Source organism: Protomyctophum bolini (assembly GCF_963924005.1).
Source record: "Protomyctophum bolini genome assembly, chromosome: 19".
NCBI lineage: Eukaryota > Metazoa > Chordata > Actinopteri > Myctophiformes > Myctophidae > Protomyctophum > Protomyctophum bolini.
The window spans coordinates 14388574-14532752 of record NC_137880.1 but is presented as its reverse complement, the minus strand read 5'-3'; the positions used below and the strand labels follow the sequence as shown (position 1 = coordinate 14532752).

Sequence of the window (144179 nt, the reverse complement as noted above, 5' to 3'; positions counted from 1 at the left end):
TAATCTTAAATTTACAACATTGCACGACTGTGGCACGGATCCTCAACCTAGCAAACCTACCACGTGTGCTTAGCTCACTATAGCTTGAAGATCAGTTATTTTCATACAACAGGAGTATGAATTAGGCAGAAATCTCCATGCAAGCAAGCAATGGGCCGCGGAGCTGAACATAAAAAAGTATGCTTGGCAAGAAGGCAACTTCTTTCTTTGAAAGGAACTAGTTGTACCCTGGAGTAAGTTGAAACACTCATTGTTTGTTGATATTCAAAGGCTCAGTGTATGGTCACAAACTGTTGAGGCTATTTTCCATTACATATTTTTTGACGCATGTCAGAATGGTTGTGTAAGTGTAACACATAACATTACTAGGGGTGTTATATACTGCTCAGTATTGTGTGGGGAGTGGTTCTCAAAGTGGTCCTTGGAGGGGTTACGGGGAGTCCCCATGCAGCAAAAGTATAGATCATGTAGCATCACAATCATTTAAGCACTTTAATTAATAGCAGATCTACAAGCTCACAGTGTACATCTGCTATTTTTGAGAAATTTGTATTGAATAACTTTGAGAACCTCTGAATGTACGGGGCTACGGACAGTGGAAGAGATGGGTGTTCTGCTGCAGAGGAAATGGGCAACAGTTCCACATTTGACTCCTATTACTTCCTATAGATAAACTACCACGGCCATCCATTGATCTGGATGGGTGGGGTAGGGGTGCTGCAACTAATCCATTAGCCGCGCTGCGTGTCTGTCTTTATGCTTGCTGGCATTTTGAAGATATTAATCGCCACAATTGTACAGTCCCTCCCTGGACCTCACTTTGAGAACCTGTACTTACATCATGGATAATAAAAAAACACAAAGTACAGTGAGATTCGGTTCTAATAAAATACATTGTCTGGATGGAGGAGAATATGTACTCCACAACTCCACATAGTCTCCAATGAGTTTGTCCTACTGCATACCTAATATTCAAGGTTGGAGTTGTTGGGAGGGATAGCGGAGAAAATCCAGGCCTCTGCTTTTGATACCCCCCCCCAACTTACTTTTGGGAAAAGTAGACTGACTGTCTGATGTGTGTGATATTTATTTTGATAAAGTTTGATAAAATCACAATTAAAAATGTATGTTGACCCTGGTGTCCCTAAATTGGGAAAATAACTTGAAATACTTATTTTAATTAAAAAATATCGGATGCAGTGTCCTACCCAATGTAATGTCCTACCCAAGGCAGTGTCCTACCCAAGGCAGTGTCCTACCCAAGGCAGTGTCTTACCCAAGGGACTTTTAACCACAATGAACCCTAACATCCTAACCCTTTTCTGGGGCATGCAATGATAGGCAAAAACAGTAGATGCACATGCTCACAATGCGCAGCCCGTGCGACGGGACGCCTATTGTTAGCTTGTACTATTTTCGTCCATGAGAGAAAGGAGGGGGCCAAGCGTAGACCCCTGGGGACGCCGATCTACAAAGCATATATGGATTCAAGTGGTTGGAAGATTACAGAAGAGCTGCAGCGTTGTGCCACTATGGTGACATTTAACTGTGACCCTGGGAAAAGTGTGATCATAGCTCAACACTCCTGGACACCGTGAATGTACTCAACGCCATGCATGCATATGGCAATATAGGGACCACCACAGCAAAACACATTACAGTATTACAAGCGCTGTAGTGTTATGGAAGAATGACATGGAGTGGACAACCAAACAAAATGGGAGCGAGGCGATGAACGGTGGGCGGGCATTTCAAAACCCTCCAGAGCCAGAGTGGTTCCCAATTTATTTTAGCTCAAGACCCAAAAGAGAAATCAGATCCGGCGCCCAAACTTTGCAGATAATGCTATTTTCACTACTTAAATATTTGTTTTCTAATTTAGGGGATTTCAACTCATGAACATCTGTGAATGTTTGTGGAAATCTTTAGAAAATCTTTTTTAAATCATAATAATTCAGATATCTTTTCAGGAAACAAAAAATGAAGGGATATTCACTTGCGACCCATGAAATGTATCCACGGCCCACAAATAGGTCCCAACCCACGGTTTTGGAAACAGTGCTCCAGACTGCAAGATGTACCAACAATAGCCGTATATAATACTGTATATACTGTATACCGTAAATTGCAGAATATCCACTGATCATTTCCAAACTGTCTTTCCCCTTCCAGCAGTCATGCATAACAAGGCTCTTATGGTTATGTATGTAAAATGTATTTGCTAAAATATATTGTTATCATGAAGGGATGAAATAATGCAAAACAAAGACAATGAAGAAGATAGACCAAAAGAAATGTATGTGAATCCATGATTCTGTGTATTTCTTTTTCTTGAAGAATAAACAAAAATGAAACCAACAGATGACTGACACAGACAACCCGAAGCAGTGCTCAAAAAATAGTTCTCCCCCCCCCCCCCCGCCCGCCCCCTCCTTACACCTCTCTGCGCCAAATATGAATACAGCATAACTGTATGTACCGTTAACGTGAACTTATGTAAACTGACCAACAGCTATTACAGTAACATCAAAATGGTACGTCAGCAAAGAGCTGGAAATGTTTTCATATTAATCATTATCAATATATACATATAATATCAAGCTTTCGGTTTGCATTCCACTCGTAAATTATTGCACAGTAAGCCACTGCGGGCTTGTCATGGTCGCCCACATAAACCCGGTATAAAAATAGAACAACATTAACACACCAAATAAGTCTTCATTGGATTGCCCCCCCCCCCCCCCCCCCCCCATACTTTTTTGTCCTTTTTTTGACAGGCACTGCTGTGGCCAGCCCAGCCTGAGTCAGCAAACATCAACTGTGTGCCACAGTGTAAAAAGCATGAAGTGCTCCACGCCTAAAGGTACAATGCCTTGTTATTCCTCAAAACAGTTCATCTATTTTCCTTTTTCCTCGACGGTCACACATGGACAGCTTCGGCCCTGCCCCCCCCCCCCCCCCCCCATCTCTCTCCCTCACCTGATTTATACTTAGTCATACAATGCTGTCGCTGGCCGGAGAAAGCTGAAATGCAAGGTTCAAACGTGCCGCAAATGCGGTGTGTTTTGAGCTTGCAAATCTGCGATTTCCAGCACATGACACCGTTACGATGGAGCATAAATTAGGAATCCCCCCCCCCCCCCTCTCTCTCTCTCTCTCTCTCGACTTGTCTTCTCCTCTGGGACATCAGCCAGGGTCCAAACGACAAGGGATTTTTGGCATTACTCATCACCAGTGAACCCAGTGCTTTGGCACGCCCAGAGAAAAGTCCGACACGAGCGCGAGGAGGATATCCTCAAATAAAAGTCCTCTCTCTCACACTCCCGAATAGAGTATAGCCCACGGTCCCCCTCTGAGAAACGGGGATAAAGGAGTGCGAGTGCTGCCTTTGCCTCTGCGCGCACGTGCACGCGCGTGTGGAGCAACGTGGTTTTTCCTACACAATGGTCTCCACCCCGATGAGCTTTGGCGTGAGGATGCGCGGCGTGATGCCGTTGTTGAGGTCCTCCTCGAACTCCAGCAGCTGGCCCATGAAGTTGAGGTTGGGCGAGATGACGGGCCGCCGGGTCTTGACAAACTTGTAGGCGTCGGTCATGGTCATCCAGGTGTGCTTCATCAGGTAGGCGATGACGATGGTGGCCGAGCGCGAGACCCCCGCCTGGCAGTGGATCAGGAGGCCCATGCCTGCTCGATGGGCTTCCTCTGGAGACGGGAAGAAGACACAGAGTCATGCAGGACAGTGTTCATTTGGTCGCCTAAAGCGGTGACAGATTTTCCGTTTGTCACTGACGAAAACGTAATAAAAACTACGCTATGATGACTACAACTAAATATATTGACAATTTTGTTAACAATTAAAAACTACACTAAAATGTTAGGACTAGTGGAGCAGAGATCCAGTAGAACTTGGAGAATTCATTTCATGCTTGGCTGCTCACGGGTCTCAAGCTCAGAAATGAGCCAATCTACAAGCTCAGATTGTCTATTTTCAGCACACAGCAAAGTGTAAATCGGGCATTACAAAACCATCGTCCCGACCTGACAAAATATGTTTTGTCAACTTAATAAACCGATCTTAAAGGACCACTTCACCACTTTTCAACTTCTCTTCATATAATTGGTCCTAATTAATGTTTATGATAAAATACCAAGTTTTTCTTTTTTTCTACTCAGTCTGTGTCTCATAGGAAGGCTGAGGGCAGTTCAGAAAACCGCCCACCAGTGACATCATCGTGAGATTTAAAAATAATATATATTTAGATTTGTATTATCGTGAGAACGATGGCTTCCATTATCTCATTGCAACTTTTTCAGGAATAGAAAGCCTGCAGTTTCTATTAGCTTGGAAAATTAATGATGTCACTGGTGGACGGGTTACTGAACTGACCACAGGCCTCCTATATGAGACACAGACTGAGTAGAAAGAAATTGTGGCATTAGTGAGGAGCAATTATATGAAGGTAGGTTGAAAAATGGTGAAGTGGTCCTTTAAAGACACATTTAAGTGCTTAAAACAATTGAAAAGAGAGAACATGGATCACCTGAAATGATACAATGTACCACTATTATTCCGTGAACCACTGGTTGGTTGAGAAACAACAATTCCGATCCAGAATGTGAGAAAGCAGCCTACTGATTCTCCACCCCCCGCACCCCGCCCTTGGGGAGTCACACTCAGTACCTAGTTAGTATGAGATAAAAGGAACATCTGCTTTGTGCAAAAGCTCAAAATACATTCACCCGAACTGGAGCATATGAGCCAAATAACAGAAGAGAAAGAAAACAACAACAAATCTGTCACGGCAGCGTGTTCGGCATACAACAACTCCAATGCGAGTGTGTTCCACCGCTGTGGGCCCTATTTGGGGACAGGTGGATTGCAGCCAGAAGGCAAATTGACAAAATTGACCATTTTCTGGAGGTGATTTCTCACCCCGCCTGCGTGTATTTGGTATTTTAGGGAGTCTGTCGCATGCCGGTGTGGGAGAAGAGGTGCATGGGGGAGGGGCAGCGCTCTGCAATTTCAGGACCAACCGGTACTGGCACAAACCTTTTATCTCCATATTCTAGCTTTTGGTGTTTTCCGTAGTACCCTACTTGATCATATACTACAGCGCAAGGTGACGCATTTAGCTTGTTGCTGCTTTTGTATTTGAATCCTGAAAAGTATTGGACATATGAGGTTTCTACCCGACAGAGACGATATACTGTATGATTGACTTGTCTCCTTTTTTTTGGAATGGAAACATAACATGATGTTTATGCATTTTAACCCAGATACTAGTTTCAATGTTTGTATGGAACAAAGCAGTATAGTGTCATGACGCACGGATAGGCCTGGCACAATCATTACATAATCGCAATTATTATAGCATAATCGTGAGAATCGTTTCATATCTGCCGTGTGCAATTCTTTCTTTACAAAGCCTAAAAGGCAAACTGAATCATAAAAAAACACAATTAAGTCACAAATATTTCATATTAATATCGAATGTAAAAAAAAAAACCTAAGCTATGATGACTTAAACTAAGACTAAATATAATACAAATAAACAAATAAAAAGTAGACTAAAATGTTAGGGAGGGACTAGTGGAGAAGAGATCCAGTAGAACTAAAAGACAAGTCATCTTGTTTGCGCTCGGGTGTTGCACTCTGAAAATAGCAGATCTACACGTGTGTGCTTGTAGATCGGCTATTTTCAACATGAAACGAAGTATCAAGGCATCAATGTTGGTGACAAAGCTTGTGCATCATCTAATTTCACCAAGATTTGGTGTAGATCGGGGGATAAAAGTATTGAGCCCGGTCAACAAAGTATATACGGTTGAAGTGCTTATGTAACTATGAAGTGAGCTTAACGCTGAGGAACACTTCTCAGCGGACCAGTGCCAGACTCTTATTAAGTGCATCTGGTATTTCCTCCCAAGATAATTCTACATCATCTGTTCTTGGCGTCAGTTTGAGTCGCTGCAGATGCTTTGGCTCTGCATCTCCTGCACAAAGAACATCCGTTTGGAACTGCATTTCCCATGATTCAAAGGACATCCGTTTGGAACTGCATTTCCCATGATTTTCCGACACTGTGTTAGGGCTGAAACTATTGATCATTTTATTAGCAATTATTAGCAGTCATTCTATCGATGATTATTTTTTTTGGATTTGTCAAATAAATTATACATTCGATTTAACAAAAATACAAAAAATAAATAATTATTAATACAAACTGGCAACCACTATATTTTATGCTTCAGTGCACAACGGTGTCGTGCAAAGATTGTGAAAATAGCAGATCTAGATCCATTTCTGATACAGACATAACCTTTTTTTAATCATCCTATCCTGTCAATGATACATTATATGTAGTGATATAATAATATATAAATAGCAGCCAGTCTTTGACTGCCAATCAACTTCTGTGTTTTGGTACGATTAGGTACCATTGGCTACCTTTTGTCTTTGTCGTACAACGGTCTAAAGAAACTGACAATCTACAAGCTCACAAGCCGCACGATCTTGTAGATTTGTTTTTTTTTGCATTTTTTATCAATCATCGATCCATCTTTTTTCCCCTACCGATGAATTCGAACGCCTCCTCAAAGTACTGCCGCAGGTTCTGCTTGTTGCTGTCGGTGGCCGGCAGCCTCTTGTAGCTGAACAGGCCTGTGTCGTAGTGGTAGAGCGGCAGGTGCGTGGTGACGTTGAGGACGAAGCCGATGTTGGTGCGCTGCAGCAGGCCCAGGTCCTGCGCGTCGCGCTCGTTCCCCAGGAACAGGAAAGGCAGGATGGGCGTCAGCACGGCGTTCTCGATGTCCGGCGTGGAGGGCAGCGAGTGAGGTAGCGGTAGCGCCCCCGTGAGACCGGCCGCCCCGCCGGCGTCCAGGCCCTCGTGGAGGTGCAGCGAGTGGTCACACAGGTTCTCGTGGCTCTGCCTGAAGCTGCTGAGGCCCCCTGTGTGGAACCGGAGAGCGAGAGGAAGAGGGAGCACAGTCAAAATCAGTGTTCATTCTGTCCACCTGTGTGGAACCGGAGAGCGAGAGAAAGAGGGAGCACAGTCAAAATCAGTGTTCATTCTGTCCACCTGTGTGGAACCGGAGAGCGAGAGAAAGAGGGAGCACAGTCAAAATCAGTGTTCATTCTGTCCACCTGTGTGGAACCGGACAGCGAGAGGAAGAGGGAGCACAGTCAAAATCAGTGTTCATTCTGTCCACTAAATGCCTATTCATAGTGATGAGGTGACCACCGAAAACTATGTCACGCGGCAGTGGTCACCGCTCACACAACACATCTCTGTTTTTACTAACCACCATTTCGGTGGTCACCTCATCACCCAAACCTGTACTATGAACAGGTCTTGAAACAATGATGAAAAATAATCGTCAACTTACCTTTTTTTTCACTGTCAAAATTATGAATGAAAATAAAATAAATAAACTAAAACCAAATCAACTGTAGATTTAGTCGACTGAAAGACTAAAAGTAAAACAATAATTTGGTTAAATGCACACACATACACGCACTTAACACTCAAAGGACCACAATGGATATATACACTCTGGGGCAGGGGTCATCACCACGTCCATGCTGGCTTGTGATTTACATTTTTATCAAACTTTATTTTCACCACAGACATACACAAAATAAGTGGTCAATGTCAGCAGAATCACAGATTAAATATGTACTAGTGGAATAATGTGTAAAATGTTAAAATTACAGTACAGTATTTCTGCATTAATTAAACACATTGGATGAATCCTGATATCAAGATTTTTACGTACAAATGTTCATGTACGGTAATTTTTGTCAATCAATCAATCGAGAAAATGATAAAAAAAATCATTGTGAGGCCGCAGGAAGTAACATTTGTTCATTCAGAACGAGATGAACGGGGCCAAACCCTGGATAAAAGCTTTCCCGTGTCGCCCCGTGGGCAGCGCTAGCTGCCACAACCCACTGGGGGCTTTCCATCCATGCTAAAACTCTATGTATACTCATACTCATGCTACTGTAGGCCACCATGTTATGACAGCACTACGACAACAACAACTGAGCTTTTTTTCATTCTGGTTCCATTAAAAATAACAGAGGGTGTTCAAAACGAGTTCTAAGAACACTGGTTCTCAACGCGGGGCCCGGGGACCTCCAAGGGGCCTTATTACTCGATTTTTCTGAGATGTATGAATGAGACATCTTTCATACAATTGTAATGCAAAAATATTTGCCGGCAAGTATTCAGCATTTTGGTATTATTTATTCACCCCGATGGCAGTGGTTAACGTCCTTTATGCTGCTCCTAACCTTGTCCACGAACAAACGTACACATGAATAACGACAACACACGTTGTTTATCCAATCCTTCCAGGTCCCGGTGTCCTACCACAGCGCCTCCAGTGGCGGATCACCATATTACTACGCTGCCCTACGCTCTCCCAGTAACCTGCCTGAGCCCCTCCCTTTCACCGTGGGAGACAACAGGACTTATCAGGTAATGCTGGCCTATTGGAACAGGCTAATAGCCAGGTGCCTTTCTTTATTTTACAAATGTGTGTTTGCACATGCAAGGAATTTGAGCTGGTACTGTAGCGACAGCAAGAAATATATAGAATAGAATAACACGTGCTCAAACTGTATAGGCTGAGGCAGCACGACAAAATTCGAGTTTGGAAATGAGAAATGCCACATGAACTGGAAAGGACAGAAGTTTGTACCGTATAGTCTTAGCCCTTTCAACAGGTCCCTCAGCTGAATGGTATAGCTGGGAGCCAAATGGACACTTTCACAGGAGACACTCTGAGAGATACGTATACTCTTCGTGTTTAGATATTGTATTCCTAGTAAGCTTACTAGGCTACAGAATGTAGTTTTCTAGTGTTTTCCTAATTCCTCGTTACTACTTCGTGGCGTTTTTGGCTCCTTGTTCCCTTATTGTGTAGTTTTGTACAATAAAACACCTTGCATTGTATACTCCCTCCGCTAATCTGTCCTGCCGCTGCGCTTGGGTCCTACACCTCCCTGTCTCAAACCGTGACACAAACTGGTGGTCCTTGAAAGCCCCCGTGCAGCAATGGATTTATAGGTACCATATGTCAATTGAATGGCTTTAGAATAGGTCAGTACGTGGAAGGATTTGCTGTCCTTTCTATTTCAATTCTGTTTTGACTCATAAATATACCGTCGGCCACAGTGGTCGATCACCTAACGACCAGTCACGTCTCCATTCATCATCTTAAGAATCAATGGTGGAAATAGTACAAAAAAATTGTTACTTGAGTAAAAGTATCAATACTGCAATGTATAAATACGTAAGTGAAAGTCCGGAATTCAACATTTACGTTTGGTAACGGTATAAAAGTATTGGTATCAAAATGTACCAAAAGTAGAAAGCACTCATCGTGCAGGATGTCCCTGAGATGTAGTGGAGTTGAAGTAAAAGTACTGACAATTGGAAATACTCCAGTATAGTAAAAAATAAATCAAAAATAAAATCAAAAATGTACAAGTACACTACTTGAGTAAATGTACTTAGTAAAAATAGTAAAAATACTTTCCACCACTGACGACCAGTTGCATCCCCAGTTAAGAATGATAAATGTCTGAGATGGCCTCCAGCACTCCTGTGATGCCCTCAGCACTAGACAAATAGCTTCCATTATGTTCCTCAGCGTCAAACTCTCAAGGTAAATCACTATTTAAGCCTGTCTCACTTTGCTAAGACATCTGCACTTCTTCACATATCATCCTGTAATATTGACATAATGTTGGCTGCGTGGAACACATGATTAGTTAAGAATGATGGTACCGGTATACTTAGGCTATGCTCAGACTGGCAGCACAAATGTTTGGCCCATCTAGATTGGAAACAGATTGATTTGATCAAGTCTGAACAGTTTAAAAAACCCCACAATGAAACAGATTTTTGTGAATCAGATTCATCCGATTCAACCACATTTCAAGGTGATTTGAATACCGTATATGTGTCTCTGTCTGGACACTTGTCTTGGACTTGGGCAGCCAGATTTGTACGTAATCGTGCCGTGGTGTCGTTTGGCAACAGATCTGCCAATCTACCAGCCCATGAAGCGCCGCAGTGCAAAACCTCAGTCGGACCGTCCGTCACGCCACCATATATGGCCGTCAGTCCACCATGCCTCATGACACGTCACGCCACCAATCCACCATACATGACCGTCAGTCCGTCACGCCTCGTGACACACTCCATTCAAACTCTAGACCCCAAAGTTATTAGTGCAGCCGCGCCCGGTAAGGTGACCTTACTAATTAACACACATTTTACGCCCTACCCGCTCCGAAAACGCCAACAAAAGAAAATTGTACACTCTCACAGTACAGAGTACAGAGGAACCCCCTCAATGAACCCTGTGAGTTCCACTTTGAGAACCACTCACTGAGAACTACACACTGGTATCAGATCAATATTCGGAATCGGTATCGTGTGGGTGGATGTTTGAGGTATTTTTACTTTACTGGAGTATTTGCAATTTTCAGTACTTTTACTTCTACTCCACTACATCTCGGAGGCAAATATAATATTGTTTGAAAACTACTAGTTACTTTGTAGATTTAGATTATTATTACAATACTGTACAAACATACAGTAACCACTTCAGCCCTACTGTATATAGGCTACCGGTAATGCGTTGTGATGTGACGCATTGTGAGCTCTATTTTATACATTTGTATCTTGAAATGAGACATTTCAGTTTAGTTTTGGTACTTTAATACTTGAGTCAAGTACTTTTTTTTTTTTAATTCTGGACTTTTACTTGTAACATCTAGATTGCAGTATTGATACTTTTACTTAAGTAAAACATTTGAGTACTTTTTCCACCACTGGTGTTGCACCTGTTGTCTTTCAGTGCTAGCCGGGTGGGTGGGCGGGGGCGCTGGGGTCCGACCACACAGAGTATCAGTTCATGACATGTATTGTTCATATTACAAGTGTTGACATCATGCCCAGTGAGGTCATTGTATGAGTCTCCATGGTAACTGCTGGGCAGGTGGGTGATCTCCTGTCAACTGTGGTCTGCGTGCGTGTGTGCGTGCGTGCGTGAAAAAGGGCCTGTGTACTTGAGTAAAAGAACAAATGTATTGGCATTGGCATCAGAATATATTTACAATAAGTAAAAGTACTGAAATGTTTACAAAAACTTTATCTGTAGACGAGAGCTTGTACTGTAGACTAACTACAAAATAGAGCTTCATTGGTTAATGTATGTAATAATAATCGAAATCTACAAAGTAACGTGTAACTATAATATCTTCAAATAATTGAGGAAAAGAAAAGAAAAAGTTAAATTTTATCCCTGAGATGTATTGGGGTAACTTTTGGCTTTTTATATTTTAATTGCTTGTAAATATAACCGATGTAATACGTTTACAGTGCTCATGTAGCCTAGCCTATAGTCACTTATTTTGCACTTGTTTTCATACAACTAGATGCTTAGTTAACTCACAGAAGCTGGCAACAGCTCATAACAACACAGTGACAGGACAGGCGCTGCTGGGCTGGACGTTGGGTGACACACAGGGGAATTGTAGTCTAGTTCAGGGGTAGGCAACCTTTGGCACCGGTGCCAACATTGGCACTAAGGAGGGTGATCACTGGCACACTGGCATAAGTGTGAGAGAGAGGACTTTTGGTTTAAAATAAACTATTTAAACTTAGTCAAATAAGTCCCTCACATTTGTATTAATCACACAATAGTGTCACTAGCTGCTTTTAAATGTTTTATTTTTCAATAACACAACTAAACGGAAACGATATATTAGTCATCCACCAAGACAAGACATATGCAATGTTTGTTAGCCAAGATACTGACTATGTGTGTGACTGTACTGTACTGTACTGTACTGTACTGTACTGTACTGTACTGTACTGTACTGTACTGTACTGTACTGTACTGTACTGTACTGTACTGTGACTTGATCCACTCTAGTGTAGGCTACGGGCCATGTTAAAGTGGCTAGTAAACAAGTTCAGAGGCAACTACCATTGTAGTTGTTTAGTAAAGGCTGTGCATAACATGGCTGTAAAACTCACCACCATTTTTGGGGGGGGGGGGGGGGGGAATAAATAAAGAAAAATAATGCCTTATTTTGACTCGCCCTGAGCCAGCATCTTTGTGTTTAGAATGCACTCAGTTGACAAATAGTCCCAGCAGTGTGAGAATAACAGACTGACTGTCCAAAAAGCAGCACATTGTGTAGAGATGAGGTCTGTGGACTGTGACCGTCTGTCATTATCTCTGACTAAACTCATACAGAAGAAGACCATACAATGTCTCTCTCTCTCACTTTCACAACCCAATGGCTCAGTTCCCGCTTAGAAATGACCTCTCTCTCTCTCTCTCTCTCTCTCTCTCTCTCTCCTCCCCACCACTCTTAGCTTTTCATACCATGTACCAATTCTTTCCACTGCTAACCATAAACAAACAGACATTTGTTTATTACAGATGCCTTATCTCCATATTTTTCCTTTTCATGATTTATTTTTGTAAATGAATGGCCCCTACTTCGTCATACTACAATGTGATATAGATAGATAGATAGATAGATAGATAGATAGATAGATAGATACTGCATCATTGATACTAATATATACAGTATCATTAGAATCACAACTCACATCATATAGTATTAGATACTGCATCATTGATACTAATATATACAGTATCATTAGAATCACAACTCACATCATATAGTATTAGAGGGATTAAGCAAAACAACAGTGATTCTCAATCGTTTTCGTGTCAAGGTCCCCCAACTTGATATGTATTTGTCCGCGAACCCCCAACTAAATAAATGTGTGCCAGGTGCCCCTAGAAGAGAAGATTTGTGTTCGAAAATTCGGGGTGCATACTTTGGTTAGACATATACCAACAGTCCTACAGTCATTAGTTAGACAAACCCGTTAGACATCAGCCTGCATGCTGCGGATTAGAAATCACCTGTGCTGTGGGTTAAAAATCACCCGTGACTCCCGACATGCGCGGCGGGTTAAAACGAATCTGGTGTGTCTGATTGTTTTATGTCATCAGTATCTGGCAGAAGCCAGGTAACTCCATTTTTATTTATTATTCTTTTTTTTTCATAAATCTATTGAACACCCTTGACGTCGACTGTATGTTGGTTGAAAATATATTGAACCAATGTAAAGTATTTAAAAGCGCTTATGAGAAAATTAGATAACTCCATTGGATCCTCTAACTGTCTGCTAAACCAGCTAACTCCACCAGAGGGGGTGGAGCATATTATGCTATTTTTGAATAGCCATTTAGCCAACGTATAAAATATGGATAAAGGGGTTCAATGATTGTGATGCTGTATTGACACATTTAGCTGGGGACCCCCTGGATCCCCCGAGGACATCTGGCGGTCCCCAGAGGCCGCTTTGAGAACCACTGCACTAAAGTGCACACAAATGATTGCAGGGTCTCAAGAGGATAGTGCAGAATATCTTCATGCTGTTATTATTAGCATAAATTATGAGTCAATCATATTAAATGGTTTAACAGAGGCCCACACTCTGAAGCCCATCAAATCATCATTACCTGCAAAGGCTTGTGGCCAAACATGTCCACAAGTAAATATTAGATGCAAATAATTTGATCTTGATCTATTCAGTCTTCTTGTTCAGTGTGCACTGTGCAGGACAGTTTTATTATTATTATTTTTTACGAGTCCTTATTGGAAAACCAACAAACTGTTTATGAGAACACAAAGAGAAGACAATCATAGGGCAAGGTGAAGACTGAAGACATCATATATTCATACATTATAATTCACTTCTGTTGCCTGCCATGGGCAAACATGCTATTACTGCAGTGCTGCTGCTACTAATACTACAAATAGCCTACTGCAACTGCTAATAATAATAATAATAATAAGGGTAATAATAAGGCTAATAATAAGTGTAATAACTAATAATGTACACACTCTATAGAAGCTGTGATAGAACTCAGACGACAAGCAGCCCTACAATGAGGGCATGGTATGTGTGTGACATACTAGCCAGAGCCATAGAGTAAGACAGAGTTATGACATTGAGGGGGCAGAAAACTGAGTGCTCGAGCGCTGTTCATGCAGCCTGGAGTTTGAAATACATTGTTTTCAACGAGGGCGGCGCAAATAAGAGCTATTTTAGGCATGTGTGCAACATGACAACTGTTTTTAAGTATTGTACAGTGACAACTGGATTATTATATATTATTATGTGTCAGAGTTTAGAGTTTAGAAGGGCTCTTCTAAAATCTGAGTGATTTCTAACGAGCGCTTCCAAACTCCAACACTCCGTGCTGCTCAATGTTTGCCACTCAAAATCCACTAACGTATATATGGGAGAAAGGAGGGGACAGAGTAGTGTACCTTGTCCCCCGGTCCACTAACGTATATACAGTATGGGCTCGCTTAAGTCATTAAACCAGGAAAGCATCTTTGTCATTTTTGAGGGGGGCTAGCACATCCTATGCCCAGCTTTGTGTGCCTGTGTGTATACCACATTTGTGATTATTTGATTGGCAGCGGAATGTGATGGCGTATGATGATTATACAGTGATGTGCATATGTTTTCAATGTAATGGTTCCCGGGACCCAGGGGTGGTCTTTTAGACGGTAGGGTCCTACTTCAAGGTTAGAGTACTACAGTATTGCATCCCAGGACCCCCTGAGGGTGACATGATTGCGTCCTTTCTCAATTTAGTGAGTGTAAGGATACAGAATGCAGGCTAATCGCATCACTGAATGATAAGAGCATCCCTCACTTCACACGAGTGTGATTTTTTAATTTTAGCATTGACTATTCAAACAGATATACAAGCTCACAGCGTGTCACTTCGTGTCGTGCTTGTACAATGTACATCTGCTATTTTTTTATAATTTAGTTTTATCTTGAAAGTGTGAGAACTACTGATTTATAAAGGCATTTGTGGAGTGGAATCGGCCTTAATATAGGTTAAGTGGCCAAACGATATACTTTAATGACATGGTTGACTCAGGGTGGAGAGATATGGACAGACACTTGCTGGGCTGATGAGAATGAGGCAGAACACACTGGATTCCCTCAGCAGCACAACACCGCCTGCATGCCATGACAATTCAATCTGCCTGCTGGAGACTCTGTGCTGTCTGCTCCTTCAAATGGACTGAGGCGCTCACAGTTTTGCTCCTTCAAATGGACTGTGCGTGTGCCTGCACACGCACACACGCACGCGCGCGCACAAGCACACACACACACACACACACACACACACACACACACACACACGATAGGAGCCTCCTCCATCAAACAAGGAGGGGAGAGGAGATGAGGGGAGGGGTGGGGTGGGGAGAGGAGAGATATGGAGGTGCTGTGATCTCACTGCAAGGCGGTGTCTAGAAGGCATATGACAGGCATTCACCACCCAGACCCCAAACGGCATGCTTGAACAACACACACACACACACACACACACACACACACACACACACACACACACACACACACACACACACACCCCAAAGATAGAAGTCATGGCTCCAGCCCAGGGACGTCTAACTCAACAGTACTCCCTATTTACTAACAGCTGATACAAATTCCTAAACACTCAACATTTACTTACTCAGCTAGAGCTGTGTGTGTGTGTGTGTGTGTGTGTGTGTGTGCGTGCGTGTGTGCGTGCGTGCGTGTGTGCATGCATTACAACATGCTACGCTGGTGATTATGCCTCATTAACAGAGGTCAGAAGGTTATCTACCCTGTATTTCCAACTCCTGTAATGTTACAGGATATATTGAGAATCTATCGAAACCATTGGTTAAAACGAATAAGATATTAAACTACATCATACTTGTTTGGCTATTTTCACTTTTGTGCAAGCCATTGTCCAATGTACAAACTCTACAAGTGAGCTTGTAGATCTACAATTTTCACTAAGAGCAAGGGTCAAAGTTCACATGGTTACCTGCACTAGAGTTCTCGCAAGATCCCGTGGAAGGCTACAAATTCCATTTCCACAGAGGTGACATTCTACTTTATTTTATTTTTATTTTCACTATAAGCTCCCTGAGTTGCAGTGGTGTAAGTTAAAGGACCACTTCACCACTATTCAATTCATAGAATTGGTCCTCTGCAGGCTAATTGGTCAGAAACTTTCTATTCCTGAGAAGTTGCATTGCGATAATGGAAACCATCGTTCTCACGATAATAGAAATGTAAATCTATATATTTTTAATATTGTTTAAAAAATAATGTTTTTAACGATGATGTCACTGGTGGAAGGGTTTCTGAACTGCCCACAGCCCTCCTATGAGACACAGACTGAGTAGTTTTTTTTGGGGGGGGTACAAATTGAAAAGTTGTCCTTTAACAGCGATGTCAAACAATAAGCTCACTCTCACCTAAATCCTCTGTGTAAATGTAATTCCGAGTTTAAACCCATACATTTTAACAGCTTCACATTTAATAGGGTGTTCAAGGGTTGACGGAAATCCTTTCAACTTGAGTTCACCAATAACTGACAAATAGATTTCACCAATATTTATTATAGAATGAGAATACGTATGCATATAATATGTTATCTTGGCATTAGGCTCTGCTACCTTTTCTCCCTGCTCGGCACAATTAAACAAGCATCATTCAACATTAAGAGCAGGGAGATAGATATACAATAACACCCCCATGGGGAAGGAACTAATAGCAGAGTCCCCTGGTGGTGCTGGGGAGAGACCGGTGGGAGCAAACAGGCACATAACAACAGTCCAGGAACAAAATGACAGCAGGAAGAACAGAGACTGAGGTGAGCTTAAATAACCCGGCAATTGGTCAGCTGACTGCCACGTCAGCGTGTGACGTATGAATCATGTGTAGTACCATTGTAATACGCTTCCGTATGTGATATGACTGAACTAACTCCGCAAGATACGCATCATGTCTTATTTAACCCATTCAGGACGGGAACCCCTTTTGGTGTTCTAAGCATTACAGTATATGTTATTGAAAAACAGCAGATCTACAAGCTCATAGTGCAGCACCGAGTGCCCCGCTACGAGCTTGTAGATTTGCTATTTTTGAAAAATCGTGAAAATGTGGCGCAAATCTTTGAATATATATTCTTTCAGACTCAAATCTTTGCTTGGGGGGGGGGGGGGGGGGGGGGGTTCCGATAGGGGTCGGCGGCCAATTACATATATTTTTGGGGGTCTGACTCAAATCATGACACTTGACATGAAAATGTTTGAGAACGACTGACATAGAAACCTGGGGTTTTCAGAAAACTGTCAGGGTTTAGACGAAATTTGTAGAATCGTCCTCAGGACAGGTCTAAATGGGCATTTAACCGAAAACAAACAAGCAAACAAACAAAAGCAGACTTTGAGAGAGGAAGTGCAGAATGCGGTGTGGTTGGGGGACTCCTACCTTTGAGGACGATGGGGTCCTTGCCCTCCCTCCTCAGTGACTCCAGCACCACGTGCAGCGGCTGCGAGGACGTCAGCCGGCAGGGCTCGGCGGTGCCCTCGTCGTACACCACGATGTCTTTGGAGAAGACGCCCCTGAAGGGCTCCTTGCCGCGCGGGTCCTCGCGGCAGGAGATGAGGTCCAGCACGGTGATCTTGCCCTGCTGCAGCCGCCGCCGGCTGATCTTGTCCGAGCAGTTGACGTGCACGGCGCCGCGGACGTGGCTCTTGTTGTACTCCGTGAAGGGCCGGCAGTCGATGATGACGGGCACGGGCGTCCCCGTCACGGGGTGCCCCATCGGGCAGCAGGTCACCCGCTTGGCCAGCTCATTGGGGTGGATGACCCGCACGGACGAGAGGAGGGCCTTGGCCGACGGCGGGGGGCCAGAGGAGGTGAGGGCCGGCGGCGTGCCCCCGCCGCCGCTCAGCGCCTCGTGGTTGCTGGAGCAGGGCCCGCCCGCATAGCTGCTGAGGTTGGGGCTGCTGGCGCTCACCTGGGCGTGGCTCTGGGGCGCGGCGTCCTTCTCATAGGTGCTGACCGAGCAGCAGCTGGCACTGCTGCATCCACACGACAGGGAGCGCGTGGAGCCGTTGGATGAGGGCATATACGTTATGAGATTGGTGGTAGTGGACTGGATCTTCACCACGGTGGTCGTGTTGATGACGGTCTTGCTGCCCACGCTGCTGCGATGATGATGGTGGTGGTCCCCTCCGCCGCCGCTACCGCCGCTGGTGGTGAAGGAGTCCAGGAAGCTGGCGGTGGTGTCCAGGCGCAGTTGGAGTTCCTGAGGTCGGATTGGCCTTGGCAGCGCCACCACAATTCTGTCGTCGAGAGGAGACGGAGGCATGGGGAGGCCGCGGGCGGTGACGTCTTACGGAGAACTCGGCGAGTGGCTCTGCGGAGAGGAGGGGAGGAGCACAAGAGAGTCAAAGCCTTGTGGGGTTTCATTCAGTCAACTGTAAAATCTCCTCATGGTGATCCTTCACTTTCCCTCACGGTACCATTTGCACATGCATTTGTGGGTTTACAAATGGATAAATGTAACATAAAATAACACACCACCTGGCAAAGGCTACGAACGGCCAGTTCGGCCGCCCTCGTGTCCGTCCGCGTGATCGGCACGCAAACCGGAAAAGGGGTTAATGTAACCAAATAATAGTCATGTTAACACCTGCATGCAGGGTGGGTGCCAGCTGGGTAATGAAAAAGAAAGAAAATAAAGCCAGCCGTTTCATAAAACTGAATGACTTTTGAATTAAATGGATATAAATCCCTGCAAATGCACGTGTGCACTGAAACGATATGCTTCCATCCATCGCCATGCATGTATACGCCTGCTCTAATGTGGTGTGTGTGTGTGTGTGTGTGTGTGTGTGTGTGTGTGTGTGTGTGTGTGTGTGTGTGTGTGTGTGTGTGTGTGTGTGTGTGTGTGTGTGTGTGTGTGTGTGTGTGTGTGTGTGTGTGTGTGTGTGTCCAAGCCACAGCTTCTGTCTATTCTAGCTGGAGCCTCTCACTGGGCTACAGCTTTCTACACATCAGTGACAGAAAAGATAAAATGCTGCATCAACGCTACACCGCAGTTTGGTCTCTCCCTCAGAATGGGAAGTCAGGGTGCAAAAAAGAAAAAAGGGTACAATCGCTCTCTCAAAAAGCACAATCATTTAAAAGCCATGTCATCCTCGCATTATTGTGTGTAAAAAAATTATAATAAAAAAAAAGTCCCCCGCCGAGCCACGTCTGTCCCTGTGTGCGCGTCTGTGCGTGTGTGTGTGTGTGTGTGTGTGTGTGTGTGTGTGTGTGTGTGTGTGTGTGTGTGTGCGTTGTCCTGTGTTGGTCGTGTAGCCGCGGCGCGGCGGCACACGTTCAGTCCAGGGAGAAATCATTCATGGCAAATTCATTGAAGAAACCGGCATGAGAACGTGCTGAGAATATGATATAGCGTTCGGCTCGGAGCGAATTGATCCGATCATCTTGAATTACACACAAAACGCAATCTCCATTCCGACTGCAAATGAATCAATGAGAGGGAAAAAACAACACAAAAAATGTCATGCCTGGATTTCATTTGGAAGACATTTACGTCCAATAACTTAGCTATACGGCTTAGAATTAATAAACATTTAAACCGAATGCAAAACATTGCGAGAGACAGAGGCTATAAGGCCAAATCTAGATTAAACGCGAAACCAATAAATCGGATCTTTTTGGATTGTGTTTTAATGTAATCACGATAAAATCATCATCTTATATTATACTCATTTATTTATCATAAAGAATATGCGATATGTGTGGCTGTACAGTTCATCCCGACAGCTATAACTTCAGTGAGAGACAGTGCAGATTGATTCAATATTAGTCCAAAACTATCACCCCCCCAAAAAAGTTGCAGGCTACTTACATGTATTTGTATCAGTATGTTTCGCCTTGCGGGAGGTGGGGTGGGTGTAGAAGGGTGATAATAATAATATGAATATTATTATTCTTCTAAGGCTGGCTGACAGGGGCGCCTCCATTCAGCAGCGTCCCGGTGTGGTGGCGGACTTGAACCCCACAGAAACAACACTGAAGGAAGTCAGCCAACCTACAGAAGCTGCTTGGGGGGGTGGAGGGGGGTGCGATTGACGGGGAATCGAACCAATGCGTGGCTGCGTTGGGGATTCGTTGCGTTACAGTTAAGCCCGGCCCCGCAAACAAACGCCCCGCAACGGGGAGGGGTCTATTGTGAACTGTGAAGCAGGCAGCAGCCGCCTCTTTTGGCTGGCCGTGACGGAGATTGCCGAGTGAACACACAGTCCCGTCCCGAGTGTGCACGAGCGGCCATGGTGGTGATGATGTCATTGGAAACCAATCAAAAGTCCCTACATGCCAATTTTGTGCCAAGAACGAACCGCTTTACCGCGCACTGTCAAAACCCAGAGTGTTTAATTATGTAAATGTATTATTGTAACAGAGAGAGTGTGTGTGTGTGTGTGTGTGTGTGTGTGTGTGTGTGTGTGTGTGTGTGTGTGCGCGCGCGTGCGTGTCACAGTGTGTATATGTGCTTAAAACAAAAAGTATTTGTTCAGTAACAGGTCTCCTCCTGTCTAACTCTTTAAATAGTTTTATTTTTTGTTAATTATTAACAAAAAATCACACCCGTGTGAACTGAGTGGTCTCCCCCAACCCCCCCCCCCGCTCTCTCTCTCTCTCTCTCTCTCTCTCTCTCTCTCTCTCTCATTAGCAGGCAACAGTGCAGCACTATCTCTCTCTGTTTCTGGCCACTTTTGCCCCTACTGGTACTCATAGTCACATAGGTTAACACGGACAAGTCACAGGTTAACACGGACATTGCTGTTCCTTGGTGGTTGCACCACTCAAAAATAAGTCTAATTCCAGCCAATTAGAAGAAAATAGACAACCAATTTATCAACTCAAAATGTATAGCTTTCTGTTCATTTCTTTGTGACACCGATCACTTCAAAAATCACTTATCCTTTACCCTGTATGCACATCCCGACCTGAACATTAAGGTTCTGTTTATTAAAGAGCTGGAGAGACAGGGAGACCCCTGTTACTGAACAAACACTACCGCAATGAATAGAATATAGAGCTATTTAACACTTACGGGTATTAAAAAACAAAAACAAAAACAAAAAAACACATCCTACTGCACCTTTAAATCTGAGCGTATACAAATGGAATCATGTGCACTCTCACTCTCAAATGTAGGCTAGGCCTATACTTGTAGCTACCACATGCAACCCCTTATGGGTCCAAATGGTACAATTCACACTCAGGATTTCTCTGGGTATTCTAGGCTACATTCCAAAGCAAAAGGGGTAATCCCTAAAAGCCGGTGCTTCCTGCATCCACCTGCTGATTCACAAACTTCAAAGAGCACCTGCTCTGTTGTTGTCGTCATCACAAAGAGAACAGTGGTTCTAAAAAGCTGGCAATTTCTCGTGTCTCTGTTATAAATGTTTCACTGTTGATAAAATGCTATATTGTTTTTTGTTTGTTTGTTTGTTTTTCTCCAGTGTTGTTGACTGCACATAAAGGCCATATCCATTGTAGTCACTGTACATGGCTACAGCCTACAAGCCTCGTCCACTGTCGATATAGGCTACATTTGCACCCCCATCATTGACGAAATATGTAGGCCTACTGGTTATAGATTGTACATTATATGTATGCTTATATAATATTTATAAATAGATTATCATGCAGACTTTATCTATCTATTGTGCCTGTCTGTGTGCATGCGTGCATGAGAGGGTGTGTGTCTGTCTGTTGCTGATTTAGCATGGCTACTTTGAAAGTTAACAAGTGTTTTGCTAGTTTTGGTTTGTTGCTCAACCTCTTCTCTTCAAGGAAAGAACATGATTTTGTAGCTACTTTTGCACATTACATTCTCTACTACTTGCAATTATAATTATAAATCCTGCAGTATACCTCCTTTAAGGACTTGCCCTTTTTGCACTTTTAGTATGTATACTCTTACATTGTACAGACATATCAAATGACAATATTACCAGAAAGTACAGAAACGCATAAAGAGCTAGCCTGCCCCAAAAGTACCATTTGAACACTCTCAAAGTTAAGGGGGTCCTTGCAAATAAAACACTTGAGAAGCACTAGTACTAGTCTACTATACTCCTAATATGCCAAGTGTCATAATATTATGAAGAAAACCTGGAGACTTGACATTCAGTAATTGTGATCAAAATAAGAACAACATAATGGTGTGTAAAAAAGTAAATCTAAAATCTGGCACAGACAAGACCAAGTCTTGCCACGGACACATGTTGTCTGTGTACGGACATAGTGATGTACCCCTGAGCTCTATACAACAACAGCTTGTGATAATGTCACTCATTGTAGTGCAGTGGTTCCCAAAGTGGGGTCCGGGGACCCCCAGGGGTCCCCGAGGCAGTTCCAGGGGGTCCCCAGCTAAATGATAGTTTGGAACCAAATGGACCCTTATATATAACTCAGCGTGTACAAACCAAAAAAATCCATTTGGTTCCATTTGTACACTCTCAGAGTTAAATTAACATTGATTTTACAATACAAATTGGGAGTCCCAGAGATAGAAATGTCATTAAATGGGGGTCCGTAGACTTCTAATGCATGTCAAACCTGGGTGTCCTGGAAACACTTTCAACCATGTCCATGTACTGTATTTTGTGCATGCCATCATAGGCAAATGGGTACAAATGGGTCATGATAGGAAAAGATCTCTATTGTCACAACCTTTGTGCGTCACCGTCCTACATCAAAGTATAAAATAGGGAATCAATTTATGAAACAACAACAACAGGTTTCATCACGACAATATAATGTCTGGTCTTGAGGCAGGCATGCCAAATCAGTCTGCCTTTTTGCGAAAGTATAAAATTGACATTCAAAAGACGTGGTTGTCTTTGTTCACGTAACGACATAAGTCACCCATGGTTCTATGTGAAACACGTAGGTGACATTATTAGTGAACGTCAGTAGGGTGTCTCTGGCAGGAAGATGGCCGCTGACTGAGTGCCAAGCTGGCTGACTGCGCCGTTCCCATAAAGCCAGGCAGCACACGTGTCACATGTGAAATTGGCTTCAAAACCCTTAATAGTAGCTTCTAAGCCAGTAGTTCTCATTTTCGTGCCAAATTGCAATATATTTGGCCCTGAAGGACCCCTGAGGGTCCCCGGACGCCACTTTGAGAACCACTGTTCAAGCTACTCTCCATTTATCCAGCTCAGTGGCAGTGGTAACTAAATGGTGGTACCTGTCCTCTACTTGACTATTTGTATTTGTTTTGATATAGGACTTTCACGCCACTACATTTCGAATTAACCACTTGTAAAATTAAGTGGATAAAAAAATTATTATTATTATTAACTACCTGGCAAATCTGCTCGTCTATCAAATATACTTTGCAATCTGTACTTTTGTATTTTTCTTTTTAAAGAATGCACTTGAAAATACTTGAGTATTTTTTTAAGTACTGCCTGGGGTGGGGTTGAGTACCTTGGCAACCACTGTCCATAATAATATCATCTAAGCTGCTCTGCATTTAGCCTCGTTGGCACGCTCAAACAATGCAGCACATGTATGATCGCTGCTATTCTTAGCAGCCCAGTACGGAGGAGTATAAATGGACACTCACACAGCTGATCGCAGGGCTGAGGTGTTGATCTTCATTTTTAGGTTATACATTATACAAGACACCTTTTTCTTTACATCATGTCCGTCTATAGAAGTATAAGACAATTATTGAGTTTTCACTCTCGACAGTGGAGCACCAACATGAGAAAATAGCAAAGGATTAATAGCAATAAAATAATAGAGATGTAGCGATTCACACCGAGCTGAAATCAAACCCCAGTCTCACAGTCGGCAAACCGACACAACCCACCGTGCCAATAGCAGAGCTGCTGTGGCCGGGTCTTGTCTGGAACACTATACACATACTGTAGATCTTTATTGAGTGAGAAAAGTACAGTACAGCAAGGGTTCCGTTACATAGTGGACCAGGGCATGAATACCATCACTAAAACACCATCAACTAGAAACATTGGAGCATGTCTCCACCAGGCCAGGTAGTAGAAGTCAATAGCCAATCAGAATGAAATATGGACTTGTCCGTCTTGATGAAATTAATATAGAGATAGTCTGTACCGATTCGTGTGATGTTTGGACAAAATATGTAGACCGGAGTAATAGCAAATAAAGGTGTTTTGCTAAATCTGCCCGCTGTGGTGGTGCTATAATAGGCCAATATGTGAAAAGGGTGGCATTTCTTCTTCATAATATTGAGAATGTGCGTGTAAAGTTTCACAGCAATCGTATGCAGAATTCATCATTTGAGGTATTTTGTTCAAAACTAGCCACTTTAGAGGCCCGTCTTAGCCAATCAGAATGTAATATGATCACACGACTATACATATACTGTACTGTGTACAGAAACTACAGATAGATGGATGGATGGATGGATGGATAGATAGATAAAAGTTTTCGGATGCACACGTCTGCATGTATGGCACTGAAAACTCCACTGATTTATCAATGTGATGATTACCCAAATCATCACATCGATAAAAACCAAAGACCGAGTTTGGTTTAATCTTTGTTTTTTTCTGACGTTAAGCATCGTGCATCAGAACCTCAGACACATATGGCTGATCAATGCACAGCCTTAACTTGCCCACTGAGAGCTTCTCAGTTGCGGGTCGAAGTTGACGATATACTTGTGGGCCTGTGGGGTGTATGTTAACACATCTAGTGTTAGGTGTGTGATATCTGTTTATGGATCTTCATATTTTACCAACAGCAAGATGCATCCACCACACCGTTCCACCCACTGTCCACAGGCTGTTGAGAGCCACAGCCACATTATACAGTATTGCGACAGTTTCCTTAAATCAATTAACTTTTGGCTGAACCACTGCTCCATACAATCCTCTTGCCCGATGCAGAACTTGAAAAAGAGTAGCAAGATAAGCCTATCAACAACAGTCAAGAATAGTTGTGTATACAATGAACCAAAAAATACAATTGCAAAAACGTTTGTTTAGTTCATTGCTGAAAAGTGTTGAAGATGCTGTGGCATTGGAGGACTGTCATGAATAGCTGTCATGTAGCATAAAGCTACATTTAGGTCATCAGTTCAAGATATTCAGGATAACAGCAGCATGGACTGTGTCTCTGTGAACGGGCTCATCCCGTGGAACAGGTTTCATGTTGTCAGGCGCTAGTCATGCTTGAAATGTTAAAAAAAAAATGACAAAACTAAATTCTGCCTGACTTATACAGTAGGTACTATAGGTACTGTGGAGATACATGAGATTTATGACACCAGGTTACTTAATTGTATAAAGTCCATTACTGAGATCAGTGGTAGAGGTCAATGGGACATTTAACACGAAAGTACTATAGCATTAACCACCCCTTACGTCCATCCATTTGTTATATAGAAATGGACCACATCCAAATAAACGGGGAAGCCAAGCATCGGTGGCTAATAGTGCATGGCAATGTTCTTCTTCAACCTGTGCAGTGCATTATGACGTTGTAGTTCCATGTTTATTCAGCACCATGCCTGTGTAAGAATGATCATGTCAATTGGTAATATGGCTCTTTCACTGTTGCAATCTAGAACATTAGCCAAGACATAACCATTGTGTCTGTGTGTCTGTTATGTTTGTGTTGTTTCTGTGTCTGTTTATGTTTGTGTTTTGTAACGAGAGCTATAACTGTAATGTTTTATATAAAAAATGTCTTGTTGTGTTGTTTTTTAAAGGGGGATGAAACTCTAGGCAGATTTTTTGTTTTGTTTCTCAGTTCAGGTATCAATGCAGGCATAAGCAACAAAGCTGCAGTTAATCAAATAAATTATGGGTGTTGTCACGGGGCAACCTGTGCCCTATAGACACTAGAAGACTCCATAATATAAAACTGGTCATGACAAACACACACTGCACAGATGCTTCCATTAATTGACTGTCATCAAGCTCCTTGGAGGGGTGGCCATGTGTAGCATCATATACCCTTATCTGTGTTGCCTAATTCTATTGTAATTGTTTTGTGTGATGTGATGCCTTGGAAAACATTCAGACTCTAAATGTGTAATTGTATAGTTGGTCTAACTCATGGGTCATGGTTTACCTGGTTTGAGTAGATTGGTCCAATTACTAATCATTGTGGGTGGGGTCTCACCTGGTACATAAGGGAGGCTTGTGGAAATGTTTGGGAAGGGAATCAGTTTAGCTTGAGACTAACAAAGGAGACAACTCCAGGGGAGAGCTGGCAGGGCCAGGAAGGCATAGCCTGTTTTCAGTTTCTTAAGTTCTTGTTTTGTTGTTTTTCCTTAGTTGAGTTGTCAAGTGTTTCCTTACTTTCTGTTATTTGAAAGTGTATTGTAAGTCTTTATTCGTGAAGTATTATTTTTGCCTGCACAGTCAAATCCAGCCTGGGTCGGTCACTCTGTGTTTTGAGGTAAATAAAATACCAAAAAAGATCTACATTCTTGGACTGTCGATTCTTGGAGCCTTGGCCGTTCGGGCAACTTTACAGGTGTGTTGGATATTAGGTGTGTCATTGACCATGTGCATTGACAATACTGTTAGTGTTAAATATAGGTGCAAATAAGCCCTTAGGACTATTTGTGTTATCCTTGTAGCATCCTCGTAGCTTTATTGTATTATTGTACCTGTAATATTCTGCACACACCTGAATCTAACACACCCATGTACACACCCATCTATACACACCTGAACTGGAAAACAAAATCAGCCTATATGGTGGTTTGCCTCGGATGTACAGGCATGCAGCAACTTAAACACAAGTCTTCCTGTAACTTTTAAGATCATTGTAACTGAAAAACGAATTGAGACGTAGCCTGCGGAGTTAGTTCAGTCAGACATACTCGAGGGAGTTCATGCCGTGCTCAAAGGCGCATACTATACTCAAGGGGTTAACATGCTGCATTACTATGTGGGAGTGTAAAAACCTCCAAATGTAGACTCCAAAAGGCAGTCTGTGGGACACATGCTCAAAAGACAATTCATAAACAATGAATAATGAGGCAACACAAGATGTCAGAGTTATAGAGTATAAGGATTTTACTCTAATAAGGAGACAAACTTATGTTCATGTATGGAAAACCCAGTCTGACTCCCAGAATGGAGAAAGGCGACAGCTTTTATAGCTCACTCCCACAAAACAACCCCAACATATAGCCTCAAGGCATTCACCAAATGGGACAGTGACATCGTAAACAAACAGCCGAACAGCACCAAACTGTAACTTGTAACTTGGAGTATTATTAGATGTTTATCCCTAAATTTCCACGCAGGAGTATAAGTGTGTGCAAGTCCCACACGTCATTCGCTGTTGTAGATCTGGCAGTCAGCTGACCAATTGGGCGGGCTACTTAAGCTCACTAGACGGCATGCTCTTCCTGCCTTCCTCTGCATATGGTTCCTGGTTATGTGATGTTTGCTCCCACCACCACCCCAGCATCACCAGTGGGCTCTGTTATTTATGCTCCACATGGGCATGGGACATGGCAGTGCTCTCTTTTTTTCTTTGAATTTGTCAACAGTCTGTCCCGAGAGACTATTAATAAGAGACAGAAAGGTAGGCCTACTGGTTTTTACAATTACTTAAGAGTGGAGAAACAGACAGGACTCTCTTGTGCTTTTACAGTTACATAAGTAATGTATAATGTACCAGGAATAACTTTTGACTCATTTTGAAGAGTAAGACAAATTTCACATGAACAAAAAAGTCAACCAGTCAACCATATATTTCAAAATGATGCAAGACAGGGTTGAGTGAGTTCCAACCACTCTTAATGTCAGCCCCTGGAAAGCGTGACGAGGTTTCACATTTCCGTTTTCACACGTTTGATGCACGATAAAGTCAAACTGATGTTAAACCTGGTGAATAATAGTTTTCTCCTCACTCGTGTGTGTGTGTGTGTGTGTGTGTGTGTGTGTGTGTGTGGAAAGTGTGACAGCTCAGTGTGGTATCTACTGGCCCCAGAAGACAGAACTGCGAGCCACTTCCTGTCTTCACCACCGAGGTACAGGAAGGACTTAACCTCAGGTAAACTTGGAAGCCAGCTGTCATGCATTGTATACGTTCATATACGTGCCGACCCCAGAGACTGTATAATGATAGAAATACAAGTAGGCGGCGAATCAAGTCATTCATCTATAGCAGTGTGGTTCTCAACCTTTTCAGGCCGCAACCCCCACCAAAATAATCATATTTGAACTGGGGACCCCACACCCTGACAAGCACTTGTAATTGTAATTGTAGGATTTGAGACATTCAATTATGTTTGACAAGGGATCCACAGATAAATATTGTGAAAATAGCTGATCTACAAGCTCCTCTGGGGGTCCCAACCCACAGGTTGAGAAACACTGATATTCTATTGCACTGAAATTAATTTATATGTGAAGTGGTTAAGATAAGATGTGTAGTGGAGTAAAGTACAATATTTGGATCCGAGATGTACTGGAGTATAAGTAAAGGTTTTGGAAATTGGAAATACTCAGCCTAAAGTAGGCTACATATAAAAAATAAAATAAAAATAGTTTTTAACAAATTAAATTCACCATGAAAAAAACCCAGTTGTTTTCTGCTCTTATCTTGCCTCTTTATAAACAGCAGCAACTTGCTGTGTTTTGCACGCGATGCTGAAGCAGAGAAGACGTGCCGAGCGAGTGTTGCTTTGAGAGAGGCTTGGCACAAATGAGCGTACTGCACAAACACAACAGCTTGAAAAGCAACATGTCCACTGATGACAGCCAGGGTTGCCAAGGATTCAACGGTCTGGCGACCTGTGGCCCTTCATTTGCTGCATATGTATTAGTATCTAGGTTAATACAGTAAAGCACAGCACGGTACAGTAGAGTACACTACTGTAGAGTACACCGCAGTAGTTCTCAATTTCCAAGAACACGAAATTAATCTGAAAAGATTTTGTGCCAATTAAGGAACCCCAGAAGAAAAGATATGTGTTTTTTGTGTATTATTTTTATCCAAATACCAATTATTCAACAGGGATTCAGCTGTGCGATCAAGCAGCCGTGATTATAATAGGGAGCGCTCCCTCTGCGACTGGAGGTGGGGTTTTGGGGGACAAATGCTTTTGAGAATCACTATTATTTTTTACACGCGTAGTTGGACCAACATAAACCACGGTATATATTTCAAGAGCGAGAGATCACAGTAACCTTCTTCTTCCACATGGGAAGGAAAACAGCATCTGAAATCAAAGTTTCTTTTGTCCCCTACCTGCGCACGCATACAGGTTCTTATCAGTGTGACGTTTGCGTCTAGTGGAGTTAAGGTATGCTACTTAAAGCATGATGAAATTGTATACCACTGGTGTGGTATACAAAAATGGCCATAACCTTTTTTTTTGCGATGTTTCCGGCAGAGCAGGCCTCTCATTCTGTGGATTCTTCCGTCCAATTTTGGGCCTGTGGCTCCCCGGCTATCCTCCATCGTCATCCTCTTCATCTCATTCATGAAAAAAACCCATACAAAAGATAGAGGTAGTATGTAAGGTTTCTTCCCAACAGCATGAGTCCGTGAGTTACTACTCATTATGCCTTTTCACCGTCTATTTCATGCAGCACGTTACATAATGGAGAGATCATGGATCACGGTGATTAATTTTTCTATTTCAATGTCCTATAATTGCCTCAAATCCCTAACAACCGAGTTCATTGATCATTGTGATTCTAATTAAATCATTCTTTCTTTTTCGTCTCATTGCTAAAGACCAACAAAGCCTTCCCAAAATAACAATCCATTCATCATGGACGTGAGTGACCTTCACTGTATCGTCACCGTCGGACAGAAACCTCTTATCTCCATCCATCCATCTTCAACCGCTTATCCGGAGTTCGGTTGGATCCTAAATAGTAACTGTTTCGCCTGGACATGTGAGGTTTCCACCCGCCAGAAACGGTATATATTATGAACTGGGATGCAAAGCACAAATACACCGTCAAAACCTGAGTGTTCCTTTAACTCTGAGCGCGCACAAACATCCATGTGTATACTCTCTGAATTCAATGATCACTCAGCATTTTTGCAGTGTGTACTCTGTCCTTTTCACACCCAATAAATGTCTTTGTTTAGGCCCCCGGTTATAGTGGCAGTGCAGCAACCCACACCCTGTTGAAATACTTTATTAAACATATACATTCGTATCACTGGAAAGCTCTTTTGACACAAGACAGCATGTGACACGCCATGTGAATATTCTCTCTTGTATTATTAGTATTATTTTTGTACAAGCCACTAGTTCTCAAATGATTAATAGTTAGGAACCAAATGGACCCTTACAGGTCAAGTTCCCTTCCAATTTGTACAGTAGGATTTTACCACGTAGATGCAGGTCCCAGGGATTAAAACAACTGAGAAATTGGAATCTGGTGCATATAGAGAATAACTGTATAAATCTATGTTTATGTCCTTAACGAAGCCTGTATAAGCCATCTAAACATTGAACTCTTCAAGAACAACAAAATACAACTCAGATGAAGTGCTCCAGAAGCCAGATATGGAAATGCAGCTGGATGAGTTATATACCACCATCTGTTTTCACAAAACTGTGCAATATCCTTTTATTTTTTGTCTTCACTTAAAGGACAAAATGTCTCCTTTAAGACATTGCAATTGTGTTGTCTGTGAGCAGAGCAGCCCAGCAGTTCTCTGTGACAGATTCCCAGGAGAAAGCATGGTTTATATCTAACTGCAGCCTGTTCTATCTCTGTACTCATAACAACCCCATTTTCCCTGACTTGGGCCGGTTCGCTATGGTATTATTCATTCAAGTTGGCATGTCCTTTAGCCCGGAGAGGGGCTGAATCATCCTCACAGTCACTTAGCAACTGACAAATATTGTTTAGTTAACAATCAAAATACACTAGCCGCTCCCTCGTCAATCACTCTCGGATAATACACTTAAATGCACAGAGTCGATGACACAGACGCCCCCCCATCATCATCATGATATAGTAACTGATATGCACAATGACAGACAAGCCTGTGTGCGCTTGCAACTTTTTCTGTAACTCATGCCTCAATGAAATGTGAGATAACGGTCTCAGGAATAGCAAATATTGTCATTCTGCCTGCAAGTGGGAAGGCCTAATTTAATTCTGACCTTCTCCCAAAATGGAAGCATGTCTGCGTACGTACGTGTTGGATAGCTTATTACGTGACTGTGCGAGTATTAGGTGATGTCCCTGTTATTTATACCCCGTTACCCACAATGACTCTGTGTTTAGTAAACTGTTTACATCTCCTCTGAGGTTATTATAACCAGTGTGGTGGAAGAAGTACTCGGATAGAAGTAGCGATAGCACAATAACTCTGTTATATAAGTAAAATGCCAGTGTTCAAAAGTGTACTTGCCAGTACAAAAGTATTGCCATCTAAATGCTTGCACAAGTTGCACTGCAAAAGTACCCCCTCCCCCCCAAGACGAAAACAGGGCTTACGTGGTTAATGCATGTTTTGTAATAATGTGTAATAACTATAAGTAACTAATGCGTCACGTAATTGCAGAAGAGTAAAAAGTATAAGCTACATTTGTGGATGGAATGTCTCAAGTAAAAGTACACTCAAATGTATCAATGCTGCAATATAGAAATACTCTGTTGCATAAAAGTACAAAAGTATTGCCATCAAAATGTACTTAAAGGAACAGAAGTAAAAGTACTCATACAGAATGTCCCATTTCAAGTTTTCAAATGATGAAATGTTTGTTTGAAAATAGCAGATCTACAAGCTCACAACAATAATGCATCGTATAGTTCCGCATTGTGAGATTGGCTATTTTCAAATGACCGAAATGTACGTATATATGCTGAAGTGGTTAATGTATGTTTTGTAATAATAATCAAAATCTACAAAGAAACTAGTAACTAAAGTTTTAAAATAATTGTATTGGAGTAAAAGTATAATATTTGCCAAGTACATGTAGGCCTACTCAAATACTTAAGTACAAGTTTGAGGTATTTGTACTTAAGTATTTGAGTAGGCCTATACATGTACTTATAGTTACTTCCCACAACCGTCCACTGGTCATAACCTGAGCTTCAGCTTACAGGTTTGCAGGCAGCGTTGACCCCCTTCTGGAACAAAGATTGAGAAATGCTCCTCCTCGGTGGAGAGACTGACTGATACAAACAGTGCTTATTGGCCTCAGTATAAATAACAATGACTCTGTCTGCACCCCGTTGCTAGTCCACATCTAAACAGCAACTGTTTCTAGGACAGGGGGGTCACCTACTGTATAGCTTGCTTAATGGCTGGGCGGGAGCCAGAAGCCTTTTAGCACGGTGTGGCTTCTCTCTCTCCCCAGAGGAGGCCAAGGTTTAGTCCTCCGCTATAGCAGCTGTCTGCCTGCATGGGGACCACCACAGCGACGGGATAAGAGCCCCGTCTCTGCCAAAGGCCTCAACCGTAAAGTGGCCATGATGCTCATGCTGTAAATGCAGTAGTTATAGTTCTCAAATATTTCCATGTCGTCCCAGGGCCCCCAGATTGTATGTGGGCCAGGGAGGGACCCCCAGAAGAGAAGCTTTGTGTTTAAAGAAAATATCACACCTGTGTGAAGTGAGGGGCGCTCTTATCATCGTACATCATCTATTCATTGTCAATGGGAATTTAGTCTGTGTAGGACAAAAATAGCCGATTTGCTCGTCTACATAAATTCTCCATTCATTGTCAATGGGAATTTAATGTTTGTGTAAGATGAACTCAGACATATCGGTCGGATCGGCAGTGAGACGCAAGTGTGAGGGCCACATAGCGGCACAAACCTTCTGCCGAAATTACCAGAAGTACAAGCAATGCTGTAAGGTCTTGTTCTCTATGATGCATAGGCCTATTATATGTTATTGATGAGAAACGTGTCTGGTAGGAATTTCTCCGTGCAAAAATAACGTTGACAACAGACTGATGTGCCGGTTGTCATTCACTTCCTTACCTCCAGTATCTTTGCCTCTGTGTATCTGACGCACACGCACACGCACACGCACAACACAGGTGTGAACATGCACTGTAAGTACTAGTGGTATAGCACATAATGAGGCAAATGGGCAATTAAGTTACACGTAGCATGAACACTGTATTTGAGAGGAATGCCTGATGTTATATGCTACATGTTAATAATATTTATTGTTATATTTTGAGGATAAAGACGGCTGTAGTAAATGTTCCTATATTGTTTCTCAACTAAGGCACTAAGCTGTCAACCTTGGTGACAATCTGCAGGTTGCAGCCGGGGTTCACTGTCACTACCATTTACAGTTCACAGTGTCAAGGAGAAATGCTAATCACATTGCCAAGAAAGATTTCCATTCTCATCAACTTCTTCAGCACACGTGTTCTTTAGTTTAGCACGGTGTGGCTGAGACAGAAAGCCTCTTGGCTCCCGGAAAATGACACAATGTCAAGTCCTTCCCCTTTTCAAGAACTAACAAAGTACAAGTTCTACTGTGTAGCGAAACTGATGAGTATACAAGAAATGCTGCAAGCAAAGAGTGAGAGTGAGGTTATAGCAATGCAAATAGCCTGCATCCTGCATCCTTAGATTCACTCATGTCACCCTCCGGGGGTCCTGGGATGCAATACTGTACTCAGTACTGTACTCTAACGTTGTTGAATGTCACTGGGACCCATTACATTGAAAATCTATTTTCATCACTGGGTTAGAGATTGAACAAGGGTTGCTTGAAATGGAAAGAGAAAGGGAGAGGGAGACACACAGTAAGAGTTAAGCCTGTCTCATACTTCATCATACAACAGTACATGCTGCTCGCCGAAAATGGCCACGTTACAGACTCACATGTCCGCTATAAGCGTTGTCCACTTAGTTCACACGCAAGTCGACAGTACGGTGCATGGCTGCGTGCGCTCTTGGGCCCCATTCAGACTGCAGTCACATCCAGTCAAATCTGATTCAAATCTGATTTTTTTATTCCTCAAATGGCATCCATGCAAACAAGTCACATGGAATCCGATTTTTAATCAGGATGTTGCATTCAGACTGAGACAGATCACCTGAAATCAGATTTGAATCATATTTGAAACCACCTCTGAATGTGGCTCATGTCACATTGGAAAACAATCTGATTCCATGTGACTTGTATGTGACCTGTCTGTGTTTAGACTTATTTAAACAAATCAGATTCCAATCTGGATGTGGCACAGATCAGATCAGGTGTTGTGGTGAACGCAAGCGGCATCCAATCTCTGCTGCTCCGCACAAAATATCAATCCAATTCAACTTTGACACCCTCCTGCTGTCGACCTTTCGAAACACAGAATGCGTGTGCTGTACTGTGCAGCCAACCAACCAAACCGACTAAACCCACTCAGGACAACCCTGATTACTGAATTGAAATTCACAGACCAAAACATCCATTTAATTTGGGATTACCAGGATTATAACAAACAAGCACTACTGCACTGGTACCTTATAACAGCCAGGCATAGCGCTAGCTTGCTATAGCCACTTACTTAATTTCTTGTCACGTCACTCTCTGTTTGCGTTGCAGTAATGTTGCCCCCATATCTGCATTCTGTGTGAGAGAAGAGAGTCAATCATACCTGGGGTCCGGGGCCACCTGAGGGAGTACGCCACAGAGGGTAGCCTAGCTAATATAGTTCACAGGGTTCCCAGTAAATATTGGTAGTTGCGGGTTGAGGTTCTTGGGGCTTTTAGCTACTTTCCTAAATGTTGTTTAAATCAGTGGTTCTCAAACCTTTTCATGTCAAGACATTTCTTTCAGGACGTGGTCTGCGCCATTTTGAAATAGGGCTGAACAGTCAGTTGAAACCAATGAGAACCGGTGCAGAAGTCATCAAAAGTCTGGGTTTTTGGTGACAATTCATATAGTTTTGTCATTAGTTCATTAAACTGTTGTTTTAACGACTTTTTATGAACAAAGTTAGCACCCCAAAATACCCCTATATAGTGTTGCTTTAGGCCGAAGAAAAACATAAAATGTAGGTTCCGTAATGCAATTCCAATGGTCTTTAGCCCTAAACAATAATGGCAGATTTGGCCACGCCGAGCCCCAAAATACCTGTATGTGTGTCTCAAAGAATTCTTCACGATGTTCCGCAGATCTACAAGCTCGAAACATGTCACACATCGATTCATGACCCGTTCTGAGCTTGTAGATAGGTTATTTTCAAATAGCTGATGTGTAGGTTCAAAGTGTTCCATGTGGCCTAATAGTCGCTTCTTTTGGGCTTTCATAGACCTAGTTGCTTTTTTGGGGCACGCACACTTTTCCGACACACCAACGGACCGACATGCAGAAACAACGGTCGGACATGCGGTGTAACATCCCGTGCTTGCGGTTAGGGTTAGGTCAGGGTTCGAGGTAGGTTAGGGTTAGGTTAGTCTTAGAGGTAGGTTGTCCAACTTGTCGTTCTAATGACAGATTTCTCTTGCAGAATCTGGCGACCCCGTTCACAGCGAGGCCTATAGCTGTTTGAAGATAGTCCAAACTTTTAAACACAAAATCGTAACTTGCTGTTATCCACCACGGTCTGTCTATCAGTCCAACTTGCTATATTTTTCAAAACGTAGAAGAATATATAGCCAACAGAGATGATCTAGTGATCTAGATTTGATATGTCGTATGAGAGTTGTGTAAGGCTCAAGTGCCTAACGTGTGGAAAAACTAATATGTGTGCATGTGTGCGTAGTTGCGTACATGTTTGTTATATCATCGGGTGGAAAAAACAGCAAAAGCAGCAGATGATCCAGACGCTCTAAACAGATCCGCAAGTAGCAGACAAGTAGCAGACAAGTAGCAGACAAGTAGCAAATCTGCATGCTTGAAATGTGTCGCTTCGCGCCACATTTCGAGCTTCCTAGCTAATTACTATATCATCATGTAAGGCGTTCATTTACGGAAAAAGACAAAAAAAAGCCGGCGCCCATGGGCTCCAATGAAAGAAGGTATAGGCCTAGGGGACCTGTGTGTGTGGAGAGAGAGTGATATGTGTCAGTGTTTTAGTTGCTGATGTCACTGGGCTGTGGCGTCCATGCAGGCTGACGGCCGGTAAAGCGTGTTTCAACCGCCTGAGTCAGAGAGATGACATCAACCGCACGGCCTGTCAGAGTCCCACACCTCCATTGTCCTCTGGTTAATGCTGTTATTCAGCCACGCCACCGGCCCAAACCATTTGTTAATCTGACCTAACAACACTGTTTAACACGACAGAACAAAGTCCACACACAAACAGCAACAAGAGAGAGAGACTGTAATACACGATCACAAAAATATATGTTTTCAATTAGGTCAGACATGGGATACACATTCAATAGATTGAACAGATTCCACACAACTTGAACTAACTGTTTCTGTCATTTCATTTGAAATCATTAATTGCAATAAAAGGCTATATTAGGATATATATATATATATATATATATACGTAGATCTACAACGTGTTGCAATAATGTGATGCGTTGTTGTGAGCTAGTAGATTTTGTTGTAGGAGTACTGTAGGTCTTTTTTCTGATTTTTGTGTTTACAAATTGTCTCTGCCGTGTTGAAATCTCAATCTCAAATTATGACATTTAATTTTCATTAATTTTTATTTTTCGTTTTGTTTTTAGGTTTTATGACCTCAATTACACCCAAACAACCTGAACTTTGAACATTCAGTGGATTTTTGGTGTTCTGTGGTTTTCTCTATGTGTTCTGAACCCTTTTGACTGGCAATGAAAACAGACAAACAGTGACATCTGCTGGCAAATCCCTATGTCATATATAGGATTTGTGGTGGAGTCTTACCTCACACTCACAGGCAAATCAGAGCACTTGTTTGAGCCAGAAAACCCCAGACCACAGAAAATCTACTGAATGTTAAAAGCTCAGAAAACCTTTTTTTTTTTTTACAAAAACCTTTTGTTTTATGTCACAATTATTTTATGTCCAAAACGGTTGTTTTTCAGGATTCAAATAAAGAAATAGCCAAAGTAGCAGATGTACAAGCTTGAAACGCATCGCTTGTGGATCTGCTATACTTTTGATGCTTTATGTGACGCTGTAGTGTGCTCAACTAGAGCAATAATTTCAGTTTTCTGCCCGAGGACAATGAAATTCAACCCTGTTTTCAAGGAATGTTTCAAAGGAACCAGTGTCACACATGTAGCAGACAGACACAGAGTAGAAACCCTTTGAACTAAACTACAATTCGCACAGACTGCCATATTGTCATTTCATGTCGGGGTGGGGGTTAGGGGGGAGTGGAGTTGGGGACAATAAGTGACTACCGGTATGTTAATTTGTTAACGTGAAACAGAGTCATTTTATTCTTCAGCGAAAGGTCATCCTCCTCCCACAGTACAAAAACAAATCCCAAAAGTCTCACAACAATGGAAACACGAGCTAGCATCGTGAGAGAGCCTTGAGAGATTTGGTTAACCTGGTGGTCCCTGGACCTTCAATATAGCCTACTGTCCACAGCTGATCTGATAAAACATAACGAGTCCAGACTCCAGTAAACGTTTCCTTATTATTACTGTCACCTCCACTGGACTAAGTCAGGCCTCAGTGGCCGCTGCAAATGTTTTGAGCGCTACAAAAGATGACGTAACACACAGTTATGTCCTTCAGTCCTTGACATCAGTATAACACATCTTATTTCAAGACCCCAATAGTGGATATCGTCTCCCATGATGGATATCGTCTGTCGGGTGGAAACCTCGTACGTCACACAACTGTTGCTTTTCAGGATTCAAATTCAAAATGAGCCAAAGTGTGACGCTGTAGTATGATCAAGTTCAAGTAGGGCGTTCATTCACAAAAAGTTAGAATATGCCCGACAACAAGGATACAATACATTACTGGTTCCCAAACCTTTTAGGCCATGACCTAATTCAGTCTCCCTGGGACCAGAACAGTGACATTATCTACAAGCTCACAATGCGTAGCTTGTAGATCGCCTATTTTCGCAATTTATGGAATTTCTTTGATTTTTCTTTTATTTCTTCATGAAATTACTATCATTGAATTATTTTTTTTAATCCATGACTAATGTTGCTTTTTTGAGAATGTTTTTTAGAAAATGTTTTGAAATAATAATTGAAAACGAAATGTAGGAAACAAAAAAACAAAGGGACCCATAAAAACACTCCCAATGTTTTAAAAACCCACCAACCAAACAGACTCTTCTCCCTTCTAGCTCCAAAACTGTGGAATGAACTTGCCATTGCAATCAGAACTGCAGACTCACTCCCAATCTTCCTGCGTAGTCTGAAAACCCACCTCTTCAGACTTAGACATCTTAGCCCGCAGCACCTGCTGTAGCACTTGCACTAGCCTCGACGACCTTACAGGTGCATGTAAACTGGCTAAACTTATGTCATGTAGACATAGTACTCTACTATACTCATAGTTTCATTGTACAGATATTCTACTGTTAGACGGATGTTAGGTTCTTAGCTTGATCGTTGATCAAATGTAATGTATTTGATGTACCTTACCATTACCATGTGTTGTTCTTGCTTACTGTAAATCGCTCTGCTAAATGCCTAAATTATAAATTGTAAAAATGTCTCCGCGACCCACAAATGGGTCCCGGCCCAGTGTTTGGGAACCTGGGCAGTACATGATGCTTTCTCACCACTGAGACCTAGCACAGAAAACAGCTGGTCTTGGCACTAACCTAAAGCCTCATCTCCATACAAATGAGCTCACACTCTTTATTCTCCTAATACATTATTGAGAGCTATTTCTGCCGCCACACTAGTCGGAGAACAAAAGGTGTTGCACTCGTTACTTACTTTCACCTTCACAGAGAGAAAGGGAGGTAGGGGATTTGGGGATTTCTTTTCCTTTTTTTTAGACTCGACTCACGGTTCGTGTCTTGTGTGGTGGCATTTTAAAAAGGTACAGACAGACAGACAGACAGACAGACAGACAGACAGACAGACAGACAGACAGACAGACAGACAGACAGACAGACAGACAGACAGACAGACAGACAGACAGACAGACAGACTGACTGACCAATCTGGGAACCTACTGTATTTGGTTAAAAAACATATTTCAGAAGATGTTAATGCATGTGTTCAGTCTTTTGTTAGTTTGTTTCCATTGTTTGCTTTGATTGTGTCCTTAACCACACATAGTGCTTGTTGTATCTGTGCATTGTGTCCTTAACCACACATAGTGCTTGTTGTATCCGTGCATTGTGTCCTTAACCACACATAGTGCTTGTTGTATCCGTGCATTGTGTCCTTAACCACACATAGTGCTTGTTGTATCCGTGCATTGTGTCCTTAACCACACATAGTGCTTGTTGTATCCGTGCATTGTGTCCTTAACCACACATAGTGCTTGTTGTATCCGTGCATTGTGTCCTTAACCACACATAGTGCTTGTTGTATCTGTGCATTGTGTCCTTAACCACACATAGTGCTTGTTGTATCCGTGCATTGTGTCCTTAACCACACATAGTGCTTGTTGTATCCGTGGTGGAGTCCAACTTGCGTGTCAAAAACATCACTCTCATACGTATTGTAGCAGACTTTAAATGCATTGCAGAGAGACAGGCTACTCAGTAAAATCCTCAGTGCTACATTTAGTCATTTAGCTATTTGTAACCCCACTAGGGTACACACATGGAACCACGCGCTGTTCCATTAAATTATAACTCCAGATATTGACAGTGTGCCAAGATGTCACCATGTCACTGTGTGGAGTCCGGATTGTAAGTTGCAAATCCTTGCAAACCAAGTCATGCAAGACCCTGAGTCACAAACTGCAGTGTACTGTGCGTACGTGCGTGTGTGTGTGTGTGTGATAGAGAGGGAGAGAGAGACAGACAAGAAGAAGAGGGGAGGGAGGGAGGGGGGGTTAGTTAAGGCCATGCAGGCAGCTCAGCTCTGCCATGTCAGGCATAACATTAAACTAACTCTCTCTTTGCATTAGTTGTGTCCTTTTATTCTCGCAGCAGCAAGAACATTTTGACAGTAAACCTGCACCTGGGATTCATTAGTGACAAACTTGTACCTGTCCATTCAGGGGGCCTTCAGTCAAAGCCAGGCACTCCCAGTAGCTACAATAGGTTTAATAGGGTTGGGTGGATATTTGACCCTACATGACAGTTTATTTCATCCATTTAATTTTGTTTTATAGCAGGCATGACCTCAAGATCTTGCAAAAACACAAACAAACAAACAAAAACAAAAAAACATTAAGTACAAATGATGTTGAGAAGAAGATCAAATCCTGTAGGGCACTGCGATAAACTATTTACAGAGGTACAGAGGTATCTCAAGCTTAATGTCAGTTCAAGCTGACATTGTTCATTCACTGTCTACCTAACCACTTAAACCCTATATCAGTGGTTCTCAAATCCTTTTGTGTCAAGGACCCTAAAATTGATATGTATTTGGGTGCGGACCCCCATCTTAAATTGTATCAGGTACCCCCAGAAGAGAAGAGTTGTGTAAAAGAAAATGTTAATCTTGCTAATCTCTCTTCGCGATTTTTCTGAAAAGCAGATGTAGAGCTGGTAGATCAGCTATTTTTGAACATATACAGTACATGGATAATGTGGTTAATTGTGATGCCATATTAACACACTTTGAGAACCATTGCCCAATATACTTGGTCCAACACCACTTGGTCTCATCTCCAGGTATCTTGGCCAAAAATAGGCCGATGTGTGCCCTGCATGTGGCTGAAGAAGGGGTCAGTCCTGTGTCATTTTGGGTATGGTACAGCACCAGCCATTTTGACCGGGCGACAGGGCGGCCTGCTGTGTCCACTCTTGTCTGACTGTCTGCCGTGAGCAAGGTCAGCTAGTTCTGATGAGACCGGACGGTCATTCGTCTCCGTTTGTTAAGAAAATACGCTGGTTTCTCTATTACACTTTAAAATTGTATGCCGAAATTAGATCAAGATGTGAAATTAGATGTCTACATAGGAACATCCTCAGCATTAATTTGCAACAGTTGCAACAGTTGCAACTGTTACGGACCACGTATAAAATGTATACACTCAAAGTTACAAATGATTAAATGAATGCTGAGGTAATGTAACCAATTTATACTATAGATGCACAGGTCCATTTGGTTTCATTTATTTTGTACACTACACGGTTAAATTACGCTGATGATGTTACTGCCTGGGTAGAGGCTTTTACCTTTAATGACTAATGTCATTAAAGGGTGTCATAGGTTAGTGCATAGGCAGGACATTTAGAGTACGTGTTCTCTGGCACTTTTAAAATATACTTACAGGTCATGTGGACACTTTGTCAACACAGTAATATTATCTGGGGAACTCCACGACAAATTAAATGTGTGGAAGCTCATTAAAGTTGATAAACGTTTTGTACACCACACTCTGACTCCTGTAGTGCGCTATCCTCTTAGATAAGTGACAGGTCACACTCGGAGCGACAAGAGTGGGTTAGTTTATTTTGTTTCTCCATGTCTTTACAAGAAAGGACTAACATTTCGGCTATCCAGCCCTTCTTCAGTGTGTGTCGAAGGCCTGGATAGCCGAAACGTTTGTCCAAGACAGGGAACAGGACTTGAGAATACTGGGTAAGAAGAACACGTTACATGCATGTGCACACACACACACACACACACACACACACACACACGCATGCACACGCACGCACGCACAGACCGACAGACCATTAATCAAGGAATCACACAGAAAGATAGAGAAAACAAAAGGCGGGAAAACGGGTCAAAAGGGAGGACTGGAGGACAGAGGAGTAGACAGACAGACAAAGAGACTAGCAGACAGACTAACAGACAGACAGCGGGCTAGATGGCAGAAGGGTATAGGATGCCCTGGAGCTGAACAGATTGGCCCGTGGAGAGATACCAGTCTGGGGAAGTCGAGGGCCAGAGAGACCCGGGTGAACAAAAGGGATGACGGCAGAACAGTGGTAGGAGGAGCGGTCTGGGAAACAGAAGGAGTATAGGGGGAGTCAGGGACAGAAGGAGTAGGGGGAGTCAGGGACTAGTCATTGGAGTTAGAGACAGAGACAGAAACAGAAGGAGTATAGGGGGAGTCAGGGACTAGTCATTGGAGTTAGAGACAGAGACAGAAACAGAAGGAGTAGGGGGAGTCAGGGACTAGTCATTGGAGTCAGAGACAGAGACAGAAACAGAAGGAGTAGGGGGAGTCAGGGACTAGTCATTGGAGTCAGAGACAGAGACAGAAACAGAAGGAGTAGGGGGAGTCAGGGACTAGTCATTGGAGTCAGGGACAGAGACAGAAGGAGTAGGGGGAGTCAGGGACTAGTCATTGGAGTCAGGGACAGAGACAGAAACAGAAGGAGTAGGGGGAGTCAGGGACTAGTCATTGGAGTCAGGGACAGAGACAGAAGGAGTAGGGGGAGTCAGGGACTAGTCATTGGAGTCAGGGACAGAGACAGACAGAAGGAGTAGGGGGAGTCCCCGGACCCAACTTTGGGAACCACTACTCGAATAAGTCTGTTCAGAATCAGAAGACGTGATGATTCTGGACCTAACAACAACTCGTCCTTCTGTGTGGAGCATCCTCACCTCCTCTGGTCCATTACATGTACATGACAGCAGATGGAGATACTGTACATTCAGAGGTCTGACTGACGTGTGGAAACTATATTAGTGATTCTGTGACTGCTCAGACACAATCACTACAGGCAACCTAAAGCTTCATTTATATGGCTTCAGTGTCTCACTTAATTATAACTGCTATAAGCAATATTTCTCAAAGTTTTAATGACATTTCTTTTTTCATAAATTTCGTATATTTATAATCACTTAAGAATGGTATGAGTATGTTTCATATTATGAAAAATAATGAAAATAGGCGATTTGTGCAATTTCTTCAATTTTTTTATATTTACATTTATATTTAAAGGTACATTATATAGCCCTTCACAGCCCTATAATGGTTGTGTGTAAATGTGCAACTTATATTACAGTACAACGCATAGATAATTTAAGAGATCTTGTACATTATCAGAATTTAAATGGATACATTATCACTTTAGGATTTTAATTGTCAACTTTCTGACTTTCAAAGTGATACAGAAGCATTTCAATTGCAAATAGCCACAGCCATAACACGAGTGCCCCCTGGTGGGGAAAAGTAGAATTATACAAGTAAATCACTATCTGGACCTCAGACATGATGATAACACATAACACAGTCTAAATCTAAATTACACATGCCAATTATGTATAGATAATATAGGAAAATACAAAAAGGTACAAAAACACATTGACCAATTGTGCGGTCTTTCTCATGAATGAATGAACAGTATTATTATATATATATATATATATATATATATATATATATATATATATAAAAAATAATTGAGGGGCTATATACATAGCCCCCCTCTTTTTCTTTTTATTATGTTTTTTTTTTTTAGTTTTTAGTTTTTTAGTGTGGCGCTAGAGCGAGACCGCCCAAGGCCGGTCTAGCTTCTAGTCTTTACAATTATAGTGGTCAAACATGTTGGAGATAGAGCTGGTCGAGACTCTTGACCTTTCAAGTCTTAGGGATGGTTGGAGATTCAGGGAAACCGAAGCAAGGTCCTTCTTGAGTTTGTCTTGTCTGTGTATGCTGTCATTCTCATTGTCAGTGTTCAGTTTGTTAGCTTCCTGAGCCTTTTTCAGCCATCCAGTTTGAAGGTGATCAGTTCTGCATCACAGTGACATCAGCACCAATGCCCAAATATGGAAATCTAGAAAGTGTGGCATTGTTTTTAAGACAATATGGAACAAGCAGTCTCGACTCGAGTACAGAATTGATCTTGAACGCAGCAAAATTTCATCTATTGTTATCTGCTCATACCACTGCATGTCTTGCCAATCTGCTACCAATGTCCAGTCGGTTCCAGCAATTGAAGGAACCAAGGACAAGCCACTGAAACCATGTTGTGCCTGTCCTGAGACCAAGAAAGTTAGGGATGCTTGCATCATTGAAAAGGGCGAGGAGAACTGCACAGACTTGATAGATGCACATAAAGAATGCATGAGGGAACTTGGATTTAAGATTTAGATTCTCCATTTTGTACATGTGGATGTTATTTGTGAGTTGCTGGCAGACTAGGGGACCTTGGATATTCATCGTAGACTACACCAGAATCGCCTGCTTATTCAAACAAAGCATGTATAATGTTCCACCTGATGGAGGGGAAAGGAACTGGTGGGATTCCTACACAGGATCTCCTCACTGGTCGATAAAAACACCTTGAAGACCCTAACAGGAGCCCTCGTATACAAGGTTTCTTCAACTATGCATGCACCTCTTGGTACCACAGCACCTCAAAGGCCCTTAAAACAAGGCTCCAGACTTCCCAAAACAAACTGGTCAGGCTTCTACTTGGCCTCTCTCCCCGAACCCCTGCCCACTTTGACAGGCTGGAATGGCTTAGGGTTGACGGCAGAGTACAGCATCTTGCAATGGGTGTGGTCCACAAGATTCGATGCACTACCAAGATACCCATGTACCTGTCTAGATACTTCCTTAATGTTAACGAAGTCCACACAACACCAGAGGGAGCTCAACAAACCATATGCAACCCAGATTCAGCACTAACAAGGGACTAAATTAATTTCGCTCCTATGCCATCAAAATGTGTAACGCCCTACCAACAGTCATTAAGACTTGCAAATCCCTTGACTCCTTCAAAACCGCTCTCAAAGGGCACCTACGGACGTCTGCAATTCGAAACCCCCGTAAAATCTGAATCCCTTCACCCTCAAGGACTTTTAATCATCAAACATTCAGTTTATAAAATATACCCTCATTGACTGAGTAGCTGCAGATCAGTGATAGGTTCTTCGAATGATATTCTTAAAGCCTGTCTCTGCCAAAGCTTTAAAAACAACTGAAAAAGCTGAAACAGATGCCTGGTCCAGACCGGTTCAGGTGAGGCCAGATGCTCGATAAAGATACCGGTACATCATTGCAAAGGCTTTGGAATTAATGGCATTTCATGCCATCCCCACATGACTGTTGTTTGTTGTTTATAGAGCTCACGCAAACAACCTGCGATCTGAGTCTGACTGCCAGATTTCATGTGCTGCTGAGACAGTGGTCTGACTGGGCTTTGTCTGTCTGGACAAATACTATTTTAGTGTCTGCTAATCTACGGTACCGTTGGGCCGATCGTTGTTCACATCGACCTGTTACAGCAATCCAGTCATGTTTGCTCATGTTAACTTTTCCCATTGGACTTAAAGCTACTCAAATCAGGCCCACACAATCTAAGAAATAATGGGTAATATTGTCCAGTGTCTCAACTCTGAAATACAAATGTAGCCTTTTGAAGTTTTGAGTTACAAAATTACTTTACTGACAGTGAAGGAAGGTTTATGAATTTAAGAGTCATTATTACGTTTCATTCAGTCATTTATGTAATTTTAAAAGCAAAGTTGAGTCTTTGTTATGACAACTTGTCCGCCTGCCATGCCATGTTTATGACAGTTGTTATGGCCTGGCAGGCCTGCCCTGCCCTGATGTCAGTAAAGTGTTACTATCGTCATAGCCTGTATCAGGAATCAACCATCATTTTGTGATGCAGTAACTAGAAACAACCACCAGGCGTCCTCATTCATCCAGTAGAGCAGAGGATTTCACATGTAAAATAATATTTCCAAGTTCCAACTGATCTCCAAATCTGGTGGTTGTGTGTCTCCCCTCTCCCTCAAGCAAAAGCATACCGGTCTATGTTGAACAAATAACAAAAACTAACCAATAACTAATAATCACGAGTCACGACTAGTCACGACTGTGATCAAGCCGGGGTTTATAGAGTTTTTTCTGTTCTTGTTTTTCAACCATAGACTGTAAAAAATAGTTTTCAACACAATACCGCCGAAGCCGGAAGGGAATTAGACCAATCGCTCTCCTTGTCTCGTACGTAGCAGACGTAGTCGCCGCATTGGCCACTGGGGTCCGTACGTCCGACGTCACTATGCTTGGAACCAATTGCTGAGCCCGACGCAAGTTTCGCGGGGGGATTCGATCCGTCGGTGTTCGCGGGAAAGAAAGAGAGGACTAGGGCTCGCGGCGCGCATACGTGTAGACACTAGACTATAGATTCAAGAGAAACCCAGGCTGATCTAGGACTAGGAGGAGAAATATACATTCGCCGTAAATAAAACATTCTCACTGTACTGCAGATCATCTGCTGTCTCAGAGCAGAGATGTTGTTTAGGTCCATCGTTGACAGAGGAATCGGTAGACGGAAGCTCAACGGTGAGAAAAGCATCACTTTTTTGTATCACTCAACTCTATTTATTTTTTATTCGGGCTGCCGAAAACATAGCTGATCTGCAAGCTCACTAGGGTGTTGATGCGACTCCTTGTGAGCTCGTAGATCCGCTATTTTTGTTTGTGCAAATCTGCAAAGATGTGGAACTAAACTGGCAATCATTTTGGAAAGATTGGGCATTTTCGAATAATATAATGAATGACTCAGAATGATCATTAGATCCCCGGTCAATAACGTCTATGTGCTATGTGGCCCTAGCCGCTAGCCCCATATGTGCCCTCTCTCTGCGCTCGGGAGTCGGGAACATACTGGCATTACTGGGGCTAATGTGGCCCGAGTGAATGTGGACGTCCATAGCCGCATGCTAACGTTATCGTGCACTGCTTTGCTGTTAATCGGTTTCGGGTTTTGATACTGTTTTGTTCACCCATGCCTAAGCCTAACCAAACGCATCATGACATGTCTTAGTGCTTATTTAATGCATACTTTAACCCGCGTCCATTACGTGGACTAGCTCTGGTCCATAGCATTAGGAGTTCTCCAGCTGGCGAGTTCTCCGCTATGGACCAGATCCTGCTGCTGTAACGTTAGCCCTACCTAGAATGGCTAACATTCGGATACATTGCATGCAGGCCTAGTCTGTTTTATGCATCAAGATAACTGTAGCTACATTCAACTTGAATGTACAGTTATTATGGTATGGAACATGCTATTCTAGGGCTGGTGTAACGTTATCTCTTGATTTGTTAGCGAGACGGTGGGGGAAGAAGTATTTTAACTTTTGTTGAAATATTTGTTGAAAATGACTACCACAATGCCTACAAGTTCTGCTTGTTGGAGTTGGTTTAAAGGTGGATCTGAGTTTAATACTTTGTGTTGCTGGGTACTATAGATTCTATCATCAATAACAGTTTATCACTTATTGTATGTTTTATGAATCTTCAAACTAAATTTAAGTAAAAGTACCACAAACTGTACTTTAAAGTACAGTACTTGTACTTGATTAAATATAGCAGACTTAGTTAGATCTCATTCTCGACTAAGGGGTCTATCCTTCTAATAAAGATTACCGTTCCCCCAGTGAGGAATCCATATGAATTGTTGGACTTAGTTGGTTGGTTGTTGTAATCTTTTACTCTTGTGTTCCAGCAGATCAGTGTCCCAGGTACCCTCTCACCTCTCTGCTAGAAGGCTTCCAGTGTGCCCGACACGATGAGTACATCTCCCATGGAAAGTACGGTGTTGCTGTACCCCCGTTTGGACTAGAGTTCTCCTCGGGTAAATTAACCACTATGTGCCTCATTTCATCTTCAGAGACCACCGTCATTTTTAACTCTGGGATTGTACAAATGGACCTTACACTCAATAGAAATTGATTTGTAATAGCCTACAATCATGAAACGGTTCGATTTACACTATCGGAGCTAAATGAACAAGAATTGTATAATGTTTCATCTACTGACCCTGTCTTGCTCTATCTACCTATGTCTTTAGTAAAGGGCATGCAGAATGTCCTTGCCGTGGCCAATGAGGAAGGTATCGTTCGTCTGTACAACACAGAAAACCGGACGAACCAAATTTTGAAAGGTATGATAGATAGATAGAGTTTTTATTAAAGTGTCCTACATCATAAGATGCCCAGCCCGCACGAGCTTACAAGACACTCACTCAAAATTATACATATACACAAATAGACAGTTACTCATGGATACATCGTTCTCCAACGTAACTGCCATGCCTTCTCTATGAATTTTCCAAAAACAAAAACTTCATTACTGAACAACCAATTTAACATAAAACACTCAGACATCCAAAACAGATCTTCAAATAAAACGTTTCTTAAATCATGGTATAGTGGACAATAGAAAACAAAATGAAACTCATCCTCTACATTAACTCCCAGGTAACAAAGAGCACATAGACACTGGTATGTATAATATTGCCTGGATTTGTTGTCACTGATTGAGTACATTTCATCAATAAATTAATCCAAGTGTCTAATGAGGATTATGTGTACTTGTCCACACAGAATGGATGGCCCACGAGAATGCCGTGTTTGATATAGCCTGGGTTCCTGGAGATGCTCGTTTGGTACGGAAAATATAAATACAAAATTCTATTAGACTTAATTTACTGATAGTCCTGTGATAAATTCAGTCATCATAGCAGCACCACTATAAGGGTGAAACAAAGCAAAACAGAAATGGTAACGCTATACACTATTAACAAAAAGGGTAACGGTATTATATAAAAGATGACTTAAGATATGACTGGTCAGGTGTGCACTGTGCATAGTGTGTTGTCCACCAATGGGTGGACAAGGAGCCGAAGGTAACATTTGCATTCAATACACATACATCATATAAATACAATTTAGGGAATGACCTAGTCACCTGCACAAGGCCTAGCGAAAGGCGTCTGTCAGAGTAAAAGGCCATATAATGTTTATACAACATGTTATGTACCGGGTATCAACAGTAATAATTATATACAGTTATGTATGTACTGGGTATCAATAGCATATTGATACAGCTGTGAAGTTAAATACATACTGTACATAGGTACTGTATGTTCCCCAGCCTATCACCAGGAAGGTGACAACATTGACTAATATACTGTTAAAAGATGGCACTCATGGATCATCTTCCTCAGGTGACTGCGTCAGGTGACCAGATGGCCAAAATGTGGGACCTGAAGTCTGGAGAACTTCTGGGCACATTCAAGGGACACCAGTGTAGTGTCAAGTCTGTGGCCTTCACCAAGGAGGAGAAAGGTACCATTCATATATTTTGTTCTCTACTTTTTCCCCTCTTCAATCTACAACCTTACAACGTGTCACGAGTAGATTGGCTAACTTTGGCACAAAAAGGGAGGGGACCCTGCGATTCATGTGGAGTTGGCTTAAGAGACAAGCAGGCACCAAATCCCTTATTGATGACATTGCACCATTGTCAATCTTAATTATTCCAATTCATGACTGTTTTATGTTTGTCCACTTCAACAGCTGTGTTCTGTACCGGAGGAAGAGATGGAAATATTATGGTCTGGGACACCAGGTGCAGCAAAAAAGGTATGCTGAGATTGATTGAAAATAGGATTTTGGCGTGCCCTGGGCACCAAAAAAGGGTCCAAATTTTGAATGTTGATAAAGTAAATTAAATCTATAACCTTTTGTATAGTTGTATATAATGCAATTATGATGTGGATGTTACAGCACACTTTAACTCATGGCTCTTTGCATTGACTAAAGGTAATAATTTTGCTTATTTATTAGTAGTAAATTAGTTAATTATAATTAATCACAATCGCATTTTAGGACTTAGTCATACAAACGTTTTCAGTCGTGAGATATTTTTTGTTGCTTTAATCCGTTTGTCTGAGAACCACTGATTCAACCATACCTGTTTGATTGTATCTGACATCCTATATGGCAAAAAGGTCAAACTTTACTTATGCTTTAAGTAGCATGTGACATGTCAAACTAGGGGGTTTTCATGATTCTGAATCCATTCCAAGCATTGGTTTTGCACAAAAAACAGCCATTGCAATCATCACAAATGTAATGAGGTCAGCACATTTTGGGGAATTTAATTTGGGCATATTTGGGCAAGTGGCTGTAGCTGGTTTTAGCCAACGTGTTTTTTGTGCAAAACTAATGCTTGAAATTGATTCAGAATCATGAAAAACCCCCAGTTCGACATGTCACATAAAGCATAATGAAAAATGTACATACCATTATGCAGTATACCTTATGGTATGGTATGGTCACACATATACCCCTATTATAAAATATTGCTCAATGCCGACAGCCGGTCAGCTAGTGGATTCATGAATGTATACATATATATAATATATATTATATAGCCTAATATTTTAGGCTAATAATAAAAGGACTATATACCAAATTTCCCACTTTAAACAAAAGAAGCCTGTCGGCTGCCGGACTATTTATAAATAACTGCTTGATTCATGTTGATTTGTAAAAATGAGTAACAAGTGAAATGCTGTTTCCCTGTCAGATGGTTTCTACAGACAGGTAAAACAGATCAGCGGTGCTCACAATACATACGACAAAATCACACCGAAGAAACAAACCAAGAAGAGGCGGCCTTTCGTCCATGGTATCGCGCCATCTGTGGTGAGTTCACTCAACCGCTGAGCTGTAGGGCTGATGAATGACTAGGATTAGTATGCTGTTTACAGATGTGCTGCTGTATGTTCCTCACAGGACTCCCAACAGAGTGTCACAGTGGTTCTGTTTCGTGATGAACACACCCTCATCTCGGCTGGAGCTGTTGATGGGTGAGTACGGCTGTCATCATCAGTTGTTATACTGTAAAAACATGGAGAGGGTAATGCGCATGCATAAAGTGAGTGGCAAAACAAGTAGCAAAGTGAGTTTAACGTTGTTTAATGTGATCAGACTTTTCTGTTTGGGCTGTCGAGGCCAGAAAGTAGTTTTTTGCCACTCTGTAGGCGTTCCCGCATAACGACCAGGTATGATGATGATGTCTCACGGAATCGTATCTAAATAAAGGAGAGCATAATCTTGCTTTGTAATTGTGTGAATTTGTTTTCCATCTTAACCAGCATAATCAAGGTTTGGGATCTAAGGAAGAACTACACTGTACATCATTATGATCCTGTACCCATGCAGACGTACCCCTACCCTGGTTCTAGCAAACGGAAACTAGGTTGGTTGGTATTTATTTTCTTAAGGCAAGGCTTTTGTTATTGTTTAAGGGGTGTAAGCTATACTGTAGTAATCATGTTTGAATCATCATTGTTCAGTAACAAGGTTTTCACTTTTCACCATGGGCGCGTTCGGAAATAGCGCACTGTGCAATGCAAACTAATAGGCGAGTGCGAACTGGAACACTATTGAAGCTGATGAATAATATTTGAGTGCTTCTCTCTCCTGACTAGTATCCCAAACTGAAAATCTGAAAATATATTTTCTGTTTACCAAAGAGCTGGAGAGACGGGGAGATCCTGTTACTGAACACAACCACTCTACAATGACACATTCTGGAATTTTGGAACCTTTGGAACCTTTTCTTTGAATAAACCTAGCACTTACGCCCCTTGTGAAAATTCCAAGAGTCTGAGCTAATGACTAGATTATGTCTTTTACAGGTTATTCTGGGCTTGTTCTGGACTCGACGGGGTCCAACCTGCTGTCCAACTGTACCGATGATAACATCTATATGTTCAATGTCGCTGGATTAAAAACCACTCCAGGTAAGCAAGATTCATTTGAAATGTTTAACTAACTTGCATATCATGATGGCTCTATTTTTCAGACAGAGCAAGCTATTTTCTATTCATGTTTCCTATGTAATTCATTGTTTATCACTAGATGGCACTGCAGATAAATGTTGTATCAAATAGAGAGGTGAAGTGAATGAAAGGATATATTTCCACAGAAAAGAGAATACCTTTGGTATTGAGCAAGTCAGTGTTGAGAACAGATTGGTTTGCAATTTGTTCATTTATCAACACAATTACAGAATAAATGGTCATGGAGAGAGAGAAAGAGAGAGAGAGAAATCATTTAGCTGCATCTTACTGTACGCAAAGCCAAGAGGGCCATTTTTAAACACTCTTACACCTGACCTCACAATAGACTGTCTGCTCTGAGCATCATTCATTTCTCTAGATAATGGCTTCCTTGACTGCATATGAAAAGTGTCACATGATGAATTTGCCTAGACAACATTGTCAGATACATAGTGGCCTTTGCTCTGAGGTTGAGAGTCAAGACTTCTGAGGTTGTCGCAGTTTTCCAGGTTTATGCAGCAGGGCCGTCTTGTGTTTCCAGAGATCTTGTAACCAAGAAGCGACTAAGAAGTCGCTTTCACACTTTTTATACCTTTTTAAATAATAATCTACACATTTTGAATTGCTTCTGATGCTGAAACCTTGCCCAAATTTCAAGTCATGTTTATTATGTCAGACCTAGATGACTGATGATGTCACAGGCTGGTCACATGATGTCCATATTCAGATCAATATTGGAGGCACACTGTTTCCATGATTCAATGTATTTTTTACAGAGCAGGGTCAGGTGGACTTTGTCTCTCAGGCTAGATATATTGTTAGATCACTTCCATGATGTCAGCCAGCAATATGGTGTCCCTGTACTACCGCCATTTGTGTCTCAGTTTGCACTGCACTCATCTCTCAGAACGTAACGTTTGTTTTCTTTCCACCAACAGTGTCCGTCTTCAGTGGCCACCAGAACGCCTCGTTTTATGTCAAGTCCACCATTAGTCCAGACGACCAGTTCTTAGCGAGTGGCTCAAGTGACCAGCACACATACATCTGGAAGGTTTGTCCCCTTGACCGCTATAACCCTGAAGTCTGTCAAGCCAACTCTTCCACAATCTTCGAATGCTACATAGTCTGTGTGTGGCTATGGCTTGTAAAGGTCACAAATGGGAAGCTGTCAAGCATTTGTGCAAGCCAACTGTCTTGAGAGACACCAACAATGTCTTAAAATGTTTAAATGGCACAAATAACCGATCAACAAGCAATTCAATCTGCTGTTTTCGCTATTTGTTGTATGTAGATAGGATTTAAGTGGTTAAATTGCATCACCATAATAACATCTTATTAACTTTGCAGATTTCAGAGCCTGAACGACCTCCTGTGTTGCTCAAGGGTCACAGCCAGGAAGTGACGTCTATTGCATGGTGTCCAACAGACTTCAGCAAGGTGAAATGACATACCGTCTTGTAATCTTATTGTTTGCAAATATTTACAAGGTTTCAGCTAAAGTTATAGCCTTAAATTTATTTTAATTAATAAAACTTTATTTTAACCAAATCTGAATGGTAAAATACGTAAATGCAATATAATTAGTACATCTGTGTACTAGTGGTTGGATGCGTGGTCTCTCTACTCAGCGCACCGGATTGGACACTAGACAGACTGCCATCTTTATTGTGGTTTGGACATCATTACAATGACCTCGACATTGGGAGAGAGAGATTACAAACATAATACTTATGGATTGTTGTACAGTTCTACACCATGAAGGTGACATTCTGTTCTTAGTCCTTAGTGACTAAAGCATAGGTTATACTCCATCGTACGCTGGTGTCACGTGCCGAAAGTAGCTGAACTAAGCTCACAAAGCATTGCGGATGCGACATGTTGTGGACTTGTAGGTTGGCCATTTATGACTTGTAGGTTGGCTCTTTATGATGAGTATAAATGTGGCTTAAGCTTTATTTGACACATAATGGTTTGTGCCTTTCCACTCCTTTTGAAAGTGAAATGTTTTAAAATACCAGGAAGATTGATTTTAGGCCCTGTATAATGTCCACTATTTTGTTGGCAGTTGGTTTCCTGTTCTGATGACAACACGGTGCGGATCTGGAGGTTGGATCGGGGAATGGACGGTGCCAGGTCATCCCTAGGAGAGGCCAATCTTGTCGGGTGGGCGTGTCCTGGAGTTCCCTTAATTTCAAGTAAGTAGACAACTCGTGGCAGATTGTTGCCAAACTAACACTGAGCCAAACCACCATTTACACATACATTAATTAATTAATACAAAGCATATCTATATAATATAGCTATATCTAGATATAGATGGTATGGATATACAGTACAATAGGGCTGTTTAAAATATTTACAAATGTCTGTCTCATGGTGTCTTTAAGAGACTTCAAGGCAAACTGAGAACACGCCAGCCAAGAGCACACGGACAGAGAGTGCTGGAGCCCTGGCATCACCACAGCCAGCCCTGGCATCACCACAGCCAGCCCTGGCATCACCACAGCCAGCCCTGGCATCACCACAGCCAGCACTGGCATCACCACAGCCAGCACTGGCATCACCACAGCCAGCAGCCTGTGCCCCCAGCGTGGCCGCCATGCCACTGTCCTCCAGCACCACATCACCCGTCCATGCTCACGGTGGGAAAGCAAACACTAGCCATCACCAGAGGACTCCGTCTTCGATCAAACGCTGGTTCACCCCCACCACTCCCGAGTCCTCCGCTGAGCCGGCCAGCCCACTGCTGCGGGAGATGCTGAGCCCGGTGAGGATCTCCCCTCCCTCCGAGCGTCGGGTCAAGCGCAGGCTCGAGACCGGCGGCGGGGCCACGGTGAGCTGCGATGGAGCCGAGCGGTGCGATTGTGTCGCGCTACTCGATCCCCCGGCCAAGAGAAGTCGCCCACTCGTGGACGTGTGCTGCCCGGCCCAGGACCAGCACCACGACGTGGACTCTGCAGAGATGGATGACTCCAGGCAATCACCTTCCAGACAAGGCGGCAAGGAGAACTGTTCCCCTGGTGCAGTGGACTGGTTGTCAGTGTTGGGGCAAAGACTGAGGAAGGGCCAGGGAAGTCCCAGATCCTCCAGAGGTGCCAGCACCTCCAGAAGTCCCTGTGTCTCCAAGAAACAAGAGGGCAGCAGGATGCCATCTTCACCAGTAAGCACACACAAGACTGACAAAACAAAACATGTATTTAATCTGTCTTCTTTGTTTTGTTTGTTTATATGTCGATCGTTTTGAATGCCAATTGCAGGGAAGAGGGCTTGGATTGACTAGATACCGGAATTGGAATGGTGATATTGCATTGTTGTCCTTTCCTGGTTTTAACTACATAATAGCAAAGATAGCTGATCAACAAGCTCAGACAATGTGTCATGTGACACCTTTTTGGTCATTTAAGAGTTTCTTTATGTTCAAGGGTTAAAGTGGTTAAAGGTTGCATGATTACAGTAAAGTTTATGTGCTAAACAAGGTCAAATTGATAATGTTACAATATTATCACAATATTGATGTGGTATTTGGTGAAAAAATATTTTATATGTCCATTGCACCCAGCCCTAGCAGGGAATTAATTGGTTGTCTTGTCGACACTGTGGCTCTGACCCCGCACAATAAATACATGTCTGGCCTTGGCTTGAGCGAGAAGAACGCTCTGTAATTTTCAGATAGGTTGATCCCTATCATGGCTAAAAATCCACATGTAAAGAGTGTCTTCTTTAGCATCTAGAAGTTTAAGAACAGGCAACTTACCAGTCTCTCCTCTTGTATTTCAGACAATCCGCTCACCACAGTCCATGAAGAAAATATCCTCCTATTTCCACAGAACAACTCTGGAGTGATCTTCTGTATGGACCAGCCTAGCATTTCTGTCCTTCACATACTGTATATATATATATTGATGTTTGTTTTTATTGAGTATTTTATTGTATATTTTCATTTTATGGCAAGGCACCCTTAGACTGGGCATAACATGGGGTCTATATAGACATGCCTATATTCTGGGCATGTCATAATGGTATATACAAATATTTGCTGATTTACAAGCACACAAATGTATTTTCGTTAAAGGGATTTGGTCGATAGAAAAAAGGGAGGGGACCAAGTAAAGTACAGACCCCAGGGTGACCCCGGTCAGTAAAGTATATTGATTTAAGATTGCTGATCTGTTTTTCAAATTACATGACCTTAATGAAACTGAGCTTCACAGTTGAGGAAATGTGGAAATTGCCTACTTCAGTTTCCTCATAGCAAGAAGCTGCAATTTTTGTTTTGTTTTTTGTTCGATGTTTCAACAGTTCCCCAAACATGGCTCCTGTTTAATCAACAAAAAAGATTAGTTCAAATATGTACAAAATAAACCAATGGTTTTACCTGTTTATATGTCTATTAAATTCAGAATAGATGATTTAAAGCTTGTGTTTCTAATGTTTTTGTGAATACAGACGAAATGAAGTACATCTCCAACTTTTTACCAGTCTGATGTTTTTTAGTTCATGTGTCTGACTCTGGTCCCGTCTTATTGGTATTTCTATTGGTGGAAAAGTTTCAGGTACTCTGGTTTCCTGTTGTTGATTGGCCAGTAGAAATGTCAGTCGGTGTATGGCGTCATCCCTTAGACTAGACTCTAGTCTGCTATTTGATCTTTGTGGATGACGCATACTCTAGTCACTAGAGTATGCGTCATCCACAAAGATCAAATAGCAGTGTTCAACTACACTGGCCAATGTGCCATCAGTTCAGAACTTCCGTTCAGAAGATCCATTCTGCAGCGGATACGGAACCTGTCTGTACGGTAAATGTGCACATTTTCCGGGTACAGTCATTGAGGGGTAGTGGGTACTCTAGATCCGTAGACCGGATCTGAGCACTGACCAATGATTCATCAAGCAGTTTTATGTTTTAGCATTTCATTTATTTCTGAAATGAGTTTGCTTTATTTCTGTGTAACCGTATTTTAATGTGCGTGTAAACTGAATGAGACATGGAATAAACATGTCAAGGTTGGGTCAGTGACGTCACGTCACAAACGATCTGGAGTGGTCAGTAGTGGGACGTCACTTGTCTAAAGTAACCGCTCACTTGATGTTTAAAACGTCACTGTAGGCCTACTTAGATGTTTCGATATTTTAAATCCCCCCCCTGTGTGTGTGTGTGTGTGTGTGTGTGTGTGTGTGTGTGTATAATTACAATTTATTATGACACTATTATGGACCCTCTTGTAAACAAGTGTAATGCTTAATTGGGTCGTCCACTCACAGTTAACAGTCTTTGTATTGAGTTTGTGCTTGAAATGTACTGTAATTCTGCAAACTGTTAATAAATATTTCAATAAAAAAACACAACTCAACTTTGTTAATTGAATATGATTTAATATGATAATATAAGTAATATAAGTTCCACTACTATGTTTGTTTGTTTATTCAACTTTCAGCATGATCACAGTCTCACAGGTTTAAAAAGATACGTGCCATTAAAAACGTCCCGTCGCTTAGTTGTGACGTTGCTGTCGCAGCCTTGGTACGTTCCGCCTAATGAGACTCCGTTGAAAGTTCACACATCGTCAGAGAGGAGGAGGAGGAGGACAGTTGTTCACAACCTCCAACAACCAACACGGATTAAAAGCAGCTCCCTGTGTGCAAAGAGACACCTCCGCCGCTCCCCTCCGCGCAACGCAACCCGACCCGCCACAGTTATGTCATAATAAGAACAACAGCAAGAAGAAGAAGACGACGCTTTCTTGGAACAACTTTGACTTCTTTTTTTGTATGAATTACATCGCGTCAAACTGACAGCTGTCGTCGTCGGCGGCGGCTAACATTAACGGAAGCTAACTTTAGCTAGCTAGTTGCGTTAGCTCCCATACATCCAGGCTGGGTTTAGGGGGGTGGTGGGTGACGAGGGGGTTCTAACGAAGAAAGCTCGGTTCTGGTGAAGTGTATGTGTGGCCTGACTTGATGTGACATGCCTTTAATAGGTTCTGCAACAGGTTGTAGATTGTGTTCCAACCCAGGGAAGAGTTTAGTCGTCCCCTCGGTCACACAGCAGCAGGGGGTCTTGTTTTTGATGTAGTCCAGTCTGGTAAATGTCTTGAAGTTCTGTTTCTTTTACATTTTATTCTTTGATCTGGTGGACTATACGGGTCCGGAACCAACACCACCTACTGTCCGATGGAACGGGTCTGTCACTGCCGACCATGTTGGATCACACATCATAGGATCTAGAACTTCACCAGGAGAGGAGACCCATCTTGTTGTTTCTCCGTGTCCTTTTATTTTTATTTACTGGTGCACATGGAAGAAGAACACGCGTGGGAAACTTTGATTTGACTAAGGGATTTATCCCAGGGGTGTTTTTTTTCTTCTCTCGTTTCTTAAATTGTATCGGTTCATGCATCAAAATGTCGGCTATCTCTGCATCCGAGAAAGTGGACGGATTTACGAGGAAATCGATGAGGAAGGCCCAGAAACAGAAGAAGTCTCAAGGGTCTTCCCAGTTCCGAACCCAGAGCGCCCTGGTCGAGTTGGCCCCGTTGCCTCCACTAAAAGGTAAATGGACCCCAATGTTCACCCTGAGATCTCTGATCTAATGACTTATTGGAATTGGCACCCATTTTATACAAGTCTTCTTATTATATACCTACACTGTAAAAGTCTGAAAAGTGTTCAAATGGAACCAGATGTACTCGCAGCACCCATTCCATGTATGCAATATACTAGGTTAAATCAACACTGGGAATATTTTTCATGCGTACGTCGGTACGTGCTGCAAAGTACCTCAGCTTGCAGGCAGCAGTCACGACAATAGCTTTGAAAAAAAAAATGCAACTTGTTGCTCATTTATTACACAATTAAATGCTCACATGAAACCAGTTTTGAAGTGATTGAATGCAACTGGCTACGCATCAAGTTGTTGTTCTACACCCAAACACAACTCAAACTGTTGTTGTGGTTGAAGCTTCCAGAAGGCCTGCCCTGACTGACTGACTGACGCGTGCAGGATGTGCTTTAGCCAGATGTGTGGGTTTGATAATGTGACTTACTGACTGGAAGATGCTTGGCTTCCTGTGAGTAAATTCATGTGCTGATATAAGGCTTGTGCTGTTCAAAGTGTGACATGTGAGGAATGTGTATTGTGCACTGACAGCAGTCAGTGTCTCATGACATGAGACACTTTTACCACCCAGAGAAACCTTTTCTTTCTGAACACCTTTTGTGTTTTTCGTCTCTTGAGAGCTGCACACAGCCATCAAGGGCAACTCAAAGACAGTTTGGAGGAACAGAGAGCTGTCTTCTATTTGTTGATCCCAGATCTTTCCAAACCACGAGGATTAAAGTTAAGCCTCTTTTTGTTGTGGTGCACTATTCCTGACTGACTACTACTGTGTATTAATGAGTGTCACAACAATGCCACACTAAAGAATAATGAAAACGAGAACTAGTCTGGGCAAAGTGATTGGCTTACCATCGTGGTATTAAAGGGTTCATTGTGAGGTTACTAAACAGATATTTAATATTGTATTGATCAAATGTTACTTTTATTTAGTGGATAAAGGCTGTCAATACTGAGTGTAGTACATATAATTCTTCGAACTCTTAGGCAATATGGTCATTGCGGTATCCCTAAGCAGAAGTAATATCAAAGAGGATAGACACAAACTGTGCCTAACGTGCTGTGCTTGAGTTGAGATGTCATGTTTTCAGTAAAACAAGACTTGCCTTTTGGATGTAGACATTCTATACTTTTCAAGTTGAAGAGCAGGACAATATGATTAGGTCTCATTATGTGGGCTCAGCTGTCTGCAGTGCGGACTGCTGAGGTGGTGTGTGTTGGTGTTAAGGATGAGTGCTAGGGATGGGGGCGGGTACACAGTTAACCGTAGCTGATGAAGAGGAAAAAAAGTTAAAGACCGATGACTAACTATGTTTGACCTGTATTTTCACCTTGTAGGCTCTTGTTAGCCATAGAATGGCTGATATTCCCTTCAATGCAGGTGTTCTACATAGAGCCATAGAACACAATGCATTTCCATTAAGTTATTTATCTCTGTGGCATAATACATTGTGCCATTATGTGTGTATTTGATCATTATTAATTGTTGTGTGACTTGGGGTAACTTGGCATCCATTTGAACGTTCTGGCAGAAATCGTGTATTTAGTAAATTATCTCCACTTGTCCATGATATACACATGGACAAAATGCTCCTCTTATTGAGTGTTCTATGGCTGTGTATATAGATTATATTAACTGTGTGTGTATGTATAATGTATGGCCATTATAGGGCTAAGGCTTTGTCTCCTCGCTGCATTCACTCTCGTCAGTTCTGCAACATACCGGTAGTTAAACTCAGTGATGCTGTTTGGTGTTCAGTACAAGGCACTTGATGTGCTCTGCAGTGTCATATCCATGCATGACATTGATGTCATGCTATGGTTAACCACGGCTAACCAACAGCATTCCCAAGTATATACATGTTTACAAAAAAAGCCCAAATGCCCAGCCCTAGTTGGTGGCACTATCGTGGTTCATGGCTGCGTACGAGTCAAGAAGTCGGGCTGTACTGAGGTTTATGGGTAGCCAAGCCAGTAGAGTAAATGTTAACCACTTGAACCCCTGGCATCCATATTCTGGGGGGGGGGGGGGGACATTGGCCCGAAATAGCTGATCGACAATCTCACAATGTGTGTCGTGACTCGTGAGGAAACATTTTCAGTCTGGTGTAGCCAGACATCTCATCTGAAAACATCTGGTGACGTCTAAATGTCAATGCACTTTCTAGAACATCTGAGAGAACGTCCTCCACTGACAAACCTATGCCCACTGTTTTGAAAACCAATCATATCACCATGGCAATGTGAAGGACCACCCTTTTTTGATAGCCCCTCCTATGGCTAGCTTTGTGTGTTTGTGTACCCCATAGCGATGATTTGATTGGCTGAGCACCCCATAGCGATGATTTGATTACTGAGTACTTATTGAGAATAAAAAGTTAGGACAGAATATTGAGGATGCTGCAAGTGATTAGCCTGATTGGATAAAAAGTGAGGATGCGGATCATGATTGGCCGCTAAGAAGTGAGGATGCCTGGATTGGCTGGAATATGATGATAATAGCGCCCCTCACTTCACACTGTGTGTGTGTGTGTGTGTAAAGTTTAAACAAAAAAATAAAATAAACCAAATGAAGTGATTAGCCTGATTGGATAAAAAGTGAGGACTCCAATCTTGATTGGCCGCTAAGAAGTGAGGATGCCTGGATTGGCTGAAATATCATAAGAGCGCCCCTCACTTCACACAGGGTGGGTGTGTGTGTAAATTTTAAACAAGTCCCCCGCAAAACGAGGAACAGTTTAACATTTAAGACCTGCTCTATTTTGTGAGGTTGTAGGTCTTTTCACTCAGAAGCATATATCTAAATGACGGAGCGGTTGCGCAAAGACCCGCCCGGTAGCACTGTTTAATGCAATTTATTTGTGCGTGTTAGGGCCGATTCATACTCCTATTTTAGAGCCGAATAAAATTATCAAAACATTAGAAAGTGGGCTAGCTGGCGTATCAGATTGAGAAAATATAATAATAAAATAATTGAAAGAAAGAACTAGTGTATTGTCTGCGCGTGCTGCTTGCTTATTTTATGGACATGCATACTGTTGACTTTTACATCTTTGTCATGAGTAATTCAACAAAAAATACTTATAACTTGCACAAATAAATTGCATTAAACAGTGCTGCCGGGCGGGTCTTTGCGCAATCGCTCCGTCATTTAGATATATGCTTTTCAGAAGGGGGTAGGGAAGTAACCACTTGATGGGTGCATGCAGTGACATGGGAACTGAATGAGGAATCTGGTAGCCACCTGTCAGTAGTACACACAGTAAAAATCCTGAGTGTTAATTGACTAAATGCAACCCCCACTCTCTGGAGTTACACGTGGATACATAACTCTGAGTATTTCAGCGTGCACACTCTCACACTTATGTTAACACTAAGTTCACTTGTATGAACATGCCTTTGACGCACAGAAACTCCATAATTGGCCGTGAGCTAGCACACTGATATTTTCATTTTCACCACAAATTACATTATACGGATAATGTAATTATCTGATTGTTTGTTCCTCTACTCCACTAGAGCAGTGTTTCTATAAAACGCTGTGCCGTGAAACAAGTCCAGGTGTGCCTTTTAGACTTGATTTAGTCATAATGACAAAGTGAAATTGTTATTGCAATATACCGGTGTATAATATATATATATCAGCATACAAAAATGTCAGAATTATGTTTTTCTTTTTTTCCCCGTTTTAAAGTTAGCCGCTTACAATATGGCATCCCTCAAAATAAATGGGCAGATTTGCGACGCATGCAGCATTTTTCAGTGTGATAACTAGCGATAACACGTGCTATAGAGGCTACTTTGCAAGGATATGCAGGTGTGCTTTGAGAATTTCACTTGCCTTTTGCTGTGCCTTGGGCACAAAGAAGTTTGAAAACCACTGTCTGGACAAGTGTGTGCTAACATATTTGACCAGAGTTATTTCTTATTCAAAAACATGAAGCAGACAAGAAGGTTTGCATTTTTCTGGCAAATTACACACTTTTGAATGAAGATTTGATTTATTTTTATTCAGCCATTATTACTAGAATTCTGATACATTTTGTGTGTTGTGTTTGTGTCTATCATTCAATCGTCAAGTTATTATGATTGCAATTTAAACTCCTTCCCTTTTATAAAAGCAAGCTCTGACAAGTTAACTCACCCCCGCATGTCAGTTTGAGGGCATACAACATACATAGCAGACTTCTGGTTATGGACTGAAATGAAGGTTTAAATCTAATCCGGTTTAGTAAGTTTTCACCTTGTGCAGCCTCATCATTGTAACAACAGAACAATCCCCTGTTATAACATATTTTCTGTGCACAGTGTTGATCATGTTGGAGCATGTAGGGATTATGGGGGGAGGGGGGGATGTATAGGCCATAATCACAATTATTTAGCATGAGCCTCATCATTTTTCATGTCGAAAAATGTTCATACATTTTGTTATTTTCCAAAAAATTACAGAAAAGGCAAATCTACAAGCTACAACATGTAAGCTTTTAGAGATCAGCTATTTGTTTTTCATATATACCATTTTTAAATTAAAAAAAATGTGTATTTAAGTTATTTGTCATATCTTCCCTGTACACTTTTGATTGCGAAGCCTAAAAGGCAAACAAAATACAATTACACATTTTTAATTTATATGTTCCCATGCCAAAAACACACAATTAATCTTCAACATTAAATGTTGTAATCGTGACGGCCCCAGGGTGTAGGAATGCGCTATCCATCCCAACTCCCAACTAAACGACCTGTACGAGTCTGTAGTGCAGCGACACAGATTTCCCTCCCTGCCTGTCTGGCTTCCCTCCCACCAACTCGGCCAGTTGCATTCGTTGGAACACCCGGCCAATCCGGAGGCATTGCGGGGTATTCGAACCCCTATTCTCTGCGGTAGAGGGCAGGGGGAAATGTATGTCTGCAGCACCCGAGCGAGCGCAGTCAGCGCACATATGAACATATTTTAAATTATGATTTATGGAGGATCTACTCTAGTATTTGTTAATGGTGGGCACAGCAGTCGTATATCCTCTGCTACATTTGAAAACCTTCCCAGTTGTAGGCGGGCTCTCCAACCGCCCGTCTTGGGAAGCCCAACGTCTCAGGTTTAATTTCAGGCCCCAGCAATGTGTCAGAAGTGTCCTTGAGACACTTAACCCCTAACTGCTCGATGAGTGCTTCTAGTAGTTATGTGGAAAATATATAGTGACAAAAAACACCCCAAGGAGTGCAGGCCAAATTAATTAATTAGATCCGGCAGCCTTGTTCACATGCGGTGACAATGACATTATCCACTTTAGTCCCTACATGCTCTAGGGTCCTCTTTGACTATTTGAATCTATGATGCGTTAGCTCAGTAATTAACATTATTTGTGTGGGTTAAATACCACACACACACACACACACACATACACTGTGTGTGTGTGTGTGTGTGTGTGTGTGTGCAATGGGGCTCAAGACGTAACAGTGGAATATCGCCCATACCCGAAGGCGGGGTTGGCGAAAGGGCCTTTCTGTGTGGAGTTTGCATGTTCTCTCCGTGTCCCCTAGGGTAGGTACCCTCACAAAAAACATGCAGTAATCCTGGTCACTAAACTGCCTCCCCCTGGCCAGTCTGGGCGCCTGATGGAGGGGAAAGGAACTGGTTGGAATAACGTGTTCCTTCCACGCGCTACGTCCAACCAGGGAAACTCCCCCCTGTCAGGTGTAAATGAGCAACTTGGACACTCGGGCATGAAGGAAGCATGAGTTCAAGTCCGTTGCTCTCCCCTTGTCCCCCATATATGGGGGACTAGGTTGGTGGAGGGTGTGTAGAGCCCAGGATCACATTAGATGATTGACACAGGGGTGAAAAATGGGTTACAAAATCGTGGGATAAAATATATAAAAAAACCAACAAAAAACTGTGGAATATCTATATAATGAAACCATACATATATACTATACATATGTGCTATGACTACATACAATGCAATTCTAGTGCTGTCTACATAACATGCTATAAGTCTGTATCAAATGCTATCCAAGTCTATAAAAAGTGCTATCTAAGAGGGTATAAAAAGTGCTATCTAAGTGGGTATAGGGTAAGTGCTACGGGCCATGATGGAGTCTGAAAAGGTGGGTTTTCAGACTACGGTGGAAGATTAGGAGTGAGGCGTTTTTAGTGAGGGTACTTAGTTCCAGCGTCCCTGCCTTGGCTGATCGGAGTGCACCCCAAATTAATAGGTATTAAGCTGCAAAATGTTGTGCCAGAGCCAGACAGGCAGATATAAGACAATATTTGTGTGAAAACATTTCAAAATTCTTCTCAAATTGTTGGAATTAACAAATTCTGCTAGTGGGGACCCCCTGGAACGCCCTCAAGGACTCCTGGTTTGAGAACCACTGGACTATACGATATGGACTAGGCAACTGGACAATATTCATGGGACAGTTTATTTTACACGTCATGGTGATGGAAGTGGTGTGGCCAGAAGCACACGCTGTAAGAACAGTACCTAATGCTGCGTACGCACACAATAGCAGGTACTACTACAGCTACTACCAGTGTGTGTGGTCGGCTACGTTGCTGCCGAGTCACTGTTGGAAGTGTTGCTTAACCAAGCTTCATACATTTTAAAAAAAGGGTTAAATGGCAGCACAGACAACTGTAAACTGTTTTACTTAAACCAATTTTGACCTGAGATCAGATTATAAAAATGTCGTCTACATCCTGACAGTTTTCTGAAAAGGCTATGTTTCTATGTCAGTCTTCGACTTTTCAAAAATAGCAGACCTACAAGCTCGTAGCACGCCAATCGCCACCCGCCCAAAATGGGTTAACACGGGGAGCGGAAATGACGAAAGCGAAAACATTCTTGTTTGATGCTTCACTGCATCAATGACTTTTGAATCGTATCACGTCACACCCGTCACGCAGCGACAGTGACACACAGGCATCAGTTTGTGGCTTCGTAACCTTCCATTGAAAATGACTTGTAGCCTTGTTGCTTTGTCACCGCCACAGTATAGTCTGAAAGCGGCATCAGTCATCATCTACTTCATTCTTTGAAAGGCAGCAGGCTGGTCAACAGGTACAGTAAGTACTAAGTATACAGCTGAGTAACCACATTTAGCCCTTTATACTTTGTCTTGTGATAAATAGCAAAACTAGCCACGTTGTTGTGAGCTTGTGAATGTGGACGATTAACTGTTGCACCCTGTGTAGTTAGTTATGTAACCCAGCAACGACACTGCAGCTAAAGCTGGTGGAATTTCACAAGTATAGTGGAATTTATTATATTTCAGTTAGGTTTTTGTTAAGACTGTGTGTGTGTGTGGTGTCTGACGAGACGCGCACACGCGCGTGCGTCTCGTCAGACACAAGCGAATCATTTTTGTTGGCCAACTGGACGGGAAGCTAGCTCCTCTGTTTACATCTCACATTAACTCCCTCATGGTGGTCAGGTGGCAGAGAGTCAGCTGAATGTACTAGTACTGATCAAGTTGTCTTGTGTTTTATTTAACTGACAGGGACCAGGCTGTCCCAGAGCTGGACGTCAGTATCCCAGTGAGTGTATGACTCAGGACAGCAGTAGCCAAGGTTCAATTTGTCATTGGAAAAATTAAATCTGTTTTACTTTGAGCCTTTGTAAATCTCACCGGGTCGATTTGACAAATAACTTGATTATCATCGTCAATCTCGTCCACCAACCTGCCCACAGATGTCCAGAACTTTTACTTTTCAAATTCAAAAATACCAAATGTAGCAGATGTAGCAGCTCAAAATCATTGTGATTATCAGGCGACGTACGTAATCCCCGTGACAGGCCTAGTCCGCAGCAACAGTGATCAGTATGTCCTTAAAGTCGGGGTGAAATGGCTTTTTCAGTCATTGACTAATTTTATTTAGAATTTTCATTCTGAAACGAAAGGCTGTATGTTTCTGAACGTACAGAGTGTGTCGCATTCTTTCAGGCTCCGCTACATCCATGCCACGTGGAGTCTCTTTGTTTACAAATGAGAGACAGACGCCCAGCTCAGCATGCTTATTTCTATCATATGTTTTCAAATACATATTTTAGTGTGCTGATTAAGTTTAATAGGAATAGACTATGTGACAACCAGGTATAGTCTGGTGACCACCGGAGAGACTGGTGACAGCCGGAATGTAGACGGCACCCCGGAAGCAGTATGGGTTAGCGCCCCTGCCTGCATCCTCCGTGAGGAGGAAGCCCAAAAACCTTCGATGAGGCCTTTAGGAGGGCCATTCGAGCCGCAAATGGTACTACCGTTGCCCAGCGAAGCCAATTTTTTGATACAACGCTTACCGCCATTGCCGTTGATTAATGGTAATTAATTCATTAATGAATTGATGCTTGCGGAACTCGATTCCGTCTCGTTCCTGACCGCATCACTGTCGTGGCAATAATCACGTTAACCCACACCCTCTCGTGTAATATTGCTTAATTGCGCTTTTATAGTGCATTCGATCGATCAAGCCATAATGCTACTACTTACGTTAGCCGGTTTGGATTTGTATGGACTTTTGAGCTATTGTTGGGTATGCCCATATGATGACCACTGTGCTCTAAAGTGTGAAAAACATATGTTGTGTGTGTGTGTGTGTGTGTGTGTGTGTGTGTGTGTGTGTGTGTGTGTGTGTGTGTGTGTGTGTGTGTGTGTGTGTGGTAGTAGTAAATGGGTCTCTCTTGCTTAGTGACAAAGTAGTGCGACTGACCTTGGGGTGTGACCTGGAAGCTGAAATCCACTGCTCAGTGTTCTCTGTGTTCCCATTTTTAGGCAAAAAAAAGTATTAACACTATTAGCCTTTGAAAGGTTCTGTGGCATTTTTTTTGCTTCATACAGCGGAGAGAGAGACTGAATGAAAAAGAGAGGGGATTATCACAACAAGGTTCACGATGAGTTCAGAACCGTGACGTCACATGTTGTGCACCTTACGCAGCACAACACGTGCAGTCTGACCTGCCACGGTGCCTCTGATTAGCCTTGTTCTCCAAATTACGGTGAGAAACAAGCAACCACTTCTATGAAAACAAGCCCAAAATAAGCGGCAATGAAGATGTCTGCACGCTGTTGCGTTTTCGGATTTTCTTGCAGCATTTTCCCCTTTCTTAAAGACCTTTAAGATTATGACAATATTTGGGGAAAAAGCAGATCTACAAGCTCACAACGTGTCATGATGTGTCACGTTGACAACAAGGTCTTGCTGCAGACTCGCAGAGCGCACGCAGGTTGCTTTTTGTGTCGCTATTTGTCAGCTCTACTGATGCTCTGTGGGCTAGTTTTTAAATGCCCCAGGTGGGCTGTCAGCTCTACTGATGCTCTGTGGGCTAGTTTTTAAATGCCCCAGGTGGGCTGTCAGCTCTACTGATGCTCTGTGGGCTAGTTTTTAAATGCCCCAGGTGGGCTGTCAGCTCTACTGATGCTCTGTGGGCTAGTTTTTAAATGCCCCAGGTGGGCTGTCAGCTCTACTGATGCTCTGTGGGCTAGTTTTTAAATGCCCCAGGTGGGCTGTCAGCTCTACTGATGCTCTGTGGGCTAGTTTTTAAATGCCCCAGGTGGGCTGTCAGCTCTACTGATGCTCTGTGGGCTAGTTTTTAAATGCCCCAGGTGGGCTGTCAGCTCTACTGATGCTCTGTGGGCTAGTTTTTAAATGCCCCAGGTGGGCTGCTGTAACCTGCACTGCAGGTCACTGAAGTCTTCGTTTGTTTCCGTCTGTGGGTCCCAAAACATGGGTCCAACATGACTCTAGTCCAGAGGTTCTTCTCAAACATTTTTCTTTGTAAATAACTCACCCCCTGTAAATAACTCATCATCTTTTGATGCAGCCCTGCATGACATTGTGAATTTTTAGAACCTCATGTCATATTTAATTACACTAAATAAATATGTGAAACTGTCCCTCTAAAATCCAGTACGTCCACGTTGTGAGGAAAGCATGAGAGAATATCCATTTCCATTAAGGACAGAACTTTGTTACATGGAGTTTTTAACCACTTGAACCCCAGCATACCTATTTTTGGTATTGGCCATAAATGTCACGTTGTGACGCGTTGTGAGCTTGTAGATGGTCTATTTTTGGTGAAGAGACTTTGTGTACTGTAGTACAAGTGGTTAAACTGAAGTGAGTGTTCTGAGGCACCCCTGGACAGCAGCCACTTTGAGAAACCCTGCTCTAATCCCTACGGGCCTCGCTCCTCCTAAACCATATTAATCCTGTTCTTCCCTAGCCTGGTAAACCATCCCGCGACCGGGATGGTTTACCAGGCTAGTTCTTCCCTATATTGTCAATGTGATTATGTCATTATAGGTCAAAAGTAATGTTTTAATAATGTTGAATTGTTTAACACATTTTCTCTATACTCTGGGGGGTCCCTGGCAAAATATGCAAAAGATTTGAAGATACAAGGCTACACAGCGTCTTTGTAGCTGAAGTTGAGAAACTAGCTCAACATTCGTGTAGCTTTGTATCTGTGCTTTTGCAGTGGCTACAAACGTGGGATGTATCTTCATGTCGCTTGCTTCCAGTGAAAATGAACGGTAGACTGTATCTCTGCACTGTATCTGCCTGTATGAACGCAGCATATGGTGGCCACTGGCCAGCCAGGCCATGGGACTTTGTGGTGTGTCAGGTCTGGGGGCAGAGGCCTTTTGTGCCAGTTCACATTCACTCAGCTGTGTCTTCTTTGAGGTGGACGTAACGTTGAGTGGTGTTGTTAGTACTTCTGCATTCAGTACTCTGCAGGCTTTAACTTTCCACTCTGTCTATCCATACATTAATGAGTCTCTAGCCCTATTATGAGTATGACCAGAGTAATCTAGCAAGAGAGTGGCAACACTAGCGTTGACTCCCATTGTAACAATGGAATGTGGAAGTGCTCATTCTATCTCAATGGGATAGTTCCATTCCAATGTTTGGAACTATAGACCATAGCACGGCGAGAGCAATGCATGGCGCTGCTCTCTTACTAGCAGTGGTGTCATGTCGTAGAACGCAGTACCACACCGTGGTACCAAAAACTTTGTGACATGCACATGCAGGTGCATGTGACGTCACGGAATGGAACGGTGCACGTGCGTGCACGCTAGAACGCGTCCCCCTAAATTTAAGAGAAGACGCACCTAACTTCAGGTCACCACCAAGGACGGAGTGGTCTAGGTTTACTGGTGATGGGCGCTCCCCCTCCCCCCTATTTTCGCACCACGTTAAATTCCGTGCCCAAATCAAATGGCTATAGTACTTTGCATAACAGGATTAACTGTTTACATGATAAGCAACACAGCACAGCAGTATGGCTCCAGTAGAGTAGTCTACTGCTTCTGTGATGTTCTCCTCCCTCAAAGAAGAGATTCGTATAAAGCGAACACTTTAGTTTCGCTACTGCAGCACAGTAAAGAAGTTTATCTGATTTATTTTAAGTCTACTTTTGTGTTTGTGTGTCTAAAACTCTCATACACTATAAACAATATAGGCTTAGGCTATCAGCTGTTCTGTGCGCATGCACACACGTAGGCGTGTGTGCGAGCAAAGTGCACGTACGTGCGTGCGAGTGCACCTCTCTGTGCGCGACGCGCCGTGGTACTGAAAAGAAAAAAAAACACCATTACACCACTGCTTAGTGCTTACTAGATTACTCTGATTATGACTAGACGCCAGAGTTGTTAATATCATAATCCTTGGAATAGCTGCAATGACAACTGGCTGTCTGTGCTGCTCCCCTCTCCTCACACCAATGGATATATGTTGTTCACTGTTCTGTTGGAAGTTGGGACTTTCATGAACTTTCATCCCCGGAACACCCCCAGTGATTTTTGGGGGATCCTCAGATGATTACATGGTTTTCAGTAAACAAACCAACATACACTGTACAGTATAAGTGTAGGCCTATACAGGGCATACAAATAGTACCTTGCGAGGCGTTGTGAGCTTATAGTTTGGCTATTGTCACAATGTTTATCTGTGGAACAGAGTCAAACTAAATGTAATGCCTACAATTCCGTGTGCTTGTCAGGCCAGTCAGTGTGGGGTCCCCAGTGGGACCCCACCAACTGGGGACTGGGGACCCCAACCCCCAAAATATTATTATGTTGGGGGTTGCGGATTGAAATGCCTCTGGCCTAACCGTTACGGCGCATGCCATATAGGCTGTAATGCAGCCTGACAGCGAGTCGCTGGTTCGATTCCCGAGTCCGACCTTTGCTCTGTGTCACTCCCTGTCTCTCTCTCCCCATTTCCTGTCTCTCTCTCTACTGTGTACTAACAATAAAGGCAGAGTAAGAATTAGCTTGACATGAACTGTGGTGGTAAACTTGCGTCAGATCTAATTAGTGGCATTAAGGATGCGTCAAATACAGTAGATCTCCAGTCTGTAGACATGCAGTGGCATTAAGATAAAGATGCGTCTTGCTTCTTGCTGTGGAGAGAGGCTCTGTGTAGTGTTGATAGACACTGAAAAGATGACTCACTGAGAGACCAACACGGTTGCCATGGCAGCCAGAAGCCTTGAGAGCAAGTCGGGCAAATTTTTTACCTTCCAAAGATAGACTGCTGCTTGATTTATGCTAATGTTTCTGTCACTGGATCGAGTGTTTGTGCTGTAAATGTAACGCTACGCTTAGCTTTAAGCCTCGATTGAACACCATTAAATAATTATAGTCCATTCCGATTGCGTACGCACAGTCTGCAGTCGCACAGACGCACACACACACACATGCGCAGAAATAATTATCATGTTCACAACTTCACTCTAATGTTCTTCGGAGTGACTCATAGTGTAGAGGATGGTTCAGATTAGAAGAGGTTATTTGAGGTACCGTGTGACAGCATGGACATTGGATTGTAGATTTTTCTGACTGCCACTAAATATTTAGTGTTTTCCTTGTATAGTCTGCTGCGTTGCTGCTGCGTTATATTTTCCAAGGTTAGACTATCAAGTCATGGCCGAGGCCCAGACAGACGAGGGTTAGTTTTAAGATTTTTACGTTGACACCTTTCAGCTCTCACCAAATGGCAGGTCTGCCACTCAAAATTCAGTCCCCTCAGTCCTACTCAGAATTATATTTCTGAATGGAAATATAATAATACTTTTGTTTTATGATAGCCATCAAACATTGAGAATACTATAATAACACATGGCAATAATAAAAGCTATCAGGTTTTAACTGCAACAAATATTTTCCATTCTTTCTGTTCCCTGGTTCCAGTTAAAATCAGTGTTTTGTTGCAATGAGAGAGAGAGATGTTTTGCACAACTCTAGGAAGACAAATAATCTTGTCGGCCGGGTCAGAAAAATGAATCGAGGCTCTCCGCTCTTTCACAGCTTCTTCTAGTAACACCGCTGATGTCTCTGTCTTTTCGGTGCACATTCATCTTTCTCAGAATCCCTAATGCATGCTCAAGTTTCACCGTCTCCCGTAACACGAGTAAAATGGTCCTGTAGTTTCTCAGTGACGGGCCGGGATTAACATTCATAGTACAGAGAGGAAAAAAAAAATAGCTCGTAGCTTTCGTTGAGTACACTTCCTTATTCCAGGTAATTTGCCTTTCTAGTTTTGATCTCTTGTCGGAGACTGTATTGTTAGCCTCATTCATACTCAGCGGTGCGACAAGTGTTGCTTGCCAAAAAGAGTTCTACTTGATCTTAGATCTGTTCTTTTTGGCAGACTGCACGAATGGAGTAGGATTATTTCTTCAACCACTTTCAACCTAGTGCACCTATTTTTGGCATGTCATTATATCGTAGCTGTCGGGTGGAAACAGATTTTATTCTTAAAAAAAAGAAACGTAAAACAATGTGAAAATGCAAGCACTTCTGTAGAGCTGCTATTTCTATCCACTACTTTAGTGCGACGCTCTTGCATGATGATGTGTAGACTAGAGCATTAATTTATGAAAAAACATGAAAAATATGAAACTTGGACATGCAAGGTTTCTGCCCGACAGCAACGATATGTGAGTGAAAAAGAGTTCGGGTTAGAAAAGAATAGGCCATCGATCACTGTACTGCAGAACAGGCTTAGCCCATTAAATGGGAATACCACTAATTTTCAACATTGAACTATGTCATTAATATACCTTAGAGGAGTTGTGCGGAAATAATAACAAAGGTCCACCCTTCTGTTTAGCCTAGAACTGGAGGTGTAGAACTTGGTCATGTGATCAGTTACATCAAGTCGGTGTACTCTTTAGCCTGCAGAAAAAATGCTCCGGTCTGAAAATAAGCTTATTACACCCCAGAGTTTTTAAGTTGCTCGATTCAATTTTTGGATATTTGATATACATTGTAGCTTTTTTTTCTGGTGACTGATATTGTCGTCCTAATACGTGAGGGCCGTTTTTGATTTATTTTATTTCTTTATTTACTGTTTTCATTTCAAAACATTTATTAAAAATAAATGAAAAAAGTATAAAAAAAACTATCAAAGAAAACGTATTGGGACAATATCGGTCACCAGAAAAAAGTATGTGTGTTTTCGAAGAATGAGATCTGGAGTTTAAAGTTTGTATAGAAAGGGGGCGGGGCAGCTAAAATGAATATCAAATAACTAAAAAGTGAATCGAGCAACTTAAAAACTGTCACATAAGCCTGAGTAGACAAAGTGAAATATCCCCTTTAATGACATAGTTCAATGTTGAAAAATAGTGCTATTCACTTTTTTAGAACTGAGAGACCAGATTCTACAAAATGTCTTCTAAATCTTGACAGTTTTCAGAAAATCGTATCAGTGGTGCTGAAACCTTTTCATATCAAGGACCCTCAGAATTGTATGTGTTTGGCCGCGGACCCCCATCTGAAAATATTTTGTTCCAGCTACCCCCCCAGTAGGAAATATTTTAGTCAAAAACCTTTGCCGTGAAAGAATATATATTTTTATATAGATTTGCACACATTTTCACCATAAAAAACAAAAAGACAGATATCTCTCTATATAGCAGATCTACAAACTCGTAGCTTGTATATCTGCTAGATCCCAAGTATAAAATCATGGTTAGAGACTAAAGTGGTTAAAAGTGACACAGATGCGTTCCAGGTCTTAAATGGTTAAGGAGAGGTCCGTGTTCTGTTCTCTGGCTTTCTGCTTGTGTTCATTGGCGTGTTTCATGGTGAACCCTGGTCAGTGTTTATGGTTGTGTTGTGGGTTTGTTATTAGAAACCGTGCTACGGGGACCCTGCAGAGTGGAAGGCTTTGTTTGCACTGGTGGTCTGGACTTGGCACCATTATCAATAACAAGTCAGCGATGCTGCTCATTAAAAAGTCCTCTGTCCGCATTCTTCATTATTTAATACACAAAGCTGCTGAATTCAATTGTAAAACCGAGAGTTGGATATGTGTTGGATTAAAATGATTTTGGCATTTTAGCTTGACACCGTTTTTACCAGTCAAATGGGATCCAGTCAAAATGATACTAGGACCTCTGAACAGTTGCTTTCCGACCGGAAGCAACCCAAACTGAACGTGGAAGTGTTGGCTGCACAGAGCCCATTGAGGTCTAATATTTCTGCAATAGAGCACCGAAGTCTGGCGTCACTTTTAATAGAGGGCACCAATACACAGGTTCATGTATTTTTTTTGTTGCATTGAAATCACCATAGGGCGATTTTAGGTCGCTTCATATAATAACTGCGCTTGAAAAATAAACCGATCATCCCGGACTTTCTGTCAGGGGGGTGGCTGTGCGTTGTTAATGATGTCCATTAATATTTGATACAGCCAGTTTCTGGAGAAAATTGAATTAATTTGGCCGCAAAAGCTACATAATGAAAGCAATGTCGCTGCTAATATGCCCAGCTGTCAACACATTGCGTTCCTGAGATTCCTCGTTGACGTAAGCTCAGCTGGTCGTGACTCTACTCGTACTAACCACGAAACATTAAATATAAATTAAAAATAAATAAAATAATGTAATGTTTATGTTGTGCGACGGGCAGCTGCAGACCTTCAGTCGATGGTTCATATCCATATGAGTGAAAAGGCCGGGATGATCGGTTTATTTTTCAAACACAGTTCTTATATGAAGATATCTAAAATCCCCCTATGGGGAATTCAATGCAAATTAAAAGTACACAAACCTGTGGACTGGCGCCCTCTATTGACAGTGACGTCAGGACAGTGCTCTATTGCTACAAATTGCTATAACCATGTCAATTTGGGCATAAACAAGATGTTGTCAAATCATGTATACTTTACATTATGTAAAGACCATTTCTCAAATATATATTAGGGCTGTCAAACTATATTTTTTAATCTGATTAATCACAGCTTAAAAATTATTAATCATGATTAATCACCATTTGAACTATGTCCAAAATATGCCATGTTTTTCTGTATATTGTTGTGGGAATGGAAAGGCGGTTATATACATTTAACATGGGTATGTATGTATGTTTTCATTCTTTATAACAACAAAATCACCCCCGTGTGAACTGAGTGTTGCAACCCCCCCCCCCCCCCCCCCCTCTCTCTCTCTCTCTCTCTCTCACTCTCTCATTAGGCAACAGTGCAGCACCATCTCTCTCTCTCTGTTTCTGGCACAACAGTGCCCCTACTGGTACTCATAGTCACATAGGTTAACACGGACATTGCTGTTCCTTGGAGTGGTTGCACCACTCAAAAAGTGTGGCAGGATGGTGTGTTTGTCTGTGATTTGAGTACTACTTTGTAGATTGTGAACACAATATGCTTCAGCCCTATATATATTTTTTGGCCATATGAAAATGGCAGATCTAGAAGCTCACAATGTGTTTTGATATATTTTGAACTTGTAAAATGGGATATTTTGCACAATGAGTACTTTTACTTTTGGTACTTTTAGTACGTTTGGTACTAGTTTTATCGAGTCAATTCTGAATATCTGACTTTTACCACAGCATTGATATTTTTACTCAAGTAAAAAACATTTGAGTACTTCTTCCACGTGCGTGCGACACAGTGTGTGTACTAGTGCTTTCTATTCTCCATATGAGTTTATAGAGGCATTTAGTCCATGGCAGAACGACCTGGCAGAGAGACAGTACTGTAATCACACAGACATATTACTGTAGGTTTGATGATCAGATCAGCAGAACGTTGCTTGACGACCAGTTCTGTTTTTCTATTTTATGACTGACTCGTATCTGTTTGTACGGTGGCGTGGAGTTAATCCATGGACCTGTGTCTTTACTTTACTTCTACTCCACTTCTACGATATTGTACTTTTTGACTCCACTACATTTTTTTTTAAACTTTAGTTACAAATGACTTCTCTTACATGTATGTAGCATATAGGAGTATCTCATTCTCCTACTATAGTAAAATATCAGAGTACGTTTCCCCCCCCCCCCCCCCCCTGCTTAAACAGCTCTTGTGGGCTTCTGTTGTGACAAACTGTGCCGGCATAATTTGACGGTGTTAACCCTAAACACGTTTGGAGACCAGAGTGAGAAGCACAGTCTGTCTCACCCAACCAGTTGGACAGTTGCTGTGGCAGCAACGTGTGAGCGCCGGGCCTAAGCTCACTTTGTACTCTTCCATCGCACGGCCTTCTAGAGCCACGGTTCCCAAACAGTGGGTCGGGACCCATTTGTTGGTCGCGAACACATTTTTATGGGTCCCTTTTTTTTCAGAAATAACCCCAAAAAAGGCAAAAGAAATCATGAATTCAAAAACAAATTCAATACATTTTTTTCCAGCGATTCCATGGAGATGATAAAGGAATTCTATGAATTAGAAAACAAATGGCCCAATGCAGTGCGAAGCGATGACTTGATTTGGGTAGTTGGGTCATGGGTGAATATCTAATTTCTGTTTTGGGTCACAGGCTAAAAAGTTTGTTAACCTCTGGTCTAGAGAACAGATCTTCAAGCTAGCCTGTCATGACAAGATGCGCTGTTAGGCGATGGGTTGTTGTCACCGGTAAGTGACAGCGATGCACTCCTGTCACATTTTGACACGCAGTGGTTCTCAAACTTTGTCATGCCATGGACCCCCATGATCTGTGTCAGGGACCCCCCCCAGAACAGAAGATTTATTTAAATAAAAAACAAATGTATACAGAGCTTGTAGATCTGCTATTTTTTAATAGCTAATATATACTGTGAATGGATAAAGTGTCATGGTGTCAAACTAGGAACTGTATCCAACTCTATAGCTGAAAATTGCTGATCTACAAGCTCTGGCTAATTACAAATCTGTCTCCTTTCCATTGATCGACAATGTTGAATGTTGGACTACTCTCCATAGAGTAGTTAACGTTATGAATTTGATTGTGATATCATATATTAAAGATAAAATAATAATGTGATATGGAACATAGTGCTGTGATATTGATCCACCAAGCACAAACGTAGACTTATAAGGCTGTATTTTGCGTGTCTTAAATACCAGGTCTTATTACCTAACTTGAGTAAACTAAAGACCTGGAGGCATGATCAATGCCATTTGGCTATTCTGAGTGTCCAAAGAGCATTGATCACGCCTCCAGGTCTTTAGTTTACTCAAGTTAGGTAATAAGACCTGGTACTTAAGACACGCAAAATACAGCCCTTAGGCTTAGAGTCTTAGCTTGAATAGAGGAGACCTTGTTAAATTGATCACCTTAATGTTTCACCTTTGGCTGTGTTTTACACAGATATACAAAACGTTATGTTTGTCTTTTACACTAAAGCCTGTCGTCCATGCTGGCATTTTCACAGTTTTACATGACGTGGCTGTCTTCCCCTGTAAGAATACATCCGTGGAGCCGGTGGTCAAACATGTTAAAATGTACCGGGACAGTTTGAATCAGTCATGGAAGAACAGTATAGAGCTGTGGGCCTGGCCAAAACAACCAGTCAAAATGTACTTATACTTAAAGAAGCCATTCCCAAGTGTATAGTAATACTATATGGATATGGGGCGGGGCTGTAATGTTTAGAGTGCAATGCAAAGGTTTAGGTTTAATGGTAAGAGAATAGCAGTTGGCTATCGTTGAGATGGCACCACTTCAAGCGTAAATGTTGACGGGGTGGCTATATCAGTTTTATGTGGAATCCTAAATCTATAGTCTGTCATTATACTGTGTAGCTGAGTGTAGTGCCCTGATTTTGGTACTTTTTCAGGGTTTTTCAAGGACTTGCAATTACTCATTTTACACCACTGGTATACAACATGGGATCTATGGATCCACAGGAGACCTTCAGGGCGTTCCAGGGGGGGGGGTCCCTTTATAAATGATAAGAGAAATGCATGAAATGAGCAAAGAAAAAGAGCCACATCCGCCTGACCCGGAAGTGATAGCCCTCCATATGTGTAGTCTAGCCTCACTCCAGGCTGTTTACTAACGGTAAACGGCGGTGTTTATTCTTAGCGCGACCTCGGATTAATGTTTTATTAGGCTCTAAACATGGTAATTTATCGCATGCCGAGCACAAAAACCACTAATGACCGCATGCATGGGCACGTGCATTGACGATCGGGATGTAGGCTGTTGAGAGTGAGCTGGGGTCTAGCCGCGGGAAACGAAAGGTAAAAAAAAATAAGAACTGGATTAATGCTCTTTAATCAAATCTCGTAATCTCGAGGTTGGCACAGAGGGATTAAATAGTATCTCGAGGTTGGCACCGGTTGGGTTAAAATTCTCAGATTAAAAAAAACGAAACAAAAGTACACCCCTTGGACATGATGCTAGTATGTCACATGGTGCACAAGTACACCCCCTGGCCAGTATATGGCAGGGATTTACCCCCAATCCAACCTCTCATGCTGAGTGCATTGGGAACCAGTGGGCGATTCCACCCTTACTTAGTAGCACAGACTGCCTACGGCAGACAGAGGTCATATGACCTGCATTACCCACCTTGCACTTTGTTGTTGGTTGGCTGTGGTGTCTTTATGCTTGGCTAATGTTCTCCGACGTGTTGATGGATGGCCTGCTCTGCAGTACCGTCTGTCTGTAGACAGGATCATGTACTATAATAATAATATGTTTGTTGTACATATGTAGTGCACGGGCGGAAGCTGTTAGATTTACCCGTCTTGCTCAGGGACACTTTGACACTGAGCCGAGGGTCGAACCGGCGACCTTCCGAAGCCCATATGGTGCCATTAACCAACATCGTTGTTGTAGGTTTACCAACACAGACACTACCAGAGAGTAGTATAGACTAAAGGTCTCTGTTTTTAACACATTCCTGCCCAAGCCTCTAGGGTGGCGCCAGTGCCAGATAAATCTGTGAAAGTCCAAAGAAGAAGAGCAGCTCCCTCACGAACCACGAAGTGTAGCCATCCATAGCTGTTATGGTCTCCTATGGATACAATATTAGCAACATCTGGTGGTAGCAACATTAGCTTAGGTTGTTTTAAGGTTTTCTAAGGTCCTAAACATCCCAGATTGGCTCATTTTGAGCCGAAAAATGGCAAATAAGTGCACACATGCGGACACGTGAACGTGCATTTCGGATTAAAATAAATAAATAACTAGATAAAGTGCCCCTCGGGGCATAGGTCTCCCTCGGGGGAAGGTCAGTATCTGGCCTCCTGGTGGCGCTATTATAGGCCAATGTGAAAAGGGTGCCATTTCTTCTTACGCCTTGAATGGCAATTGGATGATTTGAGGCATTTTGTTCCAAAAATGTGGTTTACAAAATGAAATATCTGACAGATCTGTCTTGAACACATGACTATAGAGATATTGTGTAACGATTTGCGGGATTTTTGGACAGAATCTGGAGGAGTAATATCAAAAGTTTCAAAAGTCAGCTTCCTGGTGGCGCTATAACAGGCCGTTCTGGAAAATGTGGCATCCAGGGAGTGTGTGTGTGTGCAAAATTTGGCACCAACTGGGTTAACGGTGCCGGAGAATGTTAATGTCACTTGTGTAATATGTATACAGTACATAAATGCTACATACATACAAACATTAGGATGATAATGGATTACATCAGGACTCTCATTAGGTTTGTCTTTGCGTAAACTGCCTTGAGACAAGACAGAACAAATATTCATAGTATGTGTCTGTCTCTCTCGCCATTATGAGATACCGGGTAGTCAATTGGAAAGTGGCTGCATAATTGCAACATAGTAGCATGTTCTCTCAAACATCTGTCAGTCTTAACTCGGGTGCATGAAGCTCTGACACACTATTGAAACAAAATCGCTCTCTGTTTTCCGGGGGGAGAGGGGAGCAATTAATTTTCAATGGGAGTCGCTGGGTTTCACAGAGCAGCTCTGCTCCATGGCTGTGTTCTGCCCTCCTCCCCCAATGGAGCAGAGCTGCTCTGTGAAACCCAGTGACTCTCATTGAAAATTAATTGCGAGCTGCTCTTTTTTTTATATCAAAAGTTCATAAGATAACATTTTAATTACTTCCTTTGAACGAAAATGTGCTGCGTGATGATGTGTATATATTAATGAATCTTGATTTCATTCACCCGTTTGATTCCCATTGCTGTGTCGTCCTCCAAACACAGGTGGTTTTGATCACAAAAATACTTTTTTGTAATCAAATATATCAAATACATCTTTTAATCTCATTCAAGATGACATCCAGACAGTGTATTATTCGTTTTAAACGTAATCATCACGCTAAAATATGTATCTGAAAACATTATAGGTTAAAATAAGCCTTGAGCTTTGCTGCACGTCTGTCACTTTGTAAACAAACACTTGTGTGCGTGCATGTGTCCATGCATGATGAGCTACGTCCCGTCCCATAGCCTGAAGGGATGCAACGCTCTGATTGGTTCAGAAACTCAGAGCCTGGCATTTGAGACTGAAAATGCCAGAATTAACCATTTCACCCCGTCTTTAATGCACATTGTGTTCATGTGTGTGTGCACGTCAGCATCTGTTTCTCTTTCCTGACTGGATAAAATTGGTATTCTGACCAGAAAATGTATTTTCTGTTTACTTACTAAGTGAAAGAAAGGGGAGACCCCTGTTACTGAACACAAACAATGATTACTATTGGATTGTATGGTTATGAACCTTTAACAAACACATATGACCCATTTTACACAAAGTCAATATTGGCAAAATGCATACAAATTTAAACTTATCAAAGTCTTTGTTTTAAAAAATGCGAAAGGATGAGCACCCATAGCATTCGCTAAGGTTTTCAGGTTGCAAATATAGGGAACATAAAATGTATATAATTTCAAAGTAAGCACAACATACAGTATGGATACCAAATGGATTAAAGGTATATTTAGTGATTTCACGTAATTCAACTATCACAATTTGTTTTTTGGTTTTGTTGTAATAATCCTCCCTTCATCCAATCAGGATAGAGAGGGGCCTTCCGCCAATCATGATCAAGCGGAGGTGGGTCTTGGTGTGTGTGCTGTTGGCCTGTCGGCCTGTTGGCCTGTCCCCCCACTGTAGTGCGTGGCTGCGTGCATGTACACATCTTGTGTACATGCTACGGTCTAAATGGGTTAAGGGTCCCTAAAAGCATTCATATTGTAACCAGATGACGACATGGATTTACTATTGAGTCGCTAAACGTGTGTGTGTGTGTGTGTGTGTGTTCTGCGGCCAGATACTAGCTCTTGATAGGCACTCAGGAAGGCAGAGAGAGAGAGGAGGAGAGATGGGACTAGGCGATTGAGCCAAAAAGTAATATTTTATTATTCCACTAACATAGCCGCCAGTGCCTCAGTGTTGAGGCGGGGAGTAAAAGAAAAATGGTTTCTTTCTTTTTTCACGCATCCTCCTGCAACTCTGCAAGTATCACCGCCGCGACCTCGTTAAAGTTTAGGTCGCACCTTAACTTAATTACTCGCATATGCGCACGCTGGAGCCCTGCATAGTTGCACACTACTTCCATAATGGAAGGGAAAAATAGTTGTCATACCTGCAAAAAAAGTATGTTTTATTAAAGTAACCACACTTTGTTCTGCATGTTGTTGTTTTTACCTTTATATCTGCGACGTATGATGCTTTTTTGTGACACTGTAGTATGATCAAGTAGGGCATTCATTTATGAAAAGAGGTTTTTGCCCAACATTGATAGATCCAATGATGTAGGGTTTAAGTGGTTGAGTTCACGCTCATTGAATTAAGTTCTGTGTTTTCAGCTTTTGTCATCAGTTGTGTTCCAAGAGAGCGATTCCAGCTGTGTGCCTCGTTGACGTAATACATTTCAAAGGACTTAGTAGCCACTGTAATGCTATGTATGGCTTGTGCGGTTGTGATGCCACGGCAATTCTTTCCAGAGCAGTCACAGTCACTCATTGTAAGTGTTTAACATCAGAGCTTTACCTCAAGGGTTCAATAATGCATAGTTGCATACCATGTGGTTTGTTGTGCCCTACTTGTTAAACTCCTTCAGAGATCCTATATCCATCAGTACTGCTGTATCTACAGCAGTAGTATGGCTATATTTCTGGGTCTCGTGCTAATCCTGACATGGCCTGTTACGGGTGTGTAAGTCTTGAGAGTGTACTACACAATGTACACATGGAACCAAATGTACCTGTAACGGTTGTATACTCTCAGAGTTTATGAAGCCTTGAAATGTAAAAGTTTGAGAAGCACTGTGCTACAATCAATTCAACTGTCTTAATTAGTAGCATTGGTAAGACCTGTGAAGGAAAAGGCCCAATTTCTTTCCTGCTGCTGTACGAAGAGCCTATTCCCCAGAGTTTAATCACATACGTCATGCTTGTTGTGCTTTTTCAGGTGCGAGGCTGTTAAATCAAAAAAGGTTCAGCTTGGATGAAATGAATGTTTTTTTGTTTTGTAACCTCATCATCCGTACAAAAGCTTCAGTGTGGGAAAAAATAGCTTTGTCATTATTCCGGGCCAGCTTTTTATACGTCATGCCATGATGAAGGTTAGCAACGCAGTGAACCCACATAAATAAATAAATAAACTCACATGGGAGAGAGTGTTTCCTGTTTCCTCCATATGATCAAAGGGGATCTTTGCCAATTTATTTATTTATTGTTTCGGGCAATCGTTGCTTTATTTAGACAGGAGCGTGCAGAGAGGAAGGACGTTTAAGTGTACAGGAAAAAAGGGAAAGATGTGCGACACATGCCACAGGCCCGACGCCAATCCGGAGACATTGTGTCCGTTATGGTCGCTGAGCTGCTATCCGTTCAACATACCGGCAGTGTGCCCCTAATTCACCAATATTTAAGATGAATCCCAACCTGCATGAAATGACATTTCACACCGTCTCCAATACACAGCTGGACAGGTGTGCCTGCCTGTCTGTCCGCTTGTCTGTCCGTTTGAGTATAGGACCTTTGACCCCTGTCTGTTGAATTTATACAGTGATTCTCAAACTTTGTCATGTCAAGGAACCACAAGTTGATATTTATTTGGCTGTCCATTTGAACATTTTTTGTGCCAGGGACCCCCAGAATATAATAATAATAATGTATTGCATTTTTATAGCAGTTTTCTATGCACTGACTACGTGCTTACTCAAAGCGATTTACAATGGTCCTTTTATTCATACATTGGGAGGTGAAGTGAGCTTGTAGATCTGCTATTTTAACGGCCAATGTAAAGTGGCTAAAATGATTTTGATGGTGTATTAACAAATGTAGCTGCCTGGGGGCCCCCCTTGAACCCTGCCAAGGACCCCACTTTGAGTTCATAGTACATCAGTTATTTCTGGTGCACAACAGCATTTTCTTCCGGTGCAACAGCATACATTACTATAAGCATTACAGCATTGCAGAGACAAAGCACAGTAGTCTGAATTACTGATTACACATTGATTAAACACTTAATTTTATGATGAAATAAAAAGAGGTAAAAAATCTAATAGTAGAAAGAAATGGGCAGCTGTGATGATCATCTTGTATGCTCGTCAACAACACCCTCTTCATCTCCATTGGAACGCCATTTTCATATTTGCTCATGGAAATATTTCCATTCTCTCTCCAAAGCACCCTTTTGGAATGTGTACGCTATGACGATCCGTTTCTGAGTGGTAAAAATAGCTTTGCATTGGGGAAAGAATCTACATGTCCGACTGTATCCACAGGCCGAGCCATCTCTGCTCCCCTCAGGACACATTGGAGCCTGACAGGGCAGTGACAAACGTGCTTTAGTTTTCGAGGTACCCCCACCCGAGGTAGAACCATTTGTGTAGTGAAAAACAGACATACATAATATGCATTCATTCATGCACCAGGACAAGAAATAAATTAGCAGGTGAGTGTTTAAAAAGCAGTCTGTGTTAGGGTTAGGGTGTTGGTGAACTAACAATTGTGAGCAATCCGAAAATCCAAAAACAATCCAAAAACTTGCAAGGAGCTTTTGCAACATATTGTACAAAAATACTGTGTGCACTCTGTTGATGAGTTGGTATGTATTACTGTCACTGAGGGGTTGACACTAAGACACTTGCCTGTCACTGCGTCAGGCAACTACAGGTCATGTTCTACTTGCCCAAAGGTCATGCCCACTTGCCCAAAAAGTAAATAGTTTGCAACAATTGTTGTTGGTTTTTTGAGCTCGACCTGGCCTAAATGTAACCTCTCTTTGTTTCCATGAATGGACAGGACAGGAAAATAAGCTCTTAAAAAAGCAGCTATACACACTTCACAGCCTCTGGGTTCAGACAGAGTGTGTGACTCCAAATCACTTGTATACTTTGCCTCGACGTTCCATATCTGAACCAGTTGCACAACAACGTCTAACCCTAGACTAGACTAAAACCGGCCGTCCCACTTCTTTAAGATTCAAAATTCAAATCCAGCAGCAGCACGCCTTCCCAAAGCAACGACTCTTGAGTTCTCCAGCCCTAGACAAGCTTACAGCATGCCTATTTCTGCACTTACAGGGGTGGAATGTTAACTATGTGTCATGACGCTAACCCACAATACACTCTTGGACAGAGAGGTATTGTGGCCTGAGTGTCTGTCAACTTATCTTTTTACCTTCCCAGCTCGCATTTGGCTTTATGGACAAAGTCCTTTGGCACTCAGTCCTTGAAGGGTGGCATTATAGGAAACGTGCATTATAAGTTTATTGGCAGACTAAGGTCTTGTTACACAGTCGGGTGATTTTCCTCGCAGAGCAACAAGCGGCCGTCCAACCTGTTAGGATCCAGTTACAGTACCTCGGCACTCTCGGCCGCCTTCAGGCACCACTGGAACATTTTCATTAGGTGTGAAACTTGGTGAGGATTCTTTGGCAGTGCCTGTCTCCCCCGTGCCATGTTCTTTTCTGGGGATATGCCTGACTGGTTGCATAATGGAGAAATCTGTCACGTCTCAATACGAAATGAAACTTTGCACTATACTGCACTCCCATGCCTTTGATGTCACCTCTCTGTGTGTGTGTGTGTGTGTGTGTGTGTGTGTGTGTGTGTGTGTGTGTGTGTGTGTGTGTGTGTGTGTGTGTGTGTGTGTGTGTGTGTGTGTGTGTGTGTGTGTGTGTGTGTGTGTGTGTGTGTGTGTGTGTGTGTGTGTGTGTGTGTGTGTGTGTGTGTGTGTGTGTGTGTGTGTGTGTGTGTGGTTAGAGTAGGACAGGGTGTGTAAATCAATGCTGTTTCAGCTAGGACACAGCGTTTCCCAAACAGTGGGCTGGGACCAAATTTTGGGTTGCGAGCCTATTTTTACGGCTCGCAAGTAAATCTCTCGTTTAAAATTTGTATTTATACCAATGTTTTGACTGCTATGCAGTGCAACTGAAAGCAGTGCGACATCTTGAAATCAATTGAAAAGAGATTTGCCTAAAGTTCCATTTGAGAACGGTCAACGTATCAGCTTCGGGAGACCTCGGCTGCATAATTGCCGATATTCTGTAAAAAAGTAAAATTATGGCAGATATTTCCACCAAACGGATACATTGAATTGATTGGTCTATTATCCCCTGTGCAGCTAATGGCTTACACAGGAATCCAGGGTAGGGCTTCTCAGGCTCTCTGAGTCATTATGGAATATGGATAATGTCACCCACTCCCACAGAACAAACCTGACAAATGCAAAATTCATCATCACTTGTATTTGCCCGCAGACCCCCATCGGAAAATGTTTTGTGCCAGGGATCAAAATGTTCCAATACTTTCAAGATTGTATTTTTAAATGTTCAAAAATAGCAGATCAGATCTACATGCTTGTAGATCTTCTATTTTTTTGGTATAAATGGATTAAGTGGTTAAAATGACCCACTGACTGACCCCCCCTCCCCCCATCTCCGGGGGGCTGATTTCAGGGGATAAAGCTGCCGTATTTCACATTCTTAACTTTGCTAATGAGATGGGGAGAAAAACGTTTTAAAACATTCGGGGACCAACCACAGTGCTGACTCATGAAGCCATTGAGCCACACAGAGTCAACATGGCTTTCGGTGGTTGGTGGCAGTGTTTGCATAACCTCTGCACACCTCCAGGTGTTATGTTCTTGAACGGTGGCTATAAATCAGACTGTGTTGCTTCACCAAGCTGTATCACACCACACACACACACACACACACACAACGCTCTGCAGCAGAACATGGCTGCACGACAACGCTGCACAGTGTCAATTGCATGTCTGGACCCTGGACGACTGCCAGATGCTGTTTATAGACGGACCCACTCAGTCGAGGTCAAGTTTGACAGCTCTAATAACCCTGGCTGTCTAGTCCAGCGGTTCTTCTCAACCCGCGGGTCGATTTAACTTAATGTGCAACATTGTTTTCTCTAAACGAACCGACAAGACTGTGTAAGTGCATACAGGGTGTCTGCACGTTTCATTTCTAAAGTGACCATTTAAGGACTTTGAAGACCTAAAAGAACAAGACCATCACTGCGTCGAAAGTAATCAACAAGCTATACAATATAAAATGGTCAAACGTTGGCCAAATTGTGAAATATTACCTGAGAAAGAGGCAAAAAAAGAAATAAAATCTAAGTAGTTTCTCGCAGCGCTTGCAGCTATTTTCTATATTTTTTTATCTGTGGAATCGTGTCAAACTAATTGTAATGCCTCAACTACTAGAATTGCTTGTCAGGGTGGGATGATTATGGTATTTTGGCTAAAATGTCACAACCTGGACAGCTGTAGCACTGACGCATAACGGCCGTGTCCTCCTCTGTTCTTCTCCCTGTGCAGACGCTCCGTCCACGGAGCAGCAGGAGCTGTTCAACCAGAAGCTCCAGCAGTGCTGCATGCTGTTTGACTTCATGGACTCCGTCACCGACCTGAAGAGCAAGGAGATCAAGAGGGCCGTGCTCAACGAGCTGGTGGACTACGTCTCCACCAACCGGGGCGTGCTGGTGGAGTCCGCCTACCCGGAGATCACCAACATGGTGAGTGAGGGAGGAACTATGAACTAGTGATCGACCGATATGGTTTTTGGCCGATATTTCTGATTACCGATTAGTGGAGAATTAAAAAGCCTGATAGCCGATATTATGACCGATATTAATTTAAGTAAAAAAAATGTTTTACAGTAAAATAAATTAAAAACACAATAATTCCTTTAAATGCATTGGAGAACATTTATGGCTTATAAAAAGTTAGTGCAAGAAGCACCAACATCGTTTTCAGTAACAACCCCCCCCCCCCCCCCCCCATCAAATGCAGCTTTAATTTAATTAAAGTGCAAACATGTACTGTAGCAGAATATATGAAGTGCAGGCACAGGCTTAAAACATTTATTTAAAGAAAAATCAGGGAAAAATAATCAGTTTATTTATCCAAATTGGTGATCTACAAGCCCACAGCACATTGCAGCATGACATGTTGAGAGCTTGTAGATCTGCTGCCCAAACTCCCCAAAGCCATGTGACCTTGTTGTTTTTACTCCACCACTGAAATTTGCCACTTTCAAGATCATAATTTTATAGCAATACAAGACAATAGCCTTGTATGTCTCAAAACACACTATTTTTAAAGATTAAGGAGCATTTGATGTGGTCAAACTAGCAATAGAATGTTCTGAAGAATAGACATGAATGATCTCAGAAATCTCATAACAGCAAAGAACAATCTGTGATGTCTTCAACTGGTTGGCTGTATGTGGAACAGCAGCACCATAGGTTTAGCATCATGATAATACCTATACAGTATATTAATCATAACATTTTCAGTCATGAGATTTTATTTTGCTTTATTCCGTGAGAGCTGGAAGTTCATCCAAAGGCAGACAACCCAGAGCTTTGTGAGCTCTACCGACATCAGGCGGAAGTTCTGAAATCAGATCTCAATCAGCTGGTGAAAAACTGCTGATTGAGATCAACAGCTTCAGCTTGATGAGAGATTTAGTAACGGCCATGATTCACAGCTAGTTCCACAGCAATAAATGTCCACCCATTCTTGCACTAAGAAGGCTATAGGACGGAGGAAAAAAAAAACATAGTTTACATAGTTACATGTTACATGGAAATGGTCGGTGGCGTGACGTCAGGCCACAACGTCACGTCACCCTATAAAGTGTGGCTCAGACAGACTAAGTGCGTGAGTTCCTCAGAAGTGTTCCAGAGCGAGTTCCTCAGAAGTGCTCCAGAGAGATTAACTCAGAAGCGCCAGATCTAAGAGACTAACTAAGTGTACCAGTGTCAGGGGAAGACCGACGAAGTGTGCCAGTTCAGTAAGAAGGTCAATAATATAATATTAATAATATAATATAATAAAAAGAGGTACCCAAATCAATACACTTGGGCTCAAGACTCCCTCCCACAAGCTTACACCAGCCCTTTGACAGCTGCCTACCAATATAGGAAATCGTCTCTACACACGTACATCGGCTGGTTTAAAGATCGGCCTACACAGTGTACATGGCTCCGTTGTATCTGAAACAAGCACACACTTAGACGAAAAAGGGCTGACACAAGGCTTGATAAAGCTTTCCCGCACACGGCCGCTTTTAATCACGTTCATCCTTTTGCCCTCGTCTGAACTTAGCCTGCTGTGGATGTCATACCAGGTTAATAATCTGTTAAGTGGTCCAGGCCCATGCCACATATAGGTTCTGGTCTAGTGGTCCAGGCCCATGCCACATATAGGTTCTGGTCTAGTGGTCCAGGCCCATGCCACATATAGGTTCTGGTCTAGTGGTCCAGGCCCATGCCACATATAGGTTCTGGTCTAGTGGTCCAGGCCCATGCCACATATAGGTTCTGGTCTAGTGGTCCAGGCCCATGCCACATATAGGTTCTGGTCTATAGTGGTCCAGGCCCATGCCACATATAGGTTCTGGTCTAGTGGTCCAGGCCCATGCCACATATAGGTTCTGGTCTATAGTGGTCCAGGCCCATGCCACATATATGTAGGTTCGGGTCTAGTGGTCCAGGCCCATGCCACATATAGGTTCTGGTCTATAGTGGTCCAGGCTCATGCCACATATAGGTTCTGGTCTAGTGGTCCAGGCCCATGCCACATATATGTAGGTTCGGGTCTAGTGGTCCAGGCCCATGCCACATATATGTAGGTTCGGGTCTAGTGGTCCAGGCCCATGCCACATATAGGTTCTGGTCTATAGTGGTCCAGGCTCATGCCACATATAGGTTCTGGTCTAGTGGTCCAGGCCCATGCCACATATAGGTTCTGGCCTAGTGGTCCAGGCCCATGCCACATATAGGTTCTGGTCTAGTGGTCCAGGCCCATGCCACATATAGGTTCTGGTCTAGTGGTCCAGGCCCATGCCACATATAGGTTCTGGTCTAGTGGTCCAGGCCCATGCCACATATAGGTTCTGGTCTAGTGGTCCAGGCCCATGCCACACATAGGTTCTGGTCTATAGTGGTCCAGGCCCATGCCACATATAGGTTCTGGTCTAGTGGTCCAGGCCCATGCCACATATATGTAGGTTCGGGTCTAGTGGTCCAGGCCCATGCCACATATAGGTTCGGGTCTAGTGGTCCAGGCCCATGCCACATATAGGTTCGGGTCTATAGTGGTCCAGGCTCATGCCACATATATGTTCTGGTCTAGTGGTCCAGGCCCATGCCACATATAGGTTCTGGTCTAGTGGTCCAGGCCCATGCCACATATAGGTTCGGGTCTAGTGGTCCAGGCCCATGCCACATATAGGTTCGGGTCTATAGTGGTCCAGGCCCATGCCACATATATGTAGGTTCGGGTCTAGTGGTCCAGGCCCATGCCACATATATGTAGGTTCGGGTCTAGTGGTCCAGGCCCATGCCACATATAGGTTCTGGTCTAGTGGTCCAGGCCCATGCCACATATAGGTTCTGGTCTAGTGGTCCAGGCCCATGCCACATATAGGTTCTGGTCTATAGTGGTCCAGGCCCATGCCACATATAGGTTCTGGTCTATAGTGGTCCAGGCCCATGCCACATATAGGTTCTGGTCTATAGTGGTCCAGGCCCATGCCACACATAGGTTCTGGTCTAGTGGTCCAGGCCCATGCCACATATAGGTTCTGGTCTAGTGGTCCAGGCCCATGCCACATATAGGTTCTGGTCTAGTGGTCCAGGCCCATGCCACATATAGGTTCTGGTCTAGTGGTCCAGGCCCATGCCACATATAGGTTCTGGCCTGTGTGTCGCGTGTTCGTGTCCCGTTCATGACGACCCTTGCTGCATGTCTTCCCTTCTCTCTCTCCCTCTTTCCTGTCCATCTTCACTGTAACTATCAATAAAGGCACAAAAGGTTTTTAATAATAATCTGTTTTAAGTCACAGCTGTTCACTACTCTTCATTTTTTGTCACTGGTTAAGGTCAGCAGGCTGTGGAAGCGGTCATTGCCACCCTGACCCACCTCCCTCTAGTGGTGCATTCAATTAATCAATATGGCAATATATCGATCGACAATCCAGACGATGGGTGAATCGATCGAGAGGCTACTGTATCGATACAGCAATAAACGGCATGAATTATCTGGGTGCTAAACGTACCTCTGTTTAACGTTATCAAAGCCCCCCTTGCAAGTTGCAATGCACTCCCTTCCCAGACCCTTTGTTAAAGATCTCTGTGGGCCTGAAAGTGCTTTATTGTATTTGTGCAACATGGTCATTATTTTGAATAAACGTTTAATTGAGATATATCGATATATATATCGTATTGTGGCCTCTGTATCGTGATACATATCTATCGTGAGATTGCACGCAATATCCAACACTACCTCCCTCACCAACTTTGATGCAGTAACTTTTAGAAAACATTTTAATTCAAGTCACTCTCCTCTCGTAGCACTTGTTGCATAAGTGCTACACTACTCATATCGTTGCTGTCAGGCAGAAACATCTTATCTCTTTTTTTTTCAAACTTTTCTTTATTTTAATCCTGAAAAGTAACAGTTTTGGACATATTCGGTTTCCACCTGATAGAGATGATATACTAGTTTGGTTAGTACTTCACAAATTCACATATTTTGTTATTTACCTGGTATCCTGGTCTGGACTAGTTTCTTTGCAGCACTTTGTTTGTTATACGTGATCATTTACCCTTTTGTTTGTTCACTAGGGATCATGACATGTGCCCGTACACGTCTACACAAACAACATTAAAATGTGTTAATTATAGATGTATAGAAGGTGCATCGTGTGATCAACTACTGGTGTCTTTAAGTGTGATTCGTGCATATTGCAGTGTGATATTTTAAGTAGCAGCAGAACCCATGCTGCCAGTAAATCACGCTGGTCATGTTTGTTTAGGGCACTAAATGACAAGTGTGTGACTTTATTTTGGTGAAATAGCTGTTGGCTGTGTTGGCCTTTTAATTATTGTTATTTTAGACGATCTGTCCCGAGTCAGTGATTTTTCTGTCGTGACTTGGGACAGGAGGACCTTTTGAGATAAAGAGTGGTAGGCGTGGCATCATGGTCTATAACCGACATATCTGTCACGGACAATCATTTCTGCATCATGTGTGCTCCACGCTCCGGGGAACCTTTGTGAATCCAAATGGCTCTCAGAAGAACACTGCTGGGAACAGGCTTTTTTCCCCCCTCTCATCATGCATGGAGGGGGTGGTTGATCAAAACTGTGAACTGTCAGCAAATCACTCTATTAAGGAGTGTATTTAGAGTGTGCTGTGTGACTGTTGCATGAGATTAACCACCAACCCATGGCCCTATTTTGGACATTTAACTATATAAAAAAAACAGAAATTGCAGGGTCTAACAGGATGTATAAGCGTGTGTAAAGTAACCTCCTAACACCATATTTATTTATTTTTTTTGTTTTCCCTATTTCATAATTCATCATATGACCGTGTAATGCAAAGTCTGCAATTGTTCAACTTTTCTTTTAGGGCGTGGTGTAAATTCTAACATGTTTGCCTTGATGACATGCCCCCAAATTAGCACACCACGTTGAATGTGGTCAAGTGTGTCTTTGGGTAATCACTACATTGGATCCATTTCCTGAAAAGTAACGGTTTTCTACATACAAGGTTTCCACCTGGCAGCGACGATATATATATTTTATATTTTTGTTTGTATGGCATACAGTACTTCATCACATTACACTACTTCATCCACCCCGCTGGTACGCACGCAGTCGCAGTGAAAACAAACGTGACCTCTCCCTCTTCAATTAGGTTTAACCTACTTGGCAGGGTAAGTTAAGTGCATTGAGCCTCGCACAGCGGTTGACATGATGAGACATGCATTTTGGTGTGTTTGTGTTTGGGGCGGGGGGGGGGGGGGGGGGGGTTTGGGGTGGGCTTAGGTTGGCAAATTGAGTGTTTACGCGGATTGCGTTTACGTAATTTCCTAGTTTAATGTGCCGTTGACGTGCCTCCTGCGACCTTAAACCTGATTCATACTCATTTGAGTGCCAGTGTCAGACATCGAAAACAGACGATCTACAAGCATCAGTACGCACCAGGCCAGAAGGCACTGCGGTTACCAAATGAGTATAATTAAGAATCCTCATTCCTCACTTGTCCCTCTGAGACGTATACGTGAACACGCCCGCAAATCCATGCAGCACACCGGAGGCGGTCGGAACAGAGTCATGGCCCACTCGCCCTACAGAGCGCACACACACACACACACACACACACACAGGAGAACGGTGAGCAGCCGGGCGGACCGCCCTGGCCTGTTGCACGCTTTCCTTGCAGGCCAGCAGGCATGGATTAGCCTGTTCCTCGAAGGCCAGCGGTGACTCATGCAGTGTTTAGGGTCGCAGTGTGACAGCCACAGTATACTGCTGCCCATGATTCAGCACGTCATGCAGATTACGTGCGGGTGAACAGAAAAGTGTGTGTGTGTCTGTGTGTGTCTCTCTCTCTCTGTCTGCCTGGTCGTCTGTGTGCTCTGCTGAGTCGAGACCTCAGATTAGCCGACAGCTCAGACGTAATAATAATCCATGTCGTACCTTACATCATTGACTCGGGGAGAGAACAGGCAACCTCGTAACTTCCATCATTGACTTACCGTAGGGAAAACAGGCAACCTGTGTGTGTGTGTGTGTGTGTGTGTGTGTGTCTGCCTGCTTTGTGTGGTTCTCTAGATCTTGCAGCAGGTAGTTTGCATATTGAACAGCAATGTTCACAGCATCTATACTGTTTGCAAATGGACATTTGGCTGAGAGTCAAATGAGATGGTCAGGTAGATGCTTTTTTATTTTATTATTATTACGTGTCTGTTCTGTTCCATGCACTTATCATCACCCTTCGTGGGGGCTTCTAGCCTTTTAACCCATTTTGGGCGGGAACCCCTTTTGGTGTAACATAGTTATACTTTAGCTATTGAAAAAATAGCAGATCTACAAGCTCATAGCGCGCCACCGAGTGGTGCGCTACGAGCTTGTAGGTCTGCTATTTTTGAAAAATCGTAAAAATGTGGCGCAAATCTTTGAATATATATTCTTTCAACGTTTTTAACTGGTATTGATAGGAAAAAAGAGCAGACTACAGTATATATAAAATTTGAAAACTTGAAATGGGACATTCTGCATAATGAGCACTTTCTACTTTCTACATTTTGATGCCCATACTTTTGTACTAATATTCAAGTAAATGTTGAATTCCCAACTTGTACTTGTAACGGAGCATTTCTTTCTATTGCTGTATTGATACCTTTACTTAGTAAATAATGTGACTACATTCTTTGCACCACTGCACAGACATGGCCAGGTGGAGACTCTCTCTCTCCACTGTGGACATCACATGGTAATGATAATGAAGAGATGGCCGGTCCATTATGATGCTGGCTGGGCCAGCTATGCTTTGATCACTGAGGCTGTTGAGATTATATAAACAAGACAGGTTTCTCATCTATAATGGAACCACCCGTTCCATTATTGGCCCCCACGCTGTTGTTATTAGTGACCTGTTCTATTAAAAGAAATGGCTTCTCAAACCGTTTTTGATTGAATTAATTGGCCCTTTCATGTGTGACAGGGACATGAGTGCAAGGGCTTGGGAGGGGGAATGGTTGGAGGATGCTTGATCCATTATTCTCTCTCTCTCTCTCTCCCCCCCTCCCCCTCACTGTAGATAGCTCGCCCCCTAGGGGCCACGCAGTAATAGGATGAAGTCTCAAGGCAACGGCTAGCTTCACAACGTCCACATTAATGCTTCTATATTAGGGCATAGTAGTTGCATGTGTAATTCTTGTTGCATTCTTTTACAGACTGAAGGGATTCAGATATAGGGATATACAGTAGATGAGGCTGATGCACACCTCAAAAGGTTCGTGACAGTTGGAAGGAACCAATAAGCGATGTGTTTCTGCCCTGTTCTGTCCATCTTTCAGTGTGTGTGTGTGTGTGTGTGTGTGTGTGTGTGTGAGAGAGAGAGAATTACCTAACCCATTGTTTTGGACAATGCATGTCAGACCTCGAAGACCAACACTGACCATTGTTCTAGGCAGATGCAGTTCTTTGTGACATTCGTATTTCCTAGGTTGGTTTGTCCTAAAATATGTCATCTTTACTATTTTAAAACATCCATTGTCACAACTACTAATGTCAGGCTTTAAGCAAGCTGGGCAAGACCTGAGATCTACAAGCTCACAACATGTCGATGTAGATCAGCTAGTTGAACTATTTTAAAAATAGTAGAAAATGGCTAATACATTTAGGGATAAGGGTAATGCTTGTAATACTTGAATTGCAGCAGCTACAAATCTCTTTGCCAAAAACAGCCATCTTCTACATGTCAGATTCACATATTTAAGTACCGTAACATGACGAAGGTTCTAAGAATTATCAATGTAATTCAGGGGTGCCATGGATGAAACGTTTTTTACAGGGGTGCCCTGAGCCAAAAGATTTTGAGTAGTAGTACCGCCCAAGGAAATGTAATGCCACTGAGGCTTTACAAATCTGGGAAATGCATACGACAGAGGTGTATAGACTCACTCTGCATTAGGGACTACCACTTTCCCAGAGCTTTTGGGCATGGTTATATGCCTAACGCTAACCTTAACCTCACAAACTATGGCTAAACCTAAATGTAACCCTAACCTCACAGAATAATAACCTCAAAACCACGCACACGTAGAAATCTCTGGGACAGAGTGAGTCTCATCTGCATTAAGGTCGCATAATGCCCAGCTTGGCTACCCGTGGCGGCGACATAGGAGTATAGCAAAGGCCTCACCACCCTTGTCCCAATGAGGTGCTTCACATAGAGTATAGAACAGGCCTCACCACCCTTGTCCCAATGAGGTGCTTCACATAGAGTATAGCACAGACCTCACCACCCTTGTCCCAATGAGGTGCTTCACATAGACTATAGCACAGGCCTCACCACCCTTGTCCCAATGAGGTGCTTCACATAGACTATAGCAAAGGCCTCACCACCCTTGTCCCAATGAGGTGCTTCACATAGACTATAGCACAGGCCTCACCACCCTTGTCCCAATGAGGTGCTTCACATAGAGTATAGCACAGACCTCACCACCCTTGTCCCAATGAGGTGCTTCACATAGAGTATAGCACAGACCTCAACACCCTTGTCCCAATGAGGTGCTTCACATAGACTATAGCACAGGCCTCACCACTCTTGTCCCAATGAGGTGCTTCACATAGAGTATGGCACAGGCCTCACCACCCTTGTCCCAATGAGGTGCTTCACATAGAGTATAGCACAGGCCTCACCACCCTTGTCCCAATGAGGTGCTTCACATAGACTATAGCACAGGCCTCAACACCCTTGTCCCAATGAGGTGCTTCACATAGACTATAGCACAGGCCTCAACACCCTTGTCCCAATGAGGTGCTTCACATAGAGTATGGCACAGGCCTCACCACCCTTGTCCCAATGAGGTGCTTCACATAGAGTATAGCACAGGCCTCACCACCCTTGTCCCAATGAGGTGCTTCACATAGACTATAGCACAGGCCTCACCACTCTTGTCCCAATGAGGTGCTTCACACCGGGGGAAAGAGAAGCAATATGCCGCCGAGAACAAGCCGCTGTTTTATTCATATGTCTTCGACCTCTGCCAACGGGATGCTGTGAAGCAATTTACTGTGGACCGGTGGGGAGGCTGGCTTGTGCTGTGTTCGACACAGCAGCAGCGACGACGCACCACAACAACAAGCCTGCTGGTTCTTTCTCAACCTTCTGTCTGGATCAGGGCCCACTCCAAAGTCTCACCCGTCTGGGCAGACGGGTCCACCACGTGCATTTCTTTTAATTACATGTTTATTTGTGTTCCCCTGTTTGGATCAATAGAATTACCGGTACCATTTATTTTTCTTCCAAACTGTACATAGTGTACATAATATATATATATATAGTGTTTTATATTTTGTGGTTTTGTCATTTGTCACGTTTATGAATTGAATACATATAGGACCCGAATGGAAACAAGACCGCAAGGACTTCTTTGGTGCTGTCCTTGTTTTGGAAACTTGTGAAACGGGACATGATTGTACATTTTGAATTCCCGGACTTGTACTTGTAGCAAAGTATTTCTATTGCAGTATTGATACTTTTACTCGTAGATCTACAAAAAAATTGCAGATCTACGAGCTCGTAGATCTGTAGAAAAACTTGAAATTGTGTGCAAATCTTTGAATATAATTTTCACAGCGAACGTTTTTAACTCATCTTTGCTTCTGGGGGTATACCTGGAACAACATATTTTTCGGCCAAATACATACAGTATACTGTACAGGTCCAGGCTTGACATGAACAAGCGTGGGAACCACTGACATAGAAACATACAGTAGGTTTGTCATGATTTAGAAGACATTTGTAGAATCTGGTCTCAGGTCTTAATGGGTTAAAGTAAAACATTTGAGTACTTTCCCCATCACTGTCTGTACTGTACATGGGCAGCCTACGTTGTTGTTGCTGTGTCACAAATGAGAGTATTGTTGAACCAAACTGTCTTAATGAAACGCACAGGGAACTGCTTACCGGCAACAATGAGACCAATGACTCTTCCATTTATGGAACGTAGCAGAAATTGTGGAACAAAACATTTAAAATAAATGAAAGAACTGATACAATTTGAGGCTATAGCTCATCTTTTACAACAAAAATCTAGATATCTATGCCCTTTTTAGCAGATCTACAAGCTCACAATGTGTCACCTCGCATTGCGTTGTTAGCTTGCGCGTCGGCTATTTTCACTACTACTTAAACATTTGTTTTCTAATGCATGGAATTTCTTTGATTTTTCTTTTATTATCCTCATGAAATTACTGGGGGAAAAAATCATTGCATTGCTTTGTACTTTGTAGATTTTGGTTATTACAATTACAAAACATACATTAACCACTTCAGCATTATATACATTTCGGACATTTTAAAATAGCTACTTTGCCACGCATTGTGAGCGTGTAGATCTGCTTTTTGTAGTTTTTTAGTACTTTTCCACAAGTAAATGTAGAATTTACTTGTACCAGAGTATTTCTACACTACAGTATTGATACTTTTATGTGAGTACTTTGTCCACTACTGATCGTAGGGGTGTGAACAGCTTGTGGCTGGTGCCTGTCCTCGGTGATGAGATACGATCAACTTTGACCACACGTAGCGCTTCTCCTTCAGTTCCTGGAGGGACGCTGCCCTACCGTAAAGCACCACCACACACACACACACACACACACACACACACACACGACTGTAGCTTCTTCAGTTCAGCTCTAATTCGGTTCTCTCTCATTCTCAGCATACATGACATTCCATTTATGCATTCCTGCAGGTGTAACACCCCAGGATTTTGAACCTGGTTCTTCGGGGAAATCCCCCCCCCCCCCCCTGGCCATAGGATATATTTAGCCGGTGAGCTGGCAGTTAGTTTACTCTCTGTTACACATGCACGCAGCGGCCTGGTACATCTATGCGGTCTGTGGCTGTCGTCAGCCTGTCTACGGCTGTCATCACCCTCCATTCATATATTTTCTGAAGTCAAGATGGCTGTTTTGCCATAAACACAGTGGGACAAAGGACAATGTCACGAGGCAGTGAGGGTACTAGCAGCGGCTAAAACCAGGGAGAAAAGGGTTGTCGTTTTCACATTCACAGATTGATTGCACCCATAATTGCCTGATTGAAATCATTTGAGTCATCGCACTACATTTTCATGACGTCTATGTTGGGTGGAAACCTCATTATCCCATTCTGACCTGGCACCCATTTTGGTGTTAGCATCATGTTATGCTTTAGCTATTGAAAAATAGCAGATCTACAAGCTCATATCGCGCCACCGAGTGGCGCGATACGAGCTTGTAGGTCTGCTATTTTTTGAAAAATCGAAGAACGACTTGACATTTTTAGAATCTGATCTCGGGTCAGAATGGGTTAATCAGACCAGTGTGTGTCCAGTGGAAACCTGGTATGAATCTGATCTCAGGTCAGAATGGGTTAAAAAGTAGCAGATCAACGAGCTCAAAACGTGTTGCTTTTTTGGCACGTTCAGAGCTTTGGGATTGGAGTTACACTTGATTCTTGACAAGCAGTCTTGCACTCTTGATTTGCAACAAATTTGTTCTATTTTCAAAAATGTGTGTTTTCTCCCCCCCCCCCTTATGAATCCATTAAATTCTCACCTACTGTATTTCAAGAGGCTATAATTGGCCTGGGAAATTAGTTTGCACAAAGTACAGATATAGCAAAAAGAAAATCATAACTTTTTGTGAAGTTGTGTATACTGTAGATGGCATTGATGATGGTTTTGCAAGGCGCACCCGGCAACCGTTTTTTTTTTTTTTTTTTTGAGAGCCTCTGTGCTTCGCTGTCACGGCGGTTAGACGTGAAAAGGCTGACTGTAGACAGACTGGGAGCGGCGTCGATCCCCCTGACTGCATTCTAGCTCCGTCTGTTGCTCAGTCAGTGTGCATGGGCGTGGGTGGGTGGGTGGGCCGTCTGTTGCTCAGTCAGTGTGCAGGGGCGTGGGTGGGTGGGCCGTCTGTTGCTCAGTCAGTGTGCAGGGGCGTGGGTGGGTGGGTGGGCCGTCTGTTGCTCAGTCAGTGTGCAGGGGCGTGGGTGGGTGGGCCGTCTGTTGCTCAGTCAGTGTGCAGGGGCGTGGGTGGGTGGGTGGGCCGTCTGTTGCTCAGTCAGTGTGCAGGGGCGTGGGTGGGTGGCCCGTCTGTTGCTCAGTCAGTGTGCAGGGGCGTGGGTGGGTGGGTGGGCCGTCTGTTGCTCAGTCAGTGTGCAGGGGCGTGGGTGGGTGGCCCGTTTGTTGCTCAGTCAGTGTGCAGGGGCGTGGGTGGGTGGGCCGTCTATCCACGTGTGTGACACCAGAGAGAGACTCACTCTGAGTCAGCATCAAGGTGACAGGAAGGAAGTAACTTGAACAGATTACAGGTGGCCCAAAACAAAGCAGCTCGGCCTCGTATAGTGCTTCAATGCCCATATCGAACAAGAGTAAGTACAATTGTAAAAAGTAGGTTGGATTATTTATTACTGTGTTTTGTGAAAAACATCATCACAACTAAAACCCCAGCAATAATTTATAATAATTTATCATTGTTCTCAGATACACATCATTATTTTACTCGGCAGTAGGGCTGTCAGAACGAATTTCATAATATGAAAGAAATTCGAATATTAAAAAATATATATATATTCGAAAGCTAAAATTGCCATTCGAATGGAGCTTTTATCATTTATTAATTCTATTTTATATTTTTATTTTGTTTTATGTTATTTTATCCGCTCACTAAATGTATTGAGTAACGAATCTACCGCTGTGAAATCTCCCATCTGCACGCACGCACACACGGTCACACGCGCGCCTCGTCACCTCCTCCCTCCTCTGCACGCATGCACACACGCAGTCGCACAGCGCGCTGCAACTAAGAAGAATCACTCGCATGTTTTATTAGTACCGTCGAGTCTGTCGCATATTGTGGACAGTTTGAAAATGCGGGTCCTACGTGCAATAAACCATTAACGTTGGTCCGGCTGGTTTCATTTTGTCCTACGCGATTACGTGAATCAGCATGGCTGCGCCTGCAGTAGGCTATTACCAAAACAAACACATGGTAGGCTACTTTTGTGTTGCACATGGAAAGCAACTGAAAACGACCATGGATATATTAAAGACAGTTCCCCTGTGCTGCTGTGCACAGCGGAGATAATGCAAAACTCCAGGTACGAACCAAAACACTGACTGTCTGAAGCTGATCATCCACGACTATATCTCCAGACTAGTCCTGCAGTCCCGCAATGAAGGAAAGACAATCTCGCCTCTCACTATAGTCCACTACAATGCCATTCTAGCGTTAAAACCTACATTTATGTGTTATTCAACAATTACTTTAGCGCAAAATATAGGCATCTCTATATATCTTCATTGCTATATTTACTAATGATGGCCTGTTCATCGTGACAGCATTCCGTTTAAAAAGAAAAAAGAAAAAGTTCATGATTCCTGACTAGCCTACTCACTACTCAGACTATACTGTATCAGAAGTATACAACGTTCACTGTAAAATGCATTTGCACTATAGACAGACAACAATCTTACCGTGCTGAGTGCACTGTGCTCAATAAAACAACAGTTTAAACGCTATTTTGTGCCGAAAACCATTATTACATGTTCTGAAAGTACAGCTTTGTCGTTTGGAAGGGGGGGCCCTCTAGTGGACAGAACGTGCATCGTCAAAACCTTGTTATTCTGTGTATTATTATAGGCTAAATATGAGCTAAAATACAATGTAAATATTCGAATATATTCGAAAATTACAAATAATTAAGCAATGAAATTCGAATTGGATTATAGAGGTGAACTGACAGCCCTACTCGGCAGTCATCAGAGGGTCGTTTTATGCTGCCTTCATGTAGAACTAATGTTAAACAAAGAACAGTCCATTACAGAGCAATGGTGGCATGGAACTCTTAGAGTATTTACCTATGTTTTTTGTTCATGAGGATAACTATATGAGTTTTAAGAAGGAGCTGAAGTTGTTTTTGTTCATTCAAGAGATGTGAAGGAGATGCATATGAGCTATATATCCCATTATAATGTATATTTACTTTATTATCAATTTTGAAGATTGAATTGTACTGTGGAGCTGGCTATCAAATGTAGTAGAAGGATCATGAGTTGTCTTGTGTTGTATTGTTGTGTTGGATGAATGTTGGATGTAATAATATGGAAGAAATGTTGTAATGATTATGTTTAAGACCCCAGGAAGAATAGCTGCTGTGTTTCACAGTAAGCTAATGGGGATCTTATAAATAAATCAAATCAAATCAAATCCTCTTCGCCTGCACTCTCTCCATTTTCCACGCTGTCCGCTCTGACTCCCCCCCCCCCCCCCCCCCCCCCTGTCCTGTCCTGATCGGACACGCTCTTTCCTCCTTTGTTTTTCACTTGCAGCAACGTAGCCGAGGTCGGTTGGTTGTAAATGTACAACTCTGCCCGTCTCTAGGCTTAACCGGTCTTCAGCTCCCAAACTAAAGCCTGTACCTGTGACAATGTGTGACATGTCCGCTAGCACTTCTGCCAAGGCGGTGACATAACAGCGACGCGTGATTAATTGCACACGCCGCTTTACGTTGATGCCGAGGCTCTTCGGTGACTCATATCTAACATATTAGAAGAAATTTAAAAATGGTCCTATTATCATTAAGAGAAAATAACTTATTTCTGCAGTGCGACAGATAAGATAGTTTTATAGGTGTAAAGCCCTAACCACACTAGAGGGTCGCCATGACACTCCTTGCAACATGCAACTAAGTTGCAACCATTATTCCCAATGGCAGTTGCATTGGTGTGGTTTGTTTTGTTGCACGGAGTTGCAGCTGGTGTGGTCTGGGCCTTTAATAGGCTCAATAATGCAATCGGAATGAAGAAGTAGCCGGCACACAATGGATGTCCTTTTCACATGATTTATTTACCTCTAGACAGACCGTTGTCTGTCTATCAGAGGTAGTAAGGTACAGTAGACAGACCGTTGTCTGTCTATCAGAGGTAGTAAGGTACAGTTATTTACCTCTAGACAGACCGTTGTTTGTCTATCAGAGGTAGTAATGTACAGTACAGTAAATAAATCATGTGAAAAGGACATTCCTTGTGTGCTGGCTACTTCTTCATTCCTATTGATCTATTATCAGGCCTGCATGATGTTAGATAATAATAAGAAGAAAAAGACTCCAGCCCAACTGGAGTCCTTTTTTGTCTGGACTGGCAAGGACGAGACAAGGACATCTTTTGACAGAGTCCCTCCCTCACTGAGTGATGCCGTTGTGTTTATTGATGTGCGAGGATGAAAGGTGTGCTGTTCAAAGTGCAGATCATAATGAATGTAGATTTTAATACACCAGAGGGAAGAGCCGTTCTGTGCCATGCTGTCACTGTCTGCCTCCAGCTACGATCGCAGCACACCACCAGTGCCAAGAAAGATCACACAGTAGCAGCGCGGCCTTGGTTGTTTTTATTTGTATTATATTTCAGTACTACAGATTAATTATTCATATTTTGAATTAAAAAGCGCAGAAAACTAAAACGACTTTGTTAAAGCGAGGCCAATAGATGACTTATAATGTTGACATGATAGTAGCCCATATATCTAGACAACTATATAGTTTGCTTTTTTTTAAATAATTATATGGAAATGGCCAAATACAGATAATCCTTGACATGAAAGACCTGATAGACCTGAGACCTGGTCTCAGGTCTCTATGGGTCTTTGGGTAATAACATCATATCCTTTGTTGAGGCCAGTGATCTGATGATGAAGCGCGAAGGTGAGCAGACGTGACGTCATTGGCAGTCCTACAGTATACAAAGCTACCAATGGCTTCTCACCGGCTGGAGAATTAATGGTCTGTCTCTATACCAAAGTTTTGCTGAAAGCTTGTCAAAAGTTGGGCCTTACTGTCAGCTTAAAATGTTCTGTCCTTGTTCGTTTTGGAACTCCCAGCTGTCAATCGTTAATTGGATGTTATCTTTGTCAGTCAAATACCGTACACGCACGCACACACACACACACACACACACACACACACACACACACACACACACACACACACACACACACACACACACACACACATTTGTATTACTATACTTAGGACATCAGGACATCAGCATTTTAGGATGGCAATTTCATTGTTATCTGACTTACAATTAGTTATGTGACAGTGTCACACTCACACAACAGATATGTAATCTCATAATGTTTCCCCCCCGAGCAAAGTATAAACCATATAAATCCATGTAACCATTTCAACCATGTTTAAATAACTATATAACCCCTAAACCTAACCTCTAATAACTAACCCCTGACACCACCAACCTGACTCTTTTTCCTAATTGTAAGCCTAAAGCTGCATTCAGACTTGAATAGTTAGAGCGGTGTAATTACATACAAAGTCATGGCAAAGATGAGGTTGCGCAAACGAAGCAAACAGCTACCTTGTATCTTCCCCCCCCGGCTGGAAAAATCCATCTGAAGCAACCTTCGCGTCCCCATGCATCGTATGCTGGCAGCCAATCAGCATCGATCTTGTCCAGAACTCCAGAAATGTTTTGTCTGTTTGATATTATTCATCCAGTTCCAACTGAACTGACCGCCGGTTAAAAAAAGAATATACAAACCCTTTGCAAAGACAAAGGAACTCATTTTGCTACTCATGAATGATAGAGTAGCAGGAATTATGAACCGAGCCATCTTGGTTGAACGAGTGGGTCCATTTGGTTACACTCTCAAAGTTAAATTACTGGGGTTTTTTTAATCATTTGTCCTCGCAATGTCTATATCCTCAAATCCTATACTCTAATATATAACACATTTTACTATTTGTCTGGACAGTTGGCCCTCGCAGGTACAGTATAGTTATAATTAGCACACACACACACACACACACACAGTCAGACACACAGTAAAGGCAGACTTTTCTGCTGTGCGTGACTCTCTCCAATTCTTCCGTGCTAAAAATACTACCGTGCTGCAGTAGTGGAGGATATGACCCGTCTACAATCATCGTGTTGAGCACAGAATTTTAATGGGGACTTGTGGCTCGTACAGAATCCATAATGGCGTCCGTTTGGTTACTGTTGTTGTCCGTCCATGTCTAGCTCTGCTCGAACATTCTTAGTCACCAGGTTGTATTTCCAATACTTTTACTTCTACTCCAGTACATCTCAGATCCAAATATTGTACTTTTACTCCACTCCACTCCAGCCCTAAAGTATACATTTCGACCATTGTAAAATAGCACATCTATTATAAGCTCTCAATGCACCGCGATGCAACGCATTGTGAGCGTGTAGATTTGCTATTTTCAAATGATTTGTATACATTTGAAGTGGGATATTCTGTACATTACAAGTACATTTTGATACCAACACTTTTACTTACGTACTCAAGTTGGTTTTGAATTCCGGACTTTTAGTTGTAATGTCTACATTGCAGTATTGATACTTTTACTTGAGTACTTTTTCCACCACTATATTTCCCTACACCACTGGTTCTCACACTTTTTCATGTTGAGGACCCCCAAATGAATATACTGAATGTTTGTATATGAATGTTGGGCCGCTGACCCCCATCTGGAATTATATTGTGCCGTTGCGCGATGAGACACACTGTGAGCTTGTAGATCGGCTATTTTTTTTAAAACATAGGTTAAAGTAGTTAAACTGACCTTGATGCCATATTATATGAACTAACTGTGCTGGGCCCCACTTTGAGAACCACTATAAAGATGGACTGGTTCTGTTGGCCCACCAGTTCATTTAGTGTTCTGCTTATAAAGAAATTATATTAACCCATTTTGACCTGAGATCAGATTCTAAAATTGTCTTTTACAGCCCGACAGTTTTCTGAAAAAGCTATGTTTTTATGTCAGTCGTTCTTCGATTTTTCAAAAATAGCAGACCTACAAGCTCATAGGCGCGCTATGAGCTTGTAGATCTGCTATTTTTCAATAGCTAAAGCATAACATAATGCTAACACCAAAAGGGGTTCCCGCCCAAAATGGGTTTTAAGATAAAGAGTTATTAATGTCTTGTTAAATATTTGTTAACAGTAACGTACGGTATATTAACTATTAACAAATTAGCCATTAGTAAGTGATCTACTAATGGCTTGTTCATAATCATTAAATAATGAGTAAGACTAAGCGAACGCAGCTTGTAAATTGCAATAATAACAATTAGAATAATATTTGAAGTAATATTATAATATAATATATAGATGGATAGATTCCAGCCAAGCAAAGGTTGGTTTAGAGCTAAGGTTAACGTTAGACAGCTATGTGTGGTTTTAGCAATCAGTCAAATGTCATTTTTAAGCTAGCTGTGGTTGTTGTTGTTGTTGGTGTATAGACGGTGCTAACGTTATGTAAGCTAATGTTGGACCCAGAGATTCCAGCCAAGCAAGGGTTGGTTTAGAGCTTGTTAACGTTAGACAGCTGTGTGGTTTTGCAGCTTGCTGAATATCCATTCACTCACTGTCTGCTATTCTGCTAAACTAATTAACTAACAGTTTATGAATGATAACTAGTTATAGGGCATAGTTACCGTATTAATCCTTTAATAACTATTATCAAATGCTTAACAAGTCATTAATAACTTCATTAACTAACAGTTTATGAATGATTTTTTTAACTAGTTATAACGGATAGTTATTCTAAAGTGTTACCTCTGCTTAACAACTTCATCCAGTGTGTTACATTGTGCACAAGCCCTGTCGGCTCTTCACAACACTGGAGAATAGTATTAATATGTTCCTGTACGCCAGCGACAGTGTTCCACTATTCTGGGAACCTGTTGACATAATCACAAAGGTTGCTTTCAGTGAGAGCTGTGACATCACAATTCAGTTGAAGCGACTGCGTTTACATGGACAATATGTATTCATTCAGAATTAATTCATTCTGTTTACATGGACAATATGTATTCATTCAGAATGAATTCATTCCGAATAGAGAGTCATATCCGACTGTTTACATGGACAATATGTATTAATTCAGAATGAATTCATTCTGAATAGAGAGTCATATCCGACTGTTTACATGGACAATATGTATTCATTCAGAATGAATTCATTCTGAATGAATTCATTCAGAATAGTCATATCCGACTGTTGGAACCTGAACCTGAATAAACATTCCTCTGTCCTCATTTGTTTACATGACCAAAGGATTCATTCAGAATGCTACTACTATACTAAGGGCAGACATCATGTGCAAAATAATGCATGTATTCCAAACTCTCAGGCGTGTTTGGAACAAAGTGTTTTTTATGTTAAATATATCCCGATTCAGACGGTACTACAGTATATACCACCCCTCCGAACACAAATGAAAATGAATTCGGTTCAGACCGGAATGGAATGGTCTGTTCCAATTGAGGTGTTTACATGAGCATTTGTATTCTTAATCAGCAGTCATTCTGAATACAAGTGCAATACATCTGTCCATGTAAACTCTCTGGCACTATTGAGTATAGAAACATAGATTTAGTCACATGGTCACATGGTCAGGATCTGTTGAAGTAACTAGAGCTGTGGTATATCGTTCAGAAAATGTTCATTCATTCCCTTTTTTTTATTCATTAATTTTGGTTATTCAAAAATAGCGGATATATACAATCTATCTAATGTTAAAAAAAAAAGGAAATCTTTGCTTCTGGGAGTCCCTGGAATAAAATATTTTTAGATGGGGTTCCATAACATGAAAAGGTATAATATAGCAACATAAGCTTTTCAGAAAACGTAGACGATTTAGAAGACATATTTTTGAATCGGCCTCAGGTCTTAACTCTTAATGGGTTAACCAGAACAGCCACGAAAATCCTACACAGCATAGTATAGACACCACCCAGTCCTGATGTCTCATGAACGTATTTCTGTCTCCTTCCTCTCGTCTCCAGATCTGCACCAATATATTCCGGACTCTTCCGCCAAGTGACAACCCTGATTTTGACCCAGAGGAAGATGAGCCAACGCTGGAGGCTTCATGGCCTCACATACAAGTAAGACTGTAACGCTCTTAATTCTTAATTATTCTTTGTTGCACACAGGCTTGTCAAAAATGTCCCACTGAAAAAGAAGTTGACAGTTCAACTTCACAGGTCTCCCGATTCAGAAAAAATGCCCAACAGGACCAGAGACCGAGAGTAGACCCGGTCCACTCGGACCAATTTCACCGGGTCCACCCGGGTGCTTCATTTGAAAAGAATCTCGGAATAAGTCGGATCTCGGAAAATAAAATTCACGGGTCCATTCATTACACACAATCGCCCGTGCGACAAAGTCTAAATGAGCTTTCTGGTTTCGTTGTGGTAGGATGTATTTTTCTCCTACCACCTTTTTCATCTGCTTCTATCCACACACAGCTCGTCTATGAATTTCTCCTGCGCTTCTTGGAGAACCCAGATTTCCAGCCGAGCATGGCGAAGCGCTACATTGATCAGAGGTTTGTGCTTCAGGTAAGTGTCTTCATTGCATTAAGCCTTTTTCCGCTGACCCAGTGTGATTAACATGGCGCCGTCTGGACTCTGGAGTTGAGTTGTCGTCGTGCCAAATAGCTTGCATTAGCAAGTCATTCCTCTTCCATCAGTACAGACCATTTTCAGGCTTCAGCTTCACCTTTGCAATATGAGTGGATTATTATTATTACTAATTATGATCATGCGTAAGCAAACCAGAACATTAACCACTTAACCCATTTTGACCTGAGATCAGATTCTAAAAATGTCTTCTACATCCTGACGGTTTTCTGAAAAAGCTATGTTTCTATGTCAGTCGTCAGTCATTTTTCAAAAATAGCAGACCTACAAGCTTGGCGCGCTACGAGCTTGTGTGTTGCGACACATTGTGGACTTGTAGATTGGCAATTTATGACATAGGGATGCACACTATCTTCAAATTTAGTGAACCAACTTTAATAGGGTAACTGCAACGTTTCGGCCTATGCAGCTTTCATCAGGCTATCTTTATGGTCGAAACGTTGCTGTTTCCCTATTAAAGTTGGTTCACTGCATTTGAAGACAATGTGCGGGTGTTTGTTCCTTTTTCATTGTCGGGCACCGTACCCTCCTACGCACCTGTCGCCTGTAGGTGTGCAAAAGCTTTGCTTTTTAAGGGTTCTTATGATTAAAACAGCAGTCTTGAATGAGTTTCTCAGTGGCTGCTGTTATTCAGATTTTAAGTCCTGTGACAGTCACAATGGACAGAAAAACAAAAAACAAAATAGAACACGGACGGACACGATTCGATGAGCGTATTTAAGTGGAGCTGGGGGGCTGTGCCTGGCTTGGCATTTCACGACAGCCCACCCAGGGGACGAGAGAAAGAGAGAGAGCAGAGTTATTTTATTTTTGGCCAGACCAGTGAGGTCAGCAGCACTATAGACTGACTATTGACTGTGATGACTGAGTGAAGTCACAGCGTTGGTCGATTGTTTGGACCTAAATGGCTGTAGAAATTGGTTGTAGAACCTGCAGTGTCGTTGTGAGGTGTGAGTCATTCACCCTAGTGGTTCTCAAACCTTTTCAAGTCAAGTACCCCCGATTGACATGTATTTGGCCACGGACATCTGAAAGGTTTTGTGAAGATTTATTTTGGGGCTTTTTATGCCTTTATTGATGGTGAAGTGAAGTTAGACAGGGAACGGGAAGAGAGTGACACGCAGCAAAGGCTGGCCGTAGAACATAAACGGAAAATGTGGTTACAATTTTTGTTATAGTAATTAGTTTAGCAGAGTCCCCCGGGACCCCACTTTGAGAACCGTTGGTTCATGAAATTTGCTAAATCGACAGAAATGTCGCCTTGACCTCAATCTTCAGCGCCTTGTGAGCTTGTAGAACGTCTAATTTTGCTGAATTATGGTGACATCATGCCCAGAATATGGTATATTGTTGCTATGGTTCATGTGGTTAATATTCCTGTTTGTTACATGATACATCATTCTCTCTGTAACTGGCGCCTGCTACAGCAGGCGGACAGAGCACTAGGCTGTTGTCTGTTTGTGTCTTTCACGTTCCTGTACTCTTCCCGGTTTCCTTTACAGTACGTGAGCCATCTATAGTTTTAAGATAAAGGCCTTCTGTGCCTCCGAGCAAGGGCGAGTGGTAGAGGGAAGGGAATAGGAATTGAAATGGGAGCACAGCTCAGTCAGTGCTAGAGTGGAGGACATCACAGCAGGTAGCGATAGATCCACTGCACCAATGTTTTCTGGACACACTACAGTAGGTCAGTGGTTCTCCAACAGAGTGTCGACTGATTCGTTCTAAGTGATTTGGTCTTTTGCGCGAACGGGGAACGAATTCCTCAGACATTAGCGTTCCTCGAGTCGTTCAGTTTCCTCCGTGTAGAAAGCCTGCTGACGCGAGGTTCAATCAGTCAGCGGCAGAATGCAACATGTTGACTGGCTGAAGAGAAACATTGCTCTTTCGTCATTGGACTAAACTACGTGAGGAGGGCGGAACCAGAAGTACTGAACGGTTGAACGGTGAACATTATTATAGTAACTGATCTTTTGAGGGGATTGGAATGAAATGACGAGTCACTGAAATCAACGATAATTCCCATCACTAAAGTCCAGGTGTGGCTTGGGATTTTGGGAAGCACACATTATTGCAATAATTGTGCTGTGAGCTAGTTTTGCCCAAAATGATGAACTGAAAATGTTACGTTTCTGTTCATTTCATCCAGCTGTTTCTATACAGATGAATAGAAATTATTCTAGAGAATTATTCAAATACTTTTGATCAAGCACATGCAGTATGTCAGGTGCTATATAAATAAAGTTATTATTATTAGCATTGTGACTGTCCTGATTTCACATTATATAAAAACACTACCTGACAATCCCCTTTTAGCAAGTTTCCTGCAATTTCACACGTGACCCCATACAGTATGCGGTCCAGCCACACGTCCCACCTCTCCTTGTTTTAGAATCACAGGAGAGCTTGACTTTTCACCTGGTCGTGTCAAAGCCACAGACTGAACGTAGAGACATGGTAACGTGTGGGCAGCAGTGGAATGCCGACTGGCCCACATCCGAGGTGAACTAAGTACATTTACTCAAGTACTCTACTTGAGTACGGTTTTGAGTTTTTGAGCGGTGCCTCCGCTCCATTACGCAGCTATGTGTGTCCCTATGTATGTAATGTATGTGTGTCTCTGTCTGTCTGAGCACGGCCAGCTGCAACACCTAAAGTGAGGCGGGCTTATAGGTTGATAAACCAATAGGAAGTCGTTGTCTGTTTCCAGCGCTAGTTTGTCCCGCCCTCTATGCCCAGAAAAGCATAATGTTCTTCAGTGTGAAATGGGACATTCTGCATAATGAGTGCTTTCTACTTTTTGTACTTTACTTTTGATTTTGATAACTACACTTTTGTACTTTTACTCAAGTAAATATGTAATCGGTTTTTTCCCTCCGTGTCATCAGTGCCCATACCCTAGGTGAGGTTGGCAAAAGGGCCTTTCTGTGTGGAGCATGTTCTCCCCGTGTCCCCTAGGGTAGGTACCCTCACAAAAAACATGCAGTAATCCTGGTCTCTATACTTACTCCCCCTGGCCAGCCAGGGCGCCTTATGGAGTGCAATGAGATGACGTGAGGGAGTGTAGTGCCCAGGATTACATTAGATAATTGACCCTGGGTGAAAAAAAGAAAAAACGGGTTGCAAAAAATTGTGGGATATTTATTTAATTAATTTTTTTACTTACATTTTGAATCCAGGTCTTTTACTCTGAACGGAGTAATTAATTCCCATATTGATACTTTTTTCCTAAGTAAAACATGCCAGTACTTTTTCCACCACTGCGTGACTTTCCATGATATGATTGCGTCTTGGTGGCAGCTGGAGGAAGAGCTTTAACATAGCTCCTTATTATTTACTCTCCTGGAGGACGGGGGGCGATGGAGGAGGACAGGACAGAGCCGTGTGGCACGGAGCGGAACTGCAGCTTTCTACTCTCACTTTTAGTTTGGCAAATGCCAAATGGCACAAGTGTGTTTTGAGCGTCAACTAAAATGCTGTGATCGTTACAGCGCTCCGGCTTCTGCAAGCAGAATGTCAGCTGGACACGTTTTCATTCAAATGTTGTGCTGCTGGGTAGTTTACCACTACATTGTTAACAACATGGTTAACTTGATTACTTCAGAGCATACCTATTTATACAACGGTGGGTGCTAGGCCAACAAGGCAATATAGGAAAGGAGACCCGCACACCGGTTTCAGGCAAAAGATTTCCTTTATTTCAGCTTAGCGACAACGTTTCGATCTCAACGGATCTTAATCAGGTCAGTATAGTTATAAGTGATATATTTATACTGACTATACTGACATGATGAAGATCTGTTGAGATGAAAACATTGTCGCTAAGCTGAAATAAAACAAATCCTTTGTCTGAAACCGGTTTGCGGCTCCTATCTCCTGTCATAACTTCATCATCATTTAATTACTGTCCTTTTTGTTATTGAGATTTAACCCTGTGCAGTTATTATACTTTTGCAGACCCCAATCTGAAAAGATGTTGTGCCAGGGACTGACCCCATACAAGAGTTTTTGTTAAAATGTTTCAACAATATTCCAAATAATAAACTTTTTTAAGACTTTTGTGGTAAAAAGTATTTAGTCATAGTTTTAGTCATTCGTTTTCATCTACGTGGTTTAATTTAGTTTTTGTCAGTGGAGGGAGAAAAAATGGTAGTCGACGAACATATACTTATAATCATAAGTGGACAATTGTGGACATGAATGTCGATGTCTCTCTATTGCAGGGCTTTATTCATAAACGGCACAGTGAACGGAAGAGCATAGATGAGGTTGTTAGCACCTTGGTGGGGGGTCCTGGGTGTGGTGGTGGGGGGTTAGAGGAAGTGCCAGAGGTGGTGAGTGACCTCCCGGTGCATTGCACAGCCTGTTTACCTTGCTGGTGCAGTATAGTCATTCCTCCCTAAGGCTTGTCAATCAGCATACCGCCATTATAGGTCCACGTGTCAGCCAGGGGTGTCAGCTACACACAGAATCGCACATGATATGACAGTGACACATGCACAGTTGCGCGCACATACACACACACACACACACACACACACACACACACACACACACACTCACACTTCGATTCAAAGGGATTTATTGGCATGAGAAAACATACGTTTACACACATACTGTACAACTACATACACACACACACACACACACACACACACAGATTAAAGTTCAATTTTTTTTAATGTGATTAAAGATAATTAGAAGCATTGTTCACAATAGAATACATGATTCTGTTGTGCTAATTGTGGAGGACTCTGTTCACGCTGATTCACAGATTGAGACGGACCAATGAAACACGCGCACACACACACACACACACACACACACACACACACACACACACACTTGTGTAAAAATCACTCTAGTTGTGTAGGTGTGTCATAGTTCATAGTGTCAGGTGTTTTTGTAGGAAATCTTAATGAATGTAAATGTATTCTTGGCTCTCATCTGATCTATCAACCCATGAATCCTAGCATCCCTTTTCAGGGCATGTCATGACAGCCATCAGCCACGCATTTGACAAAAATAGACGATTTACGTTAGCATGGCTATTTTTGGTGTGTAAGGGGGGAAAAGACAGACCCCTGGGGGACCCCAGTCAACAGAGTATATTGTCTGTCGGGTGGAAACCTCATTTGTAACTTTTCAGGATTCATATTCAAAAACAGCAATAGTAGCAAATCATCAAGCTAGAAATGCACCACGTTTTGAGCTTTCAGGCCTGCTACTTTTGAGGCTTGTGACGCTGTAGGATGATCAAGCTGTGAAATAATTTACAAAAAAAACACACAAAATAAATTGAATATAGAGATAAGCAACGGCTTTTAGTAGTTAAAATGGGTCAACTACCAGGCTTGGCTTTTGGTTGCAGCAAAAGATGAGCCTTTAAAAACAAAACCTGATGTTTCCCAGGCAGCCGCAGTCACAGTGGGCGTCGGGAGGGTTTAAAAATATCAGGCTGTTTGGCTTGAGAAGAGAATCCATGTTCAGACTGAGCTCTGTCTCCCAATTAGTGCTGTGGTGTTGATGTCCAGTAGCACCAGGTCATTTTAACGCATCCACTGCCATTGATGAGATATCTCGTCAATTGAAATCCAACTGTAGTGTTACCATCTACTGAGTCAGGTTACCAAGTATTTATTATTGATTCTCTGTTCACTAGAGCCAATTATGAGAACTTCTGTCTTATCCTCAATTAGTTTGAGAAAGTTCTCACTCATCCACCATTTGATGCTGGAGAGACACACAGCACAGGGATCGTCTGGAGCTACGGAAAGATATAATGTATTGTCAGCATACAATGGAAATCTCCCAGTGGCAGAACAATAAAGGACCAAGAGTTGAGCCATGTGGAATACCAGAGCAGATGTCGTGCTACATTGACAAAGTAGCTTCTGCCTGTTAGGTAGGAGGAAAACCAAGACAAGGCCGTGCTTGACCTATCCAGTACTCCAGGCGTTAAAATTGAATGATCAATTGTCTCGAATGCAGTCATTAAATCAAGGATTAGGAGAACGGACAGATTCAGTGCTGTGACCTTTCCTGAAGCCAGATTGGAATTGGTTATGCACCTTATTGTTTTTCTTTTCTAGGACCGTGCCCAGAAAAGGCAGAAATTGGTCTGTAATTTCCCAGCACAGAGGGATGCTGTGATTAAATATTGATCCTTACTTCAAGCTTTCGAATTCAATAACTCTGACAGAGTGCTTCTTCATAGCCAGGTATGACTGATTATGTCATGAAACATAGTTTCTAGTGTGCATGCTTGTTCAGTTAAACTATTTTACAGTATTTCAAGTGGACCCCCAAAACCAAGATTTAAATCATATAATTGCTAATATATCAACTGTGTCGACTCCAGTGTGAGGTTTTCACTGTCAGTGGGCCAACACCATGCAGATAACATGGTAACAAATCATCACTGTCATTTATCAATTGCAGAGTCAACACAACCATCTATTAGGATATTTTACAGCACTGTGTGTGCTTCCGTTTGTTGACAAGCTTTATGGATATACTGATTTCCTTTTCTAGCAGCAGTTGGCACCTGCCCACAGTGCCAAAACTACTAGTAATTGGTGTACTGACCATGGTATTACTTAAGTGCTTAACAGACCAGTCAACTGGCCTGACCTGAACCCCACAGAGAATGTATGTTTTATTGTCAAGAGGAAGGTGTGAGACACTATAGATGCAACAATACAAATGAGTTTAAAGCTGATATCAAAGCAAACCTGGGCTTCCATAACACCTCAACAGCACCAGAGGCTTATCACCTCCATGCCACGCCCCATTGATTAAAAGTAGGCCAGACCACGTATCGAGTGCATACTGTAGTGTAAATTAACATACTTTTCGGATGGTTGACATTTCTGTATTATAAATGTATTTTAGTGGTCTAATAAAATATTCTAATATTTTGAGATACAGTATGATGTTTTGATTTTCATCAGATGTATGCCAGAATATTTCTAGTATTGCAGTATTGAATTGATACTCTTCTTCTGGGCGGGAACCCTTTTTGGTGTTGGCCTTATGTTATGCTTTAGCTTTTGAAAAATAGCAGATATACAAGCTCATAGCACGCCACCGAGTGGCGCGCTACGAGCTTGTAGGTCTGCTATTTTTGAAAAATCTAAATACGACTGACATAGAAACATAGCTTTTTCAGAAAACTGTCATTTTCAAACAGACATTTTTAGAATCTGATCTCAGGTCAAAATGGGTTAAGTAAATAATGATGAGTACCTTTATCCACCACTGAAGGCGCCGCAGGCCTCTGTGCGCTGACTGTGAGCCCTGTGGAGAAGGCCAACCTGCCTCACAGATAGCAGATGTGTGTCAGTGACAGTCTTTCCTCAACCGCAACCATGCACTAATGACTCATCACACACAGCTGAAAATAGCCATTCCTATGCCACGGGTATAAATCTATATACGATACGCTGCCTTTAGGCTTTACACGATGAGTCAGTTACATAACGTGGGCCTGCCTGCTGCTGGTAAGATGTGGTGCTGTTATTTATTTATGCCAATTTGTTCAGATGACAACCATGCAGCGAGGCGAGCTGGTTGCTGTCTTCAGGGGGGGGGAGGGGCGGTATAAATAGGTCTATTTATACCAATAGATAGTATTTTTTTGTTTTGTTTTGTTCCAGACAATGTTTCCTCAACATTTTAATGGCTCTGAACAAACACTCCAACCTTCCGAGCGCAACTTGAACAACTCTTGAGCAGCATAATGAGTGCACTGTGTACATTACGCTTATGTCAAGTTATGGCTTATTCAAATCTAATTAAAGAATAAGTAACAGTTGTTGATTGATTGACTGAATACTTTATAAGTCAGAAATGTAAACCGTACAGAGTACAGTCAAACACTTAGTCTAATAGGATATTACTGAAAAAGTCCTTGCGGTCTTGTTTCCATTCAGGTCCTGGGTATTCATAGTGAAAATTTACAACAAAATTCGAATCATCACAATGTTTTTTCTTTAAAAGACTGGTACAGGTACGGAGAAGAAAGGAATTGGTTCATAAAGAGGTGGGGGTAGTCAATTGACTATGACCTTTGGCCTGCTGAAAGGTGGATTTCCACTGGCGTCCTTTGTTTTAAAGGACGCCAGTTATTTGCATTTCTTTGAGGGTAGGGGTCAGGGTGGCAGTCCTGTAGAAGCCGTATCTACCCATGTTTGTTTTTAAAAGTGGGTGGTACCAGATCGTTGTTCTCACTTCCTCTAGTATTGTGGCTGTGGGTGTCGCTTTTTTTTTAGGTATGCAGGTACAGAGGGCATAGAGGGCAAAGCTGCATTTACAATTTTAGATGTCAATACCAATTTAAATTGCTTCACTCTGTCTTCTACCCGGTGCCAACCTAGACTATCAAAATGGGTAGCAAAAATATGGGTCATGGGCCCCAGGCCGAGAAGTAGTTGAATTACTTTGGGTTCCAGCTAGAGTCCTGAGAGCACTTTTGTTGACAAAAGGAATATTTTTTGATGTTGAGAATCACTGGGTTAAACTGTAGAATATAGTTAATTCATAGAAAATGCAATAATAGCCTACATAGCCATGAAAACGGGGCGTGGTTTAGAAAAGTAATATATTGAATAACACAAATGTAGGTTTACAAGACTAGACTGGCCTTGTAGAGAGGTGGACTGCTGGTGACTGAGAGAGGCTTTTCTCTCCTTCATTGCAGGACTGGAGATCGTTACAGTCAACACAAATATAAAGTGAATGTCCAGCTTCAGTCTATTTTTAGTTTGTACCTGGAGTAAGTGTGTTATATCTGCTGTGCACAGGGGAACCATGGCTTAGTTTAATTATATCCGTGGTCTTTTTCAGTCGCTTTCCATACGCGATGCAAAAGTACATTTTGCGTCACGTTTATTTTGGTACGGGCACAGCCACATTGTTTCGCGCTGGACAAAACGATGCCAGCCGGACCAACGTTAATGCACGTAGGACCACATTTTCGACAGTAGGGACAGTAGTTTAGTTTTGTATGTGGAAAACATTTGTTGTGTAACTGTGAGCGATTCTTGCGGTGCGTCTGATCGGATAGCTGCGCGCGCGTGTGTGCGGATGTAATTGAAGACCTGTGGATGTTCTGTGATGGGTGTGTAATAATGGATGTTCTGTGATGGGTGTGTAATAATGGCTGTTCTGTGATGGGTGTGTAATAATGGATGTTCTGTGATGGGTGTGTAATAATGGCTGTTCTGTGATGGGTGTGTAATAATGGATGTTCTGTGATGGGTGTGTAATAATGGCTGTTCTGTGATGGGTGTGTAATAATGGATGTTCTGTGATGGGTGTGTAATAATGGATGTTCTGTGATGGGTGTGTAATAATGGATGTTCTGTGATGGGTGTGTAATAATGGCTGTTCTGTGATGGGTGTGTAATAATGGATGTTCTGTGATGGGTGTGTAATAATGGATGTTCTGTGATGGGTGTGTAATAATGGATGTTCTGTGATGGGTGTGTAATAATGGCTGTTCTGTGATGGGTGTGTAATAATGGCTGTTCTGTGATGGGTGTGTAATAATGGATGTTCTGTGATGGGTGTGTAATAATGGCTGTTCTGTGATGGGTGTGTAATAATGGCTGTTCTGTGATGGGTGTGTAATAATGGCTGTTCTGTGATGGGTGTGTAATAATGGCTGTTCTGTGATGGGTGTGTAATAATGGCTGTTCTGTGATGGGTGTGTAATAATGGCTGTTCTGTGATGGGTGTGTAATAATGGCTGTTCTGTGATGGGTGTGTAATAATGGATGTTCTGTGATGGGTGTGTAATAATGGATGTTCTGTGATGGGTGTGTAATAATGGCTGTTCTGTGATGGGTGTGTAATAATGGATGTTCTGTGATGGGTGTGTAATAATGGCTGTTCTGTGATGGGTGTGTAATAATGGCTGTTCTGTGATGGGTGTGTAATAATGGATGTTCTGTGATGGGTGTGTAATAATGGCTGTTCTGTGATGGGTGTGTAATAATGGCTGTTCTGTGATGGGTGTGTAATAATGGCTGTTCTGTGATGGGTGTGTAATAATGGCTGTTCTGTGATGGGTGTGTAATAATGGCTGTTCTGTGATGGGTGTGTAATAATGGATGTTCTGTGATGGGTGTGTAATAATGGATGTTCTGTGATGGGTGTGTAATAATGGCTGTTCTGTGATGGGTGTGTAATAATGGCTGTTCTGTGATGGGTGTCTTTCAGCTGCTGGAGCTGTTCGACAGCGAGGACCCCAGGGAGAGGGACTTCCTCAAGACCATCTTGCATCGGATCTACGGGAAGTTCCTGGGTCTGCGAGCCTTCATCCGGAAGCAGATCAACAACATCTTCTTGCGGTGAGAGAGAGAAATGCAACGGGGTTTGCGTGATTTCAGTCCTCCTCCCTGTCCAGTATCACTACGCCATAAAACCATAGTTCCATGTGACAGTACAGTAGTTTTGTGGATTCATTTATTTTTAACGAGTGGCCCACAGTGAACCCCACCAAACTACTTGATATTCACCAAAATCAGACCAGAACTCCCACCACGGGACTCAGGCAATCAATAAATACCTTTACAACCACTATATTAATGGCAAGAATTCCCTACAGCTTTAATACCAAAAGTCTGCACTAACCCTTTAAGGAACCCTGAAGGAAACAAGCTCACTTCCACCGTGAAACAAGCTCACTTCTACTGTGGAACATATTTTTGTATGTATTATTCTTTTAGAAAAATATCAAAAAATGTTTGGAAATTGTTTTATAATATTGATAATGCTTATTACATAAATCTTCTCTTCCTGGGTTTCCCTGGCCCAACCTTGTCAGATGGGTCAATTCAAGGGTCCTCGACATGAAAAGCTTTGCGAACCATTGCTCTATAGTGCCGTGACAGACATTGCTTATTTGCTTCCCTCCCATGAGCCATGACCAATGGTGTTCCTCCTCGGAGGAGGTCTGAGATGAGTTGAGCCAGAGAACTCATTCCTCTCTGTACAGACAGACGACCCTAAAGCTGCAACAACAGACGCAACGTAACTCAAGAGCAAACACTCCGGTCCTCCTCACATCATCGACGGGGAGGTGTTTGATCGTTGTCACCCTGGTTGCTGTGATACAGCAGGATTCAACGCTGGCTGGCGCAAATAACAGGGGGCACTCGACGTCACGTCCAACAGGCAAAGTGGCACCGAAGACAACGGATGTTTCCACTTTGGCCATCTGCTGTCGGGGGGTTAAAAATAGTGCCACAGTTGCCAAGCGCTGCTGCTTCCAATGGGTACCGACCTACTGTACCACCCGGCCAGTTGAACATGGGTGGCTCATAGAACAGTGGTTCTCAAACTGTGTCATGCCAAGACATAACCCCATCTCGTGTGTGTGTGTGTGTGTGTGTGTGTGTGTGTGTGTGTGTGTGGTCTTGCAGGTTCATCTATGAGACGGATCACTTCAACGGTGTGGCTGAGCTGCTGGAGATCCTGGGAAGGTCAGTCTACATACACGTATAGTAGAGAAACATATATATATCTGCACGCCGTCTTCATACCGCTCCCAAACCTTATTAGACGCAACTCGCCACGTTTCCACCTACACGAGGTAAAAAGAAAAAGGGCATATCATTGGAGATGTCATATAGGAAAAAGTGGGCAGGACTCGCATCATCTACAATGAAAAGTGTTTTTATTCAGCAGCAGGAAAAGATTGAACAACATTTCGACATTGCGGTCTTTGTCAAGTATCTCACATCACCTACAAACATAGAACACACCTGGGGCATGATGATGAGCCAATTAAAAAAAGCCTTTGAAATCAACAATTCTCAATAAACCAGTAGCAATCAATTAAATGAGTCACCCATAGTGTCAGAATAAAAATTGAAACCGGTCAAACTACAATGCATTCTCTCATCAGGTGTTTACGGTATGGACAACATAATCCCATTACACAAACATCAATATCAGTACCCCGATCACAAAGCATGTCCCAAAAAGGCTACACAAAGTGGTAATGTAATGTAGAAGCAGTGGAGAGGAGCCGCAGGGAAAAAATGGTCACGTGAGCACAACCACGTTGGTCACCTGACCACGTCCAGTCACGCAGCATAAACCTAGTTCACAAGCCTTCATACCCGGTGGTATAAAGTCTCAAACAGACTCCCATAACGCTTGAATGTGTATTAATGGAACCAAGTGGACCCGTAAGGGTCCATTTAGTTCAATTTTTACACTTTCAGAGTCACAGACCTGTAAGGGTACATTTGGACCCTATAGGACTTTGACTTTAAATGATGTATTTAAGTTTGTTCTTTTTAAATATGCCGTGTGTTGTGACGGATGGACGTCTTTTCTTTCACGTGGAAATGTTGTAACCGCAATCATCGGTTCTTAAGTTATGGGCCGTTGACTGAATAAAGCTAGTTTTGACCAAAAAGGCAATCTGGGAAAAGAGAGCTGGTATAATATATGCTATTTATTTTTATTTTTTTTAAGTGGAAAAATCTCCAATCTGTGACTACTGATTTAGAAGGCATTTGTAGAATCGGCCTCAATAATGTTCATTGTCCCATCTAAATTCAAGTCAAGTTGCATACGGTAATAACATTGTGTCTGTGTGCCCCACAGTATCATCAATGGCTTCGCGTTGCCCCTGAAGGCAGAACACAAGCAGTTCCTGATGAAGGTGCTCATCCCCATGCACACTGCTAAAGGACTGTCCCTGTTCCATGCTCAGGTAGGCCTGGCAACATCACTACATGATCACCTTAAATCACAAGTATTACAGATAATCACTCATTGTGTTGCATAATTGACACATTTGTTTCCGTGTTGAAAAATGTTCATTCACTTTTTTTTGTTTCCTCTAGTTTGTCATTTTTGTTTAGAGCAAATTGTGTATATACTGTAAAATGATTAAATATGGCCTATTTTGGCCATAGTACATTATTTGTTTTGATTATTGGAATACATTTATTTGTATATTGAAGTTATTTGGCGTGTTTCTGTTTGTCTGTAGGTCTAAAAGTCAACTGGAAAATAAAACATTAAATTGTTAATCGCATTTATTCTGTCGATTACTTTACTTAATACAGATTAATCGAATAAATAAGTATGGTTTCTTTTTTGGGAAATTAACTAATTGATGTGAAAAGGTTATAGTTGAATCTTTATAATTGACAGAATCGATTTTTCTGATTTAAGCACATAACATAAGCCATGTTTTGTACTATACTGCTACAGTGACATCTAGTGGCGGTGAAGTGAAACGACCTTCATACTGTTCATACAGGTTCTAACTTTGTTTTCTGTTGTTCAGCTGGCCTACTGTGTTGTCCAGTTCCTGGAGAAGGACCCCACACTCACTGAACCGGTTCGTCTTGTTTGTTCTTCTTAGAAGGCCTATTATTGGTGATGGAATGCATGCGATACAGTGTTGATTTCGTAGACTAAAAACTATGATGAAAAATGTTCGCCTACTACCTTTCTTTTCACTGACAAAAACTAAGCTTTGATGACTAAAACTAAGAATAAATATATTGACAATTCCGTCAAAAAAAAGAAAACTACACTACACTACACTACACTAGTGGAGAAGTAGCCTCGTGGACCCAGGCGTTTTGGTTTCAAAAGAAGACAAAAAAAAGCCATAATATGATGATTGTTATTTATTATGATGTTCCTCTCTGTTATCTGCAGGTAATCCGTGGACTGTTGAAGTTTTGGCCTAAAACCTGCAGCCAGAAGGAGGTACAGTATTGTCACTATGATATGAAATCTACAATCTGGTAATTTTAAATGAATCAAATGTTATTATTGTCTCTATGGTAGAGTAGTTAATACAATATGAAGTTAATTTGTATGGTAGAGTATGTTGATACAATATAAAGTTCATCTGTATAGTAGAATATGTTGATACAATATAAAATACATCCGTATGGTATGTTAATTCAATACAACTAGCACATCTGAAGTGTGTAGAGGTGGTCTCATTGAGACATCTAGACACTGGTATCACGTAGTGCACCTCCTGGTTGACAATGTCAATAATGTTATTTTAAGTACACAGCATATCCAATTCGACACTAGACGCGCCGCCATCTTTGTTGTTGTTCGGTCATTGTTGCTGTTACCTCTCTCTGTCGGGAGAGGAGATAAAAACAGATAGATTGTAGTGTTAACAGATGTTATTCTTCTCATAATCGATAAGAACACCTGAACAAATGCTATGTGAGGGATATCCCTACCAATGCCTGCCTTTTTCCAATAGAATACACTTAGAATGATTACTGTCATCGCTCTGTTGTTATTTTTAGTTTTCAAAGTGGGGTCCAGGGACCCTCAGGGTTCGTTGACGGGGTTCCAAATGGACCCGTAAAGGTCTGCAACTCTTGAGAGTGGAACAAATGGACCAACCAATCCTTTTGTTCCACTCTCTGGGTAATGAGGGGGACCTTGAAATGAAACGGGTTTGAGAACCACGGGTTTTCACACGGTCGGTCTCTTGTCCAGGTGATGTATCTGGGGGAAATAGAGGAGATTTTGGACGTCATTGAGCCCACACAGTTCAAGAAAATTGAGGAGCCGTTGTTCAAGCAAATCTCTAGATGCGTGGCCAATCCCCACTTCCAGGTATGCTTGGCGCTTGCACACATCACATACACACACACACACACACACACACTTGCATCTTGTGTACTGTAAGAGTACAACTATTTTGTCATTGTATATTTACGTGGTGAAATTATGAATGAATCTCAGTTTTCAGCTGGGTTGATCTGATGTGTACTCATATTAACCATATGAACCCTAAATTGTCCCTATTCTTAGCATGTCATAAAAGAAAATAGCAGACTATATAGACTTGTATACTGGGGATGGTCATTATCGCACCCATCATTGTATTATATGTCATATGACAAGTGGGTTGGCCATCTCTCACAGTTCGTAGAGAGCAACGTTTATTTTATTTCGGCATTGTGTTTTATATGCTGCGATCAGAGCGCGAGAGCTTGCTCTCAATGGTCTTCCCTGAATAAATAAGGGAAAAAGAAATAAAGAAAGATTCTGTTACCTCTCCTACCCTGCAGGTGGCTGAGCGAGCGCTGTATTTCTGGAACAACGAGTATATTCTCAGCCTGATCGAGGAGAACATCGACAAGGTCCTACCAATCATGTTTGGCAGCCTCTACAGGATCTCCAAAGAACACTGGAATCCGTATGTAATTCCGTTCCGTGTGCTTCTCAGTTCAAGCCACAATGATGTGTCAAAAAGCTGTGTCACAACTGAGCTGATAATTGTTAATCACATGAATCTCCTGGCGCAACTTAACTATTCTGGGTTTGCCATCATAGGCAAAGATTCCGCAAACCTACAGTAGGTCGTTCAACTTCTTACCAGCTTAACGTTGGAGATCAGCTATTTTCAGTGAATAGATGTGGTGCAGGTTGGGAGAAACTAATAGTCATACTCATGCTCATTAACACATAGGCGGGTACATAGGTGAACACAGACATTGCTGTTCCTTGGAGGGAGCTAAATACAGACCCCTGCCCTGGGGGACACTGTAGTTAGTATAACGAAGTATAGCATTCATTTACTCTTTTTTTTTTTAAAGAAAAAAAGAAACATAGAGAGATACGAGGTTTCTGCCCGACAGCAAAGGAAAGTGAATGGTGTTTAGGTTGTGCCGTCTCATTGACAGGAAGTTACACAGGCAATCATAGCTTGAGAGCTACTGTGGACCATTATGTGGTTGTCAGTCGATCTTCCTGGCAAACCATTGACTTGATTTGTGAATCATGGACTTTCCTGGCAGCAGCATTGATTTTTAGTTTGTTAAAACCTTTCATTCTGTGGCTTCGTACAAATGTTCAGTCCGTGTGCGATTTCTGATTGCTGTTTGATTGCGGCTCCAATTCATTTTCAATGGGAGTCGCATGGTTACGTCGCATGGTCACGTGAAGCCCTGAGAAGCCAGGCTCAGTGATATATATTTTTCCGGTCACGTGAACCAAACATGTGAGGTATCCTAGAGTGTCTGAGGAAAACCTTGTTTTAAAAGTGATCAAATACGGTGAATTAAATATAGAAAACGTAACTGGTGTTTGGGAGGGAAAGAGGTTAGACCGACTGCTGCAGCAGCGTGACTTTATCTCTGAAGCACGTCTCCTTGTAGTCTTTTTGGGTACTATTCTGAATTCAATTCGATTGTGAAGTTTGTCAGAAAGACCTATAAAACTGCCTCAGGTTTTAGAAGGCCTTTTCAAAATGGGCCTCAGGTCTAAATGGTTTAAAAAGGGTCCCTTGAGTTTGTCGAAGTATGTTGTGTGTGGTGTTGTTGCAGGACCATCGTCGCACTGGTCTACAATGTGCTGAAGACACTGATGGAGATGAACAGCACTCTGTTTGACGAGCTCACCGCCTCTTACAAAGCAGACAGGCAACGGTGAGTCCATGTCGGCCAGTCGTGCACTAGAGCAGTGCTTCTTAAACCGTTCAATACTAAGGACTCCACATAACTCTGAGAGCGTAATAAATGGACCCGCAAAACAAATTGCTGATCTACAAGCTCACAACTGTGTGTGTGTGTGTGTGTGTGTTTTTCCTGGTCAGGGAGAAGAAGAAGGAGCAGGAGAGGGAGGAGCTGTGGAGAAAGCTGGAGGAGTTGCGACTGGGCAGCGCTGAGCTGATCCAGAACAACAGCCACGGGCTGCTACAGAACGCCCAGAACAACAACAACAACAACAACAACACCACCACCGCTGCCAGTAGCAGCAACCACAGCCACGACCAGGACGGCGGTGAGGCTACCGCGGGCCGCGACAACATCCCCGAGGCCGCAGTGGAACACGACAACCCAGAGGCCGACGCCACCGCCGCGCCTTCCGGCGAGAGCGAACCTCCGCGTGCCAAATGACACAGGACTTGAATTTTTCTATTCCCTAAACACCGCAGTAGAAAAAAAAACAAAAACAAAAAAAGAACTGTCCGTAAGCGGACAACGTTTTAGAGCTACAATCCGCAAGGTTTTTCTGTTTTACCTCTCCCGACAGAGAGAGGTACTGTAATTGTAAACGATGTCCGAACTAGTGTCCAATCCGGTTTGTGGCGTCTGCTTCGAAATAACTTTATTGACGTTGTCGACCAGTCGGTGTTCCTAACCCCGACACAAGGGTTATTCATGTCTCAATGGAAGAGTAGGGAGACCACCTCCACCCACTGCAGATGTGCTAGTTCTATTGTGTTAACATACTCTACCATACAGATCGTTTAAAATCAACCGTTTCATTCATTAAAATAAGTCCCGGACTGTAGCTTTAAGGAGGTGGTTAAATACACAAGTTAAACCTCATCAGTATATTAAAAAAGAATAAACCTATTTAGAGTGACTAAAATGCCGGCAGTTCTTTGGCAGAAAGCATATTTCAACGTAAGTATATATTTTTGGATGTTACCGTACAGCCTGGCTGCAGTATATTGATCTTTTTTTGTTTTGTTTTTGTCTGATCAAAGTTTATCCTTTCACATTTAGTTTCTTAACTGAGAATTGATTCATTTTGTGATATATGAGACGAGGGGAGGGGGGTATAATGACTTGAAATTAATGTTTCTGATTGTCGCTGCACTTAGAGAAACCTATATTGCTATTTTAAAGATGTCTATTTTGTATGTGTTTTTTTTTCTCCTCACTGCTGCCAACACACGGGTGCAAGCAAACCTTTTTGGGGAGAGGGGCGGGGGGGTTGCAAGCTTTTGGAGGACAGGGCGGGTGGCTGGGACCAGACCGTTTTGATAGACACGCGTCTATTGATGTACTGTATATAGGCAGGGGGTGTGAGGTATATAAAGGCTGATTCATAATTTGTCTGTTGCCAAACATCCATCACTTGTGAGGCTTGTGAGATTGGCTGTTTCCAGCGAGCGAACGCTGTCGTACATCCGATAAAGCATAAATTAAGCTCGACAGCCCTCTCCCCTTGAACGGGACATTGGAAGCTCTGAATCATGGACGGACAAAGCGGGATTGACGGTATCGTACGTTAAAAATAGCCGTCCTACAAGCCTGTATGTCGGCTATTTTTTACGTGTGACGCCACTGTACGATGAAGCATTAATAAGGCTTAATTCTTATTAGTGACTCTGACGCAGGTTAAACTCTGTTGGAAGTCTCCTTTAGAGAATGTCAATATTCATGACATATTTTTCAGCCTTTCGGGTGTTTAGGTTTATTCGATTTCTTCTTTCTTTCTTTTTTTTATCTGGATGGACACAAAGCTTGACTAGTTTTAACACAAACCATGACCTTGCAGCCATAAGACTTATTTACAGTAAGGTATTGAAATTATCTTAGTTTAGAGAGAAATTAATGACGAAATGGGCACAGATATATTATATAAATATATTATACATTGTATTTTTCCAGGCTGAATAGAATTAATAAAAGCAGACACAAAGAAATGAGCCATATATTTTTTTCCCCCGGCCCCCACCCCAAGAGTATTGTCATGGCAAACATTTTTAAGCGATAATAACGGTTCGACGGTGCAGGTGTGAAATTTAAATATGGCTGGATGTGGTGTGTTGGTTAATTGTGTGTGACTGTGTGTCTGTGTGTGTGACTGTGTGTGTGTCTATAGCATCTTGAAGGCAACCATCAGTCAATGTAAGCATGAATGTTATTCCTGTGGTGGATGACGTTTGTGATGTCGGCAAGCAAAGATAACAATGGCCTTTGTCTTTACTTGTGCGTTCAGACCTCCAGGTCTTTGTCCGAGGACGTCATAGAGCTGACAGACCTCCAGGTCTTTGTCCGAGGACGTCATAGAGCTGACAGACCTCCAGGTCTTTGTCCGAGGACGTCATAGAGCTGACAGACCTCCAGGTCTTTGTCCGAGGACGTCATAGAGCTGACAGACCTCCAGGTCTTTGTCCGAGGACGTCATAGAGCTGACAGACCTCCAGGTCTTTGTCCGAGGACGTCATAGAGCTGACAGACCTCCAGGTCTTTGTCCGAGGACGTCATAGAGCTGAGCGGATATTTGACTCGTCCATGTCCACAAGTCGTCGCTGTCGGGCAGAAACCTTGTATCTCCGTATTTCGGCTTTTGAGGTTTCTTTTCCGTAAATGAATGCCCTGCAAAAGTTGTAAAAAATTATGACTAGTAAGCTATTATTGCCATTTTGGAAGACTTTTTCTTTTTAGTGAAATTGAAAGTGGTCCCTCCCTGTGGTCTGTGGGTTTTATAAATATTACCAAGTATTAACAAGAGCTTAACTGAATAATTACTGCATTCCATGGGAACACAGGTATTTTTTTTTTTGTTATTTTTCATTTCCTGAAAAGTAAAAGTTTTTGGACATGACAAGGTTTCCACCTGACGACAACGTCATATTGATTGGACATGCCCCACAGGAAGTCTTTAATTGAGCCGTGTTCCCTCTTTAACCACATGAAGACCCTGACCTACAAGCTTAACTTGGCGAGATTGTATTGTATGCTGTATTTTCAGCCTAGCGATGTGGTGTAGAGGGAGAAACGGGAGTATGTATATAAGAATAGATATGCTATTTTTGGGGGGGGTGTGCGGGGGGGGAGCATATAGACACCTGGCACCTGGGGAACCCCCGGCTGACACAGTATATGGGTTTTAACAACTTATGGCCTATATATTTTGCTGTATGACTTATAGCAAAAACAGCCAATCTACAATCTCATAGCATGTGATGCAGCAACACATTGTGAGTTTGTAGATCAGCTATTGTTGACATTGTGATTGGAATTCTTTTGAAAGGTTTTGATAACCCCCCCCCAAGAAAAAAACATTGCCTAACATAGGGAAGGCCAGGCTTCAAGTGGTTAAACTGGACTGCCCCCCCCCCCCCCCCCCCTGTCTGCTGTGTGATGATGATGCTGATGTCTTTCTGTCAGTACGCTACACACCATTCCAATCTCTGTGACATATATGACTGTGTGGGGAACCTGTGTTTTGTAACGGCAGACCTTTATGTGTAGGCTCTGAAACGCCATCAAATAAAGTCTACCTTACCTTTCTACTCCAAACGTAACATCCAATGTCTTTTATGTACAGTATGGCTGCGTGTGGACTTGTAGTGTGCTTTGGGTGTCAACAGATGGCGCCAGATGAACGTGCTTCAACTTTCCTGCCACCTGCTACAGCATGATTGAGTGATAATTGATTGAATACTTCATTACACAGAAAAGTAAACGGCACGAGGTACAGTCAGACATTGGGCTGCCGCTAAAAGGATAAAACAAAGGTCATGGGACTTGTTTCCATTGTGGTCCTAGCAGTGGTGCGCAAACATTGTCATGTGAAGGGCCCCTCATTGATACAGTATATATCCCCATCTGAAACTGTAATGATGTTGTGCATGGACGCCCATATGAGAACGTGTTTGTTTAATTGATTACTTTATAGTTTGCAGAAAAAAGCACAGGAAAGTACAGTTCAATACAAGGTCTGCTAAGAGGATTTAATTTTTTTCTAAATTATTACATATTTGTGTAAACGTTTTCTATATTTGTCTAACTTTATTGTTATCATTTATACTAGTGATAGACTGGACTTTTTACAGAGGCCAGTTCTGATTGATTGATTGATTGAAATATGTATAAACAAATTGGATAATTACAGTAGGCTACATTTCAAGCACGACAATACAAAACTGTTAACTGTGGACGACACCATAAAGTATTAAACTTGTTTATAATAGGGTCCAATTAATGTTCAATTAATAACATTTCGAGACGTACAAATATACTCTTCTATAGGATATCCAAAAACAGGAAATCACAGAGGAGGCTTTGGAACGGGAATGAAGCAATAACCTAGAAGTGCTCTTTTAGAACGGCTTCAAATAATGGTAGTAGGGATTCGCACAAGTTCTTTATGACATGGGCATTAATGAATATCTGTTTTCGTCAAGCGACACCATCATACGGCGGACTACATAGCCTAAATGATTATGTAAGTTAATTGAAGAGAGCAGATGTGATTCGCTGCTGGTGGTGTGTGCAGGCTACTGTGTATAGAGTACAGTCTACTCTATGGTATAGAGGTAGAAGGTCAAGGATGAAGGAGTCGGTATCTCCAGTCCAGTGCATGATGCATTTTAGGCTGTGATTATGCCTCTCAACCGGTCCGCTCCACACGAGGACTCTAATCAGCATCATAATCATCACAACCAAACCCTCTCTGTCTACGATTCCAAACTCGCACCTGGTGCTGATATATGCGTAGGACTAGCCATCCTTTCTGTTGGTGAGTAAAAAAAAACAACTTCATGTCCGTCTTTGTTTGTGAATATATTAGGCTATTAATATGCTTGTGTGTTGATGTATACCTATAGCGCCGTTTTTTGTTACACTATATGCATATATTTATCATTAATAGCCGATTTAATTTATTTATTTTAACTTGGATATACTTTTTTTTACTGTCTATAGTAGCCATACTAGACAGTAAATAAAGTATTTGTCCAAATAGCCAAAATAGCCTACTACTGAGTAGTAGGCTAGGCTAGTTTTGGCTACTATACATTTTAGAAAATAATATAGGCCTACCCTACGACCTTATTGAAGAAAAAGTTAGGTCTGTTTCGTGTTTCACCCGCGTGCATCTTTCTAGTTTTATAGACTAGCAGTGCACTAGCTCTATATCTTGGTTCTTTTTAGAGACTGGATAACCATATATCCTACATTTTCCGCCAATAGTTATCTTGCGCCATATTTATTGTTCCGTTTGTATCAACTGTTAACTTAGGCTATCATGACCGAAATAAACCTTTTACACTGATCCATTGAGCCATGTAGACGGTAGACCTATCTTGCGGCTAAACATTATTTGCGTGGGCTAATGTAGCCGGTGAGCTTAGAAGCAGTGGTGAGTGACAGTGGTGTGACTGTCACATATAAATCAATGGAAAGAAAGGAAGAAAAAGCTTGAATGTCACTTGTTACTTGTTTGACGTGAAGCGTGTACGCTGCAGTTAACAAAACAGCCACTAGATGGCAGAATCGTAGCCTAATTAAAATGTTTTGTTTCCACACCATGGGTACTAGGGTAAGTGATTTTATTTGGTTAAAATAAGCTTTATTAGCTCTGATAGCTGATAGTAGGGGTTATTCTCTGTGAACAAACAAGTGTTGTGATTGGTCGGAAAAATAATGTTGCATGCATCACACAGCTCTGGTCCATAGCCTTCTACTGCTTCTACGATTCTGCCCTGCAGTATAAGGCTATGGGACTTTCGGTTTTAAATCTCAAATCGAAATCAGACTCTCCTCTTTAGCGTAAATAAAAATAAAGTTTTTGCTACTCACCAAAACAAAGGCGAGTTCTGCGCCTTCTACCAATATTGCCCAGAGAATTGCCTATATGGAATATATGATATGATATGATATGATATATTACTTTATTGTCAGTTCACACTGAAATTTGTCTTGCGACACAAGCAGCCAGGTATGCAGAACATATACAAAACACAGAGAACAAGACAATTTACATACATAAAGACATGAGCAATATCCACCGCTTAGATTATCCTGTGGCTACTACATCTCCTGATTGAGCCTCAAGGTCGACTGGTAGACAAAGGACCTCTTTAGTCTGACCTTATTGTATGCTGGTACACCATATCTCCTTCCTGAAGGTAGCAACCTATATTCTCTATACAACACATGCTTAGTATTAGAGGTGATATTCCTTGCTAACCTTAGGATGCTGTTATCATATGTGGATGTATACAGTTTCTGAAGTTGTTGTCCAACAATCTTTGAACAAATGTTCAGTTGTTGCAGCAGTTGTGACTTTAGGGCTGCAGACAAACATCCATACCAGGTGGTACTACAGTACTGAAGAACACTCATAATAACAGAAGTGAAAAACAAAAGAAGAATCCGTCTACTAGCACCGAAGGATCTTAGACGGCGAAGGAAGTAGATTCTTTGCTTTGTTTTCTTACACACTGAATCAATCTGATCTTTCCATGACAAAAGATGGTCTATTACTACTCCTAGGTATTTGTACGAACATACCTGGTTGATCGGTTCCCCATGAATAGTAATGGGGGATCTGTGTATCTCTGGTGGTGTACCAAAAACAATCTCTTCTGTCTTTTTTGTGTTAATGATGAGAGCGTTGTTATCACTCCATTCAACCACCTTATTTACTCTGTGTTGGTGCAGTCCAGGATCACTGGAACTATCTAGGAGAGAGATCAAAACTGTATCATCTGAGTATTTTAGAATGTATTGGTCTGGTGTGTCAGTGCGACATTCAGACAGGCATTCCTCAATACGACAGCTGTCAGTATATAGGGTGAAAAGTACAGCTGAGCTCACACAACCCTGGGGAGCACCAACATTAGTAGTTAATGCTGATGAGAGGGTTGTGTTCACTTTCACCCTCTGTACTCTGTTAGTAAGAAAATAAGCATACCAGTGAATTAAGTATGGATTCAGTTCCAACTGTACCATTTTTGACACTAGTATATCAGACTGTATTGTGTTGAAAGCTGAAGAAAAGTCTAAGAATAGCACTCTCGCATGATTCTTATTTGACTTATCTAGGTGTTTTGTAATTAAGTGGACCAGTGTGACAACCGCATCCTCTGTACCGCAACCCTTTTTGTAGGCAAACTGACTGGGGTCGAATTTGTCTTTGGTTATACTGACAAGATGTTGTAACAGTATTCTTTCAAGTGATTTCATAATCACTGAAGTGAGAGCTATGGGTCTATAATCCTTATGTTCTTTTGGACATTGGATTTTGGGTAGTGGTTTAATGTGTGAGGTTTTCCAAGACAGGGGAATTGTGTGTGTGTCTACAGAGGTTTGGAATATTGGTTGCCACACTGGAGCCAGCTCAGATGCAAAGTGTTTGAGGAGAAAAGCACTGCATTCATCTGGCCCATTAGCTTTCCTTGTGTTAGTACACTGAAACACTTTCCTCACATCCTCTTCAGTGATGGTAATATTTTTCCTCTGGTGAAAAGAAATCCCTTTCTGGCCAAAAAGTACAGTTTATACGTGTGGTGGAGGGCTCAGAGTGCGTCCACTAAGGAAAGTAGGCTTTCAAGTGACACAACCAGCTTTTGTTTTGAGTAGCAAAAACTTTATTTTTATTTACGCTAAAGAGGAGAGGCTGGTCTGATTTCGATTTGAGATTTAAAACCGAAAGTCCCATAGCCTCATACTGCAGGGCAGAATCGTAGAAGCAGTAGAAGGCTATGGACCAGAGCTAGTGAGCTTGTAGATCTGCTATTTCCAAAAAGACTTTTATACATTTGAAAAACTTGAAACAGGACATTCTGCATAATGAGTACTTTTACTTTTGATATATGTTAAGTACATTTTTGAATTCCGGACTTTTACTTGTAACCGAGTACTTCTGCATTGCATCGTTGATACTTTTACTTAATTACAACATGCGAGTACTCTTCCCCACCACTCATTGTTGACTTCCTTCCCCCGTCCTCAGTTGTCCTCTCCCTCGCGGGCAACGGCCTGGTGCTGCTCATCTCCTACCGCAGGAGGAAGAAGATGGTGGGCTCAGAGCTGCTGTGCGTCAACCTGGCCGTGGTGGACTTCCTCAGCTGCGTGTTCTTCTACCCGCTGTCCATCCTGTCGTCCTTCAACCACGCCTGGCTGGGCCACGGCCCCACCTGCGTCTACTACGGCCTGGGCTGCTTCATCTTCGGCCTGTGCGGCATGTTCACCGTCGCCGCCATCAGCGTCACCCGCTACCTGAAAACCTGCTACAGCCTGCTCTACGGTGAGGCGTCCCAGGGGGCTTCTTCTAGAGTATATGGACCATATTCACACGGCGGCCATCTTGCCGGTACGTTAATGAAATGCCGCCCTGCTTTTTCAATGCAAAATGCCAACATGGCCACCGTGTGAATATAGTCTATCTATGGTGAGGGGAGTTTTTTTTTACCGGAACATGTGTATGGTGAAGGGGGCTTTATACCAGAACAGTCTTCTGGTCACGGGAGGGGAGTCTACCGACTACCGCAGTGGTTCTCAAACCTTTTCATGTTAAGGACCCGCAGATTAATTATGTATTTGGCCGTGGACCCCCATCTGAAAATGTTTTGTGCCAGGAACCCTTAATAGAGAAGATTAGCTATTTTCACTATCCCGGGCAAACATCTAATTTCTCTTTTGGGGCTCGAGCTAAAATGGTTGAAAGATGTTACAGAGAGAAAAAATAGAATTACTTTTTCACCACCATTCTCGGGTACATCTCAATTCAATGCAAAGGTCCCCTCTAGGATGGTAAACCACCCGGTTAAATAGCTAAAAGCTAGTTACGAGACTACAGCCCAGCTGCGCCTACCTGACTCAATGGTACAGCATAGGTAGATCATGCATGCTTTAAAACTCTTCCATAAAGCCCTCGTTTTGCGCATTAAGGCTCTTGAAATGCGAACAAGTCTTTTTGGGCTATATCGAAAAATCACACACGTGTGAACTGAGTGGTGCAACTCCCCTCTCTCCCCCTCTCCTCTCTCCCTCTGCCCCCCCCCCCCCCCCCCCCCATCTCTCCTCTCTCTCTCTGCCCCCCCACCCCCCCCATCTCTCCTCTCTCTCTCTCATTAGCAGGCAACAGTGCAGCACTAATACTCTCTCTCTCTCTGTTTCTGGCAAACAACGAACGGCTTTGCCATTTGCATTGATGAGACGTACACTGTACCAGCTGCAATGATAGTGCACTGTGCAATCAATATAAACAACCAATTTACCCCCGGTAGCCTAGAAAATTGTATATATCCTCTCTTCATAATGTAAATAATAACCCAGGCGGCACACTTTACTAATTATTTCGATGGAAATAAGCGAATTAGCACAACACCGCATACATCCCATTCAATCTAATGCAGTTCACGTACACAGTACCAGCTGCAATGATAGTGCACTGTGCAATCAATATAAACAACCAATTTACCCCCCGGTAGCCTACTGTACATGCGTCCCGAATATTAATGCAAGTTCAAGCCTGTATAAGCATTACTTTTTGTCGCATGATGGTGTCGTGCAGATAGCATTACGACGTACAAGACCAAGTGCCTGATGAGACATGTTGTCAGCTTATACTGTAGATCAGTTCTGAACTTCTGACACAATGTACAGTGGTAAGAAGCGCATATCAACTTTGTGTGTGTGTGTGTGTGTGTGTCGTGTCTATTGTGTCGTGTCTTGTCTATTGTGTAGTGTCGTGTCGTACTAGTGCTATCAGCTGCTGAACAGCTGATAGCACTTTATTCTTGCCTCTTTGCACATATTGCCCACTAATGCACTTTTGCTGACTTTGCTAATTGCTACTATTGATTGAATGTCATGAACTCTCTGTCTCTAGTGCCTTGTTCTTAGAACTTAGTCTTGTTTTGAATGGTGTTTATTCTTTTACTATTATCTGGCTGCAAACCATTTCCCCGCAAGGGACAATAAAGCTAACCTTGAATCTTGAAAAAGCGCATTTTATCAGTGGTTGGGAACAATACGCTTTTCTTTTTTCAAATTACTTACTTACTTACTCGCTTTCTATTTTCAAAAGAATCGTGATGGAAAAAGCACCTAGCGCTACAGCCCCCCACTGACTGCACAAGAATGGACAATCTGTGCTCAAATCACAGAATTCGTTTCAGAACGGAAATAGACAGAATGGTCCAAATAACGCAGGCAGCTTGTTCTTTCTCATACTGGTGGATTTATTAGACAACATAGACAACAAAACAACAATCAACGACAAAAGCAAAAGGGGATCTCTGAATGACAAAGAATGAAGGTCTAACGACCGAAACGCTGAATAAAGAGTAACATTTGTTTGCAAGTTCCTGCCAGTGTGCGGGTCCTATTCTTTGTCATTCAGAGTTCCCCTTTTGATTTTATGCAACCTTTCGAGGTGTGCATCAGCCTTTTTCGTATGCTTAAAGCATAAATGAACACAGACATAAATAATGGCACATAAAACATAATAGAACATAAAACATAAACTTTGTACAACAAAAGAAAATATAAACCGACTTCGCTGGCTGCACATGTATAACCCAAAGGAAATGAGGATGAGGGAGTCCGCCCAGGAACAGACTGTCTACAGACAGCAACATACAACTGCAATACATCAATCAACGTATAAAGAAGACATGATGGTAGCATAAATATTCACATTTTAGAATAGCAAAGAAAGTATCTTGTCACGTCCCCGTCACGCTAACAAACGCTCGGTCAGTGAGCGGAAGTTCGACACACACTTGCTCTGTCCCACTGACACCTCGCCATATGGCGTTCCGGCATGAATGACCAAATTGGCACTTCCGGTACCTCAAGTTCATGGGCAAACCAAGTTCAAGACAAATTATCTTTAGGGCAAAATAAAAAAAATTATAATAATAAATAACCAAAAGTACTATATTAGGTATATAGCTATATAAGCCTATATAAGACATAAGAGTGTCCGCCCTGAAACTGGGAGGTCGGGGTTCGATCCCCGGCCAGGTCTTACCAAAGACCCTCCCTGCCTCCCTACTTGACACTCAACATCAATAGGTTGAATTGGGGGACAAATCAACTAATGATTCCCGAGCGCGGCGCACGCTGCGGCTCACCGCTCCAAGAGATGGTTCAAATGCGGAGAACACATTTCACTGCGGTTACGTGTGACTAATCGTACGACTTTGACTTTGATTAAACGGCGTTAAACTCACTTTGCCACTTGCTATATGCATGCTATATATGCGCATCGTCACCCCCTGTGATGGTCCTGGCTCAAACTGGCAAAGGAGATCACCCGCTATGTGAGAGGCTTTGTGCACAGCAGGAGGAGGCGGGTGAAAGGTTATTCGTGCCCTCAGACTTCAGAGTCAGACCAGTGGTTCTCAACAGGGACCACCATGGGTACCTTAAGCTCTCAGACTTACAGGCCTGTGTGCCTTATTAAGCAGGGGACATACAGGTCATACAGGCCTGTAACTCTGGCTAAAAATGGGATAAAAAACTGATGAAAAACGAGGATAAAAAAAATGAAAAAAACGAAGCTTTTAATCTGAACTGTAAACGTGTTGTGATTCTATGTTGATCTTTCTGCACATATCTGCCCCTATCAGAAGTGTGTCTATTTTCATCAATTTTTTGGAAATATAGTGGCCCTCTTCATCGTCAAAGTTGTCCACCCCTTGTCCAACCTCTGGCTGCCTGTTATACCCAAGCTACCATAGCTAGTTAACCCTACCATGGAGAAACATGCACAAGCCGCCCTGACTGAGCCACTCCACCACGCTCCTGCACTTAACCCCTTTGCCAGGATTGTTAATTAATACGCCTACAGGCTTTTTATGATCTTTTCAACAGCAGTTACTGTATTCAGTGTGTTGAGATTAGAGAGGCCACAATGCGACTGAGATACACAGGAGAGAGGGGGGGAAGAGGCCTGTAGGCGTGTTTATTAAAGAGGAAGACAAAGGAGTTAAATTGGAGTGTGGTGAAGTGGAAAATATGTTTTTCACACTTTTAGTTCATATCCATGGTCATAATATAGACATACCGGTACCTACACTTTTGATGCCAATACTTTGGGCATTTTTACTCAAGCACATTTTGAATTCCGGACTTACTTCAGTAAAACAATTGTGAGAATACTTTTTCCACCACTGCATCCATCCATTGTGTACGTACTGTACATTGTGTATACCCTCTGCTTTGCAGCCGTGCGGCTGGAGGGCACCAACTTCGGGCTGGTGTGTGCCGGCACCTGGGCGGTGGCGGCCGCGTGGTCGTGCTTCCCGCTGCTGGGCTGGGGCGCGTACGTCCCTGAGCCGTACGGCCTGTCGTGCACCGTGGCCTGGCGCGCCTACCACGCCTCTGTGAAGGACGCGGTGTACGTGGTGTGCTCGTTCGCCTGCTTCACGGCGGTGCCCATGCTCCTCATCGTCGCGTCCCAGTGGCACATCCTGCGCACCATCTACCGCTTCTCCCACGCTCTCTCCGCCCGCGGCATCCACAACAACCTGCGGCACGCCGAGAAACGCCTCTCCATGGTGAGCGGAGAGCTGAGCAGTGTTGATTATTTTACAGGAATTCTTTATTTAGTTTTAGACATTTTAAAATGTTGAACTGTCATTTTGATTAGATTAGATTAGATCTTCTTGCGTGTCCTTTTTGTAAATGATTGTTTTTATTATCGGGCGGCTGTGGTTCAGAAGGTAGAGAAGGTCGTCCAATGATCTGTGGGTCGGCGGTTCGAAACCTCCGGCTCTCCTGTCTACATGTCGAAGTGTCCTTGGGCAAGACACTGAACCCCACATTGCCTCCAATGAGTCAGTCGGTGCCTCACATGGTAGCCTATATATTGGCCTCTCTGAATGAACCAGGTGAACCCTCTTCTCTCATGAGCACATTGACTTTTTCTTTTTTTTTAACTTTTGAATTGCAGCGGTTTTGAAGGAGAGTAGGGATTCACATTACTTTACAGCTGTAACGGCTGTTGCCAGGACTTTCCACATTATTGTGGCCTAGGATCGTAAATTAATTTAACTCCTTGTTTGAGCCGAATCTGCGCTGCAAGTGATTTGATTGTGGACGCCGTTGACGTTTAGGAAGTAGCTTGACAGTTACATGCCATGGGTGTCTTTGTGATATAACTTGAAATTAAAATGAACAAATCATAACAAATCATTTTAGTGGAGTAAAAAGTGCAATTTGAGATGTAGTGGAGTGAACTATAAAGTATTGTAAATTGTACTTAAAGATTACAAATACAATATACAAGTACAAATATGATTATGATCAGGTACTATGATTATTGGAGGAAAATATTTTTTTGTGGTTAGTGTTGATGTGGCGATACCCACCAGTTCCTTAAGTATACCTGGTTTTCACCTTATCTGAACTGAAGCCTCACCCACAGCTGTTTTTGTGTATGATAAGGGGAGGGATTAGGGGAGCGGTTAGGGTTATGATGTCACAAAATGTGGTGTATTTCAATTGGGCCTTTTGACTCAAAGGCTTGCAAAAAATACCAAAAATACACGGGGAAGACATATTTCAATATTCTAACCACACCTGAGGGTGCTATTTAGAATGTTAACTCCATAGACGCATACACAACAGTGAAAGTACAAAAATCGTGGCACTTCATCTTTAAGTACGGCACTTAATACTAAATATACTATACGTAGCTACATTCAACCTCTGGTTGTACCCTACGACAAAAGTGTAAAAGAATACTGCGTCCGTGTTGTTTAGGGTGACCAGATCCAAACTGTGCATTTGAGGGACAGAAGTATACTGGAGTACCGGGTTAGCAATGACCCGAGAACTACTTTTCTATTAAATGCCTTGATGTCATATTCGACCATAGGCCCATTGGCTATCATTTATAAACTCTGGTGTCTCACATTGTTTTAAAATCATGCTTTATTTTTTATTTTTATGCTATTTTAACAGGCTTAAGAACACATCTTGCAGGAAGAGACAATAAGCGCGCTTTACAACAGAAGGCCAACTATTAGGGCATTTCAACACTGATGCAATTGCCTGTCATGAGTCACAATGTGGGACAGGCTCTCAATTTGTGGGACGCCTGAAAAGTCTTGGAAATGAGGGACTGTCCCACGCAAAGAGGGACATCTGGTCACCCTAGTGTTGTTTCTCTGCTTCTCCAGATGTTCTTCTTCATCAGCCTGGGCTTCGTGGTGGCGTGGGCGCCCTACACCGTGGTCTCCTTGCTGTCCATCTTCCAGGAGGACGACAGTGAGGGGAGCATGAGCCCCGGGGTCTACGTCCTCCCCGCGCTCTTTGCCAAGAGCTCCCACGTCTACAACCCGCTCATCTACTTCTACTTCAACAGGACCTTCCAGCAGGAGGTGCGCTGCCTTCTCCGCTCGCTGTGCCCCGGCGCGCTGGGCAACCGCGTGGGCGCCCGCTCCACCGCGCTCCACCAGCCCCCCCACCCCATCCAGATTGAGCTCCAGGAGCGTCCTCCCTCCGGCCGTGGCGCCGACCCGCCACAGGGCAATAAGAGCCGGAGCAGCAGCAGCAGCAGGGCCAAGCGTCTGGCGGGCAGTTACGTCCCCGGCGGTGCCGTGGTCTACCAGTGCTGGGGCTCCAAACCGAAGGTCATGCCGTCCTCCGTGAGCCACCAAGCTGTCAGAGAGTTCCTGCCCGTCTCTCTGTGACAAATGGGAGTAATCTATACCTTCTTGTCGCGTCTGCTGAATTAATTTTCCGGGTAAAGAATGAAGTTTGGAGCTATGCCCTTACTGAGACGGTGCATCATGGGTTTCTGCAGACTGCTGAACTGGATACAGCCGGTGCAGAACTGTACCACAGCGTAGTGCTTTTCAACATAGGAGGCCTTTCTATGTTTCACCAGTTTCAATTGAAATTGGCCTCCACCCTCGGGAGGGGGGGGGGGGGGGGACTGACCACCAGGCGTCAGTCAACCCACCGAAATAGGTTACACCTATTTCCTGTTAATAACCTGGGTAAAATGTGGGCATTTGGAGGTAGAGGGGAGACACTTTATTGTGAAGGGACGACAGGATGAGCAGAGGTGGTGGTGTTGCTGCGTAATTGTTGAGAGTGACGTCTGCGCTCTGTATTGAACATTCAAAAAAGTATTTGTATCAATGCACCTGTATCAACATAATCATTACGGTATGTCATCAGTATATATGAGGTCCTCATATTTGGCCTCCAGATTCGACATCGAAGTGGAAGGATCAACACATGGAATGTCAGAACAGGTTCTGACATATATCCATATACATCTGGGATCTCCATATATGGGCTTAATTGCAACATCAGGTCACATTTACTATGACATCAGGGATCTCCATTCCTGATGATCCCTGGCACCATAATATGGGGCTTCCCCCATTATGGGGACTTTGAGTGATACACTGACGGGAAATGCACAATTCCATAGTCAACTGTCAATCAACAATCAGAGGTTGACGTCAAACCAACGTTGGGTTAAGACAGCAGATTTTCAGCCTTACAGATATCTTCAGAATGCATTTCCTATTAGTCATACACTTTCATAATTGACCCTGACCCAGAGCAGATTTAGATGATTTTTATTCAGTACATGGGACTTTGTCAAATGCCCGCTTATACACAATGTTTTGTGAAATGTTTATGTCAAGTTCAGAACACATTTTCAAGGCTTAGACCCTATTCCGGCCTCTGACATGCAAACTGATCTACCGTATATGAAGACAGGTCAGAGTGTAATGGAGTAGCCCTTCCTGGAACTGTGCTACTCCGGACAAGCAGTGGCAGTTGGAGGAGGAGAGAACACGCACACAGCGTCCCCAGTGGGAATCGAACCATGGACCCACTAGCTGTGAGGCGACAGCGCTACCGACTAGGCGGCAACTATATTACGATTCACCAGGTAAAATTTCAATTCTACGATGCATTGCAATGCATCACAGTCACACTTTTCTATATCACTGCACAACATGGCTAAACTTTCATCAGTCAATACAAGCAGTCACATAATACTGAACTACACATTTTATTTAGAATTATATTATATATAATATACCGTATTATAATTATATTTTATAATTCATTGATTACCGTATGTGACATTGCTGCACGGCCGAATCGCGATTGCAGAATCAATTATTTTTGACACCACTACGGCCACACAGTAGGCTATGCCATCCTAAATGAAGACATGTGCACAGTATAAGCAACTAGCTATTATGTTATTGATCCAAGTCCATTTGCTGGAATGTGCTCCTTCATACATTAGGCTACTGTGATAATAGGCCTACTGCAAGTCAAGACATGGCACATTCCAAATGTACTCCACACTGGGCTCTTGACATAATGATTATTCCTGACGATCTTGATGGTCTCATCAGAGGATGTGATGGAGAGATGAACGAGATGAATATCTCCGTGCTGTTCTCATGCTGCGTCAGATGTTCAGCACGTCTTCTTAATAGGCATTATACATCTGAATCAGTGGCATGAATTCATCATCATGTCCCATGGAGCTTAAAGATCCACGGTACACTCCATTGCTGAGGGGGAGGGGGGTAAATCCATACCTCTGCTTTTGATATCCCCCTCTGGCCATTTATTTGCATGGCCGGTGGTGATACATGTTTTATCTGTGGTCCTGGTCAGACTGAATTAAATACATGAAATCACAATTGAAACATTTCATAAAACCTGTTTGATAACCAAACTAATTTAAGACCTGAGGCCGATTCTAAAAATGTCAGTATATAAACAGTATATCAGTGGTGCTCAAACCTTTTCAAGTCAAGGACCCCCAAAATCATTATGTATTTGGCCGTCGACCCCCCATCTAAAAATATTTTCTTCCACGGACCCCCAGGAGCAAAATTCTGACTAAAAGATCTACATATTTAAAGATTTGTACAAATTTTCAAGATTTTTCAAAAATAGCAGATCTATATTTTTAATAACCAACCGTACTATATACCGGTAGCACAAATCTACAATGACACAGATTCTTTCCCAGTTTTAATGGGGAAAGAATGTCACCATAGCCTTTATTACGTCACCATCGAAAGCCGGTTATATCCCGTCATTGATACATATCTTCATTATGTCACACTCAAAATCAGTATATATACCACGGCATATGCATAAAACAACCCAAGTGACCACAATATACTACTTTTCAACTTACAACTTACATAATACATGTATACGTTAACGTTACCTACCTACGTTAGCTAACCAATATTGAAACATATCGTAATTATGTCACCATTGACAGCCAGTTGACCGTCGACAGTACTCGCATGCTCTACTAGTGCGCTCGACAGAGTGCAGTTCTAGTTATTGCTTATTATGGCCATATTTGTTGCTATGGTGACAGGCTGTCACCTGACACCATAGCAATAAATATGGACTTGATTTGATTCTATAACTATTCAGATTGTCATGACAGTGTCAGGGTCCAATCCTCCAGTCATCCTCATTCCTCACAGCTGTGTTTATGATAAGGTCAGCACTGCAATATGACCACACATGCAACGTATGGAAACCATGGTTACATGATGGAAAAAGCCACTTGCGCTGGCTCGGCAGTCACATTTATTGGCATTCGAGCGCGTCGGGTTTAACTTTAATTAAAAGGAGGAGACATGGCTGTAGATTACAGTAGCTGATAACCTGTTGGTTGGTAGACTTGACTATAGCTGCAGCACTGCAAATGCCTCTCGATCCATGTCATGGAAGTTAACTATTCCAGGAGGGGGGGCTAGCGGTATGCGCTCATGCAAAACACTGTTTAATTGGCTTAAGCATCTAACTTGCAACATTGTTTTTAATTGCGTGATTTTAATTGCTTGTACACTTGGAAATATCCTACCAATTTCATATGACATGCCTTTACAAAAAATAATGTTTAGATGCCTGTGACAGCATGTCAGCAGTTCAGACAATGCTGCGCCGCTTGTGTACGACAGAAAAACAGGTGAGGCCAAAGCCTACGACAGCTCCCGATCTGACGTGATTTTTATCCTGGCACACATTCAAGTTAAAGGTTTTGCGGAAATGGTAAATGCCGAAAATTGCAGTAATTGCGGTAATGTGCTTCCATTTCCCTGCTTTAGTTCCCATCTTCTCATAATTGAAGGCCCATGTAGTGATGTAACTCACATTAGTTATAAATGTTCCCTGGGGAGATATTACAGTACAGTAGGTACGTACATTGGGTCAACCTAGTCTATATGGGGTGGAAACCTCATATGTCCAAATTCAAGAATAGCAAAAGTAGCACTACGTGTCGAGCTTGTAGATCTGCAACTTTTGATGCTTTGTGTGGCGACATATTTATGATCAAGTAGTAGCAGTAGTAGGGCATTCATTTACAAAATAAAACCTAACTTTTTCCTGTAGTGGAAAAAGTTCACGCCTATATGTAAGGGAGTGACTAATGGAGAAGAGATCCAGTAGAACTAAAAGACAAGTCATTTTTATTTTTGGTTGTGAGTCTTGCGACACGTGAGCTTGTAGATTGGCTATTTTCAGCATGAAACCAAGTGTAAAATCTGGCATTACGACACCATCAAGGCCTGCCAACATACATTTCGGTCAACAAAATCAACTGTAGATTTAGTCGACGAAAATTATATGGTATTTAGTTGACTAAAACTAGACTATAACTAAAACCTTTCCAATGACAAAACTAAATTGAGTTTTATTCAAAAGACATGACTAAAACCAGAAAGAAATTGGCTGTCAAAATCAACACTGGACTAAATTAAATACATGCATTTCCTTTTGAAGACTGTCTGATATGTTTTGACATAATTATGTGTTTGGTAATCAAATTAAAAAAAGCATTAACGTGGCAGCCCTATTTTGTGTGAATTTTCTAAATGTGTCACAATTGATAATGTGTCTTATATTCAAAACTTGTGTGCAACACTCTTGTATGATGAAGCTGCAGGGCATACATTTACGAAATATAGAGATACAGGTTTTTTCTGCCCAATAGGCAAAAACAACGGTATTGTGGTTTGTTTGATTTTCGAGGAAGTTATTGGATTCCTTAATCTGTTCATTTCGGTGTAAGGGTTGAAAATCAGATTGCAGAGGCTTTAAATTAGCTTGAGATGCAGTGGTATTTACTAGCTTTTCTACTTGAGGCATAATTGAGGCAGAACAAACAAAGCAAGGTGGTCAGAGAGGATGACTGGACGAAGATGGACATAGAAATGGAAGTAGAAACATTGGGACATTATTTAGACCCTTTTAAAGATGAATTGCCCTCATGTTGGCCTATCCTGAGTTAACTATCTGTGGGAATATTAAATATTGTTGTTTCTTTTCAATCCTGGACTCTGCCTGTTTGTTCTGCACTTCCTCACACTATGGGTGCGTTCGGAAATGCGCCCTGAACGCACTGGTGTGCTCTCTTGTCGTTTGTTTATTCAGTGCACTCGGTGCGTTGTCGTTCGAAAATCCAGTGCACTGCGCACCGGGTGTCGCGGGTGCCCGCACTGAGCGACCCTACCCTGAAGCTGGGGTCGTCCGGTGTGAATGCGTCACAGCTGTGGTCGTTCGTAAATATGGAACACTGAACGTTCTTTTTTTAAAATAAATATAGATTTTATTACCAATGTATTTATGCTAATAAACAAACACAAAACCCATTGTGTACAGTACACTGTGTCCAATGTTTGCTTCATCCATTTCAGGAGACATCCTCCTATGTTTTATCTATGAGCTTCCATCTTATGGACAGACTGCCCAGTGTTTAATCATGTCAGTTAAACATGGCTCAGTCCAGCATGACCTTTCCCAGCTCTCCTTTCCTGAAGGCTCTGATGAAATCATACGCTGCTGCCGAGTAGTTTGGAACTGTGATTGATAGGTTTCCTACTCCAGTGATAGCTGTGACCTGCTGTGACCTTCTGTGTCTTGCGTAGGTTGACAGCAATTCATTTGAGAACATTCTGGATGTCATCACAAGGTTCTCCAAGGTCATATTTCTGAACATAACTGAACTGCTCTAGTTTGTTCAGAGAAAAGTAGTGAGCGTTAATGTCTTCACCAACTAAATGGTCCAGTATATTTCCACATAAAGACATTGACCTCATCTTTCTGCACGCCGCCATGTTCAAGTTAGTGCATCACTGTTTACAGACCGACCTGAAACGGGGTAAGAAATACCGTTCCGCAGCGTACTGTTCTTGAAACCAATGTCCCCCTTGGCCCACCCAGCAAATACTAAAGCAATGCCGAAGCTTAATCTAATACAATGCCAGTAGAGTTGCAAGGACGAATCTTATCGAACTGAAACTGACTCTTACGCATTTATACATCTATGCATTTATGATCCTTCTAATTAATCCTTCTATTAATTAGACGCGTGTCATGATGTCACCCGCTGACACTGAACGCACTCTGTGACGTCACCGCCCACCACACTCAACAAACTGGCCACATTCCCAGTGCGCATTTCCGAACGTACCCTAGGCCACTCATGACAGTACAGTTTGTTCCACACTGACTGAAAATTATTCAGCAAGTACATTAGCTTCAATTTGCAACACAGCTTTTTTATACAATGGGAGGAATGCGAGCAAATGGAAAATCTAAAGCCATTTATAACCACTTATATTAAGGCCTATTAAGGACGGTGTTGAGGTCAGGTTGATCTCGTTGGTCTTGTTTCACTCTGTGTGTGCGTGTGTGTGTGTGTGTGTGTGTGTGTGTTGGATTCAGGGTGGTGGTGGTTGTTTCCTGGACTGTTGCACGTACGGCATGGCATCTCAACCTCGTTAGCCTGG

General features: G+C 42.4%; 5 protein-coding genes across 6 annotated transcripts; 4 read left to right on the top strand and 1 right to left on the bottom strand.

The window, feature by feature from the left end:
• Positions 1-2770: 2770 nt before the first annotated feature.
• On the bottom strand, positions 2771-19992 carry dusp10 (dual specificity phosphatase 10). The gene is made up of 4 exons (XM_080790245.1): positions 19849-19992; positions 17412-18345; positions 6575-6949; positions 2771-3702 (listed from the first exon to the last, which is right to left on the bottom strand). Exons 2-4 carry the CDS (start codon positions 18295-18297, stop codon positions 3437-3439), a joined length of 1527 nt encoding a protein of 508 aa, XP_080646371.1. The 5' UTR covers positions 18298-18345; positions 19849-19992; the 3' UTR covers positions 2771-3436.
• Positions 19993-43810: 23818 nt separating this feature from the next.
• On the top strand, positions 43811-44011 carry LOC308334850 (cytochrome c oxidase copper chaperone-like; the record flags this gene model as incomplete). Its single annotated transcript, XM_080791724.1, has 1 exon — positions 43811-44011. One exon carries the CDS (start codon positions 43811-43813, stop codon positions 44009-44011), a length of 201 nt encoding a protein of 66 aa, XP_080647850.1.
• Positions 44012-46030: 2019 nt separating this feature from the next.
• dtl (denticleless E3 ubiquitin protein ligase homolog) lies at positions 46031-55850 on the top strand. 2 transcript variants are annotated; one of them, XM_080791122.1, is made up of 15 exons: positions 46031-46216; positions 47385-47510; positions 47727-47819; positions 48262-48323; positions 48885-49005; positions 49237-49302; positions 50252-50370; positions 50461-50534; positions 50823-50926; positions 51369-51473; positions 52451-52563; positions 52860-52949; positions 53578-53707; positions 53900-54672; positions 55290-55850. In XM_080791122.1, exons 1-15 carry the CDS (start codon positions 46165-46167, stop codon positions 55353-55355), a joined length of 2094 nt encoding a protein of 697 aa, XP_080647248.1. In that variant the 5' UTR covers positions 46031-46164; the 3' UTR covers positions 55356-55850. The 2 variants fall into 2 exon arrangements, with proteins under 2 accessions (XP_080647248.1, XP_080647247.1); XM_080791121.1 differs by having other exon boundaries at positions 47382-47510.
• Positions 55851-57087: 1237 nt separating this feature from the next.
• ppp2r5a (protein phosphatase 2, regulatory subunit B', alpha isoform) lies at positions 57088-126924 on the top strand. The gene is made up of 13 exons (XM_080791265.1): positions 57088-58061; positions 86134-86330; positions 106229-106330; positions 106694-106786; positions 117089-117219; positions 118294-118353; positions 119489-119597; positions 120180-120233; positions 120560-120610; positions 121373-121492; positions 121951-122078; positions 123208-123309; positions 123477-126924. The coding sequence occupies exons 1-13, from the start codon at positions 57914-57916 to the stop codon at positions 123778-123780; spliced, it is 1599 nt and encodes a 532-aa protein (XP_080647391.1). The 5' UTR covers positions 57088-57913; the 3' UTR covers positions 123781-126924.
• Positions 126925-128010: 1086 nt separating this feature from the next.
• opn8c (opsin 8, group member c) lies at positions 128011-138062 on the top strand (the record flags this gene model as incomplete). The annotated part of the gene is made up of 4 exons (XM_080791370.1): positions 128011-128146; positions 131366-131659; positions 135592-135923; positions 137550-138062. 4 exons carry the CDS (start codon positions 128011-128013, stop codon positions 138060-138062), a joined length of 1275 nt encoding a protein of 424 aa, XP_080647496.1.
• Positions 138063-144179: the final 6117 nt, after the last annotated feature.

Coding starts and splice junctions, on each gene's coding strand:
- ppp2r5a (XM_080791265.1), top strand. CDS start 57,914: ATGTCGGCTATCTCTGCATCCGAGAAAGTGGACGGATTTACGAGGAAA. Junction 106,331..106,693: donor CTTCATGGCCTCACATACAA/GTAAGACTGTAA, acceptor ATCCACACACAG/CTCGTCTATGAATTTCTCCT. Junction 121,493..121,950: donor TGGCCAATCCCCACTTCCAG/GTATGCTTGGCG, acceptor CCTACCCTGCAG/GTGGCTGAGCGAGCGCTGTA.
- dtl (XM_080791121.1), top strand. CDS start 46,165: ATGTTGTTTAGGTCCATCGTTGACAGAGGAATCGGTAGACGGAAGCTC. Junction 47,820..48,261: donor GACGAACCAAATTTTGAAAG/GTATGATAGATA, acceptor TTGTCCACACAG/AATGGATGGCCCACGAGAAT. Junction 54,673..55,289: donor GCAGGATGCCATCTTCACCA/GTAAGCACACAC, acceptor CTTGTATTTCAG/ACAATCCGCTCACCACAGTC.
- dusp10 (XM_080790245.1), bottom strand. CDS start 18,297: ATGCCTCCGTCTCCTCTCGACGACAGAATTGTGGTGGCGCTGCCAAGG. Junction 6,950..17,411: donor GGACCCCATCGTCCTCAAAG/GTAGGAGTCCCC, acceptor GGTTCCACACAG/GGGGCCTCAGCAGCTTCAGG. Junction 3,703..6,574: donor GGAGGCGTTCGAATTCATCG/GTAGGGGAAAAA, acceptor TCCCGTCTCCAG/AGGAAGCCCATCGAGCAGGC.